The following is a 144,179-nucleotide window of genomic DNA, read 5'->3' as shown; positions in this document are numbered from 1 at the left end:
CGGACTGGGAAAACAAGAACAACAATACATGTTAACAGAAAACACACAAAATTTTGAAATAGCATAAACAATTAAACATAACAGTGCTTCCCTTTATGGGAGGTGAGGACTCTTGAACGTTGCAAAAGTTAGGTCATGCACAGTTTATGACTCTCAGTTCAATGGTTGAAACAGCGGGGACCCCGGGAAAACAAAGGGGTCCCCCTTTTGAAAGTTTTTGAGCAATTCACCGTTCATTACTCTATTGTCCATTTTAAAACCTGTAACAAAAGATATGCACACAAACATTTTCAACTAAATAGCAGCCCTCGCTAATACCTCCAAGTTTTGTAACGGAGGGGAGTTTGGTTCTGAGTGCTGCGTGTGGACCTTTGCAGCGCAGGGGTTGCTATTGGCCTAACAGGGCCCGCTATGCTTGCTACCGCTGGTGTAGTGCACTGTCTTCTAGCTACACTTCTAGTGAGTCTGGGTAGCACTGGCAGGTTGGGGCTCTCAGCTGCTGCTATCAACAGTGGGTACAGCAGATTCACCGATAGCAGAGGAAAGATTTGCCGGTTCAACGGTTGGCATGGCATCTTCAGGTAGGGCTTGTTGAGGTTGCGGGGCCGGATGATCTGGTACCACCATTGCTTCTGGTGGGTCCGGCTGTTGAAACGTTAGAACAGGTACCACGATGGCCTGATTTATCTGAGTCCAGGACTGGGGAAAGTCACCAAGGACGGTATGGATCATCTTCTCCTTTTCCACCGGCGGGGAGATTCTTGGGGCCGTGTCCCTCTCTCTCAACTTATCGGGGCAGACCTTAAGGTGATCCCTGGATACCGCTGTCGAGGTCTCCCCTCTGTCCTTGCTGATGAGACAGACCTTCGTGTTGTCGAAATCGGATGGCAGGATGGTATACGGTTCTGCTTCCCATTGGTCATCGAGCTTGTGTAGTCTCCTCTTTCGTTTAAGTACTTGCTCACCAGGTGACAGGGGAATCGCAGGAGTGTGCTGATTGTAGTCCCTTTCTTGTTTTTGCCTAGCCTGGGCGAGACTTCTTTCCACGCACTCCTGTACTTTGCGGTACCTTCGCTGCCTTTCTGCATCCCAATCTGCATCCGGCGAGGTATCTTCGGGGACTAGGACCCCCATGTCCAGATCAACGGGTAATTGGCTAGGCCTTCCCCTCATTAGGTACGCTGGAGTACAGTTGGTGGAATTTACTGGGATGTGATTGTAAATATCCACCAAGTCAGGCAACTTTGTCGGCCACAGGTTCCGTTCCTCTACGGGCAAGGTCTTCAATAAGTCGATCACCACCTGGTTCATCTTTTCGCACATCCCATTGGTTTGAGGATGGTACGGCGTGGTTTGGATCTTCTTACACCCGTACAGTTGGCAGAACTCTTGGAACACTTCTGCTTCGAATGCTGGTCCCTGATCGGTCAGTACCTTCTCCGGGTAGCCATGGGGCCTACAAAAGTACTGCTGGAAGGCCTTGGCGGCAGTCCTGGCCGTTAGATCCTTGACAGGTACAACCACCAAAAATCTGGAGTAGTGATCTACGATGGTAAGAGCGTAGATATAGCCTGACCGGCTAGGTGTCAACTTCACATGATCCAGCGCGACCAGTTCGAGCGGCCGTTTGGTGATGATAGGCTGCAGGGGAGCCCGTTGGCTGCCACGGTCCTTCCTGCGTAGGCTACATGGACCGCACTCCCGACACCACTTCTCAATGGCTCTCTTCATGCCAATCCAATAGAACCTCCCTCGGAGTAGCCTCTCTAGCTTCCTCCATCCGAAGTGTCCGGCTCCATCGTGGTAGGCTCCCAGAACCATGGGCGCATCTCGCCTTGGCACCACTATCTGCCACACCAATTCATGAGTACGTGGGTCGATGCTCCTCCTGCACAGCTTGCCATCATGGATAAACAGTTTGCTTCTCCCCTTCCACAGCTGTTGGGTTTCCTGTGGATCATCTGGGCCGGGATGCAACCCTGCCTGCGTCAAGAGCTCTTTCACCCGACGGACCGCGGGGTCACCATCCTGGGTCTCTGCCCACCCGTGATGGGGCAGGGGATTCAGCGTGGCATCCGGTTGGTTCTTGTGCCTGTTCTTCACATGATGAGAGTTCTGAGTGGCTTTGGGGTGATGGAATGCAGGCAGCTCCACCTCTTCAAGTGCCTCCGGGTCTTCTCCCGTTTCTGGCAAATTGGGCATTCGGGACAAGGCGTCGGCATTGGCATTCTTGTGTCCCGCCCGGTACTTGATGGTGAAATCGTAGTTGGACAGCCGGGCCATCCACCGCTGTTCCAAGGCCTCGAGTTTGGCAGTATCCAGATGCGTTAGCGGATTGTTATCCGTGAATACGGTGAATTTCGCGGAGGCCAGGTAGTGTTTGAACCTCTCTGTCACTGCCCAGACGATGGCAAGGAATTCCAGCTTAAAGGAACTGTAGTTGTCAGGGTTTCTCTCCGTGGGACGGAGTTTCCTGCTGGCGTAAGCGATCACCCTTTCTTTGCCTTTCTGGACCTGGGACAGCACGGCTCCTAATCCCACATTGCTGGCATCTGTGTACAGCACAAACGGTTGGTCGTATTCGGGGTAAGCCAGTACCTCTTCTCCCATCAGTGCCGACTTCAAACAAGCGAAGGATCCCTCCAGCTCCTCGTTCCAATCAAAGGGGGTGTTCCTCCCCTTAGTCTTCTTTGGTTGGCCCACCAACAGGTTTTGCAAGGGTGCGGCCTTCTTGGTAAAGTCCTCCGGTAATAGCCTACCAGCCCGAGGAACTGCCGGACTTCGTGAAGGTCGCTGGGCCTTGGCCAGTCCTTGATCACCGTGACCTTGTCGGGGTCTGGGGCCACTCCTTCAGCGCTCACCACATGGCCCAGGTACTGCACTTTAGGTTTCAGCAGATGACACTTGGACGGTTTCACCTTTAAGCCAAAGTTGGACAGGGCTTCAAACACCTCGGCCAGGTGCTTCAGATGGTCTTCGTAGGTCTTAGAGAAGACAATGACATCATCCAAATACAGCAGCACGGTTTCGAAGTTCATGTGTCCCAGGCAGCACTCCATCATCCTCTGGAACGTCCCGGGAGCATTGCACAATCCGAAGGGCATGTAATTGAACTCGCAAAGACCCATTGGTGTCGTGAAGGCCGTCTTCTCTTTATCCGCCTCCGCTACAGGAACCTGCTAGTACCCACTGGTGAGATCTAAGGTAGAGAAGTAGTTAGCAGATTTTAAGGCAGCCAGAGACTCCTCTATCCTGGGCAGTGGGTATGCGTCCTTATGTGTAATGCGATTCAACTGCCTGTAATCAACACACATCCTCATTGTACCATCTTTCTTTTTAACAAGGACTAACGGAGCTGCCCAGGGGCTACAGCTGTCTCTCACCACCCCAGCGTCCTTCATTTCCCGCAACATGTCCTTGGCACACTGGTAATGAGCTGGGGGTACAGGGCGATATCTCTCTTTTATGGGTCGGTGATCTCCCGTGGGGATATGATGTTGGATCCCTTTCACCTGCCCAAAATCTAAGGGGTGTTTGCTGAATACCTGCTCGTACTCGTGTACCACCCTGTAGGCCCCCTGTTTTTGATGGGATGGGGTAGAGTCAGTGCCCACATGCAATTCCCGACACCAATCTTTCGAGTGCTCTGCAGAACCGTTGTCCTCCGCCACGTTTGACGGGACCAAGGGTTCAGGTGTCTGTATCACACTATTATTAACAGTGAACAATTTGGCGAGCGTGGCATACTTGGTGAGGTGAACCTCTTCCTCCCCACAATTGAGGACACGTACGGGCACTCTCCCCTGGCGAACGTCGACCACCCCCCGGGCTGTCAGAATAGTAGGCCTATTGTCTGAATATACGGGTTCTACCAAGGCCTGGTAGTCCTTTCCCCTGAGGCCTATGGCTGCCCGACACCATATTAACATTTCACTCCTGGGGGGTATCGCGATGGGGTTTGAATCACTCACAGTGACACGACCAATCTCACCACCAGTCAGCTCTACCTGCTGTCTCTGCATCAGAGCTCTGATTTCCTTCTGCAGGGCACGTTGCTCACTGTGGCCAGCGGTTTCTGCCACCTGTTGCAACAAAACAATAACCTCTGCAAGACAATTTTCTATAACATTAGTACAAAGAGTCATCATGGGATTACATTCTCGACGATCAATATCAACAATCACAATCCCTTGGGCTTTCAATTCCACCCGCCCCACCTTGATGGTGACTTCCTTATACCCCACTTGTGGCAACGGCTGACCATTACTGGCTATTATGGTGAAATCATCGTCAGGGTCACGAGTAATATCGGTGTCCTCCCAATACCGTTTATAAAGCACGTAAGGTATAGTCGTCACCTGAGAACCGGTGTCCAACAAAGCGTTCAAGGGGATTCCATCAACCACTACAGGGAGAACTGTTGTGAATTTGGATTCTGGGCTCCCCCGGTGGCCGCTTGTGGAATTGGACTTGTCATCCTCTTTCCTGTTTCACCTGATTCCATCAGTAGTGGGTGTCGCTATTTAAGCTCATTTCTCTGGTGGTTTCTTGCCGGTCAACAATGTTATCTGATGCCTCTCAGTGCTTGTTCCTGCTTCTAGACAACTACTAGATAAGTTGGACTTTTGTCCATGTTTTGTTTTGCCTATTTGTTCCAGTTCACAGCTGAAGTTTTGTTACTGTGTCTGGAAAGCTCTCGTTGATCAGGGATTGCTACTCTGGCGTTATGAGTTAATGCCAGAGTTTAAGGTAATCTCTGGATGGTGTTTTGTTAGTGTTTTTCTGCTGACCATGAAAGTATACTATCTGTCTTCTGCTATCTAGTAAGCGGACCTCAAATTTGCTAAGACTATTTTCCTGCTGCGTTTGTTGTTTCATCTGAACTCACCGTCATTATATGTGGGGGGCTACTGTCTTCTTTGGAATATTTCTCTAGAGGTGAGCCAGGTCTTATATTTCCCTCTGCTAGCTATTTAGGTCTTAGGCCAGAGCTGGGCATCTAGCGATAAATAGGAAATGCTACCTGGCTATTTCTAGTTGCGCGGCAGGCTTAGTTCATGGTCAGTATAGTTCCATCTTCCGAGAGCTTGTCCCTCTATAGGCTTGCTATGATCTCTGCCTGCAGAGATCATGACAGTTTGACCGGCCCATAAAGTGTTAAAGACCCAGGTTGAGAAAGGAGAGTTATAAGAAGTCTGCTGGAATTTTTTTTTTTTTTTTTTTTTCCCTCCAGTCTGCCTTGCTGCAGTCTTTTTTCTCTCTCTCCTCCTAATCTCTGTATGCTCTGTGTGCACCTGACAATAATGGATCTCCAGAGTGTAACTGCGGGTTTGAATAATCTCATCACGAAAGTACAAAATTTACAAGATTTTGTGGTACATGCTCCGGTATCTGAGCCGAGAATTCCTTTGCCGGAGTTCTTCACAGGGAATAGAGCTAGCTTCCAGAATTTCCGAAATAATTGTAAGCTTTATTTGTCCCTGAAGTCTCGTTCAGCTGGAGACCCTGCTCAGCAGGTTAGGATTGTGATTTCCTTGCTCAGGGGTGACCCTCAAGATTGGGCCTTCTCATTGCCAGCAGGGGATCCTGCGTTACGCGATGTGGATGCGTTTTTTCTGGCCTTGGGCTTGCTTTATGAGGAACCTCATTTGGAACTTCAGGCAGAAAAAACTTTGATGGCACTATCTCAGGGGCAAGACGAAGCTGAAGTTTTCTGCCAAAAATTCCGTAAATGGTCTGTGCTTACTCAGTGGAATGAGTGCGCCTTGGCGGCAACTTTCAGAGAAGGTCTCTCTGATGCCGTTAAGGATGTTATGGTGGGGTTCCCTTTGCCTGCAGGTCTGAATGAGTCCATGACAATGGCTATTCAGATTGATAGGCGTCTGCGGGAGCGCAAACCGGTGCACCATCTGGCGGTGTCTATGGAAAAGACGCCAGAAAGTATGCAGTGTGATAGAGTTCTGTCCAGGAGCGAGCGACAGAATTTTAGACGGAAGAATGGATTGTGTTTCTATTGTGGGGATTCTACTCATGTTATATCGGCATGCTCTAGGCGTACAAAGAGGCTTGATAAGTCTGTTTCCATTGGCACCATTCAGTCTAAGTTTATTTTGTCTGTAACCCTGATTTGCTCTTTGTCATCCATTGCCACGGACGCCTATGTTGACTCTGGCGCCGCTCTGAGTCTTATGGATTGGTCCTTTGCCAATCGTTGTGGTTTTGATTTAGAGCCTTTGGAGACTCTTATTCCTCTGAAGGGGATTGACTCCACCCCATTGGCTAATAATAAACCACAATACTGGACACAAGTAACCATGCGTATCAATCCGGATCACCAGGAGATTATTCGTTTCCTGGTGCTGTATAATTTACATGACGATTTGGTACTGGGATTGCCATGGTTGCAGTCTCACAACCCAGTCTTGGACTGGAGAGCAATGTCTGTGTTGAGCTGGGGATGTAAGGGTATTCATGGGGACGTACCTTTGGTTTCTATTTCGTCGTCCATTCCCTCTGAAGTCCCTGAGTTCCTCTCTGATTATCAAGACGTCTTTGACGAACCCAAGCTTGGGTCGTTACCTCCGCACCGTGAGTGCGATTGTGCCATAGATTTGATACCGGGTTGTAAATATCCAAAGGGTCGTTTGTTTAATTTGTCTGTGCCGGAACATGCTGCTATGCGGGAATATATAAAGGAGTCTTTGGAAAAGGGACATATTCGTCCATCTTCTTCTCCCTTGGGAGCTGGGTTTTTCTTTGTCTCAAAAAAAGACGGCTCTTTGAGACCATGTATTGATTATCGGCTTCTGAATAAGATCACTGTTAAGTATCAATACCCATTGCCATTGCTTACTGATTTGTTTGCTCGTATAGAGGGTGCTAAGTGGTTCTCTAAAATTGATCTTCGTGGGGCGTATAATTTGGTGCGGATCAGGCAGGGGGATGAGTGGAAGACCGCATTTAATACGCCCGAGGGCCACTTTGAGTATTTGGTCATGCCTTTTGGTCTTTCTAATGCCCCTTCAGTTTTCCAGTCTTTTATGCATGATATTTTCCGCGATTTTCTGGATAAATTTATGATAATATATCTGGATGATATTTTGATTTTTTCTGATGACTGGGACTCTCATGTCCAGCAGGTCAGGAGAGTTTTTCAGGTTCTGCGGTCTAATTCTTTATGTGTGAAGGGGTCTAAGTGCGTTTTTGGGGTCCAGAAAATTTCCTTTTTGGGGTATATTTTTTCTCCCTCTTCCATTGAGATGGATCCCGTCAAGGTGCAAGCTATTTGTGACTGGACTCAGCCCTCCTCTCTTAAGGGTCTTCAGAGATTTTTGGGCTTTGCCAACTTTTACCGCCGATTTATTGCTGGTTTTTCGGATGTCGTTAAACCACTGACTGATTTGACCAGACAAGGCGCTGATGTTGCTAATTGGTCCCCTCATGCTGTAGAGGCCTTTCAGGAGCTTAAGCGCCGTTTTGCCTCTGCCCCTGTGTTGCGTCAGCCTGATGTGAATCTGCCTTTTCAGGTTGAGGTTGACGCTTCGGAGATCGGAGCTGGGGCAGTGTTGTCGCAGAAAGGTTCCGACTGCTCCGTCATTAGGCCTTGTGCCTTCTTTTCTCGCAAATTTTCGCCCGCAGAGCGGAATTATGATGTTGGGAATCGGGAGCTTTTGGCCATGAAGTGGGCGTTTGAGGAGTGGCGCCATTGGCTCGAGGGGGCTAGGCATCAGGTGGTGGTATTGACTGACCACAAAAATTTGATTTATCTTGAGACTGCCAGACGCCTGAATCCTAGACAGGCGCGCTGGTCTTTATTTTTTTCTCGCTTTAATTTTGTGGTGTCATACCTACCGGGTTCTAAGAATGTTAAGGCAGATGCCCTTTCTAGGAGTTTTGACCCGGACTCTCCTGGTAATTCTGAACCCACAGGTATCCTTAGGGAGGGAGTAATTTTGTCGGCCGTTTCTCCTGATCTGCGGCGGTCCTTGCAAGAGTTTCAGGCGGATAGACCGGATCGTTGTCCGCCTGATAGACTGTTTGTTCCGGATGATTGGACCAGCAGAGTCATCTCTGAGGTACATTCTTCTGCATTGGCAGGTCATCCCGGAATTTTTGGTACCAGGGATTTGGTGGCAAGATCCTTCTGGTGGCCTTCTCTGTCACGAGATGTGCGAGTCTTTGTGCAGTCATGTGACGTTTGTGCTCGGGCCAAGTCTTGTAGTTCTCGGGCTAGCGGACTGCTGTTGCCCTTGCCTATTCCTAAGAGGCCTTGGACACACATCTCGATGGATTTTATTTCAGATCTGCCTGTTTCCCAGAAGATGTCTGTCATCTGGGTGGTCTGTGACCGTTTCTCTAAAATGGTCCATTTGGTTCCTCTGCCCAAGTTGCCTTCTTCTTCTGAGTTGGTTCCTCTGTTTTTTCAGAATGTTGTCCGATTGCACGGTATTCCTGAGAATATTGTTTCTGACAGAGGTACCCAATTTGTGTCTAGATTTTGGCGGGCATTCTGTGCTAGGATGGGCATAGATTTGTCTTTTTCATCTGCTTTTCACCCTCAGACTAATGGCCAGACCGAGCGGACTAATCAGACCCTTGAGACATATCTGAGGTGTTTTGTCTCTGCTGACCAGGATGATTGGGTTGCTTTTTTGCCATTGGCAGAGTTCGCCCTCAATAATCGGGCCAGTTCTTCCACCTTGGTGTCCCCGTTTTTCTGTAATTCGGGGTTTCACCCTCGATTTTCCTCCGGTCAGGTGGAATCCTCGGATTGTCCTGGAGTGGATGCGGTGGTGGAGAGATTGCATCATATCTGGGGGCAGGTTATGGACAATTTGAAGTTGTCCCAGGAGAAGACTCAGCGTTTTGCCAACCGTCATCGTCGTGTTGGTTCTCGGCTTTGTGTTGGAGATTTAGTGTGGTTGTCTTCTCGTTTTGTCCCTATGAGGGTCTCTTCTCCTAAGTTTAAACCTCGGTTCATCGGCCCTTATAGAATATTGGAGATTCTTAATCCTGTTTCTTTCCGTTTGGACCTCCCTGCGTCCTTTTCCATTCATAACGTTTTTCATCGGTCGTTATTGCGCAGGTATGAGGTACCTGTTGTACCTTCAGTTGAGCCTCCTGCTCCGGTGTTGGTTGAGGGTGAGTTGGAGTACGTTGTGGAGAAAATTTTGGACTCTCGTGTTTCCAGACGGAAACTCCAGTATCTGGTCAACTGGAAGGGTTACGGCCAGGAGGATAATTCTTGGGTCAATGCATCTGATGTTCATGCTTCTGATCTTGTTCGTGCCTTCCATAGGGCTCATCCTGGTCGCCCTGGTGGATCTGGTGAGGGTTCGGTGCCCCCTCCTTGAGGGGGGGGTACTGTTGTGAATTTGGATTCTGGGCTCCCCCGGTGGCCGCTTGTGGAATTGGACTTGTCATCCTCTTTCCTGTTTCACCTGATTCCATCAGTAGTGGGTGTCGCTATTTAAGCTCATTTCTCTGGTGGTTTCTTGCCGGTCAACAATGTTATCTGATGCCTCTCAGTGCTTGTTCCTGCTTCTAGACAACTACTAGATAAGTTGGACTTTTGTCCATGTTTTGTTTTGCCTATTTGTTCCAGTTCACAGCTGAAGTTTTGTTACTGTGTCTGGAAAGCTCTCGTTGATCAGGGATTGCTACTCTGGCGTTATGAGTTAATGCCAGAGTTTAAGGTAATCTCTGGATGGTGTTTTGTTAGTGTTTTTCTGCTGACCATGAAAGTATACTATCTGTCTTCTGCTATCTAGTAAGCGGACCTCAAATTTGCTAAGACTATTTTCCTGCTGCGTTTGTTGTTTCATCTGAACTCACCGTCATTATATGTGGGGGGCTACTGTCTTCTTTGGAATATTTCTCTAGAGGTGAGCCAGGTCTTATATTTCCCTCTGCTAGCTATTTAGGTCTTAGGCCAGAGCTGGGCATCTAGCGATAAATAGGAAATGCTACCTGGCTATTTCTAGTTGCGCGGCAGGCTTAGTTCATGGTCAGTATAGTTCCATCTTCCGAGAGCTTGTCCCTCTATAGGCTTGCTATGATCTCTGCCTGCAGAGATCATGACAGAGAACTGGTCGTCCTCCAATGTACTTGGTTCTCCAATGCTGCGGGCCTGACCGTCCTACTTCTGGGGGTTGGCCCTTTGCCCCAGGGGTTGCTCGTTTAAAGGACAGTACCTTGCAAGGTGGCCCACCTGGTGACAGCGGCGGCAGATGGGTCATCCGTCCTGGTGGAAGCGATCGTCGTTCCGACCTCTGGTCGGCGGAGTCCTCCTCTGTCGCATCCAAGGGACATCCTCTGGTCTGGAGGCCAACTGGATCTTCTCCTTGGGGGCCTCCTGTAGGGACTGCACCGTCCGGGCCAGGGCAGCAACTCTCTTGGTTAACTCCTGCATCTGGAGGTGAAGTCCTGCAGGGGAGTCGTCCTCTAGGCTCTGGGCATCGGCCTCGGCGGCGACTGGGGCATCCGACGCCACCTCCTGGTGGTATGTGAGAGCGGGACGCCGGGGAGGTGCTGCACGGCTGGGCTGTCGCTCCTGCAATGCCTGGATAGCTTTATCTTTGAATTGCGCAAAAGTCAAGTCTGGATTTTGCATGGCCAGGAAGTGCAATTGGCCCCGCTGGTGACTGCACAGGAGCCCCTCAATGAACCGCTCCTTCAGGATTTTATCCTCATCCTGCATGCTGCCGGGGTCACTCTGCTTAATGGCCCGCATCGCCTCCTGGAGATTAAGTGCATAGTCCCGTAAGCTATCCTGCGGTCTCTGTTTGCATCCATAGAAAGTCAGTTTAATTTCTGTAGCAGTGCGAGTATCGAAGGTAGCTTTAAGCTTTGCAAAAATCTGCTGTGCAGTTCCCTTATCCTCGGCGGGCCAGGACTTCAATTCTCTCAGAGCCGCCCCAAAGAGTTGGCCGGTTATCATATGAACCTTCTGAGGCTCTGTCAGGGGATAGAACTCGAGCAGGCCGCAGAGCCCTTCCTTAAAGTCAGTGAATGTATGCGACTCCCCAGAGTATCGTGGGAGCCAGGCCGCTCCGGGCAGGTACGGCATAGAGAAGGGCATTATGGCTTTTGTGTTAGCGGAAGCGTCCGACTGGCTGAGGGGAACAGCGGGTTCTGCGGCAACCGGTGGTTGTATTAGGGCCGCGGCTTCGCCCGCTGCGGGGCCCGGAGGTGCCCCTGCGTCCCCGGCTGCGGCCTCTTCCTCCGCTCCTCCCGACTCGGACATGGCTGGCCCTTCCTCCACTAACCTGCTGGAGATCGGAGTTCCTCTTCCGGGATCGGCACGTTACCGCGCTTTCTCGTTCCGCGCTTCTTTTTGGCCGGTCCCGCCCACGAAGCTGAGGCTCCTCCCTCCGCACACTGCGATGGCGAATCGTGGCGGGAACTCCTGGCGGCAATTGTCAACGCACAGTCTTTGCAATAAGTTACAGTCCAAGCACAATAAATCACAGTTCCAAGGCACACATGACCTGATTCTTCAGGCTTAAGTAGATCCTGTTCGTGACGCCAAAATGGAGCGCCCCCACTGCCGCAGGGCCGAGGGGTACCCGGTACCGGGCCTCTGAGTCTCTATTCTGGGGTTGTCACGGTGGCTAGACCCGGTCCGTGACCCTGCTGAGGGGCGTCCAGTGAAAGGTGGTGGTAAATGGTGGTGATATTGCGGTGCAGTGTTGGTCGTAGTAAATAACAAGGACACCAGGTTGCAGTCTCTTTACCTCTTTACTGAAGGTTTTAGAGTCCTCAGTCCAGAGCGCTGTCTACAGGGCTGTTTGAGACCGGCCGGTCCAAAGGCACATCAGGAGTTCTCTTTACAGGTGGGAATCAGTGTCTGCCTTCTAGCGCTGTGTGTTGTAGTCCTTCCCTGCTGAGCTCCCGGGATAGTCCTCACAACTGATTCTGTCTGTCTCTCATGTTCGTTCTCACCGTCCCCCAGGTGATATGGTAGGACGCACCCGTATGACGGGGTAGGCCTGGAGTTCTTCCGGGACCCTAGAGTCGCCCCTCTCCCACAGCTGCCTCCGTTGTCTGCTTAGGTGATTTGTGTGAGACAGCCAACCTATAATTGGCTGTCCGGCCGTGGTTTGCAGTAGTACTTAGAGTCTCTTACTTGCTCGGCGTTCCGGCCACTGACTGTTTGCGCCTCAGAAGGATGTTGCCTAGGTCTAACAGCACGACTCCTTCTGGTCCTAATGCCTCTTTTCTGTATTCCCGTTGTTCACTGGTTAGTTCTGCTCTTAGGAGTCTGCCAGGATCCCATCCCTGACAGGTCCTCTCACAAGCTCTTCCCAGTTACTTCCCCTCCTGTCTTCCTGTCCAACCCCCAGTTTTACCAGAGTGTGAGGAGTGGCCTACTAGATAGCACCCCCCCCCCTGGTGGCCGGAGTGTGAAGTGTAGTGTGAGTGTTACCTGGTCAGAGAAACTCCTTTAGTGCAATCAGACGTAACATCACTCCCCTTAGTGGCAGAGCGACATTACTGCAATGACCAGGACTCTGGGGCGCTGCACTACCATCCGGACTTCTGCATCCACTGCCTGTGCCTTCTGTCCCTTGGAGCCATATTGCTATTGACTTCAGTACTGACTTGCCTCGTTCTTCAAATTGTACTGTAATCTTGGTAATCGTGGATTGGTTTTCCAAGATAGCCCACTTTGTTTCTTTGCCAGGACTGCCTTCCGCTCCTGAGTTGGCAAGAATCTTTTTATACCATGTCTTACGGCTTCATGGCTTCCCACAACATATTGTGTCCGACCGAGGGGTCCAATTCACCTCCCGTTTTTGGAGAGCTCTTTGCGGATTAATGAAGATCAACCTGGATTTCTCTTCCGCTTATCATACACAATCCAACGGCCAAGTGGAACGAGTCAATCAAGATCTAACTTCCTACCTCCGGCATTTCTCCAATGCTCACCAGGATGATTGGGTCTCTCTTCTCCCATGGGCCGAATTCGCTTATAACAATCACCCCAGTGAATCTTCTTCTAAGTCTCCCTTCTTTGTAGCTTTTGGGCAACATCCTGGTGTTCCTCTTCCTGTTTCTCTCACCTCGGATGTACCGGCAGCGGATTTCTTGTCATTGGAATTATCTAAAGTCTGGAGGGAGACTAAAGAAGCTCTTGAAAAGGCTAGTTGCAGAATGAAGAGGTATGCCGATAAGAAGCGCCTGGACGCTCCTCCATATTGTCCCGGTGATAAGGTTTGGCTCTCTTCACGTTATATCAAACTTAAGATTCCCTCTCACAAATTAGGTCCTCATTACATTGGTCCCTTTCAGATCTTAGGGTACCGTTACACTAAACGATTTACCAACGATCACGACCAGCGATACGACCTGGCCGTGATCGTTGATAAGTCATAGTGTGGTTGCTGGAGAACTGTCACACAGACAGCTCTCCAGCGACCAACGATGCCGAAGTCCCCGGGTAACCAGGGTAAACATCGGGTTACTAAGCGCAGGGCCGCGCTTAGTAACCCAATGTTTACCCTGGTTACCATCGTAAATGTAAAAAAAAAAAACAGTACATACTCACATTCCGGTGTCTGTCACACGTCCCCCGCCGTCTGCTTCCCGCACTGACTGTGAGTGCCGGCCGTAAAGTAAAAGCAGAGCACAGCGGTGACGTCACCGCTGTGTCCTGCTTTCCGGCCGGCGCTCACAGTCAGTGCGGGAAGCAGACGGCGAGGGACCTGACGGACACCGGAATGTGAGTATGTACTGTTTTTTTTTTTTTTACATTTACGATGGTAACCAGGGTAAACATCGGGTTACTAAGCGCGGCCCTGCGCTTAGTAACCTGTTGTGAATTCCGTTCTCGGGCTCCCTCCTGTGGTTGTGAATGGTACTTTGGTGAGTTCTGTCCTTGGACACCCTCTGGTGGCTTTGAGTGGAACTGCTGATCTTTGAGGTTGGCTTTCTCAGCTGCCCTCGTTTATTGCTGCTGCTGCTGGCTTCCCTATTTAACTCTGCCCAGGTCGTTAGTCCATGCCAGCTGTCAATGTCTCAGTACTGGTTCAGATCTCTCTTGGAATTCTCAGATGACCTGAGTACTTCAGCAGAAGCTAAGTCCTTGCTAGTCATTTGCTGTTCATTGGTTTTTGAATATATTTTTCAGTACTTGCTATGTTTCAGTCCAGCCTGCTATTATGATATTTCCTTGCTAGCTGGAAGCTTTGGGGGTGCAGAGCTGCACCTCCACACCGTGAGTCGGTGTGGAGGTCTTTTTGCACACTCTGCGTGGTTTTTGTAGTTTTTTGTACTGACCGCATAGTTCCCTTTCCTATCCTCTGTCTTTCTAGAGAAGATTCGGCCTCCTTTGCTAAAATCTGTTTCATTCCTGTGTTTGTCACTTCCCTCTTAACTCACAGTTAATATTTGTGGGGGGCTACCTTTACTTTGGGGAATTTCTCTGAGGCAAGGTAGGCTTCTATTTCTATCTTTAGGGGTAGTTAGCTCTTAGGCTGTGAAGAGGCGTCTAGGGAGAGTTAGGTACGCTCCACGGCTATTTCTAGTGTGTGAAAGGATTAGGGATTGCGGTCAGTAGAGTTACCACTTCCTCAGAGCTTGTCCCAGGTTTTCTGTTTTAACCATCAGGTCACTTCGGGTGCTCCTAACCACCAGGTCATAACAGTACAGCTGGCCCACAAAGTGTTAATGCATCTCAAAAGAGGGATAAGAGAAGTTCTGAGTCAATTTTTTTTTCTTTGCAGCTTGTTTTGTCTTTCTTTTCCCCTTAACCTCTGGGTGGTTCAGGACTCAGGTGTAGATATGGATATTCAGGGTTTGTCCTCTTGTGTGGATCAACTCACTGCTAGGGTACAGAGGATTCAAGATTATGTAGTTCAGAATCCGATGTTAGAGCCTAGAATTCCAATTCCTGATTTGTTTTCTGGGGATAGATCTAAATTTTTGAATTTCAAAAATAATTGCAGACTGTTTCTTGCTCTGAAACCCCGCTCCTCTGGTGATCCCATTCAGCAAGTAAAGATTGTTATTTCTTTGTTGCGTGGTGACCCGCAAGACTGGGCATTCTCCCTTGAGCCAGGAAATCCTGCATTGCTTAATGTGGTTGGTCAGTTTCTCAGGATGAGGCGGATCTGCTCAACAGACCAAAAATTTGAGGCCCAAGCGGAAGATCTGAGAAATAGATTTAGGGCTCGTGGTTATAGCAACTGATGCATCAGACAGGGATATTTAAGGGCCAAAAAAACAGAAAGACATCAATTATTGTTTAAACAAGTGAAAAAACCAGCATCTGAGAGTTGTGTCAGGTTTATTTCCACCTACAATTGTCAGTGGAAAAGGATGCAAGGAATAATCAACACCCATTGGTCAATACTCCTTACTGACCCTGTGTTGGCGTCCAATATCCCGGCCAAACCACAATTTACAGCAAAACGTGGTAAGAGCATCAAAGATCTATTAGTTAAAAGCCACTATGTGGCAAAAATAACTAATCCCTTAAACCCAAGCAATAGAGGTCCAAATTGGGGATGTTATCCATGTGGGGAGTGCCTAGCTTGTAAAGAAAGAAATTTGATCAGGGGCACCCACTTTTCATCATCAAATGAGACAAAGAGATTTCAAATTCGGCATCATATCAGCTGTACTAGCACACATGTTGTGTATCTGGCCACATGTCCTTGCTCCAAGAGATATGTGGGACTTACATCACGTCAGCTCCGTGTGCGTGTAAGAGAGCATGTGAGGGATATTGCCAGCGCAAAGGAGGTGGTGGATGTTGGCACCCTAAAAACCCTCCCAAGGCATTTCCACACGTTCCATGCATGTGACCCTAGAGGTCTACGGATCTTGGGAATTGACCAGGTGCATTGTGGGAGTAGAGGCGGTAATATCAGACGATTGTTGGCACAAACTGAGTGTCGCTGGATTGTGACCTTGAATTCAATGTCCCCTATGGGCCTTAATGAAAAATTGAGCTTTGTGCCATTTCTATGATTGCCCTTATCCATACATGTCCCGACTGATATACAAACAAAAGAACCCAGGTACATTGTAAACATCATAAGGCGGGAATGCTACGTAGCCAACCACCAAATATAGCTTAATTCCAACTCCATAAATACTTCTGATTAAGGAGAAAATAGTGGAGTCAACTCGAATTTTTAGAATATAATAGAATACAAATTTTATTTAGAAAATATTAAAACCAGTACAAATAATGGAATCTCAAATACATTCAGGAATAGACAGTAACAGGTGAAGTGCACACATCTATTGTTACTAAAGGAGAGGCCAGAAAGTTGCCTCAGTGGTGAGTAAGGTGGGCAAGCAATGCTATTGGAGGTGAAATGTAACAACGGAGGCGAGGAGCAAGCAACCTCATATAGCTCTGTTGAGTACAGAGCAAACGTAGATAGTACTCTAATAAAGCCTCACAGGTAGCCTAAATTAAGAACAAAGTTTCACAAAGCTTACCACGATGTGCACAGCAACCCTGTACGTGCTGGTGGATGACCCGACGCGCGTTTCGTGTCCACGCTGGACACTTCCTCAAGGGGTAATGTTCTACACGTATGGAGAAGGACCTTAAGAAGCCATGGTAACACATCACCTGATGTGTAACTCACCAATCACGTTGCGGTGCTAGTGGCGCATGCGCAATGCGTACCCCGAGTCTCAGCATAGTAGCAAGGCGTCTGGAATCACAGCGCGTGCGCAGGAGCCCTGGGCAGGCGAAGGAGACCGTGGAGACGCCCGCTGCCACACTGAGCTCGGGGACAACACCGCGCATGCGCGCGGCCGCCTGTGACGTTGGGAACATATACTATATAAAATATACAGCGGATAAGAAGTATAACAACGATATTATAAGCAGCACAGGATGTACAAATCATATCAATACATGTGCATACATAGCATGTTAAAAAGAGTAGAAGCACATTATCAGTGTAAAACATATATCGAATACAGCTGGCTGCTATCTATGTAGATGCTTAAGATGACAAGACATAGAAGGACGTCTAAGATGCTGTATGGGCTCCATAATAGAATGATGAAATGGTAAAAGTCCGGAATTTAGGTTCATGACCATATGGAAAGATCACTGAATAGAATAGAAAATCATAATATTAAAACCTGTTAAAAACAAAGAAAACGCATATATGCACCAACATTTATATATATAGAGAGTAATTAGGGCACAAAAGGAAGGAGCTGAAAAAAAGATGTGGAGCTGAATTACAGAAATGGGGCAAAGGTGAGGGATTCATTAAGGCCTTTCGGCGCCAATGTGTCAAGAACTACGATCCATCTAGATTCTTTTTGAGCTAAGATCTTTTTGTAGTTTCCACCACGAATCCCGAGATGGATAGCTTCAATACCTCTTACTTTAAATGATGTTGGGTCACATTTGTGATAGACTTTAAAGTGGCGAGGGATGGATTTAAGTTCAGAGAGGTCTACCACTGTCCTGGCCGCGCAAATGTCCCGCACATGCTCACGCACTCTGATCCTTAGTTCTCTCGAGGTGAGACCAACGTATATCATGGGGCAGCCACACGTAGCTGTTTTTAACAGGTTTTAATATTATGATTTTCTATTCTATTCAGTGATCTTTCCATATGGTCATGAACCTAAATTCCGGACTTTTACCATTTCATCATTCTATTATGGAGCCCATACAGCATCTTAGACGTCCTTCTACGTCTTGTCATCTTAAGCATCTACATAGATAGCAGCCAGCTGTATTCGATATATGTTTTACACTGATAATGTGCTTCTACTCTTTTTAACATGCTATGTATGCACATGTATTGATATGATTTGTACATCCTGTGCTGCTTATAATATCGTTGTTATACTTCTTATCCGCTGTATATTTTATATAGTATATGTTCCCAACGTCACAGGCGGCCGCGCGCATGCGCGGTGTTGTCCCCGAGCTCAGTGTGGCAGCGGGCGTCTCCACGGTCTCCTTCGCCTGCCCAGGGCTCCTGCGCACGCGCTGTGATTCCAGACGCCTTGCTACTATGCTGAGACTCGGGGTACGCATTGCGCATGCGCCACTAGCACCGCAACGTGATTGGTGAGTTACACATCAGGTGATGTGTTACCATGGCTTCTTAAGGTCCTTCTCCATACGTGTAGAACATTACCCCTTGAGGAAGTGTCCAGCGTGGACACGAAACGCGCGTCGGGTCATCCACCAGCACGTACAGGGTTGCTGTGCACATCGTGGTAAGCTTTGTGAAACTTTGTTCTTAATTTAGGCTACCTGTGAGGCTTTATTAGAGTACTATCTACGTTTGCTCTGTACTCAACAGAGCTATATGAGGTTGCTTGCTCCTCGCCTCCGTTGTTACATTTCACCTCCAATAGCATTGCTTGCCCACCTTACTCACCACTGAGGCAACTTTCTGGCCTCTCCTTTAGTAACAATAGATGTGTGCACTTCACCTGTTACTGTCTATTCCTGAATGTATTTGAGATTCCATTATTTGTACTGGTTTTAATATTTTCTAAATAAAATTTGTATTCTATTATATTCTAAAAATTCGAGTTGACTCCACTATTTTCTCCTTAATCAGATGTCCCGACTGATGCAGTTTTGAATTATCCTGGTGGACCTATTATTATATTTTAATTTTATTTTAATTGTGTGTTTTCTCTTTATTTATCTTGCATTTTTACCCTTAGGTTGAGCTTTCTAATCCATGGCTGTTTTTCTATTCGTGGCATTATATCTGTACGACAAAGAAATTCAAATTGAAATATTCTGAAGATTATGTGGCCTATCAAGAGGACCATGCACCCATATATTTCCTATGTATTGGTTTAGTGGAGATGGTCATATCGCACTTTTGCACTTTATGGACACTCAGTACCATGTCATGTATTATATATGTATTTTTTTAGGTTAAAAAAAACTTTTTATGTACACTGATTATTATCAGTACACTATATTTGCACGTTTTTATGGACATATTATTACGTGCAGCATTTGATATGCATCACATATACTTGTTTGTATTCTTCACTGACATTTTTTGGCTGTGATTTGCACTATTGTCACTTTAAATCAGTTCATCCCACATTTTGTGGTATTGATCTGATTTTAATATTAAAATCATCCTTTTTGGGCTGTATATTTTGTCATTATAGCATATTCACATATTGTGTTTTTTGTATTATTTATATATTTCGTTACATATGCCCAATATTCCATGTATAGTTCACCATACATAGTTGTACCTGTTGCGGGTTCTCTCTTTTTTCTTGTGCCAGTATTCAACATGGCGGTGGATGCCTTGCGCGTGCGCCCAACGTCCGTGATCGGAGTCCCGGCTCTCCGGCCTCACCTGGTCTGGTGCGCATGTCTAGTGACGTCATAGGGGGATTTCCCCCTGACGTGCGCTCCTGGCAGATGCCGGCGAACGGGGACATCATTTCCGGTTGCGGCGCGCACGCGCACAATGGGCGGGCCACATTTGAATGCCACTATAAGAAGGCCGAATTATTGGTAGCTCAACACGTTTCCTCCTTGTGAAAAAGCTCACGCGAAACGCGCGTCAGGGGGTTCCACACGGGCATCCCGGCACCTGATTATTCTCCAACATGGGTAAGGAACTTTTCCTTTAATTACGCCACTTTGCATTTCCATATGTCCACATGATTACCTGATACTTTCATGATGCCTGTAGCATGCATTATCAGATGGAAGCTGAATGCCGCCTGATATGCATATATATTTTTTTCAGCATCATGTGCAACTAGGATTACTTAGTACACGGTGGATTTTTTACCATGCTCTGGGTGCATTTTAATACATTTATTGTGCCGGGTATGCAGCAATCTCTGAACTAGGGTCTTTTGTTATTCTTAGCTTTTGTGCTAAATGTATGTGATTTGTTGATACGTTTCAATAAAATGTATTATTCTTAATATTATATGTATGGAACTCCATTTTTCTATGGTTTGATTGATATTGGGAGTATACATTTACTGGCCAGTAATTTAATGGGTATTTACACGAAACCAATTTGGTATTATTTTTTGATATCTGGGACCCATTTTTCTTTTGTGAGTCCGAGTTCATTATTGCTTAATGTGGATGCATTTTTTCTAGCGCTTGGATTGCTTTATGACGAACCTAATTCTGTGGATCAGGCAGAAAAGATCTTGCTGACTCTATGTCAGGGTCAGGATGAGGCAGAAGTATATTGCCAGAAGTTTAGAAAGTGGTCTGTGCTTACTCAGTGGAATGAGTGTGCCCTGGCAGCAATTTTCAGAAAGGGTCTTTCTGAAGCCCTTAAGGATGTTATGGTGGGGTTCCCCACGCCTGCTGGTCTGAATGAGTCAATGTCTTTGGCCATTCAGATTGATCGGCGTTTGCGCGAGCGCAAAGTTGTGCACCATTTGGCGGTGTCCTCTGAGCGGAGGCCTGAGCCTATGCAATGTGATAGGACTTTGACCAGAGCTGAACGGTAAGAACACAGACGTCAGAATGGGCTGTGTTTTTACTGTGGTGACTCCTCTCATGCTATCTCTGATTGTCGTAAGCACACTAAGAGGTTCGCTAGGTCTGTCACCATTAGTACTTTGCAGCCTAAATTTCTCTTATCTGTTACTCTGATTTGCTCACTGTCGTCCTACTCTGTTATGGCATTTGTGGATTCAGGCGCTGCCCTGAACTTGATGGACTTGGAGTTTGCCAGGCGCTGTGGTTTTTTCTTGGAGCCTTTGCAGAGTCCTATTCCCTTAAGGGGGATTGATGCTACGCCATTGGCCAAGAATAAACCTCAGTACTGGACTCAGCTGACCATGTACATGGCTCCCGCACATCAGGAAAATATTCGCTTTTTGGTGTTGCATAATTTGCATGATGTTGTTGTGTTGGGTTTGCCATGGTTACAGGTTCATAATCCAGTACTGGATTGGAAATCAATGTCTGTGTCTAGTTGGGGTTGTCAAGGGATACATGGTGATGTTCCTTTGATGTCAATTTCTTCTTCCACTCCTTCTGAATTCCCTGAGTTTTTGTCGGATTACCAGGATGTATTTGATGAGCCCAAGTCCAGTGCCCTATCTCCTCATAGGGACTGTGATTGCGCTATTAATTTGATTCCTGGTAGTAAGTTCCCTAAGGGCCGACTGTTCAATTTATCTGTGCCAGAACATGCCGCTATGCGGAGTTATGTAAAGGAGTCCTTGGAGAAAGGGCATATTCGCCCGTCTTTGTCGCCGTTGGGAGCAGGGTTCTTTTTTGTGGCCAAGAAGGATGGCTCTCTGAGACCCTGTATAGATTACCGCCTTCTCAATAAAATCACGGTCAAATTTCAGTACCCTTTGCCTCTGTAGTCTGGGGCTAGTTGGTTTACCAAGATTGACCTTCGAGGGGTGTATAATCTTGTGCATATTAAACAGGGCGATGAATGGAAAACAGCATTTAATACGCCCGAGGGCCATTTTGAGTACCTGGTGGTGCCATTCGGGCTTTCTAATGCTCCATCTGTGTTTCAGTCCTTTATGCACGACATCTTCCGGAAGTATCTGGATAGGTTCATGATCGTATATTTGGATGATATTTTGGTCTTTTCAGATGATTGGGAGTCTCATGTAAGGCAGGTCAGGATGGTGTTCCAGGTCCTTCGTGCTAATGCGTTGTTTGTGAAGGGCTCTAAATGCCTCTTTGGAGTTCAGAAGGTTTCCTTTTTGGGCTTCATTTTTTCCCCTTCTACTATCGAGATGGATCCTGTTAAAGTTCAGGCCATTTATGATTGGACTCAACCTACATCTGTGAAGAGTCTTCAGAAGTTCCTGGGCTTTGCTAATTTTTACCATCGCTTCATCGCTAATTTTTCTAGTGTGGTTAAGCCTTTGACTGATTTGACGAAGAAAGGCGCTGATGTGGCCGTTGAGGCCTTTCAGGAGCTTAAACGTCGTTTTACTTCAGCCCCTGTGTTGCGTCAGCCAGATGTTTTGCTCCCTTTTCAGGTCGAGGTTGATGCTTCTGAGATTGGGGCAGGGGCTGTTTTGTCTCAGAGAAGTTCTGATGGCTCTTTGATGAAGCCGTGTGCTTTCTTTTCTAGAAAGTTTTCGCCTGCCGAGCGTAATTATGATGTCGGCAATCGGGAGTTTTGTTGGCTATGAAGTGGGCATTTGAGGAGTGGCGACATTGGCTTGAGGGAGCCAAACATCGCGTGGTGGTCTTGACTGATCACAAGAATCTGACTTACCTCGAGTCCGCCAAGTGGTTGAACCCTAGACAGGCTCGATGGTCACTGTTTTTCTCCCGTTTCGATTTTGTGGTCTCATACCTTCCGGGATCTAAGAATGTGAAGGCTGATGCCCTTTCTAGGAGTTTTTTGCCTGATTCTCCGGGAGTCCCTGAGCCGGCTGGTATTCTTAAAGAGGGGGTGATTCTGTCTGCCATCTCCCCTGATTTGCGGCGGGTGCTGCAGGAGTTTCAGGCTGATAGACCTGACCGCTGCCCAGTGGAGAAACTGTCCCTGATAGATGGACTAGTAGGGTTATTTCTGAGGTTCATTGTTCAGTGTTGGCTGGTCATCCTGGGATTTTTGGTACCAGAGATTTGGTTGCCAGGTCCTTTTGGTGGCCTTCCTTGTCGCGGGATGTGCGTTCTTTTGTGCAGTCCTGTGGGACTCGGGCCAAACCTTGCTGTTCTCGTGCCAGTGGGTTGCTTTTGCCTTTGCCTGTCCCGAAGAGGCCCTGGACACATATTTCCATGGATTTTATTTCTGATCTTCCTGTCTCTCAAAGGATGTCTGTCATCTGGGTGGTTTGTGATCGGTTTTCTAAGATGGTCCATTTGGTACCCTTGCCTAAATTGCCTTCCTCCTCTGATTTGGTTCCATTATTTTTTCAGCATGTGGTTCGTTTGCATGGCATTCCGGAGAACATTGTGTCGGACAGAGGTTCCCAATTTGTTTCTAGGTTTTGGCGGTCCTTTTGTGCTAAGATGGGCATTGATTTGTCTTTTTCTTCAGCGTTCCATCCTCAGACAAATGGCCAAACTGAACGAACCAATCAGACCTTGGAAACTTATCTGAGATGCTTTGTTTCTGCTGATCAGGATGATTGGGTGACCTTCTTGCCATTGGCCGAGTTCGCCCTTAATAATCGGGCTAGTTCTGCTACTTTGGTTTCGCCTTTTTTTTGTAATTCTGGTTTTCATCCTCGTTTTTCTTCGGGGCAGGTTGAGCCTTCTGACTGTCCTGGTGTGGATTCTGTGGTGGACAGGTTGCAACAAATTTGGACTCACGTGGTGGACAATTTGACGTTGTCTCAGGAGAAGGCGCAACGTTTTGCTAACCGCCGTCGCTGTGTTGGTCCCCGACTTCGTGTTGGGGATTTGGTTTGGTTGTCTTCTTGTTATGTTCCTATGAAGGTTTCTTCTCCTAAGTTCAAGCCTCGTTTCATTGGTCCTTATAAGATTTCTGAAATTATCAATCCTGTGTCGTTTCGTTTGGCCCTTCCAGCTTCTTTTGCCATCCATAATGTGTTCCATAGGTCGTTGTTGCGGAGATATGTGGCGCCTATGGTTCCTTCCGTTGATCCTCCTGCTCCGGTGTTGGTTGAGGGGGAGTTGGAGTATGTGGTGGAGAAGATTTTAGATTCTCGTATTTCGAGACGGAAGCTTCAGTACCTGGTTAAATGGAAGGGCTATGGTCAGGAGGATAATTCCTGGGTTGTTGCCTCCGATGTCCATGCTGCCGATTTGGTTCGTGCCTTTCATTTGGCTCGTCCTGATCGGCCTGGGGGCTCTGGTGAGGGTTTGGTGACCCCTCCTCAAGGGGGGGGTACTGTTGTGAATTCCGTTCTCGGGCTCCCTCCTGTGGTCGTGAATGGTACTTTGGTGAGTTCTGTCCTTGGACACCCTCTGGTGGCTTTGAGTGGAACTGCTGATCTTTGAGGTTGGCTTTCTCAGCTGCCCTCGTTTATTGCTGCTGCTGGCTTCCCTATTTAACTCTGCCCAGGTCGTTAGTCCATGCCAGCTGTCAATGTCTCAGTACTGGTTCAGATCTCTCTTGGAATTCTCAGATGACCTGAGTACTCCAGCAGAAGCTAAGTCCTTGCTAGTCATTTGCTGTTCATTGGTTTTTGAATATATTTTTCAGTACTTGCTATGTTTCAGTCCAGCCTGCTATTATGATATTTCCTTGCTAGCTGGAAGCTCTGGGGGTGCAGAGCTGCACCTCCACACCGTGAGTCGGTGTGGAGGTCTTTTTGCACACTCTGCGTGGTTTTTGTAGTTTTTTGTACTGACCGCATAGTTCCCTTTCCTATCCTCTGTCTTTCTAGAGAAGATTCGGCCTCCTTTGCTAAAATCTGTTTCATTCCTGTGTTTGTCACTTCCTTCTTAACTCACAGTTAATATTTGTGGGGGGCTACCTTTACTTTGGGGAATTTCTCTGAGGCAAGGTAGGCTTCTATTTCTATCTTTAGGGGTAGTTAGCTCTTAGGCTGTGAAGAGGCGTCTAGGGAGAGTTAGGTACGCTCCACGGCTATTTCTAGTGTGTGATAGGATTAGGGATTGCGGTCAGTAGAGTTACCACTTCCTTAGAGCTTGTCCCAGGTTTTCTGTTTTAACCATCAGGTCACTTCGGGTGCCCCTAACCACCAGGTCATAACAGTAACCCGATGTTTACCCTGGTTACAAACGAACGCATCGCTGGATCGGTGTCACACACACCGATCCAGCGATGACAGCGGGAGATCCAGCGACGAAATAAAGTTCCAAACGATCTGCTACGAGGTACGATTCTCAGCGGGGTCCCTGATCGCTGCTGCGGGTCAGACACAGCGATATCGTATGGATATCGCTGGAACGTCACTGATCGTACCGTCGTAGTGACCAAAGTGCCACTGTGAGATGGTACCCTTAAGTCGCATCAAGGACATATCCTACAAATTGAGATTACCTGGCTCGCTACGAATTCCTAATGCTTTCCATATGTCACTTCTCAAACCCGCAGTCTTTAATAATTTTCACTTTTCTCCTTCTCTTTCTCCTCAACCCAGCACTTCTGATGGTGTCTTTAATGTAAAGGATATTCTTGTCAAAAATACTATTAGGGGGAGAACCTTTTTTTTTGATTGATTGGGAGGGATTCGGTCCTGAGGAGAGATCGTGGGAGCCCCGAGAGATCATCAATGCTCCTCTTATCATGAGGAGATTCCTCTCCAGCACTAAAGAGAGGGGGAGTAAGAGGGGGGTACTGTCACGGCCTCGGATACTTACCTGCCTTCTCCCATCCCTCGGCACGCTCTCGACTCGGTCCCTCGCTGCTCCTCCTCCGTCTTCTCTGGAACCCGGCGCGTCGTCCCCTCGCGCATGCGCGGTCATGCCTCCTCCGCCGCTGGGTTCCTTGGGAGGTCACGACCTGGTGGCTTCTCCTCAACATGCCGGCGTCCATTGGGTATTTCTTCCCGGCGTCTTCCTAGGTAAGACGCCTGTGCTTCTTAGGGTATACGTTGCATTTCTTGCCAGCGCCTTCTTTATCCTCTGCCGTTCCTGCCCTGTTTTTCTGCTGTGCCAGCCCAGTGTCTCTGCCGTGCCTGCCTTGTGTCTCTGACATTCCAGCCCAGTGTCTCTACCGTTCCTGCTCTGTGTTTCTGCCATGCCTGCCCAGAGTCTCTGCCGTGCCTGCCCAGAGTCTCTGCCGTGCCTGCCTAGTGTCTCCGCCGTTCCAGTCCTGTGCCTCTGCCGTTCCTGCCCTGTGTTTCTGCTGTGCCAGCCCAGAGTCTCTGCCGTGCCTGCCTTGTGTCTCTGCTGTTTCAGCCCATTGTCTCTGCCGTTCCTGCCCTGTGTTTCTGCCGTGCCTGCCCTGAGTCTCTGCCGTGCCTGCCTTGTGTCTCTGCCGTGACAGCCTTGTGCCTCTGCTGCACTTGCCCTGTGTATCTGCCATACCAGTCCTGTGTCTCTGTCGTGCTTGCCGGGTGTCTCACCTGCACCAGTCCTGTGTCTCTGCTGTGACTGTCCTGTGTCTCTGCGGTGTCACTCCCATTCTCAACTGTACCAGTCTGGCATCAAGTCTTGTCTCCCAGTTCTCCCTGCATCTGTCTGTTTCCTTCAGTCCTCAGTCTCTTTTCCTCTCCTCCTTGTAGTCGCCCCTTTGGCTCTAGCAGTTGTGTCTCCATCCCCCTTGGGCCTGCTCCTAACGCTCCCTGTATAGGGGGTGGTTCCATCTGGTCCACTCACATTCGGGGGGTCTAGAGCCACTCTGAGTCCACTCTCGGGTTCTTATTCTGAGTCCTAATATGTGTTTTGTGTTGTATAAAGATTTAGGAATAGCATAGAAGTTAGCATATGATAATAGTGGGGTTAGCTTAAGGGGGGCACATTAGAGCAAGGTAATAGCATTAAGCAGTTGGGAGGGGCTACAGAGCAGAGCAGCATGGAGCAGAGGGATATAGGAGAAGCACTTCCTGATTAGAAGCAGAAAAACCTGTGTACCTTCCTTGTCCAGGGCAGATGTGTGTGCTACAGAAGGAGCATTGCCAGACTCTCGGATGGGAGAGATCTGCTGCTCCCAGACCAAGGAGTTATACGGACTGAAGGCTTACAACACAGCCCCCAGGACTTGGGAAGGGCCTTCGCTGAAGGGGTCTCAGGAGCACAGATGCCAGCAATTGGATGACTGCGAATCTCGGCCACTGTGAACGTTGTGGGTACGGCCGCAGCACGTGTCAGGGAAAGAGCAGGAAGCCAGCGTTTAAATTGTCTTTTTATTCGTCCTACGCTGCTCCAAGCTCCCACACATTTCCGGACAGCGGGCACAGAGTAGTGACGTCATCGCGCCCGCTGTCAGTGTCTGAGTCAGGGACGTCAAACGCTGGCGGGTATGATGGGAGAGGGAGCGTAATGCTCAGTCTGTCATCAATGTGGTCAGCTGTATTGGCATCAAGCCGATACAGTTGAGCCTGTAATGACGGGCGGGAGGGGGGGGGTCATTGCTGGCACATGGGGCCCACTGCTGGCAATGGGCCACCCCCGGCTGCTCAGGGGCCCATAGCGGCTGGGTGGCAGACTAGGGAGATCGATTCTCCCTGCTCTGCCCCAGAATGTAACTGTATTAGTGTGCTGCACGTGCCGATATGGTTACAGTAGCCTAGCACTGGGTGGGCCCCCTCAGAGCACTGGGCCCTGGGCGACCACCCCCTCTGCCCCACGGTAGCTATGCTACTGGGTCAAACCACTACCTCTTATTGCCTGCTTTCGTGCTACAGATCCACCCTTCTCTGTACTGGTGTGCTTTCTAGGCGTACCACCGTGCCAGTTTGGATCAGTGGCCTCATCATTGATCACTCTGTCTTACAATTCATCAATCTGATCTTCCTTCTGAGTTGCGATTTTAGACTGGCCTGATGGCAACTGTGATTATCTTCCACCTCTTCAGACATGAAAAGACCTTCCCCAACATGGCTTTCTCCTGGCCGTGGGTGTTCAAATGTTTGGGTATCACTGCACTCCACCTCTTCTTGACCCTCTTTAATGGTGCATGTTGAGAGGCCTGAAAAATTACACGGGAACCTAAACAGTACCTCAAAATGGCCAGCGTTGGGGTCATGTGTCTCTTGGGACTCTTGATGGTGAGAGGAAGGAGGACCACGTTGAGGATTCAGAGGCCCAGCCTCTTGCCTACAGACACTGGACCTTGTGGAAGACTTCTTAATGCTTCTTGTCAACACGCTGGAGCCTTTATCTGCCATCCAACCCACAACATCCTCACACTTGTCTGGTTTCGTCAGTGGTGTAGCGCGCTGACCACATTTTGAAAGGAAGCTAGATCAAGATACAGTCACCTTCTGATCTGTTACACAGCGGGGACTACCACATCCAAGTCCGTTAATGTCAACCTTTCTCATATTGAATGCGTTATGCTTATGAAAAAAAAATCCTGGTTTTATTTTTTACAAGCACCTTCACAGAGGTGTTATGTACAAATTCATTGTATCTAGCAATGTGTAGCTATTTTTATTTTTTCAGATATCAGCTTTATTATACACGGCAACAGCAGACACACGAAAATCACAGGTAAATAGTCACATTTGCATATCTCAGCAGGCTTTGAGCCAGTCGCACAACTGCTAGATAAATATAAGCTATTTACTAAACCAATAGAAAATTAGTATCTTTTTAAATCGCCGTGCTGACACACTGCAACAGCGGACGAATAATAATTATTTCCACTGGTAAATTGTGATGTTTGCGCTACACTTATTGCGCCAGTTGCACAACTATTAGATAAAATATGCTATTTATTTAACCAATAGAATTTTTAGATTGCCATTATGAAACACGTCAACAGCAGACTCAGGGAAATTACTGGTAAATAGTGACATTTCCGTAGCAGCAGGTTTTGCGGCAGTCACACAACTGCTAGATAAAAGCTATTTATGCACTAGGTGAGGAATATTAGTTAGCAACTTAAATCCAAAATAAGTCTGAAATTGCCATAACCACAACGCAACAAGACTCAAACCACAACTTTCAATAATCTTAATACTATGATGTTTATTGATAATTACAACATATAATGATAATTTTTATCAGCAAAAAACCTCCAATGTGAATGGAGCGGATTCATACACATAACATCAATTTAGAAACCTATATGAGAATAATAAATAAACAACCGCTGCCTATCACAGAAAAAAACTAGTCCTAAGGTAGGTTGCAACCTGTCACTAATATGGCCATGGTGCATGAACACACAACGTGTATCTGAAAAGATGGAAGGAGCTTAAAATTATTTCACTGCCATCCAGCATGTGTTGTTAAACGCTCACTCTCTCAATAAAATATTGCCGATGCACACTGTGAATAGACTAGATAAGGCAAACAAGGGTTGTACTCACATAAGGTATGATGTCCGTGTCACCGTTCCTGAACCCCGACGCGCGTTTCGTAACACTTCCTCAGGGGGCGTGTCGGGGTAGAGGGACGCCGGACATTTAAATGATACCTCCAACAATCAGAAATACATACGGTAAGGACGCCGATCAACTACGTGGTCCCGGAAATAAGATGAGCGCTGATGTCGTCTACCGCACACCGGAAATGACCTCACCAGTTCCGGACCGTGGACCGCAAACAGGCAAGCGCTCACTAATGAGCGCTATGCGTGCCAGCTAAGTCCTATATGCCGGAATCAGTGGAGTCTGTGTGCGGTCAGACGAAAACAGCAGCGCGCATTCCGGAATCAGGCAGACATGAAAACGGCAATAGAAGATAAATAGCACGTCTAAATTAATTGCACATAACCATATAACAATTGATATTAATATATTTTGATATTATATCAATATAACTAGACACATTTTAATACTATGTTAAAAATTGAATATAAAATATATACTGTGCAAGATTATCGCTATAACAATTAAGACCAATTAAAAATACACTATTTTAAACTCAATAAATTACTATACAGTAAGTGAAAAATAAAGTGCTAAAGTGATAAAAAAATTCAGTTCCAGACCTGTAATCCGGTGTGGAACTGAAAGAGAACATAGAATATGTGAACCATATAATATTAAATATTAATTCTTTGTGTCATCAGGTATAATTTTGGTGACCACTATCATAATTAAACTACCAATCAAATTGCACTTATAACATAAACAATACATTTTAATAAAGTGACAAGTGACAATTAAAGTGCTAATGTGATCTTATGTTAAATTACAGTTCCAAACCTACAATTTAGGTATGAAACTAGAAATGAACAAAATACAAAGTGAAGTGAACCATAAAATATACAATATTTATTCTTTCTGTGTCTTCAATTATTATTCTCCTGACGATGCCATATCCGTCCTGCATGAATCCCAGATGGAGGAAGGATAACATGTAAAATCCACATGTATATCATAACAATTGGAATTGTGTTTAAACACAATAAAATAATAGGGACCTCTTTTCAGTTGATTTAATATTAGTTAGCAATTAGCTTTTTAAAAAGGATTTTCTATGTGCTGGCACTGAGGAATATTATATAGCTGTAAAAAATGTTATATGCTGCTACCTACACAGGAATATTATGTAGCTCCAAAAAAATTGGCTTTGTATATGCTGGTACTAACTAATATTATTTGCCTCTAAAAAGAGCTGATTTGTAGATTATGGTAGTTGATGAAAGCCTGTCTATCTCTCCCTAATCACACAGTCTGTTCCTAATCCTAAACTATACAACTCATAATGAAAAATAGCAGAGATCTCCAGAATGTACTTGCAGTGATGTTGTGAACTGATAACACCCAGGTGCCTGCCTTTCACTCTACCTACGTATTAAACCTCTACCTATGCTATCTTCACCTAACAAAGAACTACGGTAATCTTCACCCTCAGTAGCTCTTAAAAGAGCTTTTTGGAATCAAAAAATCTTCCTATACGCTCTTTTCACTCTTCCTATGCTCACACTATGCTCTCCCTACGCTGTTTCCGGCTCCAATGTGTGCAAGATGGCGCTAGCAGGGATTAAATATCCTAAATTACGCTGTAAGGCCAGCCAATCACAGTAATGCCACAACGACTGAGATGTTGCCAAATAAATCTATCAGAAGCTTCCAAACACATGACATCATCAGATGGGCAGTCCAGAATTGTTTAAAGGCATAGTAATGTTAGTGTATGTAAACTTTTGACTTTGCAGTAAGTAATAAAAATGCCTTAAAACATTCTCTCTCTCCCATTATTCTGGCATTTGGCAAATATTAATAATTATGGTAATCCTAATTGACCTAAAACTGGAAAAGTTTATTCTGATTTCATGTCAGATATTGAGAAAAACATGCATATGTGTCTTTTTATATAGTGTATGTAAACTTCTGGTTTCAACAGTAGGACTGACCTGACTGATTCATTGCTGTACTAAGCTTGGTGCTGTATACTGATTGTGGTACTGCAGCTGCATCCATGCAGGGCCGGTTTTAGACAAAGTGGGGCCCTGGGCAAAAGTTTGAAGAGGAGCCCCAAATGCTCACGTATTGCTCCATCAAACAGAAACATTTGTGTTGCATTTACAAGTGCTAAGTTCAGGCCACTAAACGAGCACAATCAACAATATTGAAGTCGTCTGATGCTTGTTTCCCATCCTCTCTCTTAAGGCTATGTGTCCACAATGCAGAAATGCTGCGGAAATGTCCGCAGCATTTCCGCAACTCCCTTCCGCAGGTAAAACGCATGCAGAATTCATATGCATTTTCCCGCAAAACACCAGCATTTTGCAAGCGTTTTTAGCTTGCAGAATGCTTGCGTTTTCCAAGCGATTTGAAGCATCGCTTGGAAAAGTGATTGACTGGTTGGTCACACTTGTCAAGCATAGTGCTTGACAAGTGTGACCAACTTTTTACTATTGATGCTGCCTACGCAGAATCAACAGTAAAAGATAGAATATTAAAAATAATTTAAAAAAATAAAAAATATGGTTATTCTCACCTTCCGACGGCCCCCAATCTCCTTAGCGGCGCTCCCGGTACGTTCCGTTCCCAGGGATGCTTTGCGTGAAGGACCTTTGTGACGTCACAGTTGCATGACCGCGATGTCATCCCAGGTGATTCGCGCAATGCATCCCTGGGAACGAAAGCCGCGGCGTGCACCGCTGAGAGGCGGGAGGACTCCGGGAGCCATCATAAGGTAAGTATATCCCTATTTTTTATTTTAATTCTTTTTTTACAGGGATATTGTACCTAGGGCCTGGAGGAGAGTCTCCTCTCCTCCAGACCTGGGTACCATCCGCACATGAAGCGCTCACTTTATGCATGGTGGGCATAGCCACATGCGTAAAGTGAGTGTTTCAGTGCAATCCTATGGCTGCGGAATCGCCATGATTCCGCAGAAATAAAGAACATGCTGCAGATTTTACCGCTGTGCGATTGCGCAGTGGGAAATTCCGCAGCATGGGCACAGCAACTGCGGAATCCCATAGGATTTCATGGGAATGCGTTTTTTAGCGTTTCCACTGCAACAAAAAATGCGTCAGAAACGCATAAAAAATGTTTCTCAGCCTCAGGGTATGTGCACATGTAATTGGAAGTGCTTTGGGCACAGCACATGTCCGCTGCGTCCAAAGCGCTGCCAGCTTTTGAATGCAGGTGATTCCACATGTGTTCATTGAACCGTGCGTATTCACCGCAACCAGTACATTGTATGGATGAAATTTATCTTACGGAGGCTCGCGTCTCCGCAAGATAAATTGACATGCAGCGGTCTGGAGAGACATGTCGCATGTCCGTCTCGGCGGTTCAGCTGCGGGTGTCTGTGCACTCATTGTGGGCATGGGATTTTTTGTAATCCCATCCACTATGCTATAACATCTGGACGCTGCACAAGTACACAGCGTCCAACCCACAGCATTTACTGACCGTGTGCACATACCCTCACTCCGGCTGAGGAAGAATTATTGGTACAGATAGTCCTCGATACAGTATAATGCAGGTCCCATATAGTACATATAGTAAAATGCACTCCCCATGGTCCTTCATAGAGTATAATGCAGCCCCCCTCAGAGTATATTGCAGCCCCTTCAGAATATACTGCAGCCCCCTCATAGAGTATAATGCAGCCCCTCAGAGTATACTGCAGCCCCCCCTCATAGAGCATAATGCGGCCCCCCTCAGAGTATAATACAGCCCCCTCAGAGTATAATGTAGCCCCCTCAGAGTATAATGCAGCCCCCACACACAGTATAATGCATCCCCCTCAGAGTATAATGCAGCCCCTTCAGAGTATAATGTAGCCCCCTCAGAGCATAATGCAGCCCCCTCAGAGTATAATGTAGCCCCTTCAGAGTATAATGTAACCCCCTCAGAGCATAATGCAGCTTCCTCAGAGTATAATGTAGGTCCTTCAGAGTATAATGTAACCACCTCAGAGCATAATGCAGCTCCCTCAGAGTATAATGTAGCCTCTTCAGAGCATAATGTAAACCCCTTAGAGTATAATGCAGCCCCCTTAGAGTATAATGTAGCCCCACACACAGCATAATGCAGCCCCCACAGTATAATTCAGCCCCCCCACAAACACACAGCATAGTGCAGCCCCCTCATACACAGTATAATGCAGCCCCCCCACACAGTATAATGCAGCCCCCAGAGTATAAAACAGCTCCCTCAGAGTATAATGCAGCCCTCCCCACACACAGTATAATTCAGCCCCCCCACACACAGTATAATTCAGCCCCCACACACAGTATAATGCAGCTCCCTACACACAGTATAGCGCAGCCCGCACATAGTATAATGCAGCCCCCCACACACAGTATAATGCAGCCACCCCCCCACAGTATAGTGGAGCCAACACACACAGTATAATGCAGCCCCCCCACAGTATCGTGCAGCAGAGACACACACAATACTTACCTCTCATCCTCTTCCCCTGCTGCTCTGGCTTCTGCAGAGCGTCTCAGCATCTCATCAACTCCACGCTGAGTCAGAGGCAGAGTGATGGGAGAGGGAGCGTCACATGACGATCTCTCCTCTATCACTTCTATTGGTGGCCCTGGAGGAGCGGGAGCCCTAGGTGGCTGCCTGGGCCTGTCCCTAATGCTGGGCCTGTGTCCATGTATTGGTGGTGTTTCCGCTGCTGCATTCATGTACTGATGGTAGTTCTGACACTGCATCCAACTTTTGAAGAAGAGAAAGAGGGACAAAGACTGTTGCGCGCGCAGCGCAGCAAAGTTTAGGCCATGCCTGTTATGGACCTGGTGGTTAGGTGCACCAGGAATGACCTGATAGTTAAACACGGAATCGGGACGAGCTCTGTCATGAATCCCAATGGCTAGGGATAGCAAGGGACAAGCAAAGTAATACAAAATATCGGACGAGCTCTAGGGTGATGGAACCTGGGCTGACCGCTGCCCTACGCCTGACAAACGCAACTAGAGATAGCCAGGGAGCGTGCCTACGTTGGTTCTAGACGCCACGCACCAGCCTAAGAGCTAACTAGTACTGCAGAGAAAATAAGACCTCACTTGCCTCCAGAGGAATGAACCCCAAAAGGTATAGTTGCCCCCCACATGTATTGACGGTGAAATGAGAGGAAGGCACACACATAGAGATGATATATATAGGTTCAGCAAATTGAGGCCCGCTGTAAACTAGAAAGCAGAACGATACAAAAGGGGTCTGAGCGGTCAGCAAAAAACCCTAATCAAAAAACCATCCTGAGATTACAAGAACCCATGTGCCAACTCATGGCACATGGGGAGAACCTCAGTCCACTAGAGCTACCAGCTAGCATAGAGACATAATAAGCAAGCTGGACAAAAAACCAAACAACTGAAAATCAGCACTTAGCTTATCCTGAAAGATCTGGGAGCAGGTAGGCAGGAACCAAACAGAGCACATCTGAATACATTGATAGCCGGCAAGGGAATGACAGAAAGGCCAGGTAAAATAGGAAACACCCAGCCTCTGATGGACAGGTGGAAACCAAAGGCCGCAACCCACCAAAGTCACCCAGTACCAGCAGTAACCACCAGAGGGAGCCCACAAACAGAATCCACAACAGTACCCCCCCCTTGAGGAGGGGTCACCGAACCCTCACGAGAACCCCCAGGGCGATCAGGGTGAGCTCTATGGAAGGCGCGGACCAAATCAGTAGCATGAACATCGGAGGCGACCACCCAGGAATTATCCTCCTGACCATAACCCTTCCACTTAACCAAATACTGGAGTCTGCGTCTGGAAACACGAGAATCCAAGATCTTCTCAACAACATACTCCAATTCTCCCTCCACCAGCACCGGAGCAGGAGGCTCAACCGAAGGAACAACGGGCACCTCATATCTCCGCAACAACGACCGATGGAACACATTATGAATAGCAAACGATGCTGGGAGATCCAAACGAAAAGATACAGGGTTAAGAATCTCCGATATCCTATAAGGACCGATGAACCGAGGCTTGAACTTAGGAGAAGAGACCTTCATAGGGACAAAATGAGAAGACAACCACACCAAATCCCCAACAAGAAGTCGGGGACCCACGCGGCGACGGCGATTAGCAAACTGCTGAGTCTTCTCCTGAGATAACTTCAAATTGTCCACCACCTGATTCCAAATCTGATGTAGCCTGTCCACCACCACGTCCACTCCAGGACAATCCGAAGACTCCACCTGACCAGAGGAAAAACGAGGATGAAACCCCGAATTACAAAAAAAAGGAGAGACCAACGTGGCAGAACTAGCCCGATTATTAAGAGCAAATTCGGCCAGCGGCAAAAAAGCAACCCAGTCATCTTGATCAGCAGAAACAAAACACCTCAAATAAGTTTCCAAGGTCTGATTAGTTCGCTCCGTCTGGCCATTCGTCTGAGGATGGAATGCAGACGAGAAAGACAAATCAATGCCCATCTTGGCACAAAACGTCCGCCAAAATCTAGACACAAACTGGGATCCCCTGTCAGAAACGATATTCTCCGGAATCCCATGCAAACGAACCACGTTCTGAAAAAATAAAGGGACCAACTCAGAGGAGGAAGGCAACTTAGGCAAGGGCACCAAATGAACCATCTTAGAAAAGCGGTCACACACCACCCAGATAACGGACATTTTCTGTGAAACCGGGAGATCAGAAATAAAATCCATGGAAATGTGCGTCCAAGGCCTCTTCGGGATGGGCAAGGATAACAACAACCCACTGGCCCGAGAACAGCAAGGCTTAGCTCGAGCACACACTTCACAAGACTGCACAAAGGTACGCACATCCCTAGACAAGGAAGGCCACCAAAAAGACCTGGCCACCAAGTCTCTAGTACCAAATATTCCAGGATGACCAGCCAACACAGAAGAATGGACCTCGGAGATGACTCTACTGGTCCAATCATCCGGAACAAACAGTCTTTCTGGTGGACAACGATCCGGTTTATCCACCTGAAACTCCTGCAATGCACGTCGCAAGTCTGGGGATACGGCGGACAATATTACCCCATCCCTAAGGATACCAGTAGGCCCAGAGTCTCCAGGAGAGTCAGGCACAAAACTCCTGGAAAGAGCATCTGCCTTCACATTCTTTGAACCTGGCAGGTATGAAACCACGAAATTGAAACGAGAAAAAAACAACGACCAACGAGCCTGTCTAGGATTCAAACGCCTGGCAGACTCAAGGTAAATGAGATTCTTGTGATCAGTCAAGACCACCACACGATGTTTAGCACCCTCAAGCCAATGACGCCACTCCTCAAATGCCCACTTCATGGCCAAAAGCTCCCGATTACCCACATCATAATTGCGCTCGGCGGGCGAGAATTTTCTAGAGAAGAATGCACATGGCTTCATCACCGAGCCATTAGAACTTCTCTGTGACAAAACCGCCCCCGCTCCAATCTCGGAAGCATCAACCTCAACCTGAAAAGGAAGTGAAACATCTGGTTGACACAACACAGGAGCAGAAGAAAACCGGCGCTTAAGTTCCTGAAAGGCCTCCACGGCCGCAGGAGACCAATCAGCAACATCAGCACCCTTTTTAGTCAAATCAGTCAAAGGTTTAACAATACTGGAAAAATTAGCAATGAACCGACGATAAAAATTAGCAAACCCCAAGAACTTCTGAAGGCTCTTAACAGATGTAGGTTGTGTCCAGTCACAAATCGCCTGAACCTTGACGGGATCCATCTCAATAGTAGAAGGAGAAAAAATGTACCCCAAAAAAGAAATCTTCTGGACTCCGAAGAGACACTTTGAGCCCTTCACAAACAGAGAATTGGCCCGCAGAACCTGAAACACCTTCCTGACCTGTAAAACATGAGACTCCCAGTCATCAGAAAACACCAAAATATCATCCAAATACACAATCATAAACTTATCCAGATATTCACGGAAAATATTGTGCATAAAGGACTGAAAGACTGACGGAGCATTGGAGAGTCCAAAAGGCATTACCAAATACTCAAAATGGCCCTCAGGCGTATTAAATGCGGTTTTCCACTCGTCACCCTGTTTTATCCGCACCAGATTATACGCACCGCGAAGATCTATCTTAGTGAACCACCTAGCCCCCTTAATGCGAGCAAACAAATCAGTCAATAATGGCAGTGGATACTGATATTTGACTGTAATCTTATTCAGAAGGCGATAATCTATACAAGGCCTCAGGGAACCATCTTTTTTTGCCACGAAAAAAAAACCTGCTCCCAGAGGGGACGAAGATGGATGAATATGTCCCTTTTCCAAGGACTCCTTAATATAATTCCGCATAGCAGTATGCTCTGGCAGTGACAGATTAAATAAACGACCCTTAGGGAACTTACTGCCAGGAATCAATTCTATAGCACAGTCACAATCTCTATGAGGAGGGAGCGAATTGAGCTTAGGCTCCTCAAAAACATCCCTATAGTCAGACAAAAACGCAGGGATCTCAGAAGGAGTAGATGAAGCGATTGAAATCGGAGGTGCATAATCATGAACCCCCTGACATCCCCAGCTTAACACAGACATTGTTTTCCAGTCCAGGACAGGATTATGAGTTTGTAACCATGGCAGACCAAGCACTAGTACATCATGTAAATTATACAGTACAAGGAAGCGAATCACCTCCTGATGAACGGGAGTCATGCGCATGGTCACTTGTGTCCAATACTGCGGCTTATTCATAGCCAATGGTGTAGAGTCAATTCCCTTCAGAGGGATAGGAACTTCCAGAGGCTCCAGACTAAAACCGCAGCGTTTAGCAAATGACCAATCCATAAGACTCAGGGCAGCGCCTGAATCCACATAGGCATCGACGGAAATGGAAGACAGTGAAAAAATCAGAGTCACAGACAAAATGAACTTAGGCTGCAGAGTACCAATGGCAAAAGATTTATCAACCCTTTTAGTGCGTTTAGAGCATGCTGATATAACATGAGCTGAATCACCACAATAAAAACACAATCCATTTTTCCGCCTATAATTTTGCCGTTCACTTCTGGACTGAATTCTATCACATTGCATAGTCTCAGGTGCCTGTTCAGAAGACACCGCCAACTGGTGCACGGGTTTGCGCTCCCGTAAACGCCGATCAATCTGAATGGCCATAGCCATCGACTCATTCAGACCTGTAGGCGCAGGGAACCCCACCATAATATCCTTAATGGCCTCGGAAAGACCATTTCTGAAGTTAGCAGCCAGGGCGCACTCATTCCACTGAGTAAGCACCGACCATTTCCGAAATTTTTGACAATATATTTCCGCTTCATCATGCCCCTGAGAGAGGGCTAATAAAGCCTTTTCAGCCTGAATCTCCAGGTTGGGTTCCTCATAGAGCAATCCCAATGCCAGAAAAAACGCATCCACATTGAGCAATGCAGGATCCCCTGGTGCCAATGCAAATGCCCAATTCTGAGGGTCGCCCCGCAGGAAAGATATCACAATCCTGACCTGTTGAGCAGGGTCTCCAGAGGAGCGAGATTTTAAAGAAAGAAACAATTTACAATTGTTCCTGAAATTCAGGAAGGTAGATCTATCTCCAGAAAAGAACTCTGGAATAGGAATTCTAGGTTCAGACATGGGAGTGTGAACAACAAAATCCTGTATGTTTTGAACTTTTGCCGCGAGATTACTCAGGCTGGAAGCCAAACTCTGGACATCCATGTTAAACAGCTAATATCAGAGCCATTCAAGTGTTAAGAGGAGGTAAGAAGCAGCTACACAGCAATTAAGGGCTAGGCAGCAAAACTCTGAAGGAAAAAAAAAAAATAAAATTTCCCTTAAACACTTCTTTTTCTCCTGCTTCAGCCCAAACAATTAACATTTTGTGGTCCGGCTATACTGTCATGAATCCCAATGGCTAGGGATAGCAAGGGACAAGCAAAGTAATACAAAATATCGGACGAGCTCTAGGGTGATGGAACCTGGGCTGACCGCTGCCCTACGCCTGACAAACGCAACTAGAGATAGCCAGGGAGCGTGCCTACGTTGGTTCTAGACGCCACGCACCAGCCTAAGAGCTAACTAGTACTGCAGAGAAAATAAGACCTCACTTGCCTCCAGAGGAATGAACCCCAAAAGGTATAGTTGCCCCCCACATGTATTGACGGTGAAATGAGAGGAAAGCACACACATAGAGATGATATATATAGGTTCAGCAAATTGAGGCCCGCTGTAAACTAGAAAGCAGAACGATACAAAAGGGGTCTGAGCGGTCAGCAAAAAACCCTAATCAAAAAACCATCCTGAGATTACAAGAACCCATGTGCCAACTCATGGCACATGGGGAGAACCTCAGTCCACTAGAGCTACCAGCTAGCATAGAGACATAATAAGCAAGCTGGACAAAAAACCAAACAACTGAAAATCAGCACTTAGCTTATCCTGAAAGATCTGGGAGCAGGTAGGCAGGAACCAAACAGAGCACATCTGAATACATTGATAGCCGGCAAGGGAATGACAGAAAGGCCAGGTAAAATAGGAAACACCCAGCCTCTGATGGACAGGTGGAAACCAAAGGCCGCAACCCACCAAAGTCACCCAGTACCAGCAGTAACCACCAGAGGGAGCCCACAAACAGAATCCACAACAGAGCTCTGGGGAAATGGGAACTCTGCTGACCGCAAACCCTACTCCTATCAACACAACTAGAAATAGCCGTGGGGCGTGCCTGACTCTGCCTAGACGCCTCTTCACAGCCTAAGAGCTAACTACCCCTAAAGAAAGGAAACAAAGCCTCACTTGCCTCAGAGAAATTTCCCCAAAGGTAAAAGCAGCCCCCCACAAGTATTGACTGTGAGTTAAGAGGAAATCACAAACACAGGATGAAATAGGCTTTAGCAAAGGGAGGCCAGTCTAACTAAACAGATTGAGGATAGAAAAGGGATCTTTGCGGTCAACACAAAAAACTACAAAACCACGCAGAGTGTGCAAAAAATACCCCCGCACCGACTCACGGTGCGGTGGTGCCACTCTGCACCCCCAGAGCTTCCAGCTAGCCAGGCAGTTTCATGATAGCAAGCTGGACTAGACTTAGCAAGAAAAACCATATGTAACAAATGAACAAGCAGGAACTTAGCTTCGCTGGAGTAGACAGGTCCTCAGAAAGATCCAGGAGAGATCTGAACCAGTACTAGAACATTGACAGCTGGCATGGAGTAACGATCTGAGTGGAGTTAAATAGAGAATCCAGCCTAGCCCTAAACGAGGGCAGGTGGAGAAGGAATCTCAGAACCAGCAGCTCCACTCACAGCCACCAGAGGGAGTCCAAGAACAGAACTCACCGAAGTACCATTCATGACCACAGGAGGGAGTTCGAGAACGGAATTCACAACAGTACCCCCCCCTTGAGGAGGGGTCACCGAACCCTCACCAGAGCCCCCAGGCCGATCAGGACGAGCCAAATGAAAGGCACGAACTAAATTGGCAGCATGGACATCAGAGGCAACAACCCAGGAATTATCCTCCGGACCATAGCCCTTCCATTTGACCAAGTACTGAAGTTTTCGTCTCGAAATACGAGAATCCAAAATCTTCTCCACCACATACTCCAACTCCCCCTCGACCAACACCGGAGCAGGAGGATCAACGGAGGGAACCATAGGCGCCACATATCTCTGCAGCAACGACCTATGGAACACATTATGGATGGCAAAAGAAGCAGGAAGGGCCAAACGAAATGATACAGGATTAAGAATTTCAGAAATCTTATAAGGACCAATGAAACGAGGCTTAAACTTAGGAGAAGAAACCTTCATAGGAACATAACGAGATGATAACCAAACCAAATCCCCAACACGAAGTCGGGGACTAACACGGCGACGGCGGTTAGCGAAACGTTGAGCCTTCTCTTGGGACAAGGTCAAATTGTCCACCACATGAGTCCAAATTTGCTGCAACCTGTCCACCACAGAATCCACACCAGGACAGTCCGAAGGCTCAACCTGCCCTGAAGAAAAACGAGGATGAAAACCAGAATTAAAAAAAAAAAGGCGAAACCAAAGTAGCCGAACTGGCCCGATTATTAAGGGTGAACTCAGCCAATGGCAAGAAGGTCACCCAATCATCCTGATCCGCAGAAACAAAGCATCTCAGATAGGTTTCCAAAGTCTGATTGGTTCGTTCGGTTTGGCCATTTGTCTGAGGATGGAAAGCCGAAGAAAAAGACAAATCAATGCCCATCTTAGCACAAAAGGAACGCCAAAACCTTGAAACAAACTGGGAACCTCTGTCAGACACGATGTTCTCCGGAATGCCATGCAAACGAACCACATGCTGGAAAAACAACGGAACCAAATCAGAGGAAGAAGGCAATTTAGGCAAGGGTACCAAATGGACCATTTTAGAGAAGCGATCACAAACCACCCAGATGACCGACATCCTTTGAGAAACAGGAAGATCTGAAATAAAATCCATGGAAACATGCGTCCAGGGCCTTTTCGGGACCGGCAAGGGCAAAAGTAACCCACTGGCACGAGAACAGCAGGGCTTAGCCCGAGCACAAGTCCCACAAGACTGCACAAAAGAACGCACATCCCGCGACAAAGAAGGCCACCAAAAGGACCTAGCCACCAAATCTCTGGTACCAAAAATCCCAGGATGACCAGCCAACACCGAACAATGAACCTCAGAGATAACTCTATTAGTCCATCTATCAGGGACAAACAGTTTCTCCGCTGGACAACGGTCAGGTCTATCAGCCTGGAACTCCTGCAGCACCCGCCGCAAATCAGGGGAGATGGCAGACAGAACTAACCATTCTCTGAGAATACCAGCTGGCTCAGGAACCCCAGGAGAATCAGGCACAAAACTCCTTGAAAGGGCATCAGCCTTCACATTCTTAGAACCCGGAAGGTACGAAACCACAAAATTGAAACGGGAGAAAAACAGCGACCAACGAGCCTGTCTAGGATTCAACCGCTTGGCAGACTCGAGATAAGTCAGATTCTTGTGATCTGTCAAGACCACCACGCGATGCTTGGCTCCTTCAAGCCAATGTCGCCACTCCTCGAATGCCCACTTCATAGCCAACAACTCCCGATTGCCAACATCATAATTACGCTCAGCAGGCGAAAACTTTCTTGAAAAGAAAGCGCATGGCTTCATTACAGAGCAATCAGAACTTCTCTGAGACAAAACAGCCCCTGCTCCAATTTCAGAAGCATCAACCTCGACCTGAAAAGGGAGCGAAACATCTGGCTGACACAACACAGGAGCCGAAAAGAAACGACGTTTCAACTCCTGAAAAGCCTCAACGGCCGCAGAGGACCAATTCACCACATCAGCACCCTTCTTGGTCAAATCAGTCAACGGTTTAACAACACTAGAAAAATTAGCGATGAAGCGACGGTAAAAATTGGCAAAGCCCAGAAATTTCTGAAGGCTCTTCACAGATGTAGGCCGAGTCCAATCATAAATAGCTTGGACTTTAACAGGATCCATCTCGATAGTAGAAGGGGAAAAAATGAAACCCAAAAAGGAAACCTTCTGAACTCCAAAGAGACACTTAGATCCCTTCACAAACAAGGAATTAGCACGAAGGACCTGGAACACCATTCTGACCTGCTTCACATGGGACTCCCAATCATCCGAAAAGACCAAAATATCATCCAAATATACGATCATGAATCTATCCAGATACTTTCGGAAGATGTCATGCATAAAGGACTGAAACACAGAGGGAGCATTAGAAAGGCTGAATGGCATCACCAGGTACTCAAAATGGCCCTCGGGCGTATTAAATGCTGTTTTCCATTCATCGCCCTGTTTAATACGCACGAGATTATACGCCCCTCGAAGGTCTATCTTGGTGAACCAACTAGCCCCCTTAATCCGAGCAAATAAATCAGACAGTAGAGGCAAAGGGTACTGAAATTTGACCGTGATTTTATTAAGAAGGCGGTAATCTATACAAGGTCTCAGAGAACCATCCTTCTTGGCCACAAAAAAGAACCCTGCTCCCAATGGTGACGACGACGGGCGAATATGCCCTTTCTCCAAGGACTCCTTTATATAACTCCGCATAGCGGCGTGTTCTGGCACAGACAAATTGAAAAGCCATCCCTTAGGGAACTTGCTACCAGGAATCAAATTAATAGCACAATCACAATCCCTATGAGGAGGTAGGGTACTAGACTTGGGCTCATCAAATACATCCCGGTAATCCGACAAAAACTCAGAGACTTCAGAAGGAGTGGAGGAAGAAATTGACAACAATGAAACATCCCCATGTACCCCTTGACAACCCCAACTGGACACCGACATTGATTTCCAATCCAATACTGGATTATGGACCTGCAGCCATGGCAAACCCAACACGACCACATCATGCAGATTATGCAACACCAAAAAGCGAATATCCTCCTGATGCGCAGGAGCCATGCACATGGTCAACTGGGTCCAGTACTGAGGCTTATTCTTGGCCAAAGGCGTAGCATCAATTCCCCTCAAAGGAATGGGATGCTGCAAGGGCTCCAAGAAAAAACCACAGCGCCTGGCAAACTCTAAGTCCATCAAATTCAGGGCAGCGCCTGAATCCACAAATGCCATAACAGAATAGGATGACAAAGAGCAAATCAGAGTAACGGACAAAAGAAATTTAGGCTGTACAGTACCATTGCAGCGAGTTGATCTACACTAGAGGACAGACCTTGAATGTCCATATCCACACCTGAGTTCTGAACCACCCAGAGTTTAAGGGGAAAAGAAAGGCAAAACACACTGCAGAAAAAAAAAAAAAAAAAGGTCTCAGAACTTCTCTTTTCCCTCTATTGAGATGCATTAACACTTTGAGGGCCAGCTGTACTGTTATGGACCTGGTGGCTAGGTGCACCAGGAATGACCTGATAGTTAAACACGGAATCGGGACGAGCTCTGGGGAAATGAGAACTCTGCTGACCGCAAACCCTACTCCTATCAACACAACTAGAAATAGCCGTGGAGCGTGCCTGACTCTGCCTAGATGCCTCTTCACAGCCTAAGAGCTAACTACCCCTAAAGAAAGGAAACAAAGCCTCACTTGCTTCAGAGAAATTTCTCCAAAGGTAAAAGCAGGCCCCCACAAGTATTGACTGTGAGTTAAGAGGAAATCACAAACACAGGATGAAATAGGCTTTAGCAAAGGGAGGCCAGTCTAACTAAACAGATTGAGGATAGAAAAGGGATCTTTGCGGTCAACACAAAAAACTACAAAACCACGCAGAGTGTGCAAAAAATACCCCCGCACCGACTCACGGTGCGGTGGTGCCACTCTGACCCCCAGAGCTTCCAGCTAGCCAGGCAGTTTCATGATAGCAAGCTGGACTAGACTTAGCAAGAAAAACCATATGTAACAAATGAACAAGCAGGAACTTAGCTTCGCTGGAGTAGACAGGTCCTCAGAAAGATCCAGGAGAGATCTGAACCAGTACTAGAACATTGACAGCTGGCATGGAGTAACGATCTGAGTGGCGTTAAATAGAGAATCTAGCCTAGCCCTAAAGGAGGGCAGGTGGAGAAGGAATCTCAGAACCAGCAGCTCCACTCACAGCCACCAGAGGGAGTCCAAGGACAGAACTCACCGAAGTACCATTCATGACCACAGGAGGGGGTTCGAGAACGGAATTCACAACACATGCCCCCTGACCACACCCATTTCACAAATAGTTACACCCATATCCACTCCCCAACCACACCCATTTAGCACTGCTGATCATACTGTTTCATAAACAATAATGATAAACAGAAAAAAATATATATTTACAAGTAATGAATTAAAGTACATGCTACGCCCCCACTACTCAGTATCTATTCTGTGCCCACTCACTTTTCTCCCCCATACTGTCTCTTCACACTATTCCCCTCCTCATACTGTCTTCTCTCACATGCACCATGTTCACCATACTGTCTCCTCATATATTTACCCCCTCACTTTCTATACTGCCTACTCACACATACCCCTGACTCCCCATACTGTGTCTGCACACATCCCATCACCTTCACATCCCTACTCATACAGTGTCCACATACATTCCCCGTTCGCTCCCCATACTGTCTGCACCCCTCCCCAATCACCACTATTTCTGCACCCATCCCCATACTGTTTCCTCATACATGCCCCCCATTCCCCCATAATGTTTTCTCGTACATGCCCCCATTCCCCCGTACTGTTTTCTCGTACATGCCCCCCATTCCCCGGTACTGTTTTCTCGTACATGCCCCCCATTCCCTCGTACTGTTTTCTCGTACATGCCCCCATTCCCCCATACTGTTTTCTCGTACATGCCCCCATTCCCCTGTACTGTTTTCTCGTACATGCCCCCCATTCTCTTGTACTGTTTTGTTGTACATGCCCCCCATTCCCCTGTACATGCCCCCCATTCCCCGTCAGTGATACATGATAAAACTACTACTCCCTGAGTAGTAGTTTTACCATGCTGGGAGTAGTAGTTTTATCATGGGTTACAAGCACAGCATGCTGGGAGTAGTCGTTTTACCACAGATTACTGACAATACATGCTGGGAGTAGTAGTTTTGAAGTGTCCGAGGGCAAGGCCGCCCATGCATATCCATGATCTGGCCCAGCAAAACCTCCACACCCAGATTCCATCTTAACAAACGTATCGTTACTGTTATACATTTTTCTTAACACAGCAGAACACAATAATAGACAATACAAAGTATGCTTATTCACAGAAATAACGTGTAATAACAAACTATCCCTCACTGTCCCTATCCACACGTTACCAGTTCCTTTGCTCCAAGAGGTTATCTTCCCACGTCGCAGGCCTGTCGGTCACAGCAGGGAGACGCTCCAGCCGAAGAGAAAAGGAATTAAACAAAACTTTGTCTCTCAGGTCCAGACTGTAGTCCTTGGGGTTCAGCAGGTAGGGGTGGAATGTTCGGCCTCTCAACAGAGGACCCGCTTACAGTTCATGAGCTCCAGGATCTGTGAAGATGTCACCGCTGAGTGCTCCGCAGTGTGGGAGCTGGGAACAATCTGGATGTCAGCTTCCAAGAGAGAGAGGTCAACCAGGCAATCTTTTATATCGCATCTACAGGAGGACGCCAGCACACACAGACTTCTCTCTGCACCCAAAAGTTTCCCGGGCTCTCCCTTTTCCTCCCCTTCCTGTTCACATGACATAACAGGGGGGAGTTTAGCCAATACAGTTTGTTTCTCTGTAATCACATTCGGCATAGGTATAACTTCTGGCCACACGGGGGCAGTGTCTGTCACAGATTCTATGTCAATGATGACAGAACAGTCACAGCCGGCCAGCTCACTACAGTTTTACCACAGATTACTGACACTGCATGCTAGGAGTAGTAGATTTATCACAGATTTCTGACACTGCATGCTAGGAGTAGTAGTTTTACCATAGATTACTAACACTGCATGCTGTGCTAGTAATCTGTGGTAAAACGACCCTAATGTTTACACCACGTGACTCTGGACACCCCCCCCCCCCCACACCTCACTTCAGGTTGCAAGCGTCTTTATTACAGGAGGGAGCGCGTTAGGAGTGGCTCCGGTAACTACACAGCACCCCGATTATAGAGACAGATGCCACATGCAGGCAGTCTGGGCACTGTGTGAGGAGAATGAAGACTTCTCACCAGTAACTCCGAGCTTCTGCAGCTTCTGGATGCGGCGGAAATAGGTGGTTACCGTCACTAAAGGGGGTTGGGTTCAGGTTCCCGACTAGACAAGTTCTGGCTTATTGCAGTCATGTGACTCATTTGTCCGTGCGCACTGTGCTGCTTCTGTAGTTTCTCCTGAGGCTGGAACAACCTCAGTGCAGTGCTGGAAAAGTAAGATCCCGGCCGGGACAGTGGGACAGAGTCTCAAAATCGGGACTGGCCCGCTGGATCTGGGATGGTTGAGAGGTCTGATTCTGGCATTGCACTCCTGCTGAAAGTTGTTGTGATCTTGTACACATGTAGGAATCCATAACATGCTTCATTACTATGTTAAAACTTAAAAATCTTCAAAACATAGAGATTTGAGATTATAAGGAGGATTTGGCGAGTGTCTGCTCCAAAAACTCAGTTAAAGTTGGTGCGTGTTCACACTGATTTTTTTTTTTAGTGCAAACTCTCGAAATCCTCAAACCTTGGTTCAGGTGATGTACGGATGGTGGTTCTGGTGATGTATTTAATGTAAATACCCGTTTAAAAATGTTTATGGCCCTTGCAATTGGTTTAGTATGGCAAGTTGGCCTTTGGAACGAAAAAATGTTGTGCACCTCTGTTTACAGAATCGGGAAAAACCAGTATTGCTCACAGGGCCTGATTGGGTTCTGTATTAGATTAGGGAGCCATGGTTTGGGGTTGATATATGGTTAGAGGGCCACGGTTTTGGTAGTGTAGTCAGGGTGGCTTGAGCATACCTCCCAACCGTCCCGGATCCCGCGGGACTGTCCTGATTTTGACAGTCAGCCCCGGGATCCCGGGAGGGACATTAGTTGTCCCGCACTGGTTGGGAGGAGTACATATCACCCAGTCCCTGAGCCCTTGCACCCGCCCGCAGAGAACTGCAGCATATTGGCTGCTCTGTGCGCATAGGCTCAGGACCTGTGATGAAGTCACAGGATGGGAGGAGTCAGGGGGTCACATGATCGGGAGGACCTCCGTGTACAGGACTCTGCTGGTTGTCATGACGCTGGAAGGTAAGCATGTGTGAGGTCAGGAGGTGTTTACAGTGTGGATGTAGCAGGGCCGTGTGTGTACAAGGTGTGTGGATCGGAGCAGCGTGTGCAATGTGTATGGAGCGGAGCCGTGTGTGTATAAGGTGTATGGAGCGGAGCCGCATGTACAAGGTGTATGGAGCGCAGTCGTGTGTGTATGAGGTGTACGGAGCGGAGCTGTGTGTGTACGAGGTGTACGGAGCGGAGCCACATGTGCAAGGTGTATGGAGCGCAGTCATGTGTGTACGACGTGTATGGAGCAGAGCCATGTGTGTACGAGATGTATGGAGCGGAGCCGTGTGTGTACGAGGTGTACGGAGTGGAGCCGTGTGTGAACGAGGTGTACGGAGTGGAGCCGTGTGTACGAGGTGTACGGAGTGGAGCCGTGTGTGAACGAGGTGTACGGAGTGGAGCCGTGTGTGTACGAGATGTATGGAGAGGAGCCGTGTGTGTATGAGGTGTACGAAGCGGAGCCGTGTGTGAACGAGGTGTACGGAGAGGAGCCGTGTGTGTACGAGGTGTACGGAGTGGAGCCGTGTGTGAACGAGGTGTACGGAGTGGAGCCGTGTGTGTACGAGATGTATGGAGAGGAGCCATGTGTGTATGAGGTGTACGAAGCGGAGACGTGTGTGTACGAGGTGTATGGAGCGGAGCTCTGTGTGTACGAAGTGTATGGAGTGGAGCCGTGTGTGTACAAGGTGTATGGGGAGGAGCCGTGTGTGTAAGAGGTGTACGGAGCGGAGCCGTGTGTGTACGGAGCGGAGCCGCATGTGCAAGGTGTATGGAGCAGAGTCGCATGTGTACGAGGTGTACGGAGCGGACTCTGGCTGTCAGATCGGAGCAGATATTGCTCCTCGCTCTGACACTGACTGGCACAGGAGACACGGAGGTCTTTATCAGTGGCGTATCACAGCTGCAGCGACATGAGCAGTCAGCGGCACAGCTGGATGACACCATTCAGCCCCGTGGGAGTGGAAGCTGCCGGCTGCTGCGAGGGAGCGCGGTGTAAGGTGTCTGTGTAGTGATGGAGAAGGCAATGATGGGGGTGGGGTAACCACGTGTGGCCATTATACTGCACCCAGCATTGTGTGGGGCCATTATACTGTACCCAGCATTATGTGTGGCCATTATACTATACCCAGCATCGTGTGGGGCCATTATACTGTACAGAGCATCATGTGGCGCCATTATACTGTATGGACCATTACGTGGGGCAAATATACTGTACGCAGCATCATGTGGGGCCATTATACAGTATGGAGCGTCGTGTGGCCAATGGCCATTGTACAGTATGGAGCGTCGTGTGTGGCCATTGTACAGTATGGAGCGTCGCGTGTGGCCATTGTACAGTATGGAGCATCGTGTGTGGCCATTGTACAGTATGGAGCGTCGTGTGTGGCCACTGTACAGTATGGAGCGTCGTATGTGGCCATTGTACAGTATGGAGCGTCGTGTGTGGCCATTGTACAGTATGGAGCGTCATGCGTGGCCATTGTACAGTATGGAGCGTCGTGTGTGGCCATTGTACACTATGGAGCGTCGTGTGTGGCCATTGTACAGTATGGAGCGTCATGCGTGGCCATTGTACAGTATGGAGCGTCGTGTGTGGCCATTGTACAGTATGGAGCGTCGTGTGTGGCCATTGTACAGTATGGAGCGTCGTGTGTGGCCATTGTACAGTATGGAGCGTCGTGTGTGGCCATTGTACAGTATGGGGCGTCGTGTGTGGCCATTGTACAGTATGGAGCGTCGTGCGTGGCCATTGTACAGTATGGAGCGTCGTGCGTGGCCATTGTACAGTATGGAGCGTCGTGCGTGGCCATTGTACAGTATGGAGCGTCGTGCGTGGCCATTGTACAGTATGGAGCGTCGTGCGTGGCCATTGTACAGTATGGAGCGTCGTGCGTGGCCATTGTACAGTATGGAGCGTCGTGCGTGGCCATTGTACAGTATGGAGCGTCGTGCGTGGCCATTGTACAGTATGGAGCGTCGTGCGTGGCCATTGTACAGTATGGGGCGTCGTGCGTGGCCATTGTACAGTATGGGGCGTCGTGCGTGGCCATTGTACAGTATGGGGCGTCGTGTGTGGCCATTGTACAGTATGGAGCGTCGTGTGTGGCCATTGTACAGTATGGAGCGTCGTGTGTGGCCATTGTACAGTATGGAGCGTCGTGCGTGGCCATTGTACAGTATGGAGCGTCGTGCGTGGCCATTGTACAGTATGGAGCGTCGTGCGTGGCCATTGTACAGTATGGAGCGTCGTGCGTGGCCATTGTACAGTATGGAGCGTCGTGCGTGGCCATTGTACAGTATGGAGCGTCGTGCGTGGCCATTGTACAGTATGGAGCGTCGTGCGTGGCCATTGTACAGTATGGAGCGTCGTGCGTGGCCATTGTACAGTATGGCGCGTCGTGCGTGGCCATTGTACAGTATGGGGCGTCGTGCGTGGCCATTGTACAGTATGGGGCGTCGTGCGTGGCCATTGTACAGTATGGAGCGTCGTGTGTGGCCATTGTACAGTATGGAGCGTCGTGTGTGGCCATATTTTTTTTGTTCATAATTATTGTTAACGAAACATTGTGATCAGAAGTGCTAAATGGGTGTGGTTGGGGCGTGGCTAGTTGTGAAATGGGTGTGTCCTAAAATTTGCCCTGACTTCGTCCCTCTTTACCTTCCTTGAAAGTTGGGAGGTATGGGCTTGAGTTTCCTATCACACAGATTGCTACAGCAGTGTTCTGTCAGTGAACGTATTGAGTCATGACGTCACTGCTTTCTTGCAATGACGTCGAGTGAGAACACCACGGGGGCCGCAAAGAACTATACGCCGCATTCTGATTGGAGGACAGAACAAAGGGCGGGAAATCTCAGCAGCTAGGCGCTGCCCGCTGCAGGCGGTGAGGATGGTGAGGCGGCGACGGGGCGTGTCCGAGGAGGAGCGGGCTGACGGGAGGTGTCGCTTATGTCTCCGCAGCTGGAGCTGAAGAAGTGAGCCAGGGAGAGCTCCGACGCCGGGGTTCCGACATTCTCAGGGACACAAGGTCCCATGGACGTCGCCGGTGACTGGAGGCAACCTGAGTGAGTAGCGGGACCTCACAGTGTTACTTTCCTGAGTTGTTACACCCGTCTCCGAGCAACGAGGACTCCCACAGAGCAGGGTCCCACACAGAGCAGGGTGGTCGTGCCTAGCACTGCGGACCCCTATAACTCCGGATATAGGACATAATGCTCCCGTGTCATCTATATTTGCAGATCTTGTAAGTCCTACACCCCTCATTACATGCACGGCTCTAGGGTCACGTACAGAGGGATCACACAGCATCCGACATATTGTGATATTCCACCATCTATGTTCTCTGTTGCGATATTCTAGTCGCAGTTTATATTTTGTGATAGTTCACATAGTATCACATATATGATGATAGTGCTATAGAACCTATCTTATGTTTTGTTTTTAGAACAGCTAACATACATTTTATAAAGTTTTTCTATTAATGATATTTCTATAATTTCCCATATTGTGATCATTTCTATGGTATTTTTCCAAAGTATCTTGTATATCTTCCTCTTACATTCACTATTATTAGCCATTTTAATTTCGTCTAGCCTGGTACATATAATGTCTCATGTGTTCTGTCTTGTATTTTGACTAATTTTTATGATATATGGATATATATTTACTCACGGTATTTAGATTTGATATACACACATATAGCATTTCATATATCTTATATAATGTAATATTGTACTTTATATAATATAAATTGTGATATTTCATAGTGTACACCCATGATAGTATCATGATAGTTCCTATAACATCCTATATATGATGTCTCGTGTGATTTTCTTCACACACAAGACAGTATCATACAAAATGCAAACAAAAAAATATATATATATAATTTCTCTTTCTATAATATCCTATATTACAATATTGTAGATCTCATGCTATTTCAATGAGTAATATATGTTGATATTTAATTTTCACACACTGCGGCTTCATTGGCCTTTTCAGGGTTTTTTTAAGGTTAAAAATGCCATGTCCAGATATTCCTTTATAAATGATAGGTAAATATTAGTCTACATATTACTAATCATTCATCCCAATATATTATATTTTCTTTTGTGTTTTTTCGGGTCTGTGATATTATTTTCAGGATATCTTTGGTATCTTTTATAGGGTTTCTGTTTACTTTATAGTGTTAATTCTACTGTGTGTTTCCCATCAGCAAATAAGCTTATAAAAATGCACCATAAAAATATGGTGTTTTATAAAGGCATTTAAAACCATTGAAAAAAAATGGATAAATAAATAATAGATTTTTTTTAGTAAACCTATCCTATTGTACACAGGAAAATAAACAACTTCGATTTTTCTGATACAATATATTTCAGGTTCTTTCTCCTCCTGTACCGATGTTTTTCTCTCAGTTCATGGGTAAACTCTATGTTCATTGAAGACTGATTTTCATGTTACTGAGATAGTGTAACGGTGATTTCAGGAGAATTTGTAGCAGGATGTCTGTGTCTGCCTCTAGCTCCTCTGTCTATAGAACTTCATGAGCACCAACTGCCATGTCCTATTTCAGTAATGGGAAGATCCCTTGTTATTGAATACATATTTTACCCAGGAATTTAAGACTAAACGATCAGTCCGAGACCAGGAAACAGGCAGATTTCTCTGATAAATAATTATTATAATTAATATAGTATTTAATCTAATTATTTTTTGTCTGCCATGCATATCCAGGGAGATAGCGACAGTGCCATGGGTTGTAAACTTCTTGATTATATTATACACTGTAGACAAAAGACCATCAAGATCTCTGGAGATGAACTTGTAACCTTGAGATTGTTGATATTATTTTACAATTTTGGTTCTCAAGTCCTCAGACAGTTCTCTGTTCTCCATTCTTAGGGTACCGTCACACATTGAAATTTCCATCGCTACGACGGTACGATTCGTGACGTTCTAGCGATATCGTTACGATATCGCAGTGTCTGACACGCAGCAGCGATCAGGGATCCTGCTGAGAATCGTACGTCGTAGTAGATCGTTTGGAACTTTCTTTCGTCGCTTGATCACCCGCTGACATCGCTGGATCGTTGTGTGTGACAGCGATCCAGCGATGCGTTCGCTGGTAACCAGGGTAAACATCGGGTAACTAAGCGCAGGGCCGCGCTTAGTAACCCGATGTTTACCGTGGTTACCAGCGTAAAAGTAAAAAAAAAAAAAACCGTACATGCTCACCATCTGATGTCCGTCCGGTCCCTTGCCGTCCGCTTCCCGCTCTGACTGTCTGCCGGCCGGAAAGTGAGAGCAGATCACAGCGGTGACGTCACCGCTGCACTCTGCTCTCACTGTACGGCCGGATCTGTCAGAGCAGGAAGCGGACGGCAAGGGACCGGACGGACATCAGATGGTGAGCATGTACGTTTTTTTTTTTTTTTACTTTTACGCTGGTAACCACGGTAAACATCGGGTTACTAAGCGCGGCCCTGCGCTTAGTTACCTGATGTTTACCCTGGTTACCCGGGGACTTCGGCATCGCTCCAGCGCCGTGATTGCAACGTGTGACCGCAGTCTACGACGCTGGAGCGATAGTCATACGATCGCTGCGACGTCACGGATCGTGCCGTCGTAGCGATCAAAATTGCACTGTGTGACGGTACCCTTAGTGTGGCACACACAGACACACAATGCAAAGATTGAGTAAACTCCTCCCCTTACTATCTGATTTCAGGTGTGATTTTCATATTGCCCACACCTGTTACTTTCCACAGGCGAGTTTGAATGAGCATCACATGCGTGAAGTAAAGTTGCTTACTGATAATTATTAATTTTATTAATAATTAATTTTGTGTGGCCCATTTTTGTGGTTTTGTGTGAAATTATGTCCAATTTGACTTTTTTGTGTTGCAATACCCGCAAAGGAAATAAACGTGTATAACAAAACGTGTAATTGCAACAATTTTATGGGAGAAATACTTCATTTTCTGGAACAATGTCAAGGGTGCTAACACATTCGGCTATGACTGTATATTCATGTGTAATATTGATCTGTGAAACAAAATTTAAAACAGTGGTTATTCTTTAAGCTAAGTGTGGCAAAAAAGCCATTATTTTGTGTCTTTAACCACTTCCCATAGTATAGAAAATGTTTCAGCACAGCCTGCTAGGGAGGTGCACAAATATAGGTTCCCAAACCTTGATACGTGAAATAATTTATAATTGGCACACTCCAGAAATGTGATGCAAAGGGGAATATTTAATGTACATACAGTGGTCACAAACGTTTCGGTCCGCGTAGACCTTCATCAGTGTGCTAGATATATAGCTGAGGTGATGTGAACCATATAATGGGCCCCAATACAGTTAGTTTGCATCAACTGGAGAGTGTTGAGGAAAACACTAAATGATGTGGCAGTCCAGCCGTTGAAGGAAAGGAAAAAGGCGCGCAGAGGACTGGTGCAGCTACGCGGTATCCACCGCAAGTAGACATGCGCCATACATATACTGCTCTGCCGGAGCTGCTTTCCCGCAAACAGCGGTATATGTACGGCAGCACGATTGAGCAGCCTCATGATCGGGGCGGGTGCTAGCACTGATCGCAGGCATTTAACCCCTCTGATGCCGCTGTCTGTAGTGACAGCAACATCGAGGAGCGTCGCGCAGGCTTCCATCAGGACAACGCGATGTGATCGCATTGTCCTGATGGTCTCCATAGAAAACCCCGGCTGCAAGATGACTGAGGGGTCCTTCAGGGAAGTTGGTGTGTCAGTGCCAGCGCACAGCAGGGCCTGGGATGCTTCCTTCCCTGCCTGTCAGATGCTGCTGTCAGATGCTGGTCTGATGCCCTGCAGTGCAAAAGCATTGCTGAGTATCAGATCAGCAATCTGATACTGTACAGTGATGTCCCATCCTGGAAAAATGTAAAAAAACAAAAAAGAAACAAATATTTTTCTTATAAATTTATGTAAAAAAACCCAAAACAATAAAAGTTCACATATTTGGTATCACCGCGTCCGTAACGACCCACTCTATAAACTGTCCCACTAGTTAACCCCTTCAGTGAAAAACAGTTAACCCTTTCACCGTAAAAAAAAAGAGGCAAAAAACAATGCTTTATCATCATACAGGGAAACACAAAGTGCAATAAAACGCGATCAAAAAGATGAATGTAAATAGAAATGGTACCTCTGAAAACAAGCTATTTTGCCATACAGCTCCATCAGCAGAAAAATAAAAAAGTCATAGCACTCAGAATTAAGCAATGCAAAAATAATTTTTTCCCTGTAAATAGTTTTTATTGTGTAAAAGTGCCAAAATATATATAAAAAAAACTATATAAATGGGGCATCACTGTAATCGTACTGAACCAAAGAATAAAGCTGCCTTACCAATTATACTACACGTGGGACGGTATAAAAAAACAAAAAGCAATTCCTCTGTTGCTGGTTTTTGTTAATTCTGTCTCACAAAAATAGGAATAGAAAGCGATCAAAAAATGTCATGTGCCCGAAAATGGTACCAATAAAAACTTATTTAGCTCGTCCCGCAAAAAAACAAGCCATCACATGACTGTCTGCCAAAATATGGAAAAAAAATTAGCTGTCTAAATATTGTGATGCAAAACCTAGTTTTCACAATAAAAAGTGTCTTTTAGTGTGTGACAGAAGCCAATATAAATCTGGTATCCCTGTAATCACACAGACCCGATGAATAAAGTCACCTAATCACTTACTCCGCACGAGGAATGGTGTAAAAAAAAAATAGTGATGAGTGAATATACTCTTCACTCGAGATTTCCCGAGCACGCTCGGGTGTCCTCCGAGTATTTTTTAGTGCTCGGAGATTTAGTTTTCTTCGCCGCAGCTGGATGATTTACAGCTACTAGCCTGCTTGATTACATGTGGGGATTCCCTAGCAACCAGGCAACCCCCACATGTACTTAGACTGGCTAATAGCTGTAAATCATTCAGCTGCGGCGATGAAAACGAAATCTCTGAGCACTAAAAAATACTCGGAGGACTTCCGAGCGTGCTCGGGAAATCCCGAGTAACGAGTATATTCGCTCATCACTATTAAAAAATAAATACAACCTCCCAACCTACCTCCCAAAGATCGCAGTAAGGATTGGCGCACATTTATCCTGCGCTGAAAGCTTACATCGGGTTATCCGTGTAAATCTCTTAAATATGTGTTTCAGACAGAACCGCCGGACGATTCCTTATAATGAGACGGATGTCTCATTTTAGGGAATCTATTCTCTAGAATGAGACAGATAATGAGACCTGTGATCCGGCGATGTCCGTCTTTAGGAATCCATAAAAGTGCTGTCAACCACAGTTTAGTGCACTTCTGAAAAGGACACCGCTGAACAGAGGCCAAATGGGGTCCAGAGTAACTCTGCTGCCTCATTATAGTGAATAGATCCCTTGGGGGTTTCATCTGTCACGTCACTCAGAGATTTAGATGGAAACCACAAAGTACCGTATATACTCGAGTATAAGCCGACCCGAGTATAAGCCGACCCCCCCTAATTTTGCCACAAAAAACTGGGAAAACTTATTGACTCGAGTATAAGCCTAGGGTGGAAAATGCAGCAGCTACTGGTGAATTTCAAAAATAAAAATAGATGCTCCATACCATTCATTATTGCCCCATAGATGCTCCATATAATGCTGTGCCATATATAATGCTCCATACCATTGATTATTGCCCCATATATTATCCATATATAGCTGTGCCATATAGAATGCTCTGCACCATTCATTATGGCACCATAGATGCTCCATATAAAGCTGTGCCCCATATACAATGCTCTGCACCGTTCATTATGGCCCTATAGATGCTCCATATAAAGCTGTGCCATATATGCTCTGCACTGTTCATTATTGCCCCATAGATGCTCCTTATAAAGCTGTGCCATATATGCTCTGCACCGTTCATTGCCCCATAGATGCTCCTTATAAATCTGTGTCCTATATGCTCTGCACCGTTCAGTTTGGCCCCATAGATGCTCCTTATATAGCTGTGCCCTATATGCTCTGCACCGTTCAGTTTGGCCCCATAGATGCTCATTATAAATCTGTGCCCTATATGCTCTGCACCGTTCAGTTTGGCCCCATAGATGCTCCTTATATAGCTGTGCCCTATATGCTCTGCACCGTTCAGTTTGGCCCCATAGATGCTCCTTATAAACTGCCCCATATGGAATGCTCTGCAGCGTTCAGTTTGGCCCCATAGATGCTCCACATAAATCTGTGCCATATATAACGCTGGTGCTGCTGCTGCTGCAATAAAAATAATAAAACACATACTCGCCTCTCTTGCTTGCAGCTCCCCAGCGTCCGGTCCCGGCGTCTCTCCGCACTGACTGATCAGGCAGAGCGGAGAGACGCCGGGAAGACGGAGCGGCGTGTGGATCGTGGACAGGTGAATATGCGATACTTACCTGCTCCCGGCGTCCCGCTCCTTCCCCCGGACAGCTGGTCTCCGGTGCCGCAGCTCTTCCTCTGTCAGCGGTCACCGGCACCGCGCTGATTAGAGAAATGAATAGGCGGCTCTGCCCCTATGGGAGTGGAGTCCATATTCATTTCTCTAATGAGCGGTCCCACGTGACCGCTGTACAGGGGAAGAGCTGCGGCACCCGGAGACCGTGTGACGGGCAGGGGAGCGTCAGGATCGCCGGGACTAGGTAAGTATGCCTCAGCGCCCTCTCCCCCTCACCCGCCGACCCTGCCACAGACCGTGACTCAAGTATAAGCAGAGAGGGGCACTTTCAGCCCAAAAATTTGGGCTGAAAATCTCGGCTTATACTCGAGTATATACGGTAAGTGTTCAGCGTAGAGCGCCGGATAAATGTGGTCCCAAACAATATGTAAAATGTTCCCAATAAAAGCTTCAACTCAATCCACTAAAAAAGCAAGTCCCCACTCAGGTCTTTAATCTGTTAACCTAATTATAGTGGTCTTCCATGTTACTGGTAGCACAAAGGCTCTGGAAAAGCTAAATGGCTCCAGGCTTCCCAAAAGAAATTCAGCAAATTCTCTGCTCCCAAATCCAATGAGCCCACCTAATTTACTGTCTCCAAAAGCATGAGCTAGGCATAATGTACTGGTGACTGTAACGTACTGGTCAATTTGCAATTTTCACTCAGCAACATCCACTACTGCTTGTTTCTGGAAAACACCCATGGAGTCAAAATTTTCACTACATCTGTAGATAAATTCTCAAAGCGTTATAAATTCCAAAATGGGGTCACTTGAGGGGGGATTCTGCTTTTCTAGCACTTAGGGGCTCTTTATATGGAAACTGCAAAATTATTTTAGGAAAATCGGCTCCAGGAGGCAAATAGCTCTCCATCCCTCCCGAGTCTCTCCGTATGGCTAAGCAGTACTGTACATCCGATACATATGGGGCATTTCTACATTCAGCAGAAATTGTGGGATACATTTTGGTGCCATTTTTACCCATTTCCTAGTATGAAAATGAAACTTGGGGCTAACACACAATCTTGGTGGTTAAAACGTAAATTATTTTTTCTTCACTTACCAATGGTATAAATTTCTGTGACACACTTGTGGTGTCAATATGATCACTGCACCCCTAGGTTAATTCATTGAGAGGTTTCATTTGTAAAATGCGGTCACTTAGGGCTTGTTTCCATTTGCGAGAAACACGTCCGTGTCTCGCATGTGGAAACCAAGCTCTGGTGCCGGCACTTGGGAGCGGAGCATGCGGCCGTATAGCAACACATGGAGCCGCACGCTCCGCTCTGGAGTGCCGGCGCCAGAGCTTGGTTTCCACCTGCGAGACACGGACGTGTTTCACTCAAATGGAAACAAGCCCTTATGGAGGGTTCTGTTGTTCTGGCCCCTCAGGGGCTCTGCCAGTATAACATGGCACCCTCAAACAAGTGCAGCAAAATCTGCACTGTAATATGGAGCTACTTCTCTTCTGGGCCCTGCCATGCGCCCAAACAGTGGTTTTCCCCCATATATGGGGTATCAGCGTACTCAGGAGAAATTGCACAACAACTTTTTGGGTCTAATTTATTCTGTTACCCTAGTGAAAATAAAAAAAATTGGGGCTAAAAGATCATTTTTGTGGAAACAATTAGATTTATTTTAATGGCCCTATGTTATGAACTTCTGTGAAGCATTTGGGGGTTCAAAGTGCTCACCACACATCTAGGTAAGTTTCTTAAGGGGTCTAGTTTCCAAAATGGGGTCACTTGTGGGGGAAATCACTGTTTAGGCACATCAGGGGCTCTCCAAACGCAAATCAAAAAGTGAAATGGCGCTCCTTCCGAGCCCTGTTGTGTCCAAACAGTGGTTTTCCCCTACATATGGAATATCGGCTTGCTCAGGAGAAATTGTACAACAAATTGTATGTTCAATTTTCTCCTGTTACCCTTGCGAAAGCTAAAAAAAAAATAGGTCTAAAGGAACATTGAATATGGTTTTGAGTACCTTGAGGGGTGCAGTTTTTATAATGGCGTCACTTTTGGGTATTTTCTGTCATATGGACCCCTCAAATTCACTTCAAATGTGAGGTGGTCCCTAAAAAAAAAAAGGTTTTGCAAATTTTGTTGTAAAAATGAGAAATCGCTGGTCAAATTTTAACCCTTTTAATTTCCTAACAAAAAAATTATGTTCCCAAAATGTTGCTGATGTGAAGTAGACATGTGGCAAATGTTATTTCTTAACTATTTTGAATGACATGACTTTCTGGTTTAAAGGCATAAAGTTTGAAAATTGCAAAATTTTAAACATTTTCCCCAAATTTCCGATTTTTTTTTTTTTTAACAAATAAATGCAAGTGATATCAAATAAATTTTAGCACTATTATGAAGTACAATATGTCACAGAAAACAGTCTCAGAATCAGTGGGATCTATTGAAGCGATCCAGAGTTATGACCTCATAATGTGACAGTGGTCAGAATTGTAAAAATTGGCCTGGTCAGGAAGGTGAAAACAGGCTTTGGGGTGAAGGGGTTAAATGGAGATTGTCAGCACAGAATGTTTTAAAATAAGTACAGGCACCCTGTGCATCCTTGGCCAAACATTTCTGAGCATCTTTCCCTACTTGTTTTCCCTCTATCTCCAGTAACCATCCCAGCCTCTTCTTTGATTGACAGCTCTGGATTTATAGAGCCAGAGAAGGGTATGTATAGATGGGAAAAAAAGTACATTGGAAGGAGCATTTAAATGTTCGGCCACATCAAGGGTGCACCAAGTGCCTGTTCGTCGTTTGAACAGTCATTATGTGCTGACAGACTCCCTTTAACCCCTTAACGACCGCCGATACGCCTTTTAACGGCGGCAGTTAAGGGTACTTAAACCACAGCGCCGTTAATTAACGGCGCTGTGGAAAAAGTGAATAGCGCCCCCAGAGTCGGATTTTCTCTGGGGTCTCAGTTACCGGGGGTAACCGAGACCCCAGAGAACATGATTTGGGGTTTTTTTTACCGACCCCCGGGTTGTGATAGCCGGTAATTAACCGTTTACCGGCAGTCGCAAAAAAAAACAAAAACGTGATTTCCCATTTAATTTCTCTGTCCTCCGATGTGATCGCACATCAGAGGACAGAGAAATGGGGTCCCCGATCGCCCCCCGATACTCATCTGTCTCCCCCCGGTGCTCCTCGTGGCTCCCGATGGGCGCCGCCATCTTGTTCCGGCCAAAAAATGGTTTTTACCGACCCCTGTTTTGCAATCGCTGGTAATTAACTGTTTACCGGCGACCGCAAAAAAAAAAAAAATGGTGTGTCATTCTCTGTCCTCTGATGTGATCATACATCAGAGGACAGAGAAATAGGGGGATTCGTGATACTTACCGGTGTCCCTGGGTCCTCCTGCGTCCCCTCCTGCCCGTCGGCTTTTTCATCCGGTAAGAAAATGGCGGGCACATGCGCAGTGCGCCCACCATAATCTGCCGGCAGGCAGCTAGAGGAGTTGGAGCTAAATTTAGGGTTAGGGTTGGGGCTAAATTTGGGGTTAGGGTTGGGGCTAAATTTAGGGTTAGGGTTGGGGCTAAATTTAGGGTTAGGGTTGGGGCTAAATTTAGGGTTAGGGCTAGGGTTAGGCTTCTTTCACACTTGCGTCGGCACGGGGCCGTCGCAATGCATCGGACCGACGTACCGACGCACGTTGTGAAAATTTTGCACAACGTGGGCAGGGGATGCAGTTTTTCAATGCTTGCGCTGCCCAGTCTATGTCCTGGGGAGGAGGAGGCGGAGTTAAGGCCGCACATGCGCGGTCGGAAATGTCGAACGCGACGTACAAAAAAGTTACATTGAACTTTTTTGTGACGACGGTCCGCCAAAACACAACGGATCCAGTGCACGACGGACGCAACGTGTGGCCATCCGTCGCGATCCGTCGGCAAAACAAGTCTATGGGCAAAAAACGCATCCTGCTGGCACATTTGCAGGATCTGTTTTTTTGTCCAAAACGACGGATTGCGACGGATGCCACACGACGCAAGTGTGAAAGTAGCGCTAGGGTTAGGGTTGGGGCTAAAGTTAGGGCTAAGGTTAGGGTTAGGGCTAAAGTTAGGGCTAGGGTTAGGGTTGGGGCTAAATTTAGGGTTAGGACTAGGTTTGAGGTTAGGGTTGAGATTAGGATTAGGGGTGTGTTGGATTTAGGGTTTTGATTAGGGAAAACATAGCCTAAGTAGGAATTAAAACATAACCTTTAATGTGAAAAAAGTAAAAAAGAAAAACATAAAGTGTCACCCCAAAAAATATGAGGAAGTACTAAATGATGTAGCCTGTATGGAAAAACACCATGTCCAAATAGTATATATAAAATATTAGTAAGGACAACCGTTGCACAAACAAAGTGTGGTGTCCCACAATCCCAAGATACCTCTTGTTATAACTATAGCTCTTGTACGGTGCAAAAAATAACTAGGTAACCTTGTTTGTATACATTATTAGCAGGTATCACAAAGAGTGAAAAATAGGGGGGAAGGAATAAAGCAAAAATGGTAGATGTCATATACAACAAAGGTATATTAATAAAGGAACGATCTCACCAGTTGCCAAGGACGGGTTAGGTGAAGCCCACAGTTCGCTGGAATTGAAAAGTCCATAAATCAGCAACGTCGGGAGACAATACCCTGTCAATCCCTGAAGGGCTATCGGTAAACCTAAAACCCCGAGCTCCTGCCCTTACGAGGGCAGTCCACAACTACCCCTGAATAATATCATGCCCTGCACTCTCCCTAATAGAATGTCCCAACGCGTTTCTTCGCAAGCCGGATCATCAGGGGACTAGCTGCCTGGGAGTTAAAGTGCATACGTGCTAAAGAGAAGGACATAGAGACCTGCCACCCTCCATGTTACCCTGAAGATTTTGATTAGGGTTATGGTTAGGGTTGGGATTAGGGTTGTTTTGGGGTTGGGGTTGTGATTATCGTTAGGGTTAGGGGTGTGTTGGGGTTAGGGTTGGAGTTAGAATTGAGGGATTTCCACTGCTTAGGTACATCAGGGGGTCTCTAAATGCCACAGCCAATTTTGTGCTCAAAAAGTCAAATGGTGCTCCCTCCCTTCTGAGCTCTGCCGTGCGCCCAAACAGTGGTTTACCCCCACATATGGGGCATCAGTGTACTCGGGATAAATTGGACAACTTTTGGGGTCCAATTTCTCCTGTTACCTTTGTGAAAATAAAAACTTGGGGGCTAAAAAATCTTTGTGGAAATTTTTTTTTATTTTTATTTTCACGACTCTGCATTATAAGCTTCTGTGAAGCACTTGGGCATTCAAAGTTCTCACCACACATCTAGATAAGTTCCTTGGGGGGTCTAGTTTCCAAAATGTGGTCACTTGTGGGGGGTTTCTACTGTTTAGGTACATCAGGGGCTCTGCAAACGCAACATAACGCCCGCAGACCATTCTATCAAAGTCTGCATTCCAAAACGGCGCTCCTTCCCTTCCAAGCTCTGCCATGCACCCAAACAGTGGTTTACCCCAACATATGGGGTATCAGCCTACTCAGCATAAATTGCACAATAAATTTTGGGGTCCAATTTCTCCTGTTACCCTTGTGAAAGTAAAAATTTGGGGATGAAAAGATCATTTTTGTGGAAAAAATATGATTTTTTTTATTTTCATGGCTCAACATTATAAACTTCTGTGAAGCAGTTGGGGGTTCATAGTGCTCACCACACATCTAGATAAGCTCTTTGGGGGGTCTAGTTTCCAAAATTGGGTCACTTGGGGGTTTCTACTGTTTAGGCACATCAGGAGCGCTGCAAATGCAACATGACGCCCGCAGACTATCCCATCAAATTCTGCATTCCAAGCAGCGCTCCTTCCCTTCTGAGCCCCGATGGGTGCCCAAACAGTGCCCCCCCCACATATGGGGTATCAGCATACTCAGGACAAACTGGTCAACAGATTTTAGGGTCCAATGTCTCCTCTTACCCTTGAGAAAAGATTAAAAATTGCAGGCTAAAAAATCATTTTTGAGGGAAAAAAAAAAAGGATTTTTTATTTTCACGGCTCCACTTTATAAATTTCTGTGAAGCACTTGGTTTAAAGTGCTCACCACACATCTAGATAAGTTCCTTAAGGGGTCTAGTTTCCAAAATGGGGTCACTTGTGGGGGGTTTCTACTGTTTAGGCACATCAGGGGCTCTCCAAATGCGACATGGTGTCCGATATCAATTCCAGCCAATTCTACATTGAAAAAGTAAAACGGCACTCCTTCTCTTCAAAGCTCTGCGGTGCGCCCAAACAGTGGTTTACCCCCACATATGGGGTATCGACGTACCTAATGATGTGCCTAAACAGTGGAAACCCCCCACAAGTGACACCATTTTAGAATCTAGACCCCTTAAGGAACTTATCTAGATGTGTGGTGAGCACTTTGAACTCCCAAGTGCTTCACAGAAGTTTATAACGTAGAGCCGTGAAAATAAAAAATCGCATTTGTTTACACAAAAATGATCTTTTCGCCCACAAATTCTTATTTTGACAAGGGTAACAGGAGAAATTAGACCACAAAAGTTGTTGTCCAATTTGTCCTGAGTATGTCGATACCCCATATGTGGGGGTAAACCACTGTTTGGGCGCCCCGCAGAGCTTGGAAGTGAAGGAGCACCGTTTTACTTTTTCAATGTAGAATTGGCTGGAATTGAGATCGGACGCCATGTCGCGTTTGGAGAGCCCCTGATGTGCCTAAACAGTAGAAACCCCCACAAGTGACCCCATTTTGGAAACTAGACCCCCCAAGGAACTTATCTAGATACGTGGTGAGAACTTTGAATGCCCAAGTGCTTCACAGAAGTTTATAATGCAGAGTCGTAAAAATAAAAAATATATTTTTTTTCCACAAAAAAGATTTTTTAGCCCCCAAGTTTTTATTTTCACAAGGGTAACAAGAGAAATTGGACCCCAAACGTTGTTGTCCAATTTGTCCTGAGTATGCTGGTACCCCATATGTTGGGGTAAACCACTGTTTGGGCGCACGGCAGAGCTTGGAAGGGAAGGAGCGCCGTTTTGGAATGCAGACATTGATAGAATGGTCTGCGGGCATTATGTTGCGTTTGCAGAGCCCCTGATGTACCTAAACAGTAGAAACCCCCCACAAGTGACCCCATTTTGGAAACTAGACCCCCCAAGGAACTTATCTAGATACGTGGTGAGAACTTTGAATGCCCAAGTGCTTCACAGAAGTTTATAATGCAGAGTCGTAAAAATAAAAAATATTTTTTTTTCCACAAAAAAGATTTTTTTAGCCCCCAAGTTTTTATTTTCACAAGGGTAACAGGAGAAATTGGACCCCAAAAGTTGTTGTCCAATTTATCCCAAGTACGCTGATGCCCCATACGTGGGGGTAAACCACTGTTTGGGCGCACGGCAGAGCTCAGAAGGGAGGGAGTACCATTTGACTTTTTGAGCGCAAAATTGGCTGTCGTTTTTGGAGACCCCCTGATGTACCTAAACAGTGGAAACCTCCCAATTCTAACTCCAACCCTATCCCCAAAACACCCCTAATCCCAACCCGATCCATAATCCTAATCACAACCCTAACCCCAAAACAACCCTTATCTCAACCCTAACCATAACCCTAAATCCAACACACCCCTAATCCTAATCTCAACCCTAACCTCAAACCTAACCCTAATCCCAATACACCCCTAACCCTAATCCCAAACCTAACCCTAATCCCAAACGTAACCCTAATGCCAACCCTAACCCTAATACCAACCCTAATCCAAACCCTAATCCCAACTCTAACCCTAACTTTAGCCTCAGCCCTAACCCTAACTTTAGCCCCAACCCTAGCCCTAACCCTAACTTTAGCCCTAACCCTAACCCTAAATTTAGCCCCAACCCTAACCCTAAATTTAACCCTAACCCTAGCCCTAACTTTAGCCCCAACCCTAACCCTAGCCCTAAGGCTACTTTCACACTTGCGTCGTGTGGCATCCGTCGCAATACGTCGTTTTGGACAAAAAATGGATCCTGCAAATGTGCCCGCAGGATGCCTTTTTTGCCCTTAGACTTGTATTGCCGACGGATGGCCACACGTCGCGTCCGTCGTGCACTGGACCCGTTGTGTTATGGCGGACCGTCGTCACAAAAAAATGTTCAACGTAACCTTTTTTTTGTACGTCGCGTCCGCCATTTCCCCTCATGCGTGGCCGTAACTCTGCCCCCTCCTCCCCAGGACATAGACTGGGCAGCGGATGCATTGAAAAACTGCATCCGCTGCCCACGTTGTGCACAATTTTCACAACGTGCGTCGGTACGTCGGGCCGACGCATTGCAACGGCCCCGTACCGACGCAAGTGTGAAAGAAGCCTAACCCTAGCCCTAACCCTAAATTTAGCCCCAACCCTAACCCTAAATTAGCCCCAACCCTAACCCTAATTTTAGCCCCAACTCCTCTCTCCTGCCGGCCGGCCATTTTCTTTCCATAGGAAGAAGCCGGCGGGCAGGAGGGGACGCTGGAGGACCCAGGGACACCGGTAAGTATAGCAGGGTCCCCGAATCCCCCTATTTCTCTGTCCTCTGATGTGCGATCACATCAGAGGACAGAGAATTACCGATCGCTTTTTCTTTTTTTTTTGCGACCGCCGGTAAACAGTTAATTACCGGCGATCGCAAAACAGGGGTCGGTAAGAACCGACCCCGATCATGTTCTTTGGGGTCTCGGCTACCCCCGGCAGCCGAGACCCCAAAGATCCACCGGGTATCGGCCGGCGGGCGCACTGCGCATGCGCCTGCCATTTTTTTTGCCGGAAGAAGATGGCGGCGCCCATCGGGACCACAAGGAGCACCGGTGGAGACAGGTGAGTATCGGGGGGCTATCGGGGACCCCATTTCTCTGTCCTCTGATGTGCGATCACATCGGAGGACAGAGAAATTAAAAGGGAAATCGCATTTTGTTTTTTTTTCGATCGCCGGTAAACGGTTAATTACCGGCGATCGCAACTCGGGGGTCGGTAAAAAACCCCCGAATCATGTTCTCTGGGGTCTCAGCTACTCCTGGCAACCGAGACCCCAGAGAAAATCCGACTCTGGGGGGCGCTATTCACTTTTTCCACAGTGCCGTTAATTAACGGCGCTGTGGTTTAAGTACCCTTAGCGGCCGCCGTTAAAAGGCGTATCGGCGGTCGTTAAGGGGTTAAAGTAATGCGTAGAGTCTATTACTTCCTCGGCGTTCCGGCCGCCGGCTACGCGCCTCAGAAGGATGTTGCCGATCTCGGGGCACGACTCCTTCTGGTTCTATCGCCTTTGTGCTGTGATCTCGTTTCTCACTTCTCCACAATATACTTTGCTTCGTGTCCTTTCTTAAGATGCCGCCGCAATGAGGTGCAGGCACGGCTCCGTAACGATCTGTCCTGTGCTAGGCCACTGTCAGGATCCCACCCCTGACAGGGACCCCCCTGAATCTTCCCAAGCAACCTCTTCTCTCACTAGATGTTACCTGGGCAAAACCCAGTCAGCTTCTCCCTAACTTCCTATCCAACCCCCAGTTTTACCAGAGTGTGAGGAGTGGCCTAATACATAGAACCTTTTGCTCCCCCTGGTATCCAGAGTGTGAAGTGTAATGTGTGACTGTGATACCTGGTCAGGTGAACTCCTTTAGTGCCATCAGATGTACCATCAATCCCCTTAGTGGCAGAGCGACAATACTGCAACGATCAGGACTCTGGGGCGCTGCACTTTTGTTTCCAAAATTGTGCTGATGTAAAATAGACATGTGGGAAATGTTATTTATTAACTATTTTTTGTGACATATCTCTCTGATTTAAGGGCATAAAAATACAAAGTTTGAAAATTGCAAAATTTTTAAAATTTTCGCCATATTTCCGTTTTTTTCATAAATAATCGCAAGTAATATCGAAGAAATTCTACCACTAACATGAAGTACAATATGTCACGAAAAAACAGTCTCAGAATCAGCGGGATCTGTTAAAGCATTCCAGAGTTATAACCTCATAAAGTGACAGTGGTCAGAATTATAAAAATTAGCTCGGTCATTAAGTACCAAATTGGCTCTGTCACTAAGGGGTTAAAACCATTCGAAAAGTTGGGGGAAATTTATTAACTCTTTTGAAAGCATTTTAAAGACTTTCTGCACCTTGGCCTTCAAGGGGTGTGGTTTGCTGGAAAAGGGGTGTGGTACAATGTGCAGGTGCTAAAAAATGCACCAGTGTTGTGGTGCACATTTATGGTAATAAGTAAACCAACTAAAAAGTGGTGTAAACTTAGATAAAACAGTCCCAAAATATGTCAGTTTTCTTAGTCTACGTTCACATTAGCGTTCGGCGCTGCAGCGTCGGGCGCTGCAGCGTCGCCGCATGCATCATGCTCCCCTATATTTAACATGGGGGCGCATGGACATGCGTTGTGCTGCGTTTTGCGACGCATGCGTTTTTTTGGCCGCAAGCGTTGGGCGCAGCAAACGCAGCAAGTTGCATTTTTTTTGCGTCCAACTTTCAGCCAAAAAGGACGCATGCGTCGCAAAACGCAGCGTTTTAGCGTGCGTTTTGTTGCGGTTTTTTCGTTGTGCGTTGCGTCGCCGACGCTGCGGCGCACAACGCAAATGTGAACGTAGCCTTACAATGAAATACTTTGATAAATATAGCACATTTTAAGACTGTCTGTTCTAGGTTTACACTGTTCATGAATTATTGTGTATTAATAAAACTGACGCACTGCGTGTGTGACTGAGACCTTATGGTACTACTATTGGTACAAGCCCTTATGCACCCTTAGGCCTGGTCGAGACATGCATATTACACAATCTTTTTATACAGACCACAATGACAATACTGACCGTGGGTCTCCCAATTGAACTTACAGGCTCAATACACCTATGAGACGATAATTTTGGATCGAGAGACTCGCAGCCACTACGGGCATTGCAGTCTATATGCAGACTGAAATGTGCCTGTTTAAACATGTCCTTGGGCTCTTTTCACACTGTGTTTAATCGTTCCTTGTATGACCCATAGGTTCTTATACACCTGATGTAGGCCAAAATAGCGTCCAGTATATATTGGGCATACTTTTTTTCAGCTGATGCAGTGCTAGTCCGGGCATACTTTTCCACATATTGCCAAGGTCATGTGAGGACAGCAGTTACGATTAGCAACAGCAGAGCAGTTGGACAAACTGCCAAATTATAAGTCCCGGGGGAATAGATTTTCATAAATTGGAACCAAATATGCAACAAAGACGTGCCAACTATCGCTCCAACCTCCATCTATTGTGTTGTTAACAATTCCAAAACATTACATGAGTAAACAAAACACATAAAAGTTTTCATTTTTTTATTACTAAAACACAAATGTATGTTTCAGCTGATGTAGTTAAACATCTTGATGGATCATATTCTTTTTCTGCTATCACTATTTCTCCACTTAGGCTATCTCTATGTACACTATTTACTGAAGGGTTTTTCCTGGATTTATGAATGAAATATGTCTAAAAAATGTGCCTAAACACTAACCAGCATGTAGTTGCTAACAGGCAACTACCTGCCTGTTGTATCTGGCGCCAGACATTGACCGCGCCTGCCGGAGATTCAGCTGCTCCCTATCAACAGTGCAGCGGTTTCTTTTCCTGTTAACAGAGCGGAACTACAGGCATCATCCTGATTGACAGCCATCTTCCCCCAATTAGGCCCTGGGGAGCCAGCTGTCAGTCAGCATGACACCAGTCACGCCCTGTCAACAGGAAAAGATACTGCCGCTCTGTTGACGTGACATCATCAGACATCTGTGGCCACTCTGTGCTGGCGGACAGCGGCATCGGGCACAACAGGCAGGATGGTAGCAATTACCTGCCTTTTAGTGCTTTGGCACATTGTTGTTTTTCCTAAAGTCAGAAGGAGCAACAAAATAGTTTACTCGAATGACTACTTAAATCGGAGTGCTCTGAGCCATGTAGTAGAAATGGTAAAAATTATATCATATATACAGTAGGTTAATGTGGATGCAAAGTTGAGGTAGTAGGAGTAACTAGTAAAGTGCTAGTGCAAAAAAGTTATAGTAAATGTACCTACTATTGCAGAATATTAAGTGTAGTCACAATACTAGTGGATAGTGCAAAAATACAGTAGTGGTGGGTGTACGTACTACCACATAGTGAGTACATATGTTAGTGGTGTATAGAGAAAGTAATCCCTTTTTGTACATGGAAGTAATAGGTGTACTTACAAGGAAAAGAAGGCTCCCTCTCCTCCTAATGATCGTCAATCTGCCTAATGATTCCAGCAAATTTTGCATTCAAAAAGTCAAATGGCGCTCCTTCCCTTCCGAGCACTGCACAAGCAGTCAAGCAGTAGTTTTCCCCCACATATGGCATATCGGCATGTTCATGAGAAATTCCTCTTGTGGGGGGTTTCCGCTGTTTAGGCAAATTAGGGGCTCTCCAAATGCAACATGATGTCCGCTTTCAATTTCAGCCAATTTTGTGTCCATTTATTCATATGGTGCTCCTTCCCTTCCAAGCCCTGCCATGCGCCCAAACAGTGGTATTCCCCCACATATTGGGTATCAGCGTACTCAGGAGAAATTGCACAACAACTTTTGGTGTCCAAATTCTCATGTTACTGTAGTAAAAATAAAAAAAATTGGGGCTAAAAGATCATTTTTGGAAATAATTTGATTTATTTTCACGGCCCTATGAACTTCTGTGACGCACTTGTGGGTTCAAAGTGCTCACCACACATCTAGATAAGTTTCTTAAGGGGTCTAGTTTCCAAAATGGGGTCACTTGTGGGGGAATTCACTGATTAGGCACATCAGGGGCTCTCCGAACGCGACATGGCGTCCGCTAATGATTCCAGCAAATTTTGCATTGAAAAAGGCGAATGGCGCACCTTCCCTTCTTAGCCCTGCCCAAACAGTGGTTTTCCCCCCACATACGGGGTATCGTCACGTTCAGGAGAAATTGCACTACAAATTTTGGGGTCCATTTTTTCATGTCACCCTTGTGAAAATAAAAAAAAATTGGGTATAAAGTAAAAGTTTTTATGAAAAAATGTTCATTTTTTCCTTTTACATTCAAATAATGTGGAGCACCTGAAGGGGAAGTTTTTAGAATGGAGTCACCTTCTAAAAAAACATTCTTAGAATCAGTGGGATCCTTTGAACCTTTGAAGCGTTACAAAGTTATTACCTCATAAAGTGACAGTGGTGAGAGTTGTAACATTTTGCCTGGTCATGAGGGTGGAAATAGCCTTGGGGGGGGGGGGGGGGGTAAAGGGTTAACTGTATTTTTATAACATTATAAGATTGTAACAACCCTGCCGGCATTATTGCATGGCTTTCCATCTCACATCAGGCAGATGCACCGTCTTGCTTCCATGTTGTGAACCTCATGTCTCCTGCCTGCTCTTTGCATATGTGACATCCCATGAATCCGGTTGTCACAGTGGTATTGCCTGCCTCTCCTTAAGGGTGATGCCCTGCCTGGAAGCGAGAAGGAATCCCCTTGTCAGGTAACACTTACATACAACACTTTCCTGACTCCAGGCCAGAAGGGTGAGCGCTAAACCCGGTTTCAGGGTAGCTCCCCTATAAGTTCTGGCTTGGAGGAGGAGGTAGAGGTCAGTCTGTGTGAGACAGTGAAGGGAGAGGTAGCACATGAGAGAGAAACTGGAGTGGAGCTGCGATTAGGCTCACTTCAGGTTTGAGCGCAAGAAACCACACACCGGGGTCCGAGATTGCATGGGAACTGTATGCCCCACAGCAGAAACTGGAGGGCAGGAGATTGCAGATCTCCTGGCCACAACTACACCCGAAGGCACAGCAACAGATTAGAGCCCGGAGTCACCATGAGAGAGGGACACCTGTAAAAAGGCCTTGAGTTGCCTGTCATGCAGGTAGTGTTCCATCCAAGGGACAGATTGAGAGAGGTACTTGAGGAAAGCTAAAGCATCAAGAACCTAGAATTCAACGCAGAAAGGAAGGCTTCCAACTCCACGTGGCTAGGGGGACTCCGAATCTCTTCCAGGCTGCCCGGATTTCAAGATCACCTGTAACCTGTGCCTTGGGCTGCAACTTGACCAGTAAAAGGTAAAAAGACTGCAAATCCTGTGTCCTCCAATTATTTCCTGCACCTCACCATCTATCATTCCTTTTACCAACTGCATCGGAAGCCCTGGGGACTAAGCTCCACCTGTGGGGAGCTATACCAATTCTGCTGCAATACCATCAGCCCCAGTGGACCCCTTTAAGCAGCGTCGGCCATCCCTGGCATCACAAACAGACTTTATTTCTCACTACACTTTATTTCCCCCTCTTATTGGACGCCCAGGGCCACGGACCAGATCACCGCTGCCGTGACACATCCCCTTTAAGAACTGTGCCGACCCGGTACCGATTAACCCACGCCCCTGGTGGGCGTTCTACATGCTTCCTGGCTGTGTGCTTAGGGCGGCGGTCCCAACACTTCCTGATTCTTATACAGACTGTGTGCACCTTCCTAAGGTGTCCCCTGCGCCAAGAGGCATCGGGTACTTAAGACATTCCCACCCCTAGGGGGATGCCTGAGCAACTTACTTCCTCAGTGTCTTGCTGCTGAGGTGCCTGGTCCTGTCTTGCTCTATCTCTCGTGTCAGCCACCCAGAGGTGCTTCCTACCCTGGCCTATACCTGTGTCTCTCATTTCTGCCACCCGGGGGGGCTTCGTACCCTTGTCTGAATCCTTGTTTCTGTGCCTTGTCCCGTTCCTGACCCTGTCTGACCCTATTCCTATACCTGTGTCCGTTTGTATCCCTGTCTGTAACCTTTCCTATGCCACTTTGTGTTTCCTTGTGTCCACTCCTTCTGCTCTTTGCTCCGCCTCCTGCGGTTCTGCTCTTGGCTCCACCTCCTGTGGTTCTCTTGGCTCCACCTCCTGTGGTTCTCTTGGCTCTGCCTCCTGCGGTTCTGCTCTTGGCTCCCGCTCCCCGCCCTGTGTGTCCTTGTCCCTCCAGTCTGTACTGGTTCCTACCTGCTCCCCATCCTACTCATTCCAACCTATATTCCCGTGTCTCCTGAAGCAGTTCCTGTTCCTCCAGTCTGAACTGGTTCCTATCTGTTCCTTACCCGTACCTGCCTATGTTCCTGTCCTACCCGAACCAGTTCCAGTCCTGCTAGCCGTGCCCGCCTGCCTGCCATAGTGCTAGCCGTGCCAACCTGCAGGAGTGCCAGCCGTGCCCGCCAGAGTACCAGTCGTGTCTATCCATACTTGCTCGCACCTGTCACTTGTGTTTTGTCTCTCAGTGGGATCAGCTGCCACAGCCAGACACCGCCCTGGAGTGGTACCTGGAAGATACCTACCGCACAATCCTGACCTCACCATCAGAGGCTCCAGTCAACACTAACATATCTGCGGAGTCACGCCCCTTCCAGGGTTGTCTGGTTTGTGGCACAGTGGGGCCACAATCCCCTCCCGCCATTCAGTCAGGGGGTGTGCGTGACAGATATTTATTATTCATTATTAGGCTGAATAGTTGCAATTTGCAATAGTAGCTGCCCACAGACTTTGACTGAGACCGATGATGCCAAAGACTAATAGTGTACAAGATTCAGGTGAGATGTTGGTCTTGGCCTATAGTGAACTGGAGGTCTACATTTGCCTGGTCCAAGGTGCTGCATTGTCTGGTAGGAGGAGGAACTCCTACACAAGAATTTATAATGTACTTAATTTAGCATTACAGGTGTAGAAGAAGAAAATAGCTTCTGTATCTCGTTTAAAAAAAGATGATGCCTAAAATCCTTTTGCCCATGTCATTATCAGCATCATCAAATATTTTATAGTCATTCTATACTATCTACTATATAATTGTCTAAGGGTCACTTCCATCTGTCTGTCATTCTGTCTGTCACGGATATTCATTGGTCGCGACCTCTGTCTGTCATGGAAATCCAAGTCGCTGATTGGTCGCGGCAAAACAGCCACGACCAATCAGCGACGGGCAGAGTCATGCGGCAACATGGCCGCTCCTTCCTCCCCGCAGTCAGTGCCCGCTCCATACTCCCCTCCAGTCAGCGCTCACACAGGGTTAATAGCAGCGTTAACCGACCGCGCTATGCCGCGGTGTAACGCACTCGGTTAACGCTGCTATTAACCCTGTGTGACCAACGTTTTACTATTGATGCCGCCTATGCGGCATCAATAGTAAGAATATCTAATGTTAAAAATAATTAAAAAAATAAAAAATCGTGTTATACTCACCGTCCGTCCGGCCCCTCGAATCCACAACAGGCCTTTCCCGCTCGCGACGCTCCGGTAACCGGTCCATGCTGCGATCTCGCGAGATGATGACGTAGCAGTATCGCGAGAGGGAGACAAGGAAAAACAAAAGGGCGGCGGGAAGGTGGCGCGAATCCCCACTGGAGCCGAGGCTGTGAGCTTGGGAAGAGGGAAGGTAACGTGGGAGGAGGAGGAGTAGAGCGGCCAAGGTGAGGCGCCTCAGTCCCCACGGCGAGCATGGTGCCCAGTGCTGCCGGCGCTGTACGGCCTGACTGCTGCTGCTGACAGGTGCCGGTCTGTGTGAGACCCCAGCCCGGGAGCTGGAGGAACATGTACGTGTAGGAGGGGACAGCGGCACCATGGTGGAAGAACTGTTCTGTAAAGTTGTCTCCATTATTATTAAATGCCGGGACTGTGATGAGAGGAGGTAAGAAGGCGCGGGGTGAGGACACCCACCTGTATATATGCTGCAGGACCTGGACAGTCACACGTTAGATAGCATGTGCCCAGTGATGGGCATCTATAGGTACAGTGTGTGCCCAGGGCTGTGCAATATACTACATGGGCTGTGCAATATACTACGTGGGCTGTGCGATATACTACGTGGGCTGTGCGATATACTACGTGGGCTGTGCGATATACTACGTGGGCTGTGCGATATACTACGTGGGCTGTGCGATATACTACGTGGGCTGTGCGATATACTACGTGGGCTGTGCGATATACTACGTGGGCTGTGCGATATACTACGTGGGTTGTGCGATATACTACGTGGGTTGTGCAATATACTACGTGGGCTGTGCGATATACTACGTGGGCTGTGCAATAGGCTGTGCAATTACATACATATTCTAGAATACCCGATGCGTTAGAATCGGGCTACCATGTAGTTCATTATAGTTAGGTACATAGAATACAGACTTCTTATTTGTCAGATGTATTTATCTGTCTGACGACCATTGAGATTCCGTTCTTTTGAGAATGAAAGTATTTGGGGTGGGTTTTGCCTTTCCAGTAAAGGAATTCAATAGGGACCATTCCACCAAATGAGTCTACCATCTTTTTTTATTTGCAATTTTTGCTGTACAATTGTCTCCTTTGCTAATGTGCATACAGCATTAGAAAGGGCATTTATTTAATTAACTGATAATTCCAGGCTGTTAGAATACCGACAGTATGTCTGGCTATATAAGTTATGTTTACTCCACATTAAGCAATGAAAAGCAACAGGGTTATATCATTTATTTGTTTGGAATTGAATTGAAGAAAATTTACATTTTTTTTAATCAAATCATTTTTATTGAAAAACTACAAATATAAATTTTCCATCTTTCAAACAATGTAATGACATAATAATTGCATAGTATAATACATAAACAAAGTAACTCAACTTCAGTTCCCTAACCTACCCGTAACCCAAATCCCAACATTCCAGACAGGACCGTTTTCATTTTCAGAGCAGTTTTAGAATAACGGAGTATAAAATTCGTAGAACAGGGGAGAAAAAGGAAAAAAGAGGACTAACAATTAAGGGATAGCATCGTAAATATTCTAATTAGAAGATTTGTGGGAAGCCCTGGAGTATCCATCCAAGGGCTCCATATCTTTTCAAATTTGTGAATAGAGTTACGTTTATGATAGACTCCTTTTTCCACCAGATTATATTATTTATCTTTCGCTGTAGTTCTCAGATGGATGTTGTGGGTCTAACCAATGAAATGCACAAAGTTTATCTGCTTGAAATACCGTAATATATGAGATATACCTATGATTAGGGGCAATGTGGGATCTACTCCATCTTCAAATAATCACAGTATACATATACTGGAAAGCAAATTACATTTAGTTTGCATTTTGGGTTTCATCCCATTGTTGAGTTTGCTGGTTCCTTTTTCCTCCTAAATGGTGGCATAGCTTAGTTTAAAAATCAGTGGACTACTTTTTGCAGTGATCCTTTATTTTCATATGAACATGAAGTGCTTTGTGTACCTTGGCCGTGGTTTGTATCACCTTCTCTCCAAAAGTTTTGCCGTCTCTCTCCACCCTCTGCATATTTATATGCATCCATATTTACATCTCTGGCTTCAGTGCAAGAACCCCTTCAAAGATTTGTATTTACTTTAAACTGAACTTGTGACATAGCACACTCCCTTTAAATGTGTTTTACATAACTAGGTTTGTATTTTGTCCACCGAATAGGTGATAAATGTATAATTCCTTGCAGTCATACCACTGGGAACCTTGTAATCACGAGGGTCTCAAAGTATCCATGTTTGTGTGAAGAAAAGCTGTGTATTTAAAGCAGTGATGAGTACCACTTTTTACGTAGTGGCATCCTCGTCTCTTCTTTTGAATAGCCGATCTGGCTCAACGTCATGTGTGTACTGTCGCAACAATGATATTGATGCAGGCCAGCTAATCAAAAGAAGAGCTGATGAAATTGGACTTGTGAATAAATTTGCACCTCTAGGATCCAGTTTTGGACTCCACATTCTAAAAAGGATATTTGAAAGCAAGAGACACTTCAAAGTTGGGCAACTAAAATTATTAACCCCTTCACGACCAGAGGCATATTCGTTTTTGCGTTTTTTGTTTTTTTTTTCTTTTTTTGCTCCCCTTCTCAGAACCATAATTTTTTTTTTTTTGTTCAATATGGTCATGAGGGCTTGTGTTTTGCGGGACAAGTTGTACTTTTGATCGACACCATTGGTTTTAACATATCGTGTACTGGAAAACGGGAAAAAAATTCCAAGTGCAGTGAAATTGTGAAAGAGTGCAATTTCACAGTTGTTGTTTTTTTTTTTTTACCATGTTAATTAAATGCTAAAACTGACATTCGATTATGATTCTCCAGGTCATTACGAGTTCATAGGCGCCAAACATGTCTAGGTTCTTTTTTCTTTAAATGGTGAAAAAAAATCCAACGTTTGGTTTAAAAAAACCAAAAAAGGCAATATTTTCCGAGACCTGTAACATCTCCATTTTTCGTGACCTGGGGCTGGGTGAGGGTTTATTTTTTCAAAAGTGAGCTGACGTTTTTATTGATGTCATTTTGTAGTAGATGTGATCTTTTGAGCTCCCGTTGTTGTATTTTATTGCAATGTAGCGGCGACCAAAAAAAACTGACATAATTCTGACGGTTTAAATTTTTTTTCTCATTACGCCTTTGGATTAATTCTTTTTTTATATTGATTGGGCGATTCTGAACTCGGCGATACTAAAATATGTGTATATTTGATTTTCTTTATTATTGTTTTATTTTGAATGGGGCGAAAGGGGGGTGATTTGAACTTTTTTTTTTTAAATATTTTTTAAAACTTTTTTTTTTTTACTTTTTGCGTGCTTCAATAGTCTACATGGGAGACTAGGAGAACAACCAAAACAACAAGGAACATGGGAGACTAGAAGTTGCTCTACTTTGATCTTCTCTGCTACACACAGGTATTGATCAGATCGCCTGTGTGTACCAAAAATGCTCACTTGTTATGAGCGCCAACCACCGGGCAGCGCTCATAGCAATCTGGCAATGACAACCTTAGAGGTCTGCTGGTTGTCATGCTGACCCATCGGTGACCCGCGATCATGTGACATTGTCACCGATGGGCGGGAATTACAACGCGCTTCCAGTAAGCGCAAGTGAAATTCTGCTGTAAGAAATTGACAGCGGCATTTTACAATTTAAAAGCCACGGGCGGATCACAATTCCACCCACGGCTGTAGCGGGCACATGTCAGCTGTATATACCAGCTGAAGTGCCCAGAAATGTGTGGGCTCAGCGCCGGAGCTCACACCAAACAGGGGGAGTCTGATATCGACGTATTATTATACCCGGTGTCGGAAAGGGGTTAAATTAGATGATAGGTCTCGCTTATAATGAAGGGTTGCAAAACATGGGTTTGTGACTGCAGACTACTGATCATGACAGTGTGCAGTGCGTATGCTGTCACGATTCCTTGGTATTGGCAATGCGAAGGGGGACCACGTGACCGCATGTGTGCTAGTTGCATACTTACAGTCACGTGCTGATTTGAAAAGCTCGGATTTTTTTAATAGAAGTAAATTGAGAGAAGACAGACATGTCTAAATGGCACGTGATCACAAGTGTGCAAATCGCCTGCTCGCATCGAGAATACTGGTGAAGTGAATTGTAAAGTAATTAGAGAAGCCACACACCAGTAGTCATGAATCTGCTTTGCTATAATATTGCCATCATGTGATGTTACCTAGTGAATTTACTTTGTCCTTTTCATGTCCAATTTTCACAAACTTTTAGTTGTTTGACATAAATTGTAGTTTGTAACCAAAACAAAAGGACGTAATGGAAGAAATGAAAACCAATCTATACAGATATAGAGAATATACTTATGTAAAATATATAAAAATAATATATACAAAATCATCTACAAGAGATCCATACGTCCAACAAACAAGAGTGAAGAAAGAAACCACTCAAAAATGGATAAACCTAAAACCTGGATAAGGATTAAGATGGAATAAATTAAAAAATGTGTTGTACAATGACCAATAATGGATAAAAAGGGGGGGGGGGCAATAATATTATTTAAGGAATAAGCAATGCCTTTATTGGAGGTGATTGGCAAAAAAGTGGCACTATATTAAACTGCCCGCACACATGCAAATTAAAAGCAAAAATAAAAGACAAGTGAGGCATATATGAATGAATAAAACAAGATAGGGACCACGTAAAAATTACTAAGTATAAGGGGACTGAGAAAATAATAATAATAATCCATTACAATAAAATACATGAATAATTAGAATTATTGATACAGTCCCACATGAATACCCGATTACATTTTCACACAATTTGAGTTGTTTGATATAATTGTAGTTTGACCATACCATCTCTTCTGCCATGCAGAACATGTGACCTCTTCTAGGTGTCTTCCATTGGGGAATACCACTCTCCAGACCGTGTTCTCTCCCTTACTTTTGTCTACATCGTTGCTTTTATAAAAGCAAATGGAAAATATGAGTCAGATGAATGATAATTTAGGTATTTCCTGTACTATCCTCTCTGATTTTCAAGCATTACATAAGCAATGGAAATTTTGTATGTGGAATTATTTCTATTGGGCTATTGTATGTTAGCCTTTCACCTCTTCAAGTAGTTGTTGAAAACAGTTTCCCACACTAAATTTTTGGTTTCATGCCAACAGTTTGACATTACATGTAAGTCCGGTTTCACACGTCTGTGGCTCCGGTACGTGTGGTGTCAGTTTTCTCACGTACCGGAGACAGTGACACACGTAGACACATTAAAATCAATGTGTCTCTGCAGATGTCATTGATTTTTTGCGGACCGTGTGTCCGTGTGCAAAACACGGAGACATGTCAGTGTTCGTGGGAGCGCACGGATCACACGGACCCATTAAAGTCAATGGGTCCGTGTAAAACACGTACCGCACACGGATGCTGTCCGTGTGCAGTCCGTGTGCCGTGCAGGAGACAGCGCTACAGTAAGCGCTGTCCCCCCAGCGTGGTGCTGAAGCCGCCATTCATTTCTTCTCTCCAGCAGGGTTCGCTGGAGAGAAGGAATGAAAAATCATTGTTTTTTTATTTTTTTGTGTTTAAAATAAAGATCCTTGTCACCACCCCCCTCCCACCCCCTGTGCGCCCGCCCGCTGGGAATAAAATACTCACCCAGCTCCCTCGATGCTTCCTCTCAGCGTCGCAGCTTGTCCTGTATGAGCGGCAGAGCAAAGTACTGCAGTGCGCAGGCGCCGGCAAAGGTCAGCGAGGCCTGGAACCTGCGCACTGCAGTACTTTGCTCTGCCCTCAACAGGGTAGACAAAGTACACCTGCGCCGGAGCCGCAGCGTGAAGACAAGAAGAGGATGTCATCTGATGAAGATGGGAGGCGCCGGACCGGACCGCGACGCCGACCGGACCGGGACCGCCCCTGGGTGAGTATAATCTAACCTCTTTTTCTCATCTTTTAGGATACATCGGGGGCTTCCCACCTCTGCTTGCTGTCACATGTCTCATCTGCTGCAATAGACTCTAATGGTATAGCTTCCCACCTCTGCTTGCTGTCTGCTGTCTGTCATCTGCCACTGTACCATCTATCAACTTATTTTAATGTGCCTGCGTAATGTTTGGTATAATTCATTGGTTGTATTGTAGGATGTACTCACTGTTTGATGTATATCCATTACTGTGGCCACTCTAGATACAATCAGGTGAAGGTGTTATAGCATGTTGCCAGCCACAATGCCTTTGATCAATTAACCACCCCCTGGTGTGCTGGCCCCAGCTGCCAAATTATCCCCACCCTGGTCCCATAATCCATCTCTTCTGACCCATCACTGGACTATAAATGTAGAACCATCCTTAGGGGGGCACGCTAGTGGGGGGGAACGCGTCACAGAAGCAAAGCGTCACGGAAGATAAGCGTCGTGATACCGCAGTTATTTCATGGCAGTGAGTCAGGGCAGGAGTCAGGTAACCCACACTCTGCTCTCCCTTCTATCCATGTGCTTTATTCCTATCCTCCTATGCTCCCTTGCAATCCACATTCACCGCCCAATCCCCCCTCCATCACGACTCATATACATCAGCTCCTCACTCCTTCCATCTCCCATGTACAGCTCGCATGCACTTCTCACCTTCTTGAAAAACCTCAGCCCATCTTACCCAAACACACTGCACAAAAAAACTTCAAACATTTCAAAACACTACTTGCTTTTTATCTTGTTACTCCTACTGATTTCGGGGGACATATCCCCCAACCCCGGTCCCCCATCCCCCAACCTCAACCGCTACCCTACCTAATATCAAAACCATACTAACCTTATTAATATTACTTGCACTCCCTCACCTCTCCCTTTCAATTGTGCCCTTTGGAATCCACGGTCTGTATGTAACAAGCTCCCTTTCCTGCACAACTACTTTCTGAACAACTCTCTCAATCTGTTGGCCCTCACTGAAACCTGGATCCAAGACTCTGACACTGTCTCCCCTGCTGCTATTTCCCATGGTGGCTTACAATTCTCCCATTCCCCGAGACCCACAAACAGACCTGGTGGTGGAGTCGGCATACTCTTGTCCCCACAATGCACGTTCCAGTTTATACCCCCAGTTCCTTCACTTTCATTCCCTTCTTTTGAGGTCCACACCATCAGGCTCTTCCGTCCCCTCTCCCTCAGAGTAGCTGTCATATACCGGCCACCAGGCTCACCCACCCACTTCCTGGACCACTTCTCAGCCTGGCTGCCGCACTTCATGTCCTCAGAACTACCAACCCTTATTCTGGGAGACTTCAACATTCCCATTAACAGCCCCACTTCCACATCTGCATCCCAGCTTCTATCACTAACCACTTCCCTAGGCCTCTCACAGCTCTCAACCTCTGAAACACACAAAGACGGTAACACCCTGGACCTGGTCTTTGCCCGACTCTGTTCAATCTCTTACCTAGATAACTCACCACTTCCCCTCTCTGACCACAACATTCTCTCCTTCACACTCACAACTCCTCGCCCACCCCAGCACCCTCCTACCTACCACACATTCAGAAATCTACATACCATTAACCCTCATACACTTTCAGACTCCTTACACTCATCACTGTCCCCAATCTCCTCTTTTTCCTGTCCTGATCTGGCGGTAAATCACTACAACGACACTCTTAGAAGCACCCTCAGAACCTCCAAACACAGAGTGAAACAGCCCTGGCTCACATCGCAAACCCGATTTCTCCAGCGATGCTCTAGGTGTGCTGAACGCTTATGGAGGAAAACTCGCACCCCAGAAGACTTCATACACTTCAAATTTATGTTAAGGACCTATAACTCTGCCCTTCACCTTGCCAAACAGACCTACTTCACCACTCTGATCTCATCACTATCCAACAACCCCAAGAAACTTTTTGACACCTTTCACTCCCTCCTCAGGCCAAAAGCACAAGCCCCTATCACAGACATTTGTGCTGATGACCTAGCCTCCCACTTTATAGCGAAAATAGACAATATCCGTCAGGAAATCCGCTCCCAGACACCAAGTGCAATGACTCCCATTCCTCCCTGCATCTCCCCTGGCTCACTCTCCACATTCGATCCCATCACAGAAGAAGAAGTCTCCAAGCTCCTCTCCTCTTCTCGTCCAACTACATGCACCACCGACCCCATTCCCTCACACCTCCTCCAGTCTCTCTCTCCAGTCGTCACAACTCACCTAACTACAATCTTTAATCTCTCCCTCTGGCATTTTCCCCTCCTCCTTCAAACACTCTATCATTACTCCATTACTAAAAAAACCCACCCTTGACCCATCATGCGCAAACAACTACAGACCGGTCTCCAATCTCCCCTTCATCTCAAAACTCCTGGAGAGCCTAGTCTACTCCCGCCTTACCCGTTACCTCTCCACTCATTCCCTCCTAGACCCTTCACAGTCCGGGTTCCGCCCCCTACATTCGACAGAAACTGCACTCATCAAGGTGACCAATGACCTTCTGACAACAAAATGTAACGGTGATCACTCTCTGCTCATTCTCCTCGATCTTTCTGCAGCTTTCGACACTGTTGACCACCCTCTCCTACTCTCTAGGCTCCAGTCACTAGGCATTAAGGACACTGCTCTCTCCTGGTTCTCTTCCTATCTTTCTGAATGCTCCTTCAGTGTTCTGTTCTCCGGCTCCACTTCATCTCCTCTTCCTCTCACTGTCGGGGTACCTCAGGGCTCAGTCCTTGGCCCCCTTCTCTTCTCCCTCTACACGGCCCCAATTGGACAGACCATCAGCAGATTTGGCTTTCAGTACCATCTTTATGCTGATGACACACAACTATACACGTCAGCCCCTGACCTTACCCCCGCTGTACTACAGAACGCCACTGACTGTCTGTCTGCAGTCTCTAACATCATGTCCGCTCTCTATCTGAAACTCAACCTCTCCAAAACTGAACTTCTTCTGCTCCCGCCTTCTACTAGCCTCCCTAAATCTGACATTTTCCTCTCCGTGGGTGGCACCATAATAACGCCTAGGCAGCAGGCATGCTGTCTGGGTGTTATGTTTGACTCCGATCTCTCCTTCACCTCCCACATACAATCTCTTGCCCGCTCATGCCGCTTACACCTAAAGAACATCTCTAGAATACGCCCTTTTCTCACCATGGAGACCACAAAAACTCTCACTGTCGCCCTAATCCACTCCCGTCTGGACTACTGCAACTCTCTATTAATTGGCCTCCCCCTCACGCGACTTTCCCCTCTCCAGTCTATCCTTAATGCAGCAGCCAGGGTCGTCCATCTGGCTAATCGTTACTCGGACGTGTCCGCTCTTCGCCAGTCGTTACACTGGCTACCCATTCATTACAGGATACAATTCAAAGTACTTGTTCTCACCCACAAAGCTCTCCACAGTGCGGCACCCCCTTACATCTCCTCCCTCATTTCTGTCTATCGGCCTAGCCGACCGCTGCGCTCTGCAAACGACTTTCGACTAACCTCTGCATTAATCCGTACCTCCCACTCCCGACTCCAAGACTTCTCCCGTGCTGCGCCAATCCTCTGGAATGCTCTACCCCAAGATATTAGGACCATCCACAACTTGCATAGTTTTAGGCGCTCGCTCAAAACTCATTTGTTCAGAGCGGCCTATTACGTTCCCTAATCAGTCATTTTATGTTTGTGTGTGTGTGTAGCCCATTCACCATCTCCATCTACTCACCATCTCCATCTACCCCCCACCCCCTGAAGATGGCTGGACCATCATTGTAAATACATCATTGTAAATACACACCTGTACTTTGTATCTCCCCACCTCATTGTAGATTGTAAGCTCTCACAAGCAGGGTCGTCTTATTTTGTCTTATTTTGCTTTATTACTGTATTGTTAACATTGTTACCTATGACTGTTGTGTTTGAAACTGTTAAACTGTAAAGCGCTGCGGAATATGTTGGCGCTATATAAATAAAGATTATTATTATTATTATTATTATTATTATCTACAGCATTCCAGAATGCTGTAGATAAGCCCCTGAAGCTGGTGGGCTTAGCTCACCTTCCATTTTGGGGGTGACAGGTTCCCTTTAACAAGAAAATAAACCAATTCCAATCATATGGACATATGACTTCTGCAGCCAATTGTGCTTAAGGGTCTTAAAAATATTGAGTGAAATTAATTATCCTGAGGCTATGTGCACACGTCAGGATTTCTTGCAGAAATTTCCTGACAAAAACCGGACATTTCTGCCAGAAATCCGCATGCGTTTTTTTTTTCCGCGTTTTTTTCCAATGCATTAAATAGCGGGAAAAACGCAAAAAATCCGCAAAATTAATGAACGTGCTGCTTTTTTTTACTGCGATGCGTTTTTTTTGCGGAAAAAAACGCATCATGTGCACAAAAATTGCGGAATGCATTCTAAATGATAGGATGCATATGTATGCGTTTTTTATAGCGAAAAAGCGCGAAAATTCCTGAACGTGTGCACATACCCTTAGGGTATGTGCACATGATGACTTTTTCAGGACGCAGAGCCACCGAGTTTTTCTGGGCGAATAAGGAAACACCAGAAGTCTTTTTACTGAAGCAGCTTCACTGGTGGCTATGCCATTATTTTTTGCGGCGTCTTTTCTCTCTACTTTCTATTGTCATGAAGAATGACCAATCTAATTATTTTAACCACTTCAAGGTTTACAGACACTAAAGCGGTTAAAGTAGCAAAAGACCGAACATGTGCACAGCAGTGTCGTTTTTACAATGCCCTGTACTGAGTTCATTTTTTGCAATGCTTTGTAAAGTAGGATCCAGGCAGAATATGCCTGGAAGAAAACATTGCGTGCACATAACTTTAAGGGCTCATATGTATGAAAAAGCTTGGCACTTAATAATGCTTGTAGAAAATAAAGTCATTTATTATACATCTGGACAGACAGATCAGCGGTAGCTCGTTTCCTGCTAAACGTTTTCGGTCCTTTGTGGACCTTCCTCAGAGCATGTTTATCTACTGTACTGGAGCGTAGGATCTGAACTTATAATCAGATGTATGAGTATACTGGCAATATATGTGGAGGCAAATTTCAGAGGCCGTAATGGAGACCGTGACTGTGAGCAGGATAAGCTGCTTGGGCATGCGGTGTGCCCACACTGTGTACGTTCTGTTGCCTGGAGCGCTGGTGGCGTGCTGAGACGCTGAGTCTCGCACATCAATACCCGGCACTCAGATCGGAGCGTGCAGCCACGTAGCAATGCATGCAGCCCCACGCTCTGCTCCTGAGTGCCGGGTGCAGTGCCGGGTATTGACGTGCGAGACTCATCCGAGTTTCTCGCATGTGAGTATGAGCCCTAAGGGGTTTTCTGGTTTTGACAAACTCCGGTCACCTGGCTGCAGTTTCTTTAATTAAAAAAAAAATAATCTAACAGTGCATAACTCTCCTTCCCCAGGGCCATTGCCGACTCTGACGCTGCTTCTGGTATTTGTTCTAGACCGCAGCGCTGATATTAAGTTGACAACACTGCAGCCAATAACTGAGCTCAGAAACTCAGCCTGAGTTGTCAGCTCGAGCCGCTGAACTCCTTTATTGTCTTCCGCTCTTTTGGCATGATGTCAGCTCTGTAGACAGTAACAGACACAGGGAGCAGCAGCAGAGATTTAGTGGTGTACTCGGGGACAGTGAGTAAAGAACAGTTTGTTTTTTAATAAACAAACTGCTCTCGAGCAAACCCCTTTAAGTACACATTCAGACGTCAGTGTTTTCCACGGATACATTGTAATCTATGGGACTGTTCACGCTTCGGTTTTTTACCATCAGCAAAGATGAAAGTATCAATCCGGGTCTATGGGTTTGTGAAAAACATGTATGCCATTCATGTGCTGACCACCCCCGGGTTAGCCCCCCCTTATTGAGAATTTGGGTAAAAAATGATTCCATTCGTTAGATCTTTGTTAGATCCGGTTTGATCAACCAAAATTAACGTTAGATCTCCCCTACAAAATTAGATATTTACGATCTATTTCAGGGGGGGCTAACCCGTAGCTAACCCCCCCTACTTTGAAATTTGCCGTTTTTTGGATGGATTCTAATAGATATTCGTTAGATCCGGTTTGATCAGCAAAAATTAACGTTAGATCTCCTTTCCTTCCCGAGATATTGGGGGTGTCAGGTGGGGGGTTAGCTACGGGTTAGCCCCCCCTACTTTGAAATTTGCCGTTTTTTGGATGGATTCTAATAGATATTCGTTAGATCCGGTTTGATCAGCAAAAATTAACGTTAGATCTCCTTTCCTTCCCGAGATATTGGGGGCGTCAGGTGGGGGGTTAGCTACGGGTTAGCCCCCCCTACTTTGAAATTTGCCGTTTTTTGGATGGATTCTAATAGATATTCGTTAGATCCGGTTTGATCAGCAAAAATTAACGTTAGATCTCCTTTCCTTCCCGAGATATTGGGGGCGTCAGGTGGGGGGTTAGCTACGGGTTAGCCCCCCCCTACTTTGAAAGTTGCCGTTTTTTGGATGGATTCTAATAGATATTCGTTAGATCCGGTTTGATCAGCAAAAATTAACGTTAGATCTCCTTTCCTTCCCGAGATATTGGGGGTGTCAGGTGGGGGGTTAGCTACGGGTTAGCCCCCCCTACTTTGAAATTTGCCATTTTTGGGATGGATTCTCATAGATATTCGTTAGATCCGGTTTGATCAGCAAAAATTAACTTTAGATCTCCTTTCCTTCCCGAGATATTGGGGTGTCAGGTGGGTGGTTAGCTACGGGTTAGCCCCCCCTACTTTGAAATTTGCCATTTTTTGGATGGATTCTCATAGATATTCGTTAGATCCGGTTTGATCAGCAAAAATTAACGTTAGATCTCCTTTCCTTCCCGAGATATTGGGGGCGTCAGGTGGGGGGTTAGCTACGGGTTAGCCCCCCCTACTTTGAAATTTGCCGTTTTTTGGATGGATTCTAATAGATATTCGTTAGATCCGGTTTGATCAGCAAAAATTAACGTTAGATCTCCTTTCCTTCCCGAGATATTGGGGGCGTCAGGTGGGGGTTTAGCTACGGGTTACCCCCCCCCTACTTTGAAATTTGCCATTTTTTGGATGGATTCTAATAGATATTCGTTAGATCCGGTTTGATCAGCAAAAATTAACGTTAGATCGCCTTTCCTTCCCGAGATATTGGGGGCGTCAGGTGGGGGGTTAGCTACGGGTTAGCCCCCCCTACTTTGAAATTTGCCGTTTTTTGGATGGATTCTAATAGATATTCGTTAGATCCGGTTTGATCAGCAAAAATTAACGTTAGATCTCCTTTCCTTCCCGAGATATTGGGGGTGTCAGGTGGGGGGGTTAGCTACGGGTTAGGCCCCCCCTACTTTTAAATTTGCCGTTTTTTGGATGGATTCTTATAGATATTCGTTAGATCCGGTTTGATCAGCAAAAATTAATGTTAGACCTCCTTTCCTTCCCGAGATATTGGGGGTGTCAGGTGGGGGGTTAGCTACTGGTTAGCCCCCCCCCCCCCCCCACTTTGAAATTTGCTGTTTTTTGGATGGATTCTAATAGATATTCGTTAGATCCGGTTTGATCAGCAAAAATTAACGTTAGATCTCCTTTCCTTCCCGAGATATTGGGGGTGTCAGGTGGGGGGTTAGCTACGGGTTACCCCCCCCCCCACTTTGAAATTTGCCGTTTTTTGGATGGATTCTAATAGATATTCGTTAGATCCGGTTTGATCAGCAAAAATTAACGTTAGATCTCCTTTCCTTCCCGAGATATTGGGGGTGTCAGGTGGGGGGGTTAGCTACGGGTTAGCCCCCCCTACTTTGAAATTTGCTGTTTTTAGGATGGATTGTAATAGATATTCGTTAGATCCAGTTTGATCAGCAAAAATTAACGTTAGATCTCCTTTCCTTCCCGAGATATTGGGGGTGTGAGGTGGGGAGTTAGCTACGGGTTAGCCCCCCCCCCCCCCCCTACTTTGAAATTTGCCGTTTTTTGGATGGATTCTAATAGATATTCATTAGATCCGTTTGAGCAGCGGTCTGAGGTGTAGATGGAGAAGAGGAGGGGTCCAAGGACAGAGCATTCGGGGAAGACCAACAGAGAGAGAGTGAAGTGAGGAGTTGGTGAGTGAGTGGTACAATCTGAAAGTTCGGTCAGTGAGTCATTGTCGCCCCCCGTGATGCCTACAGGCCCGCCTCTCCACAATTATCGCAGCACACTGCTCCCCTTCCCCACCGCGACACATCCTGATGCTGCCCACAACTGGCCCCTGCCGAAGTCGCCGCTGCTCAAACAGATCTAACGAATATCTATCAGAATCCATTAAAAAAACCAGCAAATGTCGGGGGGTAAAAAGTAGGGGGGTAACCCGTAGCTAACCCCCCACCTGACACCCCCAATATCTCAGGAACGGCAGGAGATCTAACGTTAATTTTTGCTGATCAAACCGGATCTAACGAATATCTATGGGAATCCATCCAAAAAATGGCAAATTTCAAAGTAGGGGGGGCTAACCCGTAGCTAACCCCCCACCTGACACCCCAATATCTCGGGAAGGAAAGGAGATCTAACATTAATTTTTGCTGATCAAACCGGATCTAACGAATATCTATGAGAATCCATCCAAAAAATGGCAAATTTCAAAGTAGGGGGGGGGGGCTAACCCGTAGCTAACCCCCCACCTGACGCCCCCAATATCTCGGGAAGGAAAGGAGATCTATCGTTAATTTTTGCTGATCAAACCGGATCTAACGAATATCTATTAGAATCCATCCAAAAAACGGCAAATTTCAAAGTAGGGGGGGCTAACCCGTAGCTAACCCCCCACCTGACGCCCCCAATATCTCGGGAAGGAAAGGAGATCTATCGTTAATTTTTGCTGATCAAACCGGATCTAACGAATATCTATTAGAATCCATCCAAAAAACGGCAAATTTCAAAGTAGGGGGGGGTAACCCGTAGCTAACCCCCCACCTGACATCCCCAATATCTCGGGAAGGAAAGGAGATCTAACGTTAATTTTTGCTGATCAAACCGGATCTAACGAATATCTATTAGAATCCATCCAAAAAATGGCAAATTTCAAAGTAGGGGGGGGCTAACCCGTAGCTAACCCCCCACCTGACACCCCCAATATCTCGGGAAGGAAAGGAGATCTAACGTTAATTTTTGCTGATCAAACCGGATCTAACGAATATCTATTAGAATCCATCCAAAAAACGGCAAATTTCAAAGTAGGGGGGGCTAACCCGTAGCTAACCCCCCACCTGACGCCCCCAATATCTCGGGAAGGAAAGGAGATCTAACGTTAATTTTTGCTGATCAAACCGGATCTAACGAATATCTATTAGAATCCATCCAAAAAATGGCAAATTTCAAAGTAGGGGGGGGTAACCCGTAGCTAACCCCCCACCTGACATCCCCAATATCTCGGGAAGGAAAGGAGATCTAACGTTAATTTTTGCTGATCAAACCGGATCTAACGAATATCTATTAGAATCCATCCAAAAAACGGCAAATTTCAAAGTAGGGGGGGTTAGCTACGGGTTAGCCCCCCCTGAAATAGATCGTAAATATCTAATTTTGTAGGGGAGATCTAACGTTAATTTTGGTTGATCAAACCGGATCTAACAAAGATCTAACGAATGGAATCATTTTTTACCCAAATTCTCAATAAGGGGGGGCTAACCCGGGGGTGGTCATGTGCTGAACATGAGTAACTTTGCAAAGGATAGGCAAAGCTTTGTAGGATATTTGTTTATCCATACACGAAAAACACTGATGATATAATTTTCAGCGTACGTAAAAAATACTGACGTCTCAATGATGCCTACGGTGAAGAGCTTTTGTTATTGTGTTAGGCATGTTTAGTGCATTGATTAGCTACTTATGAATTGTCTACCAAGAATATTTTAAATTATGACCACACTTCTCACATGTAACAAGGGTCGCATGTTCAGACTGAACAGGTTCCAACTTTGAGACCACCTTTTCATTGAAATCAGTATGTTGAAGAAACAGTATGTGCCCACGATCAGGAAGAGCAGCGTTTTGGAAGCAGTGCACTTGTGCTGCGTCCAAAACACTGTGTTTTACATTTATAGAAATCACATGCCCACTGTGCTTCTACTTAACAATGCGTAAACTCACCCGTGGTGTGGGTTTACGAGCCCAGCATGTTAATTATCTGCAGAGGAGACGCTAGTGTAGTTTTGCCCATAGCCATTCATTAGATACGGTAAATCCGCATGGTTCACTGAACACATGCAGGCATAACTGCATGATTAGACGCAGCGATTTGGACGCAGCGAAAATACGCTGCTTCCAAAACGCTGCTATTTCCTGATCGTGGGTACTTAGCCTCACAATTGTTACTCTCAGAAGTAATTATAATGTACCAGGACCTGCAGTTTTACCCTTTGTCATGACATGTCTAATTAACATATCAGGACAGCCTATCAGCAGAAAAGGTCATGGTCTTGTGTGTTGGGCCCACTTAGTGGAAACATAAGAAGTGGGTGATATGCTTGTACATGATAAAGTTCAGCAGTTTAGATGCTGCCATCGTTTATGCTAAGTCAGCAAAGCCTTCAGAGCGTGTCAACCATGAAAAGATATTCAGCTGCGACAGTTGTATAACATCACTATTTTTGTACTTTTTATGCTAATTAAAGAAGATGATTCTGGTTTTTGCTTAGTGTTTGGTTTTTGACAGGTGTCACCTCCAGTGTTTTCATGTCTCTTCTATACAAATATCAAGTTAATGTTCATATCAATTATCTTGAAATAGTAACATAAAATACAGATATCATGGCATACTGCATCATCAGACTAGAAGATTGGAGATTGTCTTTCTTTCCATTTTTTATTTTTTTTATTTTTTTAACTTGCTTGAATTTGACCTATATGTTATTTATTCAGGGTTTTTTTTTCTTTTGTTTGTGCTTTTTTGCAAGATTGGCACAGACTTCGTCTTGTTTATACAATCCATTGTTTTAGCCAAGGGGCAGAAATTCATGTCTTGAAAGCTTGTCAAATTTGTGTTATTAATTGCTAATATGCTAGTTTAGTCCTAGGCTTCTTATTACCACAATTTTTTTGTAGGTGTTTTGTACCAGTTTGGCATCTATGGACTGTGTTTATAGCAATTAAAAAAAATTCTGCTATCTAGGGTGAAATCCGACAGTGCAGATTTTGTTGTAGAAAATTATGCGACTGAAACAGTTCTGTTCATCTAAAGGGGGTTATATCAGATGAATTGGGCAGCTGCAGAACTTTCTGCATCAAGTGAATAGTAGGATATAGTACTACCTCATTGCTCCTTCCATTCCCCTTTTATTCTCACTTGAGAAGTAGACGTATTTTCTACATATAAAATATTTTTCTTTACATTCTGCCTGTGTAACGTATCGCCTTGATATTTACAACGTATTTTCCACTCGTCATTGCCTTGCATACTGCATTGGAGGACTTTTCAAAGTGAAACTTTTAGTTGTGCCAAAACTGTAATGAATCGCTTTTAGCTCCACTCAGGAATATTGGCCCATGCATGATGCTAGTAACATTAAGCTTTTGCTGGGGCTGTACTATTTCAGTTATATTTGGCACTAACAAAACATGCAGATCTGTGTAAACAAGTGATGTCCTCACACAACCAGTGTCGGGCTGAATTCAGTGTAAGGCCGGAGTCACACTAGAGAGAAATACGGACGAGTGCTATGCGAGAAAAAATCGCATAGCACTCCGACCAATGGTAATCTATGGGGCAGCTCTCATCATCCTTCTTTTTATCAGCCATATTATACGTGTGAGAGAAATCGCAGCATGCTGCGATTTGCACCGTATTACAGCCGAGACTCGCCAATGCAAGTCTATGGGTGCCAGAAAAAAACGGATTACACACGGATCATCAGTGTGACTTGCGAGAAATACGCACCGGTGTCCTTTAGAAAAGCCAGTAATTCAGGGCGCTGTAATGTAAAATCACACTGACAGGTTAAAATAGAATAGATAAAATAAATGCATACACGTAGTATAGGTGTAGATAGATAGATAGATAGATAGATAGATAAAGAGGAACAGCACCAGAAAAAGTACCTTAAAGCGTGCACGCTTCCCTGACCAGCATTCCAATGGCCTTTCAAACAGTGAACAAAAAGGGAAACAGCACAAAAAGATGTAAAAAAGAGGACTTTAATGCCCTGTGGCGTGGCAACGTTTCGGATAAAACAAATCCTTTCTCAAGGCCTGAGAAAGGATTTGTTTTATCCGAAATGTTGCCACGCCAAAGGGCATTAAAGTCCTTTTTTTTACATCCTTTTGTGCTGTTTCGCTTTTTGTTAATATATATATTATATGTATATACAGTACAGACCAAAAGTTTGGACACACCTTCTCATTTAAAGATTTTTCTACATTTTCATGACTATGAAAACTGTACATTCACACTGAAGGCATCAAAACTATGAATTAACACGTGGAATTATATACTTAACAAAAAAGTGTGAAACAACTGAAAATATGTCTTATATTCTAGGTTCTTCAAAGTAGCCACCTTTTGCTTTGATGACTGCTTTGCGCACTCTTGGCAGTCTCTTGATGAGCTTCAAGAGGTAGTCACCAGGAATGGTCTTCCAACAATCTTGAAGGAGTTCCCAGAGATGCTTAGCACTTGTTGGCCCTTTTGCCTTCACTCGTCGGTCCAGCTCACCCCAAACCATCTCGATTGGGTTCAGGTCTGGTGACTGTGGAGGCCAGGTCATTGGGCGTAGCACCCCATCACTCTCCTTCTTGGTCAGATAGCCCTTACACAGCCTGGAGGTGGGTTTGGGGTCATTGTCCTGTAGAAAAATAAATGATGGTCCAACTAAACGCAAACCGTATGGAATAGCATGCCGCTGCAAGATGCCGTGGTAGCCATGCTGGTTCAGTATGCCTTCAATTTTGAATAAATCCCCAACAGTGTCACCAGTAAAGCACACCCACACCATCACACCTCCTTCTCCATGCTTCATGGTGGGAACCAGGCATGTAGAGTCCATCTGTTAACCTTTTCTGCGTCGCACAAAGACACAGTCGTTGGAACCAAAGATCTGAAATTTGGACTCATCAGACCAAAGCACAGATTTCCACTCGTCTAATGTCCATTCCTTGTGTTCTTTAGCCCAAACAAATCTCTTCTGCTTGTTGCCTGTCCTTAGCAGTGGTTTCCTAGCAGTTAGTTTACCATGAAGGCCTGCTGCACAAAGTCTCCTCTTAACAGTTGTTGTAGAGATGTGTCTGCTGCTAGAACTCTTTGTGGCATTGACCTGGTCTCTAATCTGAGCTGCTGTTAACCTGCAATTTCTGAGGCTGGTGACTCGGATAAACTTATCCTTAGAAGCAGAGGTGACTCTTGGTCTTCCTTTCCTGGAGCAGTCCTCATGTGAGCCAGTTTCTTTGTAGCGCTTGATGGTTTTTGCAACTGCACTTGGGGACACTTTCAATTTTTCCCAATTTTTTGGACTGACTGACCTTCATTTCTTAAAGTAATGATGGCCACTCGTTTTTCTTTACTTAGCTGCTTTTTTCTTGCCATAATTCAAATTCTAACAGTCTATTCAGTAGGACTATCAGCTGTGTATCCACCAGACTTCTGCACAACACAACTGATGGTCCCAACACCATTTATAAGGCAAGAAATCCCACTTATTAAACCTGACAGGGCACACCTGTGAAGTGAAAACCATATATAATATAAGACATAATTTCAGTTGTTTCACACTTTTTTGTTAAGTATATAATTCCACATGAAAACTGGTGTTTTCCCCTCAAGCTTTAAACATGCCTCCATCACACCTATCCTCAAAAAGCCCTCTCTTGACCCATCCTCTGTATCTAGTTATCGCCCTATATCACTTCTCCCCTATGCCTCAAAACTACTGGAACAACACGTCTACCTTGAACTGTCCTCCCATCTCTCTTCTTGCTCCCTCTTTGACCGCTTACAATCTGGCTTCCGGTCACACCATTCCACTGAAACTGCCCTAACTAAGGTCACCAATGACCTCTTAACCGCCAAGAGCAAGCGACACTACTCTGTTCTCCTCCTCCTCGACCTGTCGGCTGCCTTTGACACAGTGGACCATTCCCTATTATTACAGACCCTCTCATCCCTTGGCATCACAGACTTGGCCCTATCCTGGATCTCATCATACCTAACAGACCGGACATTCAGCGTCTCCCACTCACACACCACCTCCTCACCTCGCCCCCTATCTGTCTGAGTCCCACAAGGTTCAGTCCTTGGGCCCCTGCTCTTCTCCATTTACACCTTTGGCCTGGGACAGCTCATAGAATCTCATGGCTTTCAGTATCACCTCTATGCTGATGACACACAGATCTACATCTCTGGACCAGATATCACCTCCCTACTAACCAGAATCCCTCAATGTCTGTCCACTATTTCATCCTTCTTCTCCGCTAGATTTCTGAAACTTAACATGGACAAAACAGAATTCATCATCTTTCCCCCAACGAACCTATCCATTACAGTAAATGGCTGCCTACTCTCCCCAGTCCCACAAGCTCGCTGCCTCGGGGTTATCCTTGACGCTGATCTCTCCTTCAAACCACATATCCAAGCCCTTTCCACTTCCTGCCGACTTCAACTAAAAAATATTGCACGAATCCGTTCATTCCTCAACCAAGAATCTGCAAAAACCCTAGTCCATGCCCTCATCATCTCTCGCCTTGACTACTGCAACCTCCTGCTCTGTGGCCTCCCCTCAAACACTCTCGCACCCCTCCAATCTATTCTAAACTCTGCTGCCCGAGTAATCCACCTGTCCCCCCGCTATTCTCCGGCCTCTCCCCTCTGTCAATCCCTTCACTGGCTCCCCATTGCCCAGAGACTCCAGTACAAAACCCTAACCATGACGTACAAAGCCATCCACAACCTGTCTCCTCCATACATCTGTGACCTCATCTCCCGGTACTTTCCTACACGCAACCTCCGATCCTCACAAGATCTCCTTCTCTACTCCCCTCTTATCTCCTCTTCCCACAATCGTATACAAGATTTCTCTCGCGTATCACCCCTACTCTGGAACCCTCTACCACAACACATCAGACTCTCGCCCACCATCGAAACCTTCAAAAAGAATCTGAAGACCCACCTCTTCCGACAAGCCTACAACCTGCAGTAACCACCGATCGACCAAACCGCTGCATGACCAGCTCTACCCTCACCTACTGTATTCTCACCCATCCCTTGTAGATTGTGAGCCTTCGCGGGCAGGGTCCTCTCTCCTACTCTACCAGTTATGACTTGTATTGTTCAAGATTATTGTACTTGTTTTTATTATGTATACCCCTCCTCACTTGTAAAGCGCCATGGAATAAATGGCGCTATAACAATAAATAATAATAATAATGTGTTAATTCATAGTTTTGATGCCTTCAGTGTGAATGTACAATTTTCATAGTCATGAAAAACAGAAAAATCATTAAATGAGAAGGTGTCCAAACTTTTCGTCTGTACTGTATCTCGTGTTGGAGCCATAATTCATGTCAGTCTACTTGGTGCAACAGCTCTCCAGGGTGTGATCACTCCTTTTTAGATGCAGACTAATGAGCAGATCTAATTTGATGCATGTGTTAGTTTTGGGAATGAAAATTTACAGGGTGATTACATAATTTTTTTCTCAGAATTGAGTGATTCCATAATTTTTCACCTATGCTTGGTTAAAAAAAGTAACCATTACTGACTACCACATTTTTTGTTCCTGATTTCTTTTAGTGTTTCTTAAAGCCAGAAAATTGCCATTTGAATATACTTTAGTTTTGTGCCATGTCTGTGATCTGCTTTTTTTCTACAAAATTAAACAACTGAATGAACATGCTCCAAGGCCTGTGATTCCATAATTTTTGCCAGGGGTTGTACATGGCTCACATTTAAGAGATACATTTACTGTAGTAAAATACTAACATTAGGCTTTTAATCACCATTATGATACAATAATCAATCTATTTAGATAGAACATAAAATATATTTATGAAAATACAACTTTAAAACACAATCAACTTTAATAAATTATAACTATGCATTACACTATGAAGTAAGTGGGGGAAAAAAATAGTTTTCAACAAAACCGTACTGAATAACATTTACCGTATTTTTCGGACCATAAGACGCACTTTTTTTCCTCCAAATTTGGGAGGAAAGTGTGGGTGCGTCTTATGGTCCGGATGTAACATGTGGGGAGGGGGCAGCGGCGAGTGGGATCCACTGTGATCCCACTCACAGGAGGCAGAAAAATGTCCCCACTGCCTGGCTGCAGCACTGGGGAAACCACATGGTCCCGATGATTAAAGTGCAGTGAATATTCATTAGCCGCTTCCCCGCCCACCTGTCAGCACTGAGCAGTGAGCTGGGAGCAGCCATTGAATAGTCCTTCACTTAAACAGGGACACACACAGTCTCCCCAGCGCTGGATTCCTGCAGCAGCTGGGGGGATCTGTGTGTCCGGGTGAGGAGGAGGCAGCAGCAGGGGCCAGGGGAGACAAGATTACCACATACCTGCCTGGCTGTGCTGGATGCTGCGGCATAAGGACCTGTGTGATGTCATGAAGTGGGCGGGGTGGAGCATTACATGACAGCACCTGTGCTGTGGAGAGGCAACAAGAGGGAGTGCTCTGTGGTGTCATGGGATGCTCAAGCTTTTTACCTCACCACAGTGGCTGGCTGGCTGCCACAATTAAAAGGTTAGTCACTGCAACACACAATAAAGCACTCTGCCACTCCTGGGCGTCTTATAGTCTGAAAAATATGGTATGTAGTCTATGAAGTACTGAGAAATAGTATCGCCTCCATCAGATCCACCTTAATAGATTACCTCAAATCTGATCTTATTATTTCAAGGCTGGAGAACAACCTCTCTACACTAACTTGGGTTGCACAGGTAACCAAATGGGCAACATCTCTATCAGTTTCAGGGTATAAAGGAATTGTCCTCATGCACAGTCAGTTTTGATGAACGGTTGAACTCTTCTACTTCTTTGAGAGCAAACTTTTGCTGAAATATGGTCAATCTGTTTGCTATGAGAATGGAATCTTTTTCCCTGTGACAATCCTTTCCCTGCTCATTGTCATCCAAATACTTTTCAAAATTAAGCTCCTCATCTGATGAGGCTGAAGATGTGGTAGCAGTAGCATTGGCAGTACCCATGTCCTCTTGCTCTTAGCAGTCCTGTAGCCCACTCATCTTAAATGCTACTTCAGTCAGAGCTTCTTTTTTTTAGTAAGCTGTTAGGCTGCTTTCACACATCAGTTTTTTGCCGTCAGTCACAATCCGGCGAATTTTGAAAAAAAAACATCCGGTAAAAGTCGCCGCCGGATCCGTTTTTTCTCATAGACTTGTATTTGCGACGGATGGCCTCACGTTTCATCCGTTTTTTCCCGGATCCGTCAAAAATTGTTGCCGAGAAAACGGACATAGTAACGTTTTTTGTGTCCATCGAAAAAACGGACAGCGACAGATCCGTCGCCGTCCGTCATTTGCTAGAATGGAACCCTATGGCGCCGAATCTGTCAAATGACGGATTCAGCAACGGATTCCGTTTTTTTTAACTGAGCATGCTCCGATTTTTTTTTTTTTTTTTTTAGGATCCAATTAGCTGGATCAGCTAGTCGGATCCGTCTAAAAAAACTGATCAGTCGCATCAGGTTTTCACAATCTGCGACTGATCCGTTTTTTCCAACATTCGACAGATTGTGACTGATGGCAAAAAAAGTGATGTGTGAAAGCAGCCTTAATCATCCAGCAATATACAATGACTTGAGTCCATGTAAACAGCTACCAGAAGAATTTTATTTTCTAATAGCAGTGTCTCTCTCAATTTCATTTAAGCAGCAATGCCATCTGCAATTAAACCTCCTCTTTGGGACAAACAAAACAGCAAGTTCTTCCACTCCTTTATGAACATGCCAGGAGTTAGATACTCAGCTTCTAAATTTTTAGTCACTGTAAATGGATGATGAAGCAATTCCTTCAATTCAGCCACCTGTGTCCATTGACCTTGATTTAGTGTTGCTTGAGCGTTGGCCATGTCTACAAGAAAGGGTTTCAGCTCATGCAATCGCTGAATCATTAAATAGGTGCTGCCCCACTGATTGGCTTTATCCACAACTGCACTTTTTCCAGCACATCTGTTCAAGATGGAATCAATTGTACAGGTTCTGGCAGCAATAAAACATTTCCTCACTTTGCTAATCAGAGATCCAGCATGTCCCACTTGCAGACTATATCTTTTTGCCAGCTGCAGCATGTGCACAACACAGCACATGTGATGAATATGAGAAAGCTTTAAAGCAGCTTCAACTAGATCATCTAATTTTCTTCTAGCTGCTGTTCACCTTCATTATTCTCATTCATCAATTGAATTATACTTATCATGTTTGAAGCATTTTCAGTTACAATAGCAAGAACCTGTTCTCTTTTTTTAGTTCATAATCTTGCAGAACTTTTTCCACTAAGGCCTGGAGAAACTGGCTGGTGTGGTGAGCTTTAGTATCTTTTACTGGCAGTGTCTTGGTAACAATTTTCTTGTCACAATCAAATTGAATGTTGATAGCAAAATAGTTCACTCTGTGACGCGTGCAGGCATCCATTTTAAGAAATATAGAGTCTCTTTAGAGTCTTTTTAAGATCCTTTTGGTTAAGGGCTTCTTCAATCACTAATTTTCTAATACTTTCTCTTTCCAGAGAAACAGAAAGTTTGCTGGCCATTTCTCCATTAAGAGTTGTAAAAGCTGGTTGTGCAAATAATTATATGGTACACCATCTTTCACAACAAGCTCTATGAGCTGTCTTTTAAACATAGCTGCTGTCATTGCTACAGTAACTTTGTCACTTACGAAATATCTTGTAACTGATGTTTGAGACGCTCTTCCTCCTCCTTTGCATGGCGGGAAGTGCTGGGCACTGGTTTCTTGGTGTAGCTGTGATCTTTCTTAGTCACAGCTTTGAAAACTTCTGGATGTAAGCATTGTAAATGTCTTTTTAGATTGAAAGCTCTGTCATACAGTGACACACATTTTTTTCATCTTGAGTCAATGTGAAATGCTCAAATACAGCAGACTTCATAGGAAGCTTCTTAGGCATTTTGTAATCATATAAATTCACTCTCAAAATGATTTTGTCCTATAAAAAATAAAACAATTGATGCAATGAATAAGGATTAGTGATGAGCGAATATACTCGTTGCTCGAGATTTCTTGAGCATGCTCGGGGGTCCTCCGAGTATTTTTTAGTGCTCGGAGATTTAGTTTTTATTGCCGCAGCTGAATGATTTACATCTGCTAACCAGCAAAAGTACATGTGGGGGTTGCCTGGTTGCTAGGGAATCTCCACATGTACTTATGCTGGCTAACAGATATAAATCATTCAGCTGCGGCAAGAAAAACTAAATCTCCGAGCACTAAAAAATACTCTGAGGACCCTTGAGCATGCTCGAGAAATCTCGAGTAACGAGTATATTCGCTCACCACTAATAAGGATTAAATTCCGAAATATGTATGCTAGATTTGCACATTTTTTCTGCCCATGTACACTTGTGCAACTTTTTAATTCTTCAATAAAGACTTCTGAATCGTATTCAACACACTGGATGTTTTTCTGTTTTCTATAAAAAAATAAGGTATATTGTAATTCCTGCAAGAATAGGGAACCATGTATAATTTTGGATAGAAATTAAACACATTTTGCATAAATCAAAATAAAAAGTTTGTAATATATGTTATTAGATGGCTTTACTCTGAACTTTCTGAATCTCAGGCATTTCTCAGGGTACAGCTCATTAAATGTTTCACATCATGATGCTTCACAGTCTACTGTATGAAGAGGGGAGGAGAGAGGGAGCAAGTTTGAGCTGAATCATACCGTAGAAACTGAAACTGCTAGCAGCGCTAATAAGGTGAAGAGCATCGGATCAACTAACTTCTCCAAACATGAGCTCAGAGGAAAAGCAAGCTAAAACATGAAGCATACAGAGAAAACATACACTGGACTATTGATTTAGGCACAGTTTATTGAAAGTTTAGATATGCTTTAAGAAGTACTTGCCTTAATCCTGTTTTTCTGTTCACGCTAGCAGATCTTGAGATGAGTGCAGGCCTGCGGGCATTCCTTAGGCTACTTTCACACTAGCGTCGGACGACGCACGACGAATTGCGACGTACCGACGCTAGCAGTGAATGCGCCGCACAACGGGGGCAGCGGATGCTGTTTTTCAACGCATCCGCTGCCCCATTGTGAGGTGCGGGGAGGCGGGGGCGGAGTTCGGGAACGACGCACCAAAAAACGTTACAAGCAACGTTTTTTGGTGGCGACGGTCCAACGCAACACGACGCAACTGTCGCACAACAGTTGCGACGTGTGGCAATGCGTCGCACTGCGTCGCTAATGCAAGTCAATGGAGAAAAAACGCATCCTGCAAGCACTTTTGCAGGATGCGTTATTTCTACAAAACGACATATAGCGACATGCAGTGCACGACGCTAGTGTGAAAGTAGCCTTATCAGTGCCTTTTTGCTCTGATGTGTAGAGGAGGAGCTTTACTACTGAGCATGTATATAAATTGCAGCACAGATTCATTGCAACTAAAAGCTGAGATCATTAGATCAGGAATACAGTAGAACAAACATTTATAGGACATTTCATAACTTTCCCAAATTCTTATGAAACAATATTCAGCACATGATGCATTTAAATATAATGCCAATTTTATTATATATTTTAAGAGTGTCCATTTTATACCAACTCCACCAAAATGGACACCAACTCTACGACTGACTCTGCAGCACTGGATACAATTCATATAGTGCCCAGAAATAGTGTTACTCCTCATGTACTACCCACATGACAGTTTATTCTGAAAAGACATCTGATATAATAGGTACACCTTCATTCAATTCCATTTTTAGTATGAATTTACTTTATTAGTATTGTGTTGTATACTTTATTAATGCTTGATTTGTATGTACAATAGGCATGAGTACATCCTCTAGTGGAGAGCAATGAAGAGGAGCCCATCTTACACTCTGTACAGTGTAGATGGTGGTAATTAGGGTTGAGCGAAACGGATCGAACAATTTCAAAAGTCGCCGACTTTTGGCAAAGTTGGGTTTCGTGAAACCCGACCCGATCCCAGCGTGGGATCGGCCATGCTGTCGGCGATCTTCGCGCCAAAGTCGCGTTTCGTATGACGCTTTCAGCGCCATTTCTCAGCCAATGAAGGTGGACGCAGAGTGTGGGCAGCGTGATGACATAGGTCTCGGTCCCCACCATCTTAGAGAAGGGCATGACAGTGATTGGCTTGCTTTCTGCGGCGTCACAGGGGCTATAAAGGGGCGTGCACGCCGACCGCCATCTTACTGCTGCCGATCCGAGCATAGGGAGAGGTTGCTGCAGCTTCGTCAGAAGCAGGGATATTGTTAGGGAGGAAAGGTTAACCCCCAAACCGCTTGTGCTGTAGCGATTTCCACTGTCCAACACCACCTTTTCTTTGCAGGGACAGTGGAGGCTAGATTTCTGTGCATCAGCTCTGTAGCTTATAAGGCTCCCTGATAGCTGCATTGCTGTGTGTACGCCGCTGTGCAAACCAACTGCTTTTTTCAAAGCAAAAATCCTGTTGCTTCTTTCTGCACAGTTCTCTTGTTTCTTTGTCCTCACTCTTGTGTGCAGCAGTCCTTTTTATTGCTGCCATACTTGTCCTTTGATCATTGTAGGGAGATTCTACTACAGCCCTTGTATTTTTTGATATATCTGCCAGCCACTTTCTGCCAATCAAACTGTGTAGTGTAATACAGTGGGCCTGATTTTTTTCCTGCATTCTCCCACACATAAAAAGGGAGATTTATATTGCCACTGAGTGCATCTGCGTCAGTCCTGTTTGTGGCATATTTGCCAGCCACTTTCTGCCACTCAAACTGTGTAGTGTAATACAGTGGGCCTGATTTTTTTTCTGCTGTCTCCCACACATAAAAAGGGAGATTTATATTGCCACTGAGTGCATCTGCGTCAGTCCTGTTTGTGGCATATCTGCCAGCCACTTTCTGCCACTCAAACTGTGTAGTGTAATACAGTGGGCCTGATTTCTTTCTGCATTCTCCCACACATAAAAAAGGAGATTTATATTGCCACTGAGTGCATCTGCGTCAGTCCTGTTTGTGGCATATCTGCCAGCCACTTTCTGCCACTCAAACCGTGTAGTGTAATACAGTGGGCCTGATTTTTTCCTGCATTCTCCCACACATAAAAAGGGAGATTTATATTGCCACTGAGTGCATCTGCGTCAGTCCTGTTTGGCGTATATCTGTCAGTCACTTTCTGCCACTTACACTGTGTAGTGTAATACAGTGGGCCTGAATTTTGCAGCAGTCCCCCACACATATAGAAAGGGAGATTTAAATTCACAACAAGTTTACATACACCTTCTACCTTGTTTTACAGTACCATATAACGGTTGTTAGTTTGGTTACATTTTCCTAAGAATGAGGAAGTCTGGTGGAAGAAGTCGTGGCCGTGGGCGGTCATTGCCAGCTGGTAATGATAGTGGTGGTGGAGCATCTGGTGGTAGTGGGAAAAGCAAAATAGCACCTAAGGCTTGAGTTGTTGAGCCAGCGTCATCGTCTGGCTACACAAGGCCTCGAAGGCTCCCTTTTCTGGGAGTAGGAAAACCGTTTTTAAAGCCGGAGCAGCAGGAAAAAGTTTTGGCTTTCCTTGCTGACTCTTTCGCCTCCTCTTCCGAAAGTTCCAAATTTTAAAGCAGCGAGTCGTCAGTGGATGCTCACGGTCAGGAACAAGTCGCTTCCTTGTGTCCTTCACCCAAAGCAAAAGTGAAGGATGCGGCAGGCGACACTACAGTTTACTCCATGGAGCTCTTTACACATACCGTGCCAGGGTTAGAAAGAGAAATAGTTCACAGTCCATTACAAGATGAATCGGACATGGAGTGCACAGATGCACAGCCACAGCTAGATTATTATGCTGTTCCATTGACTCAGATCACAACATTGCCCTCGCAGTGTACTTAGCCAGAATCTGACCCTGATGAGACTATGGTGCCCCGTCCCGAACGCTATAGCACCTTACACGGTGACACAGAGGAAGGTGCACAGGACATTGAAGAGGAGGTGATAGATGACCCAGTTGTTGACCCCGATTGGCAGCCATTGGGGGAACAGGGTGCCGCTGGCAGTAGCTCTGAAGCGGAGGAGGATGAGCCGCAGCAGGCATCAACATCGCAACAGCTTTCATCTGGCAGGCCCGCATCAGGCCCAAAACGTGTGTCAAAAACCACAACAGTTGTAGGACAGCGTTGCAATCCGGTGACAGTAGCACGGCGTGCAAAGCCTGAAAAGGTATTCCATAGTAGGACGAGTGCAGTGTGGCAATTTTTTACCAAGATCCGAATGATCAGTCCAAAGTTATATGTAAGATATGCTCCAAGACCTTTAGCAGAGGGAAGAATCTACAAAGTTTAAATACAACGTGCATGCGTAGACATCTAACCAGCAGGCACTTGGAAGCATGGACTAACTACCAAACTTCCCGTACCGTTGATGCACCTGCTCAAATTGAAGTTAGTCAGCAACGCAACATTTCTTCCCTCACTGGAAGCCCACCGGTTATGACACCACCAGTAACAAATGTGGAGGTATTGTCGCAAGGCCAAAGCAGTCAGGGAATCACAAGGTTCTTGGTTGGAAACACTGTAGGTAGGCCCACATCAAGAATACCATCACCAAGCCTCTCTCAATCTGCCATGTCCACCACCACCCCCGCTAGTTCCACCATATGCAGCTCTCCAGTCCAGCTCAGCCTACAAGAGACTCTCGATAGGAAAAGAAAGTACTCTTCCTCTCATCCGCGTACACAGGGTTTGAACGGCTACATTGCTCGACTAATCTCGTTAGAGATGATGCCCTACCGGTTGGTTGAAAGCGAAGCTTTCAAAGCCCTGATGGCCTACGCAGTACCACGCTATGACCTACCCAGTCGACACTTCTTTGCGAGAAAAGCCATCCCAGCACTCCACCAACATGTCAAAGAACGCATTGTCCATGCACTGAGGCAATCGGTCAGTAGAAAGGCGCACCTCACAACTGATGCATGGACCAGTAGGCATGGCCAGGGACGTTACGTGTCCATCACGGCACACTGGGTTAATGTGGTGGATGCAGGGTCCACAGGGGACAGCCATAGTGGCACAATTCTGCCTAGCCCACGGTCTAGGAAACAGTTGGCTGTAGGCGTTTGCACCTCCTCCTCCAGAAGCGAAAGCTCGTCCACAGAGCTCAGTCGCACGAACACTCCATCTGCAGCTGCCAGTGTTGCACCCGTGGTGTCCCATTATGGAACAGCTAGTGGTAAGCGTCAGCAGGCTGTGCTGCAAATGAAATGTTTGGGCGACAACAGACACACCGCGGAAGTACTGGCCAAGTAGTTGCAGCAAGAAACTCAGTCATGGCTGGGCAGTCTACATCTTGAGGCAGGCAAGGTAGTCACTGATAACGGAAGGAATTTTATGGCTGCCATAGCCCTTTCCGAAATGAAACACATACCTTGCCTGGCTCACACCTTGAACCTTGAGATGCAGTGCTTCCTCAAGAATTACCCTGATTTACCAGCCCTGCTCCTGAAGGTGCGCAGACTATGCTCGCACATCCGCCGGTCGCCCGTCCACTCCAGCCGTATGCTTAACCATCAGCGATCGCTGAATCTTCCCCAGCACCGCCTAATAATAGACGTTGCAACAAGGTGGAACTCTACACTGCACATGCTTCAGAGGCTGTGCGAGCAGAGGCGTGCTGTCATGTATTTGTGGGAGGATACACATACACGGGCAGGCAGTTAGATGGCAGACATGGAGTTGTCTGGTGTGCAGTGGTCGAAGCTCCAAGACCTCTGTCAAGTCCTTCAGTGTTTTGAGGAATGCACACGGCTGGTCAGTGCGGACGACGCCATCATAAGCATGAGCATCCCACTAATGCGTCTGCTGATGTAAAGTTTGACGCACATCAAGGAGCAGGCGTCTGCGGCCGAGGAGGAGGGAAGCCTTGATGACAGTCAGCCATTGTCTGGTCAGGGAAGTCTCCGGGACGAGGTGGTGAATGAAGAGGAGGATGATGGGGCTGAATATTTATGGGAGGAGGATGCTTCTCAGGGGGCAATAGAAACTGGTGGCATTGTAAGGTCAGGTACAGGGTTTTTGCGGGCCACAAGTGAGGTAGATTTTCAAAAAAGTGCTCCTCAACCCAGCACAAGCAGTGAATTGACACCTGGAACTTTGGCCCACATGGCAGAGTATGCCTTGCGTATCCTAAAACGGGACCCCCGCATTATCAAAATGATGACCGATGACGATTACTAGTTGGCCTGCCTCCTGGATCCACGATACAAAGGCAAATTACAAAATATCATGCCACATGAGAACCATGAGCAAATATTAGCTACCAAACAAGCAACTCTTGTAGACCGTTTGGTTCAGGCATTCCCAGCACACAGCGGTGCTGATGGTTCTCACACGAGCTGTAGGGGGGCATCATGGCAGAGGTGCTAGAGGTGCACAAAGCCGAAGTGACATTGGACAGAGGGGATTTCTCACCAGGTTGTGGAGTGATTTCGCAATGACCGCAGACACGGCAGGTACTGCTGCATCGATTCAAAGTGACAGGAGACAGCATTTGTCCAGTATGGTTACCAACTATTTTTCCGTCATTATCGATGTTCTCCCTCACAGGTCATTTCCCTTTGATTACTGGGCATCTAAACTAGACACCTGGCCCGAATTGGCAGAATATGCATTACAGGAGCTCGCTTGCCCAGCTGCTAGTGTGCTCTCAGAAAGAGTCTTCAGTGCTGCTGGTTCAATACTGACCGAAAAAAGGACACGCCTGGCTCCCCGAAATGATGATCTAACTTTCATTAAAATGGACCAATCATGGATTTCGAATTATTTTGCCCCACCTTCCCCTGCTAACACGTAGCTTGCCAGAAAAATTTCTTGTTTTTGGCCTCCTCTTACTGACTGCTCCAATTCCGCCATTTGCAGGTGCCGAATGTCCACCATAGGCCATTTGTATACCTCCCTAAATGGGCTGACTCCCCCCACAGGGCCGTGGTCACAACGTGGCGCAAGCACCCGTGCGAGTGCCGTTTGCCTGGACAGGTGGGTGTGCCCACTCTTGGGCCACGGCACTGGCACAGGGTCCCTCATAGTACAATGAAGTGTCTCTGACGGTGGTGGTGCACAACCAACGTCAGACACACCGTCGTAATATGAGGGGCCCTAGGCCAGTACCGCCGCCCACGAGAGAGTGTTCCCCCCCCAGCTCGAACTGTGCTCTACCACTTGAAAAACTTACCTCTCCCTGCCCCACCACTGTGTAGTCTGTGCTGTTAAATCCTTAAATGGCACTACCATAACAAATTTGTTGCAATGATAGATGATAGTAAAAATATACAGGGGCCCTGGCCTCCATTTAGACCCCTTAATACTTTGCTCCAACTACCCCTGTCTGCAACTCTGCAGAGGAGCCCACCCCTGTACCTCGCTATGCCACCAGTTTATTTATGACCAATTCCTTGGCTGACATTTAGCCCACTTTAGTATTTTGGCCTACTAACTGTGTCAGCCACTTCTAACAGTTGACCTCCGCTGAACAAAGCTATGCCACCTCTGTACTCCTGTTACCAATTGTGAACTGCATGTAGCCTACTTATTTATTTGTGCCTAGTAACTGTGTCAGCCTCTCATAACAGTTGTCCTCCCACGCTGAAACAAGCTAGGCCGCCTGCTTAGTCCTGCTAGCAGTTTTGAACTGCATTTAGACACCTTTTTTTAGGTTAGGCCTCTGTCTGTCTGTCTGCTCCACACATTACAGCTGTCCCCCCCGAAACAAGCTAGGCCGCCTGGTTAGTCCTGCTAGCAGTTTAGAACTGCATGAAGCCACCGTTTTTTATTTTAGGCCTCTGTCTGTCTGTCTGTCGGCGCCACACATTACAACTGTCCCCCCCCCCCCCCCCCCCCCCGAAACAAGCTAGGCCGCCTGCTTAGTCCTGCTAGCAGTTTTAAACTGCATTTAGACACCTTTTTTTTAGGTTAGGCCTCTGTCTGCCTGTCTGCTCCACACATTACAACTGTCGTCCCCCCCCCCCGAAACAAGCTAGGCTGCCTGGTTAGTCCTGCTAGCAGTTTAGAACTGCAGGAAGCCACCGTTTTTTATTTTACGCCTCTGTCTGTCTGTCGGCGCTACACATTACAACTGTCCCCCCCCCTGAAACAAGCTAGGCTGCCTGGTTAGTCCTGCTAGCAGTTTTGAACTGGATTTAGACACCTTTTTTAGGTTAGGCCTCTGTCTGTCTGTCGGCGCCACACATTACAACTGTCCCCCCGCTGAAACAAGCTAGGCCGCCTGTGTACTCCTCTTACCAATGTAGAACAGCATTTAGCCTACTTATTTATTTTGCCCTAGTAACTGTGTCAGACTCTCACAACAGTTGTCCTCCACCGCTGAACCCAGCAAGGCCGCCTGTGTACTCCTCTTACTAATTGTGAACTACATATATCGTTCTTTTTTATTTTACGCCTACTCGGTGTGTCAGAGCCACTAATTACACATGTCCTCCGCTGAACCACGCTATGCCGACTGTGTACTCCTATTACAAATTTTTAACTGCAATTAGCCACCTTTTTTAATTGTAGGCCTACTCTGTCTGAGCCACTTATTACAGTTGTCCTCCGCTGAACAAAGCTATGCCGCCTGTATACTCCACTAACCAATTTTGAACTGCATTTTGCCTACTTTCTTATTTATGCCTACTAACTGTGTCTGCCTCCCATTACAGTTGTCCTCCACTCAACAAAGCTGAGCCTCAGTTTTCATCCGATGTCAGATATTAAACTGCATTTGGCCTACTTGTTTGGTTGGGCCTACTAACGGTGTCTGCCGCTCCTTGCTTGTCTCCTCCACTGAACAAAGCTTAGCTTCAATCTTCAGGCTTTCGGCCTATAGGAAATTTTAAACTGCATTTGGCCTACTTGTTTGGTTGGGCCCTAGTAACTGTGTCTACCGCTCCTTGCTTGTCTCCTCCACTGAACAAAGCTAAGCTTCAATCTTCAGGCTTTCGGCCTATAGGAAATTTTAAACGCATTTGGCCTACTTGTTTGGTTGGGCCTACTAACAGTGTCTGCCGCTGTTTGGTGTTCTCCTCCACTGAACAAAGCTGAGCTTCAATCTTCAGGCTTTCGGCCTATATCAGATATTAAACGGCATTTGGCCTACTAGTTTGGTTGGGCCCTACTAACGGTGTCTGCCGCTCCTTGCTTGTCTCCTCCACTGAACAAAGCTGAGCTTCAATCTTCAGGCTTTCGGCCTATAGGAAATTTTAAACTGCATTTGGCCTACTAGTTTGGTTGGGCCCTAGTAACGGCGTCTTCCGCTCCTTGCTTGTCTCCTCCACTGAACAAAGCTGAGCTTCAATCTTCAGGCTTTCGGCCTACATAACACATGAAACTGCATTTGGCCTACTAGTTTGGTTGGGCCCTAGTAACAGTGTCTGCCGCTCCTTGCTTTTCTCCTCCACTGAACAAAGCTGAGCTTCAATTTTCAGGCTTTCGGCCTACATCAGATATTAAACTGCATTTGGCCTACTAGTTTGGTTGGGCCCTAGTAACGGTGTCTGCCGCTCCTTGCTTGTCTCCTCCACTAAATATAGCTGAGCTTCAATTTTCAGGCTTTCGGCCTATATCAGATATTAACCTGCATTTGGCCTACTTGTTTGGTTGGGCCTACTAACGGTGTCTGCCGCTGCTTGGTGTTCTCCTCCAATGAACAAAGCAGTGCCGCCTGTTTACTCCTGTTACCAATTTTGAACTGCATTTAGCCTACTTTATTCTTTGGGACTATATCTGTGTTTCCTCCTCATCCTGCCCATTGCCCAGCCACTGCTAGATGAGTCTGCTGGTACATTGACCCAGACCACTACATTCCCCTTGCACTCTATACAGCCAGAATCTGACCCTGCTGAAAGTCAGGTTTCTCTTCCCGCATACTATACCACCTTACACGGGGACAAAGAGGAAGGTGCAGATGCAAGTGCAGGTTCCTTCATCAGGTAAGGGAGCATACTCGTTGGCGACGTCACTGGCACAGGGCCCCTCATAGTACGCAAAAGTGTCTCTGCAGGTGAGAGGCGCCCCCGCCGTCAAACACACCGCCGTACTTTGAGGGGCCCTGTGCCAGTGCCAATGCGAACAAGTGGACCCCCCCTGCTTGCTCGGGATCACAGCACTTGCAAAGTTTTAATACTTACCTCTCCCGGCTCCACCGCCGTGACGTAGTCCGTGTTTCCTGGGCCCACAAAAAACTTGAGCCAGCCCTACCCCCCTCCCCACAACTTTAGCCAAATGACCCCCAATTTTCAATGCCCAACTATTATTATAAGGTAAATTAAGATTCACAAGCTTAAGTAACAAGAATTGATGTTTTTGACATTAAAATGGGCACTGTTGGTGTTTTCCTGTCCTCCACTCACTGCCGACTTTGATTCCCCATTGACTTACATTGGGTTTCGTGTTTCGGTCGATCCCCGACTTTTCGCGATAATCGGCTGATTTCACTCGACCCGACTTTTGACAAAGTCGGGTTTCGCGAAACCCGACTCGATCCTAAAAAAGTAAAAGTCGCTCAACCCTAGTGGTAATAATGTTAGTGCACACTCCCAGCACTTGCAGTTAATGCACCCAATTCGTGTCAGTACAAAATCATAAATGTTACCCCCTGATGGAAACTTGCTTTGCTGTACAACATCACAGGTATAATAAATTATTTCTGCTGGGTGGTCCTCCTTCAAGCAAAATGGTTGGAATATACTATTTGCAACCCAGAAATCAGTTATTTTATTCTCCTGGGTGCCAAACCATTAGAACTTGGTATACACAGAGTGATCGCTGGAGATAAATTGCTCTAATATAATATATCTTCAAATTATTTTCATTATATCCTATGTAGTGAAGAAGCAGCCATCATGTAAAAAAATGAACAAAAATCTAAAAGAAATTGCTAGCTGATCGGTTTGGAAGAGATTTTCAAGCTACTTGCTACATTTCTATGGACAGCAATATTACAGCAATTTTTGGTAGTGAGATATAAAGTCAAGGTGTAGTATCTTAATATATACTTACCTTGTAATGTCTTCACATCCTGTTCCATCCAGATGTGTCCAGATCCCAGAATTCAGAAGTGATGGGTGTCTCTTGCGCGGTACCACCAGCAGAACACGCACACTATACGCCGTACGCTGCACACGCACACTGTATATGCTGTACACACACACACACGCCGTATGCAGCCTCTTGCGCGGTACAACCAGCGGAACACCTTCGCGAACACGCCGCCCCCGGGATCAGCCGAATGATTCACTGACCACCACCATCTTTGTACAGGAGGAGCGCATGCACAATTTTAACGTGTCTACAGGCAGAGGAAGCCGGTCACATTAAAGGGGTTTTCCCATGAACGAAAGTTCATTTTAAAAATTGCCTGTGCCAGGGGAAGAAGCAAAAGACAATACTGATTTTTGTTCATTCTGCCTCCCAAAAATCGGAAAGCGATCTAGAAAGTGATCAAAAAATGTCATGTGCCTAAAAATAATACCAATAAAAACATCTACTTGTCCCGCAAAAAAACAAGCTCTCACAAGACTCTGTGGGCCAAAATATGGAAAAATTTTAGCTCTAAAATATGGTGATGCAAAAACTATTTTTTGCAATAAAAAGCGTATTTTAGTGCGTGACAGCAGCCAAACCTAAAAACCCGATATAAGTGTGGTATCGCAGTAATCACACTTATACCGCACAAGGAACAGCGGAAAAAAATAACTAAAAGCAATTTTTCACCTGCTGTCGATTTTATTTCATTCTGCCTCCCAAAGATCACAGTAAAGCTTGGCGCACATTTATTTTGCGCTCTTCGCTGAGTGCTTGTACTGGGGTTTTTGTGTAAATCTATGAAATACGTGATTCTGGCTAAGGATTCCCTATAATGAGACAGATGGAGGCACTGTGGACGCCATAGGACCTGTGATCTGGCAGTGTCCGTCTTTTTAGGATTGTTGAAAAGTTTGGTACTTCTGAAAAGATGGACACCGCTGAACAGAGGCCAGACACAGTTCAGAGTAACTCTGCTGCCTCATTATAGTGAATGGATCTCTTGGGGGTTTCATCTGAATCACGTCACTCAGAGATTTAGATGGAAACCCATAAGTGCTCAGCGGAGAGCGCCAGATAAAGGTGATCACTTATCCGTTATGTAAAATGTTCCCATTAAAAGCTTCCAAGTCAATCCACAAAGAAGCAAGCCCTCGTTCAGATCTGTTAACAGAAATATAGGGGGCTTCCAAGTTGCTGGTAGTGCAAAGGCTCTGGAAAAGCGAAAGGGCTCCATAATCCTCCAAAAGAAATTCAGCAAATTCTGTGCTCCCAAATCCAAATGCCCCCTCCCATCTGAGCCCCACAGAGTACCTAAACCACATATAGCATCCACATGTTTGGCATTTCTGAAGCGAAGAGAGCCTGCATAACTTACGAGTGCATGTCTCCAGAAGCATGGGCTGGGCATAACGTACTGGTCACTACAACGGCAGTTTGTAATTTTCACTCAGCAACATCCACTGCTGCCTGTTTCTGGAAAACACCCATGGAGTCAAAATTGTCACTATACCTGTGGATAAATTCCTAAAGGGGTATAATTTCCAAAATGGGATCACTTGAGGGGGGATTTTGCTCTTCTAGCAATTAGGGGCCCTGTATAAGAAGTCTGCAATATGTTGTAGGAAAATGTGCACTGCAGGAGGCAAATAGCGCTCTGTTCCTCTCAAGTCCCTATGGCTAAGTAGTACTGTACAGCCACATATAGGGTATTGCCACGTTCAGTAGAAATTGTGGGGCAAATTATGGTGCAATTTTTACCCACTTCTTGGGTGAAAATGTAAAATCTGGGGCTAAAACAAAATTTTGGTGGTGAAAATGTAGTTATTTTTTCTTCACTGCCCAATGGTATAAAATTCTGTGACACACCTGTGGCGTCAATATGATCACTACACCCCTAGATGAATTCATTCAGGAGTGTAGTCTGTAAAATTAGTTCACATATAGGGGGGTTCTGATGTTCTGGCACCTCAGGGGCTCTGCCAATGTGACATTGCACCCTCAAACCATTCCAGCAAAATCTGAACTCCAATATGACGCCTCTTCCCTTCTGAGCTTTGCACTGTACCTCAAAAGTAGTATTCCCCCACATATGGGGTATCAGCATTCTCAGGAGGAATTGCACAACAAATTGTATGGTGCAATTTCTCCTGTTACCATGATGAAAATGGAATATTTTAGGATAAAAACATATTTGTGGGGAAAATTAATTTTTTTATTTTTATGGCTCAACATTATAAACTTCTGTGAAGCACCTGAGGGTTAAATGTGCTCACCACACATCTAGATCAGTTCCCTGAGCTGTCTAATTTCCAAAGTGGTGTCACTTGTGGGTGATTTTCACTGTTTAGGCACATCAGAGGCTCTCCAAACGCGACATGGCATCCGCCAATTGTTCCAGCAAATTTTGCATTCAGAAAGTCAAATGGCGCTCCTTCCCTTCCGAGCTCTGCTGTGCACTCAAACAGTGGTTTTCTCCCTCATATAGGGTATCGGCAGTGGCATATCCAGGGGGGGACAGCCGGGGCATGTGCCCCGGGCGCAGCCGACAGGGGGGCGCCAGCGGGCCGCCTGATGATGCGGCGGTCCAAGGAGGCTCCTCGTCAGCATTCTGCCGCCCCCACACTGAGATTATAGTCCCGTTCTCTGAGCCGGCTGTCAAATGCTGCGCGTGGAATCCCAAGTGTCAGCAGCGTAACTACCGCGGTCGCAGGTGGGACTGCACTTGTCCCGAAGCAGAGCCCCTCCACCGCAGAGAGCCGCACACCACAACTATGGCTGCTGCTGCTCTGTGCGCACAGGACCTAGGATGAGGTCACAGGAGGGGAGGAGTCAGAGTCACATGATCGGGACGGGAGGACCTCTGTGTAGTGCAGGACTCTGCTGGTTTTCATGGTGCTGGACGAAGGTAAGGTTTTGTGTGGGGTCAGGAGTGGTTTGTGTGGATGTAGCAGAGCCGTGTGTGTGCAAGGTGTATGGAGCGGAGCCGTTTGTGTACGGAGCGGAGCCGTGTGTACGAGGTGTACAGAGCGGAGCCGTGTGTGCAAGGTGTATGGAGCGGAGCTAGGTGTGTACGAGGTGTACAGAGCGGAGCCGTGTGTGCAAGGTGTATGGAGCGGAGCTGGGTGTGTACGAGGTGTACAGAGCGGAGCCGTGTGTGCAAGGTGTATGGAGCGGAGCTGGGTGTGTACGAGGTGTGCGGAGCAGTAGCCGTGTGTGCAAGGTGTATGGAGCGGAGCTGGGTGTGTACGAGGTGTACAGAGCGGAGCCGTGTGTGCAAGGTGTATGGAGCGAAGCTGGGTGTGTACGAGGTGTGCGGAGTGGAAGCCGTGTGTGCAAGGTGTATGGAGCGGAGCTGGGTGTGTACGAGGTGTACGGAGCGGAGCCATGTGTGCAAGGTGTACGGAGCTCAGCCGCGTGTGTAGGAGTAACTAGGTGTGGCCATTATACTGTACGCAATATGTGTGTGTGTGTTTGTGCATGCATGCGTAGCGCTGCGGGTGTATGTGCAGAGAGGTAAATGGTTTTGTGTGAGTGTGTACGGGGAGGAGAGGCGAGGGCAATGATTGGGCTGATGGGGAGAGTGCAATAATTGGGATGGAGGGAGAGGAGGAAATGATGGATGTGGTGGAATGGACAATGATGGAGGTGGAATAGGCAATGATGGGGGGAGGAAATGATGGAGGTGGTGGAATGGGCAATGATGGAGGTGGAAATTGGAATGGTCGATGGTGGTGGGGGGAGAATGCAATGATGGTGGGGAGGAGGAAATCATGGAGGTGGTGGAAAGGGCAATAATGAGGGGGGGAAGAAATTATGGACGTGGTAGAATGGACAAGGATGGTGGTGGTGGAAAGCACACTGATGATATTGGAGGGGGAGAAAATGATGGAGGTGGTGGAATGGGCAAGTATGGTGATGGCGGCGGAAAGGACAATGATGATCGTGGTGGAAAGGGCAATGATGGGGATGGTGGGGGAAGAGAAAATGATGGATATGGTGGAAAAGACAAAGGAGGAAATGATTGAGGTGGTGGAATGGGAAATTATGGGGTGGTGGGGGAGAAAGCAATGATAGTGGTGGTGGAGAAGGCGAAGATGGAGGTGGTGAAGAGAGCAATGATGGGGTGGGGTAGAGGAAAATAATAGGCATATATGAGGAAACAGTACAGGAGAATGGGGGCATGTATGGGCAATGGGGGGCATGTATGAGGAAACAGTACGGGGGGATGGGTGCAGACAGTATGGGGAGCGAATGGGGGAATGTATGCGGGCACAGTATGAGTAGCGATGTGAAAAATGCATGTTTACAGAGTACGGGGAGTGAGGGTGATGGGATGTGTGCAGACACAATGGGGAGTCAGGTGTGCAGGCAGTATAGAAAGTGAGGGGGTAAATATATGAGGAGACAGTATGGTGAACAGGAGGGATGTGAGAGGAGACAGTATGAGGAGGGAGGGGAATAGTGTGAGGAGACAGTATGGGGGGAGAAAAGTGATTGGGCATAGAATAGAAACTGAGTAGTGGGGGCGTAGCATGGAGGGACAGTGTAAGGGCACAGCCAGGAGGGGACAGTATACCAAGGAGGGGGAGTGTGATGAGAGAGTATAAATACTGGGCCCTATAGGGGGGACACAGTGTGAGAGGACAGTGTGAAGAGGGGTCCAGTATGGAAAGGAGAGGTCAGTGTGAAGAGCATGTACCATAAGAGGGACAGTGTGGGGGTCATATTTTATGCAGACAATATAGTGAGGGGCAATATTTTATTCAGGAGCATTATAATGACACTTGTATCTTTAAGGGCATCATGTGGAGATTTTCTGCAAAAGAACGGAGAAGATGGAAGTCTGCAGAGACGGCTGTAGATGAGAAAACTCATCATGGGATCTGGACAAGATGAAGAAAAGAAGGAGATCGGCTCCAGAGACGACGTCATCTATAAGGTACCTGGATGTAAATGTTATTTGTGATACTGACTAATTCTCATGTTTTTATTTATGTTAGGACTGCATTAAAGGGGATGTCCAGGTTTGTAATGAGTCTGCAGTCATTCTATGTGACTGCAGACTTCTGAGTTCTCACAGTGCGCCCTGCACGCTGTCAGGATTCTCTCGTGCTGGCGATTTACATACATGCGGTCACGTGCTGACTAGACATGCGTGGCCTCACTCTATGAAAATGAACTGAGTGAGGCCGGGCACGTCTGGTCGGAATGTGGTCAGAAGTATACAAATCGCATGCTTGTGCTGACATGACTGTCCACCGGCAAGGGAGAATCCTAAATGTGTGCAGTGCATGCGTTGTGAGAATTCAGAAGCTGCGATGTCAGGATTCAGCTCTGCAGGTTCCAGTAGTCGTCACATGGACACTTCACTCATATGTGATTTTCATACTTATGGTCCTGTGACAACGAGCTTCTCTTCTGCTTCTCTCAGTTTTTCACTGAATATTGAGAGCATTAAGGAGAGCAGCTCGTGGGTACATGACTAAGGGCTCATTTCCACATGCGAGGCACACGTCCATATCTCGCATGTGGAAACCAAGCTGTGGAGCCGGCACTCCAGAGCGGAGCGTGCTGCCGCATAGGAACACATGGAGCTGCACAGCTCCGCTCCAAAGTGCCGGCGCCAGAGCTTGGTTTCCACATGCGAGATACAGACGTGTGCCTTGCATGTGGAAATGAGCCCTAAGTGTGCAAATCGCATATGTCCTGGGGGGGCGACAAAATGAATTCTTGCCCCGGGTGCCAGAAACCCTAGATATGCCTCTGGGTATCGGTATGCTTAGGAGAAATTGCACAACAAATTTTGGGGTCCATTTTTTCCTGTTACCCTTGTCGAAATAACAAATTTGTATCTGAAGTAAAATTTTTGTGAAAAAAAAGTTAAATGTTCAGTTTTTTTTTCCACATTCCAAAAAATCCTGTGAAGCACCTGAAGGGTTAATAAACTTCTTGAATGTGGTTTTGAGCACCTTGGAGGGTGCAGTTTTTAGAATGGTGTCACTTTTGGGTATCCTCTATCATATAGACCCTTCAAAGTGACTTCAAATGTGAGGTGGCCCCTAAAAAAAAAAAATGATTTTGTTTGAAAAATGAAAACTCGCTCTTTAACTTTTAACCCGTATAACTTCCTAACAAAAAAAAAAAATTTGGTTCCAAAATTGTGCTGATGTAAAGTAGATGTAAAGTTAATTATTTTGTGTGACATATCTCTCTGATTTAAGGGCATGAAAATTCAAAGTTGGAAAATTGCAAAATTTTCCAAATTTTTGCCAAATTTTCATTTTTTTTTCCACAAATAAACGCAAGTCATACCGAAGAAATGTTACACTATCACAATGTATAATATATCATGAAAAAAACAGTCTCAGAATCGCCGGGATCCATTGAAGCGTTCCAGAATTATTACCTTATAAATGGACAGTGGTCAGGATTGTAAAAATTGGCCTGGGTCATTAACGTGCAAACCACCTTTGGGAGTAAAGGGGTTAAAGAAAAACATACCTGGCTGCCATCATGCAGCCAAACTCAGATTCATCCTCCCCTTTGTTTTGGCAGCACGAATCGAGTGACAGATTCCCTTTAACCTGCTATATCTTTTTATATTTGTTTTCTGTTAAACACAGCATTTTATAAAGCATTCTTGAAATTGAACAGATATCTTGTGTTTTTCAGTGGGATTACTGAAAGCTACCACATAGACTTTTATGTCTCTGGAAACATCAGCTGACAAAAAATCGGGGCTGCAGGTATTCATCACTATGCCTATTATAAAATTTGTGTAAAATTAATTTGTAGGGTATGTAATAAAATGTATATTGTAATTTTTTCATTGTTCTTTTTTTTAATACTTAACACAAAAGTACAATGTATCAAAGCAAGGATGAGACCTCACCTGGTGACTGGTGGCTTGCAGCCATAAGGCTACTTTCACACTAGCGTCGTCTTGCGGCCGTCACAGTGCGTCGTAGCGACGGATACGTCCCAAAAAGTGAAAAACAGATGCAACGCATCCAGTATTTCGACGGATCCGTCGGAAATCCGCCTTTTCCGTCGAAAAACTGCATCCGTTGTGTCCGTTTTTACCTTCCGTTTCATTCGTTTTTACGACGGATCCGTTTTTCCTGTGGGATTCTCCCAAATGTGATTGGATAGGGAAAACTATATACCTTTATATATATATATATATTATATATATATACCTATATATCTTTGAAAGGGTTTAGAGAAAGTGGCAGAGATGGAAGGAGTACTTGGGAGGATTGCGAGTGTGGTAACAGATGTTATTTTTGAGACAAATCGCCTGGATATTATTGTTCGGGAGAAGGAGAAAGCGGCAAGACGGAGGATGCTTCTGCGTCGACGTCTATGGATTCATCCCATTTAATGCACTGCGGATGACCCGGGGCGTCTACTCTACTCTGTACATGGAGGTGCGTCAGAGCCCTGGCAAATTTTTTAATTATGTCCGGATGAGGCAGGAGCATTTCGATTTGTTGCTGGAAATGTTGGGGATGTAATCCGAAGGCAGGATACACGCATGAGGTCTTCCATCGCACCGGCGGAGCGGCTGATGGTGACACTGTGGTAAATTTTTACCAGATTGTTTTACCAAATTGTTACCAGAATGAGGGACCACTTTGCCGAGTATTTTGTATCACCTGTAGGCAGAGTGCCCTGGCAAGATAACATAGTGTGAGATCTTTCTTTCTTCTCTCTTTGATTTCTGTTTCGGTACCAAGTGGTTTTGTTGACACCTAGTTTAATTAATTATTTTCCAAAACTGTGGTATTCTTGGTAATAAACCAAATATTTTATACCTTAAAACGTGTGTTGTGTAATTTTTTTTACCTTTTATTTGTGACCATACCAGCATATTTTCCTAAATGATTGCACTGAAACCAAAAATTGATTTTGAAACAAAATTATTTTTATTTTCAATCTTAAAACCCTTATTTTTTTTTTCTGGTTCTACATTGTTTAACCAGATAACATTACTTTTATTTATTTATTTATTTATTTTTTTTTCGACATTTTTTAACAAGATAACATAACTTTTTTTTTTTCCATCAAATTTTTTTGCAAAAAATTATAGAATACAATTTTTTATTATTACCAAGAGAAATCACAGGTCGGCAAAGTGTGGGGTGGAGATACTATCGGAGGGGCTAGAAGGTTGGACCACGTCGATAGGTGGGGAAAGCCTACTGCGTTGGGGTGTAGTGGGATGGGGTGAAAAAGCGGGAGGCTGAGCAGGGGAGGGTGTTGCAGGGGTAGGTGGAATAGAAAACGGGGAAGGAAAGCTTGACGAGGAAAACATTGGGGAAGACATTGTGATTTGTGGCCGGGATGGGAATTGGGACTGTGTTTGGTTTTGGGACTGGGGTTGGTATTGGGACTGGGGTTGGTATTGGGACTGGGGTTGGTATTGGGACTGGGGTTGGTATTGTGACTGGGGTTGGTATTGTGACTGGGCTGGGAATTGGGCCTGGGCTGGGAAAGTTGAAGTGGCTGTGTGGGGAGGTGTGGGAGTTTGGCCTTGGGACATGACCCGCAGTAGAGCAGCATGGCTGACGTGCGTTACCTGCATCTGCTGGTGAAGAGATAGCTTTTCCATGTGCAGCGCCCCAGAGTCCTGGTCGTTGCAGTACTGTGGCTCCGCCACTATGGGGAGCTATGGTGCGTCTGATGGCACTGAAGGAGTTCATCGGATCAGGTATCACAGACACCAATACATTTCACAGTCGGGCCTCCGGGGGGAGCTAAGGGTTCTATTCACTAGGCCACTCCCCACCATAGTGGGTAAACTGGGGGTCAGGCAGGAAGTTAGATCAGAAAGCTGACTGGGTTGGAACCAGGCAACACCTTGTGGCAGAGGGTGTTGTGGGGGAAGATACAGTAGGGTCTCTGTCAGGGGTGGGATCCTGACAGAGGCTTGGCAACTTGAACGAACGTAACGGGACCGTGCCTGCTCAGGATAGCGGCGGTGCCCAAGGAAGGATTAGAAGCGAGATAGATTGTGCTGAGTGAGAAACGAGATCACGCAAAAGGAGAAATACCAGTAGGAGTCGTGCTGTAAGACCGAAGCAACATCCTACTGAGGCGCACTACCGGTGGCCGGAACGCCGAGGGAGTATCATAACATTCAGCTTCAAGCAATACTCCAAACAGCGGCAGGACAGTCAGTCTAAGGCGGGCTGTCTAACTTAAATCACCTATGCAGTCTTGGGGGGCAACTTGTGGAGAGGGGCGACTCTAGGGTCCAGGAAGAGCTCCGAGCCTACCCGTCAAACGGGTGCCGTCCCAACCAGAACACCAGGGAGGGACGGAGGATTAGCAGAACATCATCTAATCGAGTTGTGAGGGAGCTTAAGAAACAGACACAACAGTTGTGGGGACTTTCTGTAAGCACAGCAGGGAAGGACCACAACACCTAGCGCTAGAAGGAAGGCACAGATTTCCACCTGCTAAGAGAACTCTGGAGGTGCCATTGGGCCGGCCGGACTTGCGCAGCCTGGTTATCCGGATTCCGGACTGAGGACCCAGAGATCTTCAGTAAAGAGGTAAAGAGACTGCAACCTGGTGTCCTCGTTATTTACTGCACCGCACCACCACAGCCTCACCACCACCATCATCTGTCACATCTTTCACTGTGCGCCCCTCGGCAGGGTCACGGACTGGGCCTAGCCACCGTGACAACCCCAGAACAGAGACTCAGAGGCCCGGTACCGGGTACTCCTCGGCCCTGCGGCAGGGGGGGGCGCTACACATGCTCCTGAGCATGGATTGGAAAAAAAGGTTTGCTGGAGATTGACTTACATCTGATTGCAGCCTATCCAAGCGACTGCTGGTTTCACTGATGCGTGCTTGCACCATGTTGAAACCAGCAGTCACTTGTTCTCACAAAATTTTGAAAGAGCTTTGGAAGGATGCATTCAGATGTAAGAACTCAGGAGCATAGCTCCTTTCCTGACCCCTCTGTCGCTGCCGCCACGAACCTAATGGTGGTCTAGAGGTGGCAGGATCAGAAGGGTGGGGTAAAGGGAACGCTACGTCTTGACCAGCAGCTTCAAGTAACGCAGTCTGTGATGCTGCTCCACTGCTGGTGGAGGTGGATGTGGCAGAGGTACCTGAAAGGCCAGATGAGGGGTCAGAGGGGTGGGGCTTACCGACGTGGCCCTCGGTGGCAGACTCCTGAGAGATCGCTCCAGAGGGATCCAAGGTCGATGCAGGCGCTGGATGACTAGAGAAGGTGCTGTGAAATAGTAAAAAAAAAAATTAATATCTTGAGAGGAAAACGACCTGACTGAAACAAAAAAAGTTAGACAGGCCAACATGGTGATTTATTTAATGGGATTTTGAATACTTACGTTCTAACCAGCATGGTTTGCCTGAGGAAGGACAAGGCTGGGCCATATTTATAACGGATCCTCCTCCTTCCTGCTGAACCACTCGGGGCCTGCATCTCTTGATTAAACTCCCTCCTGAAGCGATCCCTGAGTGACCGCCACCGGTTGCTAACCCTTTCACCTGTAAAGCAAAAAAAAAAAAGGAATAATTACAACACATTCCGACCAGCTCCAGAAATTACTGAAATTTGACTACTTACGTTCAAGAGTCTGCTGCCTTGAACTTAGGTCCTCCCAGTTGCTGATGACATTATGACAGACTTCTAATCAGAGCCAACGTGTAAGGTACTTGTCTGAATGCCTACGGTCAGCCATATTCCACAGCGGCTCCCGCTCGCGGACCTCCTCGATGAGAAGGTGTTATGGAAATATTAGGGTTGGATAAATATATCCCTGTGTGTGCTGTGGCCGCTCCCAATTAGACTGAGTATTTTGAGCGCTCATCAAGAATGGACTGTACACAACTGTGACAGAACAACATTCCATCAATACTGATACTTTATTGTACATACATAGTTTTATATTTTCACATAGAAAGGAGTGGTTAGGGGTTGTCAGGGGTGGTTAGTTAATTACCATATTGTCTAGCTCCTCTGTCATTGGTTATCTAAACATATATGGAATATTGTGACTAATGCTCATATGACAGCGGATTAAGCAACTAAACTTGAGTTCTGTGTCTAGGACAAAGTGGAGACATCTGATCAGCAGTCACCAAACATCTGACACTCTTCTGCTTTTTGGGATGGAAAATCCCATATGATCTGTCTGGGTTATATTAGTTTGTGTCAACCATTTTAAACCATTTATTATAATGTATATATTAGCTGTGAGTATAAGAGTATATATGATTATAGAGGAGTATACATGCAAGTGAGATCTACATGATATATATATTTCTATCACAAAGGTCCACATCTATTCCCGGGTCCACATCTGTTCCCTGTTCCTCATCTGACTCGGGAGCCTGCTGTGAAACCTGTGAAAAGATTAAAAATAATAATAAAAAAAATTAGTACACTTTAAACTACAAATTAACAAGTTTCCCCAAACATAAACAAATAAAAAAAACTCACTGCTGCCTGACCGCGGCGACGATAACGACGCCGACTCTGGGACCTGCTGCTGGGAGGAACTTCTGGTGCAGCAGACTAAAAAAAAAAAAAAAAATTAGTTTTGAAGTAGGCATATGTTGTATGTGTACTGTGATGTATGATGAAGTATTTTGTATGTGTTGGGTGCACTGTTATGTGTGAAGCATCTGTTTCAGCACAACTTACACTCTGTGCGCCCCCTCCTGACATTTCTCCACCCATCTCGTCTCCTTCTGTGAGGCCCTCGCCAGCTTCAGCTTCCTGTGAAAACATAAGTAATGCATATAGTTAATAACCAACATTTTAAGTATAGCACCCAAAACGTTAGAATTTCAAAATTACCGCAACACGCTGTCGCTGTGGAGAAGGGCTCTCATCAGAAGAAGACATTTTTTTCCCTGCACTGGCGGCTGTGGTCCCTCTGGGAAGGCGGCTGTGGTCCCTCTGGGAAGGCGGCTGTGGTCCCTGGTAGCTCTGCAAGTATAAAAACCCTTGTAAGGTAATGTACACATTGAAATTGAAGCTGTGGGGTCTGTGTGAAATTAATACTTACATCAGCAAAGCGGCTGTGGTCCCTCTGGGAAGGCGGCTGTGGTCCCTCTGGGAAGGCGGCTGTGGTCCCTCTGGGAATGCGGCTGTGGTCCCTCTGGGAATGCGGCTGTGGTCCCTCTGGGAAGGCGGCTGTGGTCCCTGGTAGCTCTGCAAGTATAAAAACCCTTGTAAGGTAATGTACACATTGAAATTGAAGCTGTAGGGTCTGTGTGAAATTAATACTTACATCAGCAAAGCAGCTGTGGTCCCTCTGGGAAGGCGGCTGTGGTCCCTCTGGGAATGCGGCTGTGGTCCCTCTGGGAATGCGGCTGTGGTCCCTGGTAGCTCTGCAAGTATAAAAACCCTTGTAAGGTAATGTACACATTGAAATTGAAGCTGTAGGGTCTGTGTGAAATTAATACTTACATCAGCAAAGCAGCTGTGGTCCCTCTAGGAAGGCGGCTGTGGTCCCTCTGGGAATGCGGCTATGGTCCCTCTGGGAAGGCAGCTATGGTTCCTCGTAGCTCTGCAAGTATAACATTTATCATTACAATCACCCCCCAAACTCGGTAATGTAATAATTTTAAGAACCACCCTACTGAAATTATCTGAGCAAACCACCCAAAAAAATTGCCCCAATACACACAAGTATGAGCTGGATTCCCTACTGCAATAGTATGTGCAAGCTGTAAAACCATTTCACCCTACCACCACCCAAAAAAAAAACCTCTTGTAAAATTGAAAAACCTACACACCAGTTCAAAATGTAGATATGTGATTTAGAAAAGAGATTTAGAAAAGATCCCTTTAAAAATAAGATTAAATTTCCATTTTAAAAAGTTAAGATTACCTTTTATCGTAAAAAATAAAACCTGAACCAACACAGTATTGCATGTGTGGCCATTTTTACATACACCACTTTGAAATTGACCTTTATGAAATGATACTACGGACATTTTTAATAAAAATTTTATTACTTCTTTTTTAGTTTCCTTTTTTTTTTACCATCACAATAGGAGCTAAAATGCTCTTTATTTTAAATACAAGTACATCAACTGGAAATGGTTTCAACAGTAAAACACCAAAAAATAAAAAAAAATGACAGGAAAATAAACACACACACAAGACACACGCTCACACTGAAAACACATGCTGCACAGACCACACTACTGGGTAAATACTTCACACTTTTTAAAAAAAGGAACGTGCACTCAACCAGTTGCAATGACACATGCACCCGTAATTACCCAGAAGCAGGCACACACGAAAGCACACAGGTGCATGCACCACACAGGCGCAAGCAAGCATAACGCACACACACAACAAAAACCACAGCTGTACGCAAACACACAGATGCACACAGGCTATGCAAACACACAGATGGACAAAACTACACAGGTGGACCAAAACAAATGCACACAAAACATGCACACGCACACAAAGACATGCACCCACAGACACACGCAAACATCGCAGGAGTCCCACTGTCAGGATGCTGGCAGGTCTCAGGCTGTAGCTTGACACTGCCTTCGGGCACCACAGTCAGGCCTCTGGCTGCATAGGTTTTATAGCCGGCCTCTGGACGCTGGCAGTTGCAGGACGATGGCATGCCTCAGAATGGAGCTGGACTCTGGCTTTTGCATGACGATCGCAGGCCTCTGGCTGTATTCAGGTTTAGCTCTTGCTGTATTCAGCACGTCATAATACAGACGCAAACACACGCACATAATGCACACGCACACAAACACATGCACATAGACGCACGAAAAATGGCAATACTCACACTGGCTAGCAGGCCTCTGAGCTGGATGCTTGCCGGATGGATGCTTGCCGGATGGATGCTTGTTGGCTGGCTGGATGGATGCTTGCTGGCTGGAGTCTTGCTGGCAAATGTGGAGGTGAAGGCCCAGGCCAGGTTTATATAGATTTGTGGTTGTCTGGCGTTGTCTGGTGAATTGGCTACAAAATCCTGCTTCTGAGCATGCTCAGTGTAAAAAAACGTATTGCAGCGCTGCATTCCATCATACGACGTGTCCCGACGCATCCTGCGCCCATAGGCTTCCATTATAGCCGACGATGTATGCCGCAGGATGCGTTGCGACACGTTTTCCCGCAGCAGACAAAAAACGTTACAATCAACGTTTTTTCCAGACGACGTGTCGCCAAATTACGACGCATACGTCGCACGACGTACACAACGCATGACAATGCGTCGCGATCCGTCGCCAATACAAGTCTATGGGAAAAAAACGCATCCTGCGGGAGATTTTGCAGGATGCGTTTTTTCGCCAAAACGACGGTTTTAGACGTCCGCAGAAAAACGCTAGTGTGAAAGTAGCCTAACTCTGCGCAGTGCAGTGGCCTTTATCGGCATATTTTTGATTCACGGTCATGCAGCCAATGGCTTTTTCAAAGGCAGAACTTCAACCACGTGGCCAGCCACAGTGTGTGCTCACACCTTAATGGAAACAGTAATTGTTTAGTAGCATCCACACTGTTAGCATGAATTCAATAATGTTGTTTTCTATTGTTGCCAATAGGGATAGGGAACAACTTACTGATCGCCGAAGTCCTTACTGCTGACAACTTCAGCAATCCAGAGAACGGGGCTCTCCAGGACCCCATCTTGAACTGATTTGTGATCTGCATACTCAACCTCCACTCCATTTAGTAACTTTGGTGCTGCCAAAAATAATCAAGTGCTGTACTTGGCTCTCTCTGGCAGTCCCATAGACAATGATCCCCAGCAATCGGTAAGTTATTTCCTATCCTATGGATAAGGCGATAACTTACAATTGTGGAAATAGACCTTTAAAGTGCGTATTACTGTAATGTGCTGCGCTATGTAAGGGCACTATATCCCAGCTGCAGGTATGTACTTCTACTAGCCAAAACAAGAACCGTGTGCTGATTGGCTGCTAGAATCCATCAGTGAATATTTATTGAACTGTGAAACTGAAAGGTCTCAGGGCATGTGCACACGAGTAGGAACTGGCAGCGCTGCTGTCTATTGAATGCAGGTGAATCCACATGTATTCACTGATTCACCGTATCCAATAAATTTTAAGGGTGATATTTATCTTGCGGAGACTTGTGTCTCCACAAAAGAAATTGACAATCTGTCGTCTGAGAGACGTGTCACATGTCCGTCCCCGCGGGTGAGCCGCGGGTGTCTCTGGACGCATAGTGGACATGGGATTTCTTGATTATGCAGTCCCACGGCATAATCCATGTCTGGGGAATGTACAGTTTAAAACCGGGAGCAGTAGTAATGCAGAGCAGGGGACAATGGATGAAAGCCGCGTTCAGCACCAGCCACCGGAGAACAGCCCTTACAGTAGCGCTACTTCCCCGGCGGCTGTTCATGTGCACGTGTGTGGCACGTTTTGTGATCCGTGTGTCTGGGTGAAAACGGACATGTCTGCGTGCGTGTTTTACACACGGTCCGTGAAAACACGGTGACATGTGCATAGAGCATTCATTTGAATGGGTCTACGTGTGTTAGTGTCTCCGGTACGTGAAAAAACTGTCACCACACGTACCAGAGACACTGTGGTGTGGTGTGTTTGTTGAACTGAAACATTTAAGTGTGACAAACATGCAAAGAATAGCAAATCAGGAAGCGGTCAAACACTTTTTCACACCACTGTATACACTCACCGGCCACTTTATTAGGTACACCTGTCCAACTTCTTGTTAACACTTAATTTCTAATCAGCCAATCACATGGCGGCAACTCAGTGCATTTAGGCATGTAGACATGGTCAAGACAATCTCCTGCAGTTCAAACCGAGCATCAGTATGGGGAAGAAAGGTGATTTGAGTGCCTTTGAACGTGGCATGGTTGTTGGTGCCAGAAGGGCTGGTCTGAGTATTTCAGAAACTGCTGATCTACTGGGATTTTCACGCACAACCATCTCTAGGGTTTACAGAGAATGGTCCGAAAAAGAAAAAAAATCCAGTGAGCGGCAGTTCTGTGGGCGGAAATGCCTTGTTGATGCCAGAGGTCAGAGGAGAATGGGCAGACTGGTTCGAGCTGATAGAAAGGCAACAGTGACTCAAATCGCCACCCGTTACAACCAAGGTAGGCCTAAGAGCATCTCTGAACGCACAGTGCGTCGAACTTTGAGGCAGATGGGCTACAGCAGCAGAAGACCACACCGGGTACCACTCCTTTCAGCTAAGAACAGGAAACTGAGGCTACAATTTGTACAAGCTCATCGAAATTGGACAGTAGAAGATTGGAAAAACGTTGCTTGGTCTGATGAGTCTCGATTTCTGCTGCGACATTCGGATGGTAGGGTCAGAATTTGGCGTAAACAACATGAAAGCATGGATCCATCCTGCCTTGGAGCATCTTTGGGATGTGCAGCCGACAAATCTGCGGCAACTGTGTGATGCCAACATGTCAATATGGACCAAAATCTCTGAGGAATGCTTCCAGCACCTTGTTGAATCTATGCCACGAAGAATTGAGGCAGTTCTGAAGGCAAAAGGGGGTCCAACCCGTTACTAGCATGGTGTACCTAATAAAGTGGCCGGTGAGTGTATATTCCTCTCAGAAGAATAAAGGGAACACAAACAACAGAATATAACTCCAAGTAAATCAAACTTCTGTGAAATCAAACTGTCCACTTCGGAAGCAACACTGTTTGACAATCAATTTCACATGCTGTTATGCAAATGGAATAGACAACAGATGGAAATTATTGGCAATTATCAAGACACACTCAATAAAGGAGTGGTTCTGCAGGTGGGGACCACAGACCACATCTCAGTACCAATGCTTTCTGACTGATGTTTTGGTCACTTTTGAATGTTGGTTGTGCTTTCACACTCGTGGTAGCATGAAACAGACTCTACAACCCACACAAGTCGCTCAGGGATTGCAGCTCATCCAGGATGGCACATCAGTGTGAGCTGTGGCAAGAAGGTTTGCTGTGTCTGTCAGCATAATGTCCAGAGGCTGGAGACAAGCCAGTACCCCAGGAGACATGGAGGGGGCCGTAGGAGGGCAACAACCCAGCAGCAGGACCGCTACTTCAGCCTTTGTGCAAGGAGGAAAAGGAGGAGCACTGCCAGAGCCCTGCAAAATAACTTCCAGCAGGCCACAAATGTGCATGTGTTTGCACAAACTGTTAGAAACCGACTCCATGAGGATGGTCTGAGTACCAGACGTCCCCAGATGGGGGTTGTGCTCACAGCCCAACACCGTGCAGGACGCTAGGCATTTGCCACAGAACACCAGGATTGGCAAATTCGCCACTGGCGGAACTGTGCTCTTCACAGATGAAAGCAGGTTCACTCTGAGCACATGTGACAGACGTGACAGAGTCTGGAGACGCCGTGGAGAGCAATCTGCTGCCTGCAACATTCTTCAGCATGACTGGTTTGCTAGTGGGTCAGTAATGGTGTGGGGTGGCATTTCTTTGGAGGGCCGCACAGCCCTCCATGTGCGTGCCAGAGGTAGCCTGACTGCCATTAGGTAACGAGATGAGATCCTCAGACCCCTTGTGAGACCATATGCTGGTGCGGTTGGCCCTGGGTTCCTCCTAATGCAGGACAATGCCAGACCTCATGTGGCTGGAGTGTGTCAGCAGTTTCTGCAAGATGAAGGCATTGAAGCTATAGACTGGCCCGCCTGTTCCCCATATATATACTCGAGTATAGGCTGAGAATTTCTGAATTGGCCCCTCTCGGCTTATACTCGAGCCATTCCCAGGGCTCGGCAGGGGAGGGGGAGCGGCAGCTGTCTAATCATACTCACCTGCTCCTGGCACGGTACCTGGTTCTCCGGGCATTGACAGCTTCTTCCAGCGCTGAGCGGTCACGTGGTACCGCTCATTACAGTAATGAATATGGACCCGACTCCACTCCCATAGGGGTGGAGCCGCATACTGATTACTGTAAGGCTAGGTTCACATTGCGTTAGGGCAATCCGATTGCGCTAACGCAATGTATCTATAGGGATCGTGTTTGCCGATCCCGCTAGCGCAGATCCCCGATCTGCGCTAGCGAGGAACGGACCTCGGGCGCACCTCGGACGCTGCAAGCAGTGTCCGAGGTCCGTCAGAAAATAACGGCACATCGCTAGCGCGTGCCGAGAATGGCATGCGCTAGCGATGCGTTGGCAACCCGTTAGCACATTGCTGTCAATGGGTGCACTAACGGACCCGTTACATGGCGTTAATTGCGACAATTTCGCCATGTAACGGAGTCCGCTAGCGGACACCCATTAACGCAATGTGAACCTAGCCTAATGAGCTGTACCATGTGACCGTTCAACACAGGAAGAAGCTGCCAGCGCCCTGAGAACCAGGGACATGCAGGGACCGCGCCAGGAGCAGGTGAGTATGGGGGCATTGCGCAATATTCACCTGTCCACGTTCCACCACTGGGCGCCGCTCTGTCTTCCTCTGCAGTGACGCTCAGGTCAGAGGGCGCGATGAACGCCGCAAAGCGGTGGACTATAGCAAGTGCCGGGGCCTGAGCGACGAGAGGTGAGTATGTGATTTTTTTTTTTTAATCGCAGCAATAGCATATGGGGCAAATGTGTCTATGGAGCATCTTATGGGGCCATAATCGGCATTTGTGGAGCATTATCTGGGGCAAATATCTGTATGGAGCATCTTATGGGGCCATAATCAGCATTTGTGGAGCATTATGTGGGGCAAATATCTGTATGGAGCATCTTATGGGGCCATAATCAGCATTTGTTCAGCATTATATGGGGCAAATATCTGTATGGAGCATCTTATGGGGCCATAATAAGCATTTGTGCAGCATTATATGAGGCAAATGTCTGTATGGAGCATCTGATAGGGCCATAATCAGCATTTGTGCAGCACTGTATGGGGCAAATGTCTGTATGGAGCATCTTATGGGGTCATAATCAACATTTAAACCACACGGCACTCTAGTTTCCAGTAAAAAAATCCACTTACTTTCCCTTGCCAGGATTTTTTCATGTAAATTGCTCCCCCTAACGGGCTTAGACACTTTCTCTATTCCTTTGAAGGAAAAAGATTTTAGATCCTCATTATGCTTATTGGCGAAATGTCGTGAAACTGCAGAGAAACCTGCTGGAGGCAAATTAACAGCATCGGACAAGTGTTTACGGATGCGTTTTTTCAGAGGGTTCATGGTACAACCCACATATTGAAGTTGACAAATATTGCACTGAATTAGATAAATAACATTGTCCGTATTGCAATATATAAAACTGCGTATTGGAAACTTTTTTGTTTGTGAAAGAGGCAAATTTTTTTATCCTTTGTAGCATACTGGCAACATTTGCACACGTTAGCTCCACATTTGTGGAAACCAACAGCACTAAGCCAGTTTTTCCTTTGATCTCGTTCTACATCCACAAATAAGCTGGGAGACAAAAGTTTTTTTAATGTAGTCGCTCTTTTTGGCACAAATCAGACCATGTGATTATCCAAGATGTTTCTGAGAATTGTATCTTGTCGCAAAATAGGTATGTACTTCCGTATGATGTCAGTGATCTGGTTAAATTGTGGACTGTACCCCGTGGTGAATGTAATAATATCAGTTTTATTTTTCTTACGTCTATGTTTAAGTAAAGAGTCTCTGCTAATATTCCTGACAATCGAATGGGCTCTGTCCAAACACCATTTAGGGTAACCACGGTTTTGTAATCTGCTGCAAACTTTTTTACTTTCACGTACTGTATATATATAGAATCATCAGAACTATTGCGTTTAGTCCTGATGAGTTCACCCACAGGTAGGTTTCTAGTAACGTGTGGGGGATGCCAGTATACTGTTTAAAGCAGTTGATTTTCGGTAAGGGAGTACCAATACACTGTTCTCCTCAATACTAGCAACAAACGTTACATCTAAAAAATCGATGTGACTTCTCAGGAAAACCAGTAAATTGGAGATTATAATCATTGTTGTTTAAATATTCGAGAAAAGATTGGGCGTCATCCTCCATATTTTTCAGCACAAAGACCAGATCATCTAAATATCTTCCCATCCACACAAGATTGTCTCTGAATGGATTTGAAGATATATAGATAAAATTCTCTTCCCAGGTTGCCATTACAATATTAGCGAGTGAACGGGAGAATTTCGCTCCCATACTTACACCACTAGTCTGCAAAAAATACCTATTGTCAAACATGCAATAATTATGACTCAAGAGGAATTTAGTTGCTTCAAGTAAAAAATCACATAAAACCTGCTATATTTCCTGAGATAGAAGGATAAACATTTGAGAGCTACATTGTGGGGAATAGAGGGATACAGACTAATTACATCACACAAGAACCATGTGAAACCAGCCTCCCACGTAAAAGCATGCATCGTGGTAACCACTGCCTTCGTGTCACGTATATGGCTAGGAGTCATAGAAACTAGTGGCTGGAGATGTGCATCCAACCACTCACCCAGCCTTTCACCCAGTGCACCAATCCCCGCCACTATGGGTCTCGTAGGAGGTGGAAATATGTTTTTATGAATTTTTGGTAGGGAATGGTACACTGGAATGACAGGGTGGTCCAAATAGCAATATATTTTTATTTTTTCGCTCAAAGCTCCAGTTGTTACCCCTTCCTGGAGTAAATTTAGAAGTTCACCGTTAAATCTCACAGTAGGATTTTCTTTTAATTCCAAATAAACATCCGGATTCTCTAGATCTAAGGTTTAGGATTTTATACAGTCCAGCATTAATCGCCCCACCTTTGTCCGCATTTTTAATTAGAAGATCTTTATTTTGTGCCAATTGATCTAACACTATTTTTTCTTTTCTACTCAAATTGCCCTTGGATTTTTTTGTTGTATTTTTACTCAATTCAATCAGTTCCAATTCAACAACCTCTTGTAATTTATCCACGATTGCTGGTCTTGACTTCAATGGATAATAATCCGTATTAGATGTTAGGAATCTAACCGACTGATCCCCAGGTTTTTTATCAGTCGTATCCAAGTCAAATAAATCTTTTAATGTCCTCTGTTCTTCAAACATCAGTAATTCATCTTCTTCCAAGGAAAGTTCCATATTCGGCTTAGACTTAGCAGTTTCCAGAATGCTGTTATCTTTAATATAGTGGCATTTTAAAATGAAGTTCCGTGCAACACTGCAGATATCCGTAATGGTTTGGTACACATTGAAGTCTTTAATAGTATATATACATGTGTATATATATGTGTGTATATATATATATATATATATATATATATATATTGGGCCATTTATATGGATACACCTAAATAAATTGGGAATGGTTGGTGATATCAACATCCGGTTTGTGGCACATTAGTATATGGGTGGGGGAAAAATGTTCAAGATGGGTGGTGACCATGGCAGCCATTTTGAACTTGGCCATTTTGGATCCAACTTTATCTTTTCCAATGGGAAGAGGGTCATGTGACACATCAGACCTATTGAGAATTTCACAAGAACAACAATGACGTGCTTGATTTTAACATAACTTCATTCTTTCATGGGTTATTTACAAGTTTATGACAACTTAAAAATGTTCAATGTGCTACCCATTGTGTTGGATTGTCAATGAACCCCTCTTCTCCCACTCTAGACACACTGATGGCAACACCGCAGAAGAAATGCTAGCACAGGCTTCCAGTATCCGTTGTTTCAGATGCTGCACATCTCGTATCTTCACAGCATAGAAAATTGACAATTGTGTAAACTGAGGGTCCTGTTCCAATTTTTGTTTTGCCCATTCTGCAAATTCAGTACGCCGATCTGGATCACCCTAGTTGAGATGCTGCAGCAGCTGGATTTTGTAGGGGTGCCATTTGTGAGTAGCTAATATCCGCCAAAGGGATGTTCGACTGATGCAAGATCGGCACGCTGAATTATGGGCGCTTCTACTCAATACTGAGCAAAGGGTCTGAATACCTATGACCATGTGATATTTCAGTTTTTCTTTTTTAATAGATATGCAAAAATGTCACATTTCTGGGGGGGGTTTCAGTCAAGATGGGGTGCAGAGTGTACATTAATGAGAAAAAAATGAACCTTTTTGAATTTACCAAATGGCTGCTATGAAACAAAGAGTAAAAAATGTAAAGGGGTCTGAATGCTTTCCGTACCCACTGTAACATTTTTAGAATGTACTAAATTACTTGCAGTTCTTGGCATTTTTCTTGTGATTTAATGTTCAAATATCAAACCTGTTTTGTTGTTATCATGAATGACATTTCATAGAACCTAGTGAATAATATCAGCTTATATATACTTCATACCTGATTAATCATTGCCTTTGTGCTTGTTTTTTGTCTAGTTTTGTGCCTTTTTTTGTTTGTACCCAATTCATTATTCTATTTGCTCTTTTTTTAGTCACTTTTATATCTGCTCACCTGTGGGTTGTTTTTGCTTTGTGGGTGAATTTGAGCGATTCCAGATGTTTTCACCTGATTTAGCAATAATGACTTTATAAAAAGTTGCAAAATTTGCTGCAACTCCAGTCCACCCTTGGTGTATTTTTGAGTACGTCGGTGTTTTGGTGCAATTTTTTAAACCATTTTGTTCAAAGTTGCAAAGCAGTTCCCTTCGCGAACTGCATGCTCCATTAAGAAGAATTTGGTGGCAAACATGGCAACTAATACCCCCGAGAAAAAGGAAAGTGACTTAAAAACCGCAAGTGATAAATTGGGGCCTTAGGGTATAATTGTTAGCATTGATTATAGTCAATATCTTGTACACCGAATGCTTTCCATATTGTCACTTGTGCATCTTGCCTGATTTATCTTGCAGTTTAGTTTAAAGGGAACCTGTCACCCCCAAAATCGAAGGTGAGCTAAGCCCACTGGCATCAGGGGCTTATCTACAGCATTCTGGAATGCTGTAGATAAGCCCCCGATGTATCCTGAAAGATGAGAAAAAGAGGTTAGATTATACTCACCCAGGGGCGGTTCCGCTGCGGTGGCGTCGCGGTCCGGTCCGGGGCCTCCCATCTTGTTGCGATGACATCCTCTTCTTGTCTTCACGCTGCGGCGCAGGCGTACTTTGTCTGCCCTGTTGAGGGCAGAGCAAAGTACTGCAGTGCGCAGGTGCCGGGAAAGGTCAGAGAGGCCCGGCGCCTGCGCACTGCAGTACTTTGCTCTGCCCTTAACAGAGCAGACAAAGTACGCCTGCGCAGAGCCGTGGCATGAATGCAAGAAGAGGACATCATCGTAAGAAGATGGGAGGCCCCGGACTGGACCGCGACACCCATCGGACCCGGACCGCAGCGGGACCGCCCCAGGGTGAGTATAATCTAACCTCTTTTTCTCATCTTTCAGGATACATCGGGGGCTTATCTACAGCTTTCCAGAATGCTGTAGATAAGCCCCTGATGCCGGTGGACTTAGCTCACCTTCGATTTTGGGGGTGACAGGTTCCCTTTAAGCTTGTCTGGTTTTATTAAAGGGAATCTGTCACCCTATTTTAGACCTATAAGCTTAGGCCTATAAGCATTATAGAATGCTGTAGATAAGCCCCTGATGGCGGTGGCCCTAGCTTATAGGCCTAAAATGGGCTGACAGATTCCCTTTAAGCCAATGGCTAATCATAAATTTTGCACTAATGTAGTGACTGAGTAATCTGACCTTTTGTAATCTTTTTCCGTATTCAGATTTTTTTTGCGAGGAACCCCTTGTCTCACGTATTGCATGTGTTTGTTGGTGTACTCTGTTATATATTGAATTGGTAAACAGAAAAATTTGTGAGTTTTAAAATTGACTAGATTTTCCCTTTTATATTCAAGGAGGAACAAGCAACATGAGCTGGAGTTTTCTGACACGCCTTTTAGAAGAAATCCATAATCATTCGACATTTGTTGGAAAGATTTGGCTGACTGTACTGATAGTTTTCCGCATTGTTTTGACGGTTGTGGGAGGAGAATCCATTTACTATGATGAACAGTCTAAGTTTGAGTGTAACACTGATCAACCTGGATGTGAGAACGTTTGCTATGATGCCTTTGCCCCCCTTTCTCATGTTCGGTTTTGGGTATTCCAGATTATCTTAGTGGCAACGCCACCTCTCCTGTACTTGGGCTATGCTATTCACAAAATTGCAAAAATAGAGGAACGTAACGAGTATGACAGGAAGGCTAGGGTTAGAGCTTTGTCTTTGCGCTGGAAGCAAAATCGTGCTCTTGAAGAAGTGGAAGATGACAACGAAGAGGACCCCATGATGTATCCAGAGACTGAACTAGACAGCGACAGAGGGAAAATAAGCCATAACAAGATAAAACACGATGGACGAAGGCGGATAAGAGCTGATGGACTATTAAGAATTTATGTCCTGCAGTTGTTGGTTAGGACCGTTTTTGAGATTGGATTTTTGGCTGGCCAATATTTCTTGTATGGATTTGAAGTGATTACAAGATATGAATGCCACAGAATTCCTTGTCCACATACAGTGGACTGTTTTATATCCCGGCCCACCGAGAAGACCATCTTCTTGTTAATCATGTATGGAGTAAGCTGTCTGTGCCTGCTCCTGAATGTTTGGGAGATGCTTCATCTTGGGTTTGGGACCATACGGGATGCACTTAATAACAGAGGGAAACAAGTAGATGATTCCTCATCATATAATTATCCTTTCTCATGGAATACGCCTTCAGCTCCCCCTGGATATAACATAGCTGTGAAACCTGATCAGATCCACTACACAGAACTTACAAATGCCAAAATGGCTTATAAACAGAACAGGGCCAACATTGCTCAGGAACAGCAGTATGGTAACGGCGAGGACAGCATTCCCACTGAACTAGAACACCTTCACCGGGAGGTCCGTGTGGCTCAGGAACGCCTGGAATCTGCTATCCAAGCTTACAGTAACCATAATAGCCAACCTTCCACCAAAGAGAAGAGGTCCAAGAAAGGCTCAAGTAAGAGTAGTGTCAGCAGCCGGTCTGGAGATGGAAAGGCCTCTGTGTGGATTTGATAATGCACCAGCAGAAAGTTATGACTTACTGTCTCCGGGAGGAGCAGACAGCAGAGTGATATCTTCCATTCCTGTAAATATTTTTGCTCTTATACAAGATGTCCATTCCTTTTATATGATGAAAGGATTGGAAGGGAAAAAGCCATGGATTATGCAGTCTGTTCTCTTGGCTCATGAAGCTTTGACTGTGACCTGCAATCTATCACACTGTACATTCCTGGTCTTTAATATATTCTGGCATACGGAATGCCTAACGAGTTTTATACATCTATTTTATTCTATACTCTTTTATACATGTTTCATTTCTATTTTTTTTTCTTCCAGTCAGTATTGAAGGGTGGGTAATTTATCATAGTTGGTATGTTAGTAAACTGGCTGTTATAATATGATGAAGCAGCTTTTGTTTATTAGTTTTGTAGCTGCAAATTACTGGATAAATTACTGCCTTTACCGCTCTGCTGCCAAACTGCCTCTCAGGTGTCAGCCGTGGCCCTAAAAGTGCCTTTTATTGTGCTGCAGAGTGCCGTTTGTATGTGAACCTGTCAAGTACTTTTTGCCCCCTTACTGCCACCACTATCATACACTTTCTAAATTATGCATGGCAAACAGGTGCCAAATTTGGATTAAAAAACTTTTAATGTCCTCTCCCTTAATATGCATATTACCTGTCCGAGATGATGCTCAAAGAGATATTCCCATCTCCAAGATCCTGTCTCAATATGTAGTAGGTGTAATAATAACAATATTAACAAATAAGTCCAATTAAAAATATAGTATAATTCTTCTGATTAGCTATGTCATTTACCCCATGTGCAGGGCAGTGCAGTAGCTTAGGTATCCATGATTATGAGCACTAACAACTAACTGACACTATATGAGTGGTCATAACCATGGAATGCCCTACACATGGAGTAAGCAACATAGCTAATCAGAAGAACTATACTACATTTCTAATAGGAGTTATGTGTCAATATTATATTATTACATCTACTAAATATTTGGATAGGATTTTGGAGATGGGAATACCCCTTTAACTTTTAATTCCCGATTGTGCAGTTTATATTTAGGGACCTGTAGACTTTATATTTAGGGACCTGTAGACTATCAAGAAATGAATCAATCGGTCCGCACTCTAATCCCACCCAGTCTGTCATGATTGACATTCATGAGGAAGGTCTTGGGATGACATGGGCTACCAAACACCCTTTTAGTACAGGAGAAGAAGGGAACAGTGGTGGTGATGGCAGTGTGGGAGGCAAAAAACACCTGATGGATTCCCTTAAATATAATATATTATTCTTATTTTATATCAACATAGCTGACCTCACAGGATAGATTGTTCATGAAACATACAGCAATGGACAATTTATTCATTAACTTATAGTGTTTTGTTTATCAACTCTGTGAGAAAGGGGAAAGGCATGTATAGATGAAAACCAGATCCCCAACTTCCCCTTCCTGCAAATTTATCAGATGTTTGTTATGGGATGAAATAATTCCAGCTAACAACCAAATACATGACTGCTACCTACAGAGAAACGGCATGTCTTTGTCTGAAAGTGTTGTTTTTCCTTTATGTGAACAAGTGCCTCCCTTTTCTTTATCATTGTCTTGTTTCTTAATATCTTAACATTATTATTTGAATGTTATAAACTATTTATGTGAAAGAAGCAAGTTTTATTTTTCTCAGTAAACGAAATTAAATAATAGTCTTGAAAATGACATGGTTCAATGGCTAGCAAAATAAAAGAAATGTTGTTAAGCAGCAAGGCTTAGAGACAATATGGTGGGCCTCTTCATCAGGCAAGACATAAGACATGAGTTTTCTATATTGATTGCTGTGAAACATCAGTTTGTATCTAGCTTATAAGGGTATGTGCACACGTCAGGATTTCCGTACGTTTTTTTCCCGCTTTTTTAGCATTTTGCAAGCGTAATTAGCTTGCAGAATGCTAAAGTTTTCCAAGCAATCTGTAGCATCGCTTGGAAAACTGATTGACAGGTTGGTCACACTTGTCAAACATAGTGTTTGACAAGTGCGACCAACTTTTTACTATAGATGCAGCCTATGCAGCATCAATAGTAAAAGATAGAATGTTAAAAACAATAAAAAAAATTTAAAAAATGGTTATACTCACCTTCTGCAGACAGCTGATCTCCTCAGCGGCGTCCGTTCCTATAGATTGTGTGTGCAGGACCTTCGATGACGTCGCGGTCACGTGACCGCGACGTCATCGCGGTCATGTGACCGCTACGTCATCGCAAGTCCTTCACACACACCAGCTATAGGAACGGAAGCGGCAGCGTGCACCTGAGAGGCGGAAAGACTGCGGGGGCCATCGAAGGTGAGTATATGACTATTTTTTATTTTAATTCTTTTTTTTTTACCACCTAGAAGGTGCCCAGTCCGTGGAGGAGAGTCACATGATCTGCTTACTTCCCGCATGGTGGGCATAGCCACATGGGGAAAGTAAGCAGATCAATGCATTCCTAGTTGTGCGGAATCCCCGCAATTCCGCAAATTTAATGAACATGTTTCTTTTTTTTTTTCGTGGAAAAAAATGCAACATTTGCACAAGATATGCAGAATACACTGAAAATAATGGGAGGCATATGTAAGCGTTTTTTCGCATTTTTATAGCGAAAAAAACGCAAAAAAACACGAAAAATACTGAACGTGTGCACATGGCCTAACTGAGCAATAAAGCTTCTTTTTCAGCTGGTTAACAAGATACCAAACTCTTTTTATTGTATAAGAAACATTCTGAAGTATTTCCCATTGAAATTCTTTATGGTGGTTTATTTATTACAGGTAATTTCAGTAAAGTTTTACTTACTTAAAAGGAAGCCAAGACACCTCAGAGCCTATAAGGAGGCAAGCAGAGTCTCTACGGTTCCATAATATGTAACATTTGTGCATTGTCAGATGCCATATAACACCTTAATAATAAAGCCTTTCATAAGACATGACAATGCCTGTTTTTTTTACTGATTCTATATGAATCACAAAGAGAAAAAAGACTCCAAATGCCCCCGTAGGAAATCTAAGACATATAATGGTACAGTATAGGCCCCTAGATTGGCATGTTTCTTTATTATGGCTGCATACAACTTGTATAGTAAACATGGTACAATGGTGTGCACTCAGTCAATTTAGAACGAGGTGCTGGTGACACAGACTATGAAAGTCCAATCAATTAAATTAGAAGACACCGTACACTAATGGTTAAGTATGCAAAAATCAGGGTAAATTTTATTAAACATGGGAGCAAAGAACAAGTATACAAGCGATCAAGGTAGTGACATGATGTTTCGACTCTCCCGAGTCTTACTCATATATCGCTTGGTATGCAAGCAATGGGAATATATAGCAACTCCTTTATCAAAGGTATGAATAATGCTATATAGCGTCGTAGTGGTGTGTAGACAATAGAGACCTGCTGCCCTGTGTGAGGGACCTGAAAGAAATGGTCTGGTAAGCAGGGCTCCCTGCGCCCATAGAAAAAATGGAGTAATCATAAAGCACAAGAGATAAGATAAAAGGTGGAATTTTATTAGAACATCACATAAAAACATCAAATATCAAAAATAGGTTAATGAGGCAAAAGGAGGAACACATAGGTGGACCAACCGTAAGGTGATGTTATATATAAGAAGAGAAGACACCATGTAATGTTAGATAATAAGAAAGTGCTAAGTGCTGCATAGGATTCAAACAAACCCTGTGTGTGGTGGACTTAGTGGGGACACACCACATACCTAGGAGTGGATATGGCGTAAAGGAAGGTGTGCTGGTAATATGTGTGCCAGCATATAGTAATACTATCCAGTGATTTTAGGCATGAGTATAATACCCTGGGCTACCGCATGTATCTTAGAGCAGCTGTCAATATTGTATCCGTAAAAGGAATCTTAACACTTACCCATGTTACAGTGTAGCTTTAAGTCCCCACACTGCCCCGACGCGCGTCTCCACTTTCCTATCGCTTTCCCAAGAGGAGGTGCACTGCCCTATACATCACCTTCCTTTTGATTTGCCCAATGTGTTCCTCCTTTTGCCTCATTAATCTGTCATTTGATATTTGATGTTTTTATGTTATTTTCTAATAAAATTCCACCTTTTATCTTATCTCTTGTGGTTTATGGTTACTTAATTTTTTTCTATGGTATCACTGAGACAAGATGAGAGAGCCATTACCAAACTCCTCTGGCAGTGGCTTATCTCCTTGCCATACCAAAGGCTTAGGATATGTTATTCAGCAAACCAGATTCCAATCTGTACCCCAACTATATCCATCAGGTAAGACTCAGGAGACAGAGGTGTATCTAGGTTTTATGGCACCTGGGGCAAGAATTCAGTTTGGCACCCATGCCCCACCCCCCACCCCACCAAGGACATATGCGATTTGCACACTTAGTCATTTACCCAAGAGTTCTTCTCCCTAATGCTCTCAATGTTCAGTGAAAAACTGAGAGAAGCCAGAAGAGAAGCTCGTCACAGAACCATAAATATGAAAGTCGCATATGAGTGAAGTGTCCATGTGACGACTACTGGAACCTGCAGAGCTGAGTCCTGGCATCGCAGGCTTCCCAATTCTCACAACTAATGCACTGCACACTTTTAGGATTCTCCCTTGCCGATGGACAGTCATGTCAGCAAAAGTACAGTTATATGAAAAAGTTTGGGCACCCCTATTAATCATAAGCTTAATGTTTTATAAAAATTGTTGGTTTTTTTTGCAACAGCTATTTCAGTTTCATATATCTAATAACTGTTGGACACAGTAATGTTTCTGCCTTGAAATGAGGTTTATTGTACTAACAGAAAATGTGCAATCTGCATTCAAACAAAATTTGACAGGTGCATAAGTATGGGCACCCTTATCATTTTCATGTTTTAAATACTCCTACCTACTTTTTACTGACTTACTAAAGCACTTTTTTTGGTTTTGTAACCTCATTGAGCTTTGAACTTCATAGCCAGGTGTATGCAATCATGAGAAAAGCTACTTAAAGTGGCCACTTGCAAGTTGTTCTCCTGTTTGAATCTCCTCTGAAGAGTGGCATCATGGGCTCCTCAAAACAACTGTCAAATGATCTGAAAACAAAGATTTAACATAGCTGTTCAGGGGAAGGATACAAAAAGCTGTCTCAGAGATTTAACCTGTCAATTTCCACTGTGAGGAACATAGTAAGGAAATGGAAGAACACAGTTACAGTTCTTGTTAAGGCCAGAAGTGGCAGGCCAAGAAAAACATCAGAAAGGCAGAGAAGAAGAATGGTGAGATCAGTCAAGGACAATCCTCAGACCACTTCCAGAGAGCTGCAGCATCAACTTGCTGCAGATGGTGTCACCAAACCAGTGTAAAAATTATAGCCACATTGGGATACCAGGGGAATAACCTCCTGTTTAACTCCTGTCACATGCGTGAATAGTTAAAGTTCTCTCCTTCTATCAGGCCTTATGTCAGGAGCAAAATTCTTATATACTTACTATAAGTGCGCGGTGCACAGCAGATGCGGGGAACCAGGGGAGTGAGCGCCTGCCCCAACGCGCGTTTTGGTCCGTCCTTCGTCGGGGGGCACTCACTTCCCCGGGTCCCGTGCTTAAATACCCTAATTACCCATACCGCTACCAATGCTATACTGCGGCGTCCTCCCAGATGTGACATCACCGGAAATGATGTGCGTGTCTCCATAGTCACCGCGACGCCACGGAGCATCGACGTCACCCAGCACCGCGCATGCGCGGTACTGCATATTGACACCGAGTGCCCTGGGGAGCCAACAGAGACCATGGGACCGCATGTCAGGCAGAGGCGTATGTAAATTTACAGGCAGCTTTCATCAGCACCTATATTAACCTGCCCCATGACATGCGGTCACGTTTTTTATTCAACCCAGTGTGTCCATAATCATATCTATAACTCACAATATCCATAGTACCGCAGGCATGTCTATCACCGCATATCATACAATGCAAGACAACACAGATGCAACATTGATAAAGAGCTGCTGTCCATGCTGCTTTGCTTGCCACTTGGAAGGCGCAGATGTTTGAAAGGTGCGGATATTGCAGTCCATCCATCACTTAGATATTAGGAAATTAGCGCATTATATTGAACCTAGGGAAACTGCACGGAACACCGGAAACAAAGATTAAAAATAATACATGAAAATTAAAATGAGAATTAAAAACAATATTATCAGAATTGGAAATATACGTATGGTAAGATGTTCAGACAATCAAAGGAATGGGACGTAACTCAGATTTTCATTTAATCCAGCTGGATATAGCGTACCCAACGTCCAGATCCATCTGGACTCTAACAGAGCTAATTTCTTAGGAGTTTCACCCCTACGAATTCCCAGTTCCACCATGTCAATTCCTCTCACCTTGAGGAGACTACCATCACACCCATGATATTGTTTAAAATGGCGCGGTATTGTTTTTAAAGTGGATGTGTCCTCACAGGCCGCAGCCGCGGCGATGCCCAATACGTGCTCTCTCACCCTCACTTTCAACTGCCTGGTCGTAAGGCCCACATATATTTTTGTGCAGGGGCACGTTGCATAGTAGATGACATTTTTACTTAGACACGTAATCCTTTTGATATTATATACTCGAGTATTATTCGCATCAGTAAAGGTATTGCATCGATCTATATTCGGGCATGCCACACAGGGGACACATCCACCCTTCGCAGTCCCTGTATCCAAGAATGTTCTTGGTTATCAACATAATGACTGCGGACCAAAATGTCACGAAGATTCCGCAACCTCCTGGCAGTGATGGCAGCCCTCTCAGGCAAGAATCTGGCGAGAACTGGATCAGCTCTAAGAATGTGCCAAGATTTCTCGAATATTTTCCTAAGCATGGGGAACTGGGAGTGATAATTGGTCACGAACCGAACGATATCATTGTTCTCTCTATTGCAACTCTTGTAGAGAAGATCATTCCTAGAGGAGTACCTTGCTCTATTATAAGCACGTTTAATCATCCTCCTACTATATCCCCTGTCAATCAGTCTGACTCTAAGATCCTCTGCTTGTATGAGAAAATCGTGATCCGTAGAACACAGCCTGCGCAACCGCTGAAATTGTCCCGTTGGTACAGACTGTATGATGTGGTTGGGATGTGAGGAGGAGGCATGCAATAACAAATTAGTCGCCGTTTTTTTGCGAAAGATATTAGTTTATATCTAATTGGTATCCCTCCTCAGTTTGACATCAAGGAATTCTATCTCTTCTCCACTCCCACAATACGTGAGAAAGATGTTGCGATCATTTCTGTTCAGGCAAGTAAAAATGTATCTAAGGCTTCCCTAGAACCCTGCCAGATCAGCAGAATGTCGTCAATGTACCGTGTCCAAGACAGAACGCGGCACATTGACTCCACCCGATCTGACAGGAAGAGGTCCCTCTCCCACAGCCCCAGGAAAAGGCCCGCATAGGCAGGCGCAAAAGACGCCCCCATGGCCGTTCCCTGGAGCTGCAGGAAAAACGTGACCGCATGTCATGGGGCAGGTTAATATAGGTGCTGATGAAAGCTGCCTGTAAATTTACATACACCTCTGCCTGACGCGCGGTCCCATGGTCTCTGTTGGCTCCCCGGGGCACTCGGTGTCAATACGCAGTACCGCGCATGCGCGGTGCTGGGTGACGTCGATGCTCCGTGGCGTTGCAGTGACTATGGAGACGCGCGTCATTTCCGGTGGTGACGTCACATCCGGGAGGACGCCGCAGTATAGCATTGGTAGCGGTATGGGTAATTAGGGTATTTAAGCACGGGACCCGGGGAAGTGAGTGCCCCCTGATGAAGGACGGACCGAAACGCGCGTTGGGGCGGGCGCTCAATCCCCTGGTTCCCCGCATCTGCTGCACACCGTGCACTTATAGTAAGTATATAAGAATTTTGCTCCTGACATAAGGCCTGATAGAAGGAGAGAACTTTAACTAGTCATGCATGTGACAGGAGTTAAACAGGAGGTTATTCCCCTGGTATCCCAATGTGGCTATAATTTTTACACTGGTTTGGTAGGCATATAAATAATTGGGTTCCCTAATGAGGTCTTGGAGGGTGATACATCGCAGCTAGTCACATTTGTGACAGGTAATCGGTGCATATGCTCCACTATTCAGGTTGATTCCCTGTTAGGGCATTTAATAAGCTTAGTTTCTTATAAATGGTGGGGTAACTGATGGGGGTGGGGCCCCTGGTTTAGTGTTGTCTCAGGTTGGAACTTGTATACACCTGGTTATGTTTCTTTATGTATTTTAATGTTTTCAATAAAGATTTTGTACATTTTATCAATGGACTAGTACATCATTTCTCCCTAAGGGAATTAAGTTCTATGCAAATGGATGTGTCCTTAGTATAAAGTTTCCACATGGGGTGGTGTGATATATTATATATATATATATATATATATATATATATATATATATATATATATATATATATATATATATTATATTGTATTATCCCCCCCCAAATATGTGGTATCGTTGTTTGTTGGCGATTTTTTAACACACCCATACATGTATATATATTACATAGTCTCCTTTATTATGTATTTTGCCGTCCCTTATTATACAGCGTCCTCTCTTGTTATGTACAGTACCGTCCCTTACATATTGGATTATATAGAGCCTTGTTTTTTATTACATACTGTCCTGTCTTGTTAGCTGTATAATGCAATGATGGCTGATGGAGCATGGGAAAGCTTTTTTTCTAATGGAGGAGCTGATGGACTGGTCATCTGGTCATTGGCTCTTCCATCAGCAGTCATTTTATATCTAAAAAGAGAGGGGACTAATAAATAAAAGAGGGAGCTGGGAATAACAAAAATAAGAAGAGTGCACTATGTAAGAGATAGCACTGTACAATACAGCAGAGGAAGCTATATAATAAGGGAGGGCATCATAAATAACTACAGAGGATGGTATGTAATAAGAGATGATGTAATATAATAAAAGGAAACTGCAACTAAGGGTGGTGCTATACATAAGTAACGTACACTCTATACTAAGGGACTGTGTTAGACATAAGTGATAATAATGTCTTCCTCCACCTCCCCATGTTCCTAAGTCCCCCTTCCTCCCATCCCAATCCCCCACACCCCTCATCTTCCTTCCCCCGCATCCCATTGTCCTCTTTTCCACCCCATCATTGCCCTCTTCACCACCTCCATCATTGCCTTCACCACCACTATCATTGCTTTCTCCCCCACCACCCCATGTCATTGCCCATTCCACCACCTCCATCATTTCCTCCTCCCCCACCACCCCCATCATTGTATTTTCCCCCACCACTCCCATCATTGCCCATTCCACCACCTCCATCATTTCCCCCCACCCCATTATTGCCCTTTCCACCACCATCATTGCATTCTCCCCCACTACCCCATCATTGTTCTTTCCACCACCTCCATCGTTGCTTTTCCCCTCATCACCCCATCATTGCCCTTTCCACCACCTCCATCATTTCCTCCTCCACCACCCCCATTATTGCCCTTTCTACCACCACCATTATTGTTCTTTCCACCACCCCCATCATTGCCCTCTCCATCACCCCAATTATTGCCCTCTCCACCACCTCCATCACAGCCTTCTCCACCACCCCCATTCATTGCCTCCTTCCTCACCACTCCCATCATTGCCTTCTCCCACACCCCCATCATTGCCCATTCCACCACCTCCATCATTTCCTCCTCCCC

General features: G+C 45.7%; 1 protein-coding gene across 4 annotated transcripts; it reads left to right on the top strand.

Annotated features, from left to right (window-relative positions):
• Nucleotides 1-50,398: 50,398 nt before the first annotated feature.
• Nucleotides 50,399-135,219, top strand: GJC1 (gap junction protein gamma 1). 4 transcript variants are annotated; one of them, XM_077252603.1, is made up of 4 exons: nucleotides 50,399-50,469; nucleotides 50,547-50,650; nucleotides 116,178-116,251; nucleotides 133,274-135,219. In XM_077252603.1, exon 4 carries the CDS (start codon nucleotides 133,288-133,290, stop codon nucleotides 134,458-134,460), a length of 1,173 nt encoding a protein of 390 aa, XP_077108718.1. In that variant the 5' UTR covers nucleotides 50,399-50,469; nucleotides 50,547-50,650; nucleotides 116,178-116,251; nucleotides 133,274-133,287; the 3' UTR covers nucleotides 134,461-135,219. The 4 variants fall into 4 exon arrangements, with proteins under 4 accessions (XP_077108718.1, XP_077108721.1, XP_077108720.1 ...); XM_077252606.1 differs by lacking the exon at nucleotides 116,178-116,251; XM_077252605.1 differs by lacking the exons at nucleotides 50,399-50,469; nucleotides 50,547-50,650 and adding an exon at nucleotides 50,664-50,829.
• Nucleotides 135,220-144,179: the final 8,960 nt, after the last annotated feature.

Source organism: Ranitomeya variabilis, chromosome 4 (assembly GCF_051348905.1).
Source record: "Ranitomeya variabilis isolate aRanVar5 chromosome 4, aRanVar5.hap1, whole genome shotgun sequence".
In the NCBI taxonomy this organism is placed as follows: domain Eukaryota; kingdom Metazoa; phylum Chordata; class Amphibia; order Anura; family Dendrobatidae; genus Ranitomeya; species Ranitomeya variabilis.
Note: the sequence above shows the minus strand (reverse complement) of the source record. Positions and strands in the feature narration are given on the sequence as shown.

Excerpts from the sequence above, each read along its gene's own strand:
- GJC1 (XM_077252606.1), top strand. The coding sequence starts at position 133,288 with ATGAGCTGGAGTTTTCTGACACGCCTTTTAGAAGAAATCCATAATCAT.